This window comes from Hyperoodon ampullatus, assembly GCF_949752795.1.
Source record: "Hyperoodon ampullatus genome assembly, chromosome: 1".
Classification (NCBI taxonomy): domain Eukaryota; kingdom Metazoa; phylum Chordata; class Mammalia; order Artiodactyla; family Ziphiidae; genus Hyperoodon; species Hyperoodon ampullatus.
The window spans coordinates 29,236,434-29,380,612 of record NC_136914.1 but is presented as its reverse complement, the minus strand read 5'-3'; the positions used below and the strand labels follow the sequence as shown (position 1 = coordinate 29,380,612).

General features: G+C 38.1%; 1 protein-coding gene across 1 annotated transcript; it reads right to left on the bottom strand.

The window, feature by feature from the left end:
• Positions 1–50,474: 50,474 nt before the first annotated feature.
• NAF1 (nuclear assembly factor 1 ribonucleoprotein) lies at positions 50,475–96,586 on the bottom strand (the record flags this gene model as incomplete). Its single annotated transcript, XM_079714536.1, has 8 exons — positions 50,475–50,932; positions 57,478–57,580; positions 60,702–60,753; positions 63,686–63,846; positions 69,261–69,343; positions 72,396–72,489; positions 93,762–93,930; positions 96,330–96,586. 8 exons carry the CDS (start codon positions 96,584–96,586, stop codon positions 50,475–50,477), a joined length of 1,377 nt encoding a protein of 458 aa, XP_079570662.1.
• Positions 96,587–144,179: the final 47,593 nt, after the last annotated feature.

Below are 144,179 nucleotides of genomic sequence, written 5' to 3'. Positions count from 1 at the left end.
CCTACAAATCATAAGACCAAAGTGATTGATGAGTTGCTAAAAGAGTTGTCACTTTCACTAGAAAATGCTTAAGTTTCTATTTCCTGTAGTCTAGATATGAAAATGTAACTCAGATAGAATCGACACTGACACTGAAGGATAAATCAAAAAGAAAAGAAAAGAAAATCTCCTGAGAGTTTGATTGATATGTGAGTTTGTAACCCAATGAACTAAGAAAGAGAGATAAATAGCTTGCATTGTTCTCCAAAAATCAGTCACTAGATTTCACTATTTTCTAAAAGGAATGGAAAGGGCAAACCTACCAACAGGAATTCTGACATCAATGTAAAGTAAACCATAGAAGCAATTTCTCTTAAATGTTGGTAGAGAACATCTGATTATAGGGAGAAAGACTAAAATTGATTCAAGGGTGCAAGAGAGCAGGATTGTATTACACTGAGCCATGTTGATGTAATTATGTCATTCCTTTTCCCATCCAGATTGCTACAACAATACAAAGAATGGGAGCTTAGTGAAAAATCTATAGGAGTGTGAAATCAAGATACAATAATAGCATTATAGATGTGGGTCTTTAATTCCACAGAATTGTAATATATCACTGAAAGCTCTTTTTCAATCAAATCAGACATTACAGACCCTTTCAGACCAAACATCTCATTTTACAGAGAAAAAAGGAAACAGTCTAGTAATGATTATGATGATATTAACCAAAATTATTAAAGGATGGTTAACCAAAAATAAGTATTAGTGTTATACTGTAATTAAAAAGTATTGCAGGGACTCCCTACTGGCGCAGTGGTTAAGAATCCACCTGCCAGTGCAGGAGACGTGGGTTCAAGCCCTGGTCCAGAAAGCTCCCACATGCCACGGAGCAACTAAGCCTGTGTGCCACAACTACTGAGCCTGAGCTCTAGAGCCTGGGTGCCACTACTGAAGTCTTCGTGCCTAGAGCCTGTGCTCCACAACAAGAGAAGCCACCACAATGAGAAGTCCATGCACTGCAATGAAGAGTAGCCCCAGATCCGCGCAACTAGAGAGAGCCCGTGTGCAGCAACTAAGACTCAACACAGCCAAAATAAATAAATAAAATAAATAAATTTATTTTAAAAAATGTATTACAATAATAAGTATTTCCCACATATTCTTCTGGCAACTATTGGCCGATTAGAGTCTCTCAAAATATTAGGGAATTCTAATAGCATTAATTAGATTTTAACAAATTTTTACAATGCAAATAATTAAATTTCCATGAACAAAAATACTTTTTAAATATAAAAGGCAAAAGATGTAAGAATATTTTTCCAATATGTCACTGCTAATAAATGTGATTTATATTATAGTGAGATATTTGACATCTATAAAATCATTTTGCCAATGCTGTAAAAGTTACTAGGAGACCACTCTAAAGCTATCTTTGGAGGAACGTAACATGATAGCAACATGACTCTACCTGATATTAGGTCTATTTTAAAGCCCCAGTGTTGCTGTGAAATTTTATGCACACTATAATAAAGGTCAACAGAGTAGCAGAGAAATAATATACAATTGTCACAGGTGGGTTTCCAAGAAGCAAACTCTGAAGTGTTTTTGTGTATATGCAGTGTTGATGTGTACTACCATGTAGGTTGTACTCTCAGAATCAACTCTTGGGATGGGAAGAAAATAGTATTTGCAGAGGGAGTAGTTTTGCTGAGGTGCAGTCATAAAAAGGGACACCATGAAGTTGGAAGCTGGGATGACCTTGAGAGATTTTCTCAACTGATACAAAGACATTGAGCTTTTATAACCCACTCCCTAGCCCCGGCCTCCATATCAATCCCAGTTTGGATGCAGGCTGCCCCGAGGAAGGGGTATCATCATGGCCCAGTGATGGGAAAGGCAACGAATTGTGAATGTTAGCAGGCATCCTTCTCCACAGCTGAGAGAATAGGCTTTACAGTTCTGAAATGGGAGCTGGACAAGGTACCACAGAATCCAAAGTGGTAATACCCCTGATCCGAGGTTTCACTTTCCACAATTTTAGTTACCCATGGTCAAATGGGGTCTGAAAATATTAAAAGGAAAATTCCATAAATGAACAATTCATAAGTTTTAAGTTGTGCACAATTCTTTTTTTATTTATTTATTTTACTTATTTTAATTTTTTTATTTTTGGCTGCATTGTGTCTTTGTTGTTGTGGGCAGGCTTTCTCTAGTTGTGGTGAGCGGGGACTGCTCTTGGTTGTGGTGCATGGGCTTCTCATTACAGTGGCTTCTCTTGTTGCAGAGCACTGGCTCTAGGCACATGGGCTTCAGTAGTTGTGGCTCACGGGCTCAGTAGTTGTGGCGCACGGGCTTAGTTGCTCCACGGCATGTGGGATCTTCCCAGACCAGGGCTTGAACCCGTGTCCCCTGCATTGGCAGGCAGATTCTTAACCACTGCGCCACCAAGGAAGCCCAGTTGTGCACAGTTCTGAGCAACGTGATGGAATCTCAAGTCATCCAGCTCCATGCCAATGGGAAACAGGGACATCACATCATCTGGTCCTGACATCCAATAGTCAACATTGTCATGGCTCCATCCAGGATCACCCAAAGCAGATGATTTCCTTCCAATATAGTCTCAGAAGGTCAATAGTAGTAGACTACCCATATCACAATGCCTACATCATTCACCTCACTTCATCTCATCACTTAGGCATTTTATCATCTCACATCATCACAAGAAGAAGGGTGAGTACAGTATAATACAGTATTTTAAGAGAGAGAGAACATTCACATAACTTTTATTATAGTATTTTGTTATAATTATTCTATTTTATTATTGATTATTGTTGTTAATCTCTTACTGTGCCTAATTTATAAATTAAACTTTATCATAGTTATATATGCATACAAAAAAACAGCATATATAGGGTTTGGTTCTATCCATGGTTTCAGGCATCCACTGGGGGTCTTGGAACATATCCCCTGTGGATAAGGGGAGACTATGGTACTGTCTATCTTTTGGCCACAACAAGCACAGCAGCTGAAATTGGGGCTGCCACTTTTTTTCAATAGTTCAGTGTCATCTTCCCTGATCCATCTGGTTTTTCAGGGCCAGAAACACGAACTAATTGAAGATGTGATGGGGCTGCCTCCCCTGCTGCTTTTGGGTCTTTAAGGGATTAATCTCTGCCACTGCCCTCTAAAAATGACATTGTTCTGGGTAGACTAACTTGGCTGTCTGTGTGGAAGAGGGAAGGAGGTGGTAATTCTAAAGATTTCAGTATAATAGTTTAATTCAAAATCCATTATATTACCAAACAAGAAATCAATGGTAGGGACATTATGGTCCACTACAAAAAGTTCCCATTCCAATTACACATTCTGAGACAAGGAAATGACCACTGGATGGATCCATGGACCATGAGCCCATGGGCCATCCCACAGGGGATCGACAGTGAACTGGACCTCATATGACTCCACTATAAGAAAGAGCCCAAAATGATGATTCCTATCTCTGGCATCAGTGGCTGTTCAGACTCTTAAACCAATAATACTAAAAATTGTAAGTCATTCTCTTTTCTCAAGTATATGGCTTCAAGAGCAAATAGACATTATCTTTTTGGGGAAAAAGAGGAATCATTACTCTGTACTGTGGGTTCCTTCTCCCCAGTAATCTGGGAGGAATTTAGCAATTTATGGTATGAAAACCAACTTGGGTACAAAATTTAAGCAATGAGTCATGATATCTTAATTGGGATGCCTTCACACAATCTCCTGGTCATCCATCATTGATCTTTTCTGGTTAAGTAAGTGGAGAGATATTCTTCTTGGCTGACAGAAAATCTATCTAGTCCCTAGAGGTACCATGTACTATTAATTACCTCCAGAACTCTCTGTGGGTCAGGCCTCCCTGGCTATCACTGTGACCTCACCATTCATTGTGATAATTGTACCTGCCTGGCCTCTACCTGCCTCTATTATTTCAGAATCTTACCCATGAACCTACTTCAGTGATACCATCATCTCTGGTTTACAGATGATGGCTACAGCCCAGTTTCTCAATGATACTGATACCCGTCATCATGCCATTCCTTTTGTGAGGGAAGCAGAATGTCCTCAGGTCTTCCCCCAGCAACCCCCAGAGGGTCTCCAGCACCCTGTAACATACCCACTTTGACAGGTGCACTTATCTAAGCTTCTTGACCTTTCTTTCTTATTGCCTCCATGGCCATTCTCACATTGTTACTTTATTTGGTGTGGGCTAACACTTTCTCCAAGCTTCAAGGTGCATTTCAGAAACACGTTAGCATCATCTCTTGCCCAGTTTGTTAAGTTCTGTATCCCAGAAAAAAATGTTCCCATATTGATAAATTTCTTTATGTTCCATCGACTTTAACCCAAGACATCAGAGTCCATTCCAAATGTCCTCTCCCTGTTCCTGGTAATACTTGGTGAATATGTCCCAAGTCTCCTCCTTTTCCCTCTAACCAAACCCAGCACATTGCCAGTCAGATGACATAGTGACTCAGGCATAGGTACTGGCCTGGTTGCCAGGAGGGAGATGGGGAAGATCCCGAGAATGACACAAAGTAACTTTGGGACATTGCCTTCTGCCTCATCTCCAAGAAAGGTGGAGGAAGCATTTGCCTTTAACAGAGAGGAGTGGGCTGTGTCCTCAGCCTCAAAGTTTCAGAAGAAGCTCAGATTGCCCCATCCAATGTCTCAGGATCCTATTCTTTCCCAGCCTACCTAATTTGGAATTTTAACCATATATGTAGCTGTGATATACTTTTACAAAGTCCTGTGCCTTGTCTCCAGCTGTCTCTGTCTCCAAGGGGCCTCTGTCTTCCATAGTCACCTTTTAATTGACAGCTAACTATTCTCAGCTTCTTATTATCTCTCTCCAGAGAATCAATCACTCCTAGCAAATATCATCCAATTTAATTTTCCTTATGTTTGCTCTTTCTTCTATATTTTTAATGTGTCGGATACATAAGTCCCACTAACTTATATCCTACAACTGGTACATCGTCCCAACTTACCACCAGTGAAAGTTTTAACAATTCCACCACCACCTTGTGCTCAGGGCTGTGTGTCACCCACAAATACCCACCCTAATAACGTGATAGTGTCCTCACCCACTGACAGTGAGAAAGCTAGTGTGACAACTTCCCAATCTCGTGACAGCATCTGCTTTCCCAGACCACGCCTGGCACCAATGGCTCAGGATGAGTTCCCCAGGAAGCAGGGGATGAGTGTGCAAGAAATTTACTGTGGAATGAGCACTCTTGGAATCCACAACTCTGGTGAAAGGAGAAGAAGCAGGATTTACCAGAAGAAGTGGGACAGCTGTCTCAGCCATCTTTGCAGGGAGTGCAGGAGCTGAGGTGACTCCAGAAAAGTCCTGATTGTGATGAGGGCATTTACACTCCACACCAACTTCCCTCTGGAAGTTTCTGGGACCTTAGTCAAGGCAGTTTTCTTCAGCAAAGGGCAAGTCCCAGAAAACACTGACAGCTAAAGGTAGCTGGGCTTTGGCAGTACACTCTGCAGTTGGGGAAGAATCTTTCATCCTTGAAGGGAATCTGGGTTGTACACCACAGCAACCACTTCAGCCAGCATCAAAGTAGAGAATTCAGGAAAAGTAATTATATGATCAAGCCTTGCTGTTACTACTTGTCACTGAAGATGATTTGGGGAAAAATAACTAATTAATTAAATTCAATACCTGCCTATTTCTCTTGTATTTTCCATTGTTTTCTCTCCTGTCATCTTTGCCATGGTATCATCATGTCATTGTCCTCACTCGGCACCACTGCTAGACTCATGTCCCTGAAGCACGGTTATATTTAGGTTCTCATCCTCCACCAAGTGCCTCCCTTTCTCCCAAAGAATCAATAAAATCCAGGCTTTAGCACTTGCTCCAACCTAATTACAATTAACCTATCGACTCATACACAAGAAAACATCCTCTCAAACCACATGGTCTATATTATTGTCCCCCTGCCCCACCAAGCACCCAATCTGCATTGCCTCTTCCATGTTTTTTTCATACGGATCTACCCTTTTGAAAATCCCTTCCTTCTCCTATTCATCCTTCAAGATGACTCAGGTCAAAATTCACATGGCAATTTAAGGGCAGGCAGTGACCTCTCTTTCCTATGGATTTTGTCACTGGCTCTACCCTAATAATACAGTACCCCTTTAGAAATTCTATACGTGTGATCTCTCATCAGCAATCATATCATTCTTCTGCTTTGTAGCTTACCTTTTCACAAAATTAAGCCTTTCTCCTTGTTTAGAGCATAGATTTTTTTTTCGTGGTATGCGGGCCTCTCACTGTTGTGGCCTCTCCCGTTGCAGAGCACAGGCTCCGGATGCGCAGGCTCAGCGGCCATGGCTCACGGGCCCAGCCGCTCCACGGCATGTGGGATCTTCCCAGACCGGGGCACGAACCTGTGTCCCCTGCATCGGCAGGCAGACTCTCAACCACTGCGCCACCAGGGAAGCCTGAGCATAGATAATTTTAGGGCAAAAACTTTGATGTTGTGTGCCTGGGCTCAATAAACCCTAAATGAATGGACATGGGAAAGCACCTGTCACAGGGCAAACACCTGTGCACTTGTTCCTTGCGAACAAAGCCCTCCAAGACTCAGTGTCTCCCAAACTTATGTTTTGTCCTGTCCTAGAAACTGTAGCGCTTAACATGATGTCAAATTACATTCCATTCCTACTAGGCCTATTTGTACCAACAGTAGATATTGGTGCATTTACCTTGTGAAAAAAGAAAATCATTCTTACATGTTAGAATTCATGCAGGTCCTTCTTTGTGTGAAAAAGAAAGTAAAAACTCACTTGGTACACATATAATAGCTATGAAAGCATTTTGTAGCACTTTACCAGTTAGAGGTGCCAGGCACAACATGCCAAGTGGTAAGTGATTAATCCAATGAATAAAAGACAATCACCAAGCACTTAAGGCAGTGTACCAGTGGGGTTTATGATTATAGCTATGATTCATGTTGAGCACCAATGTGCTTCAACATTAAGCGTTCATATGGAAGAATTTTTCCCATTCTTGATTGCCAATAAAGTTGTGATTTTAATATTTTTTAAATGATTTTTTTCTAAATTTTTCAAGGATTGGAGCAATTGGGTATATTGAAACAATATTTCACCATTCAATAGCATTCTTTAAGAGCTGCTGAGATTTCTAATCATGTTATCCCAGACAAGCATGTTGAGAGGACCAAAATCTAGCACAGTGGATCTCAACTGGGGGAGGTTTTGCCCCCAGAGGACACTGGTCAATATCTGGTGACAATTTACTTGTCACAATTCTGACTGTGAGGGAAAAGGGCCAGGAATTCTCATGAAACCAAGCAATGTGTATTAAAAACTTTATAGAAGAGGAAATACTAGAGTTATGAAATTAGAAAAGAAAAATCTTATGTCTTCTGTCTCAAAGTTCAGGAGAATAATTTTGCGTACAAATGAAAAATGGGAAAGCAACAAAGCTGAATCCCATACAATGTTCATATTAAAAAATAAGACAAAAGTGTAAACTAGAGACAACATAAAAACAAATACTAACATACAGTATGCATTAAAAAATAGAAGAAAAAAGGGATGAAACATTTAATGTATAATAAAGAAATGAAGAAAGGAATTAGAAAAACATGAAAACATCAAAGACAAGCAAAGAATATATACCCAACTCCCAGATATTAGGAAGACCAGAGCAAGGGAAAAATAAAAAGCAAGTAATCAAATCAAGGTTAAAATTTCCAGAAGGTTTTTGAAATTAGAATTAAAGAAGGTTTGAAACCCCATATTGAAGGAGTACAACAACACGTATCTGGAAAATATATATATATATAATATAATTAAGAAATAGTCTAGTAAATTATGGTTGTCATAGGAAAGAAATAGAAAAGAAAAATCCTTCAAGTGAACAGGTAAACAAAGGAGTGAGCTGGAAGGGTGAGAAAATTCAGATTTGATCAATTTCTCAGTAGAAGAAATTGTGAACATTTTTATGATACTTACAAAAAAGACAATATTTTAAAGGTTTTTTTCCACCTAAATGGCTTTTCAAGTATAAACACTTAAGATAAACTGTCTTCCACATGAATATTTTCAGGAATATGTTTCCCAGAAATCTTCCAGAGAATGAGTACTTGATAAGTAAAATGATTAAAGAATTATTGACATAAAGCGGTTAATGTTAAATATATATTCATATGTAGAACAGAATAAAATAGGAACAAAAAAGAGTAGAGATTATATAATGGCTATAGCTATATTTAAATTTGAAATAAAAATAAAATTAAAAATATAACATTTGCAGTAATCAAATGGGTGAGTTTTGTGTTGCCATTCTGGGAATGCGTTTTGTGTAATGTAGAGAAAAGCAAAAAATAATTACATCACATTTTTATAATATCTCCCTTTGGGTCCTTGAGAACCATGATTCCTTGTGGGAGAAATGGAATAAAAGATGTGAACTGATGAGTTATGTACATACTGTGGAGTCTAGCATTTAACTTGGGGATAGCAATTTGAACTCATGATGTATTTTGTCTCCAAAAACATGTATTTTATACCAATGAAAAGCCTTTCCTAGCTCTGTCCACATAGAAGACCCAGGAAAAATAACATATCTGGTGTCAGTTATTTTCTCCATCAGCCAGATTGAAATGCCATTTCCTAGTAAAATAAAACAAGTCTTTTTAGAAAAATGACTGATTTCAAGTCTGGAATAGAAAATGGACCAAAGGAGCTTAGAAAACCTTATTTTAAATTATACACACTTATGAAATGCTACTGACATGTCATAGTTGCTAAGTGTCTCTGCAGCAGTCTTCTCCAGGCTAAATATCCTAGTGCTGAGGTAGAGAAACCCTGATCTGGAGCAAAGTGTGATTTTCTATTATTTTACTCATGCACCAAATGAAAGGAAATGCATTCTTCCTCTGGGACAAAGACGTACTCTAACTTCAGTTTAAAATTACTTAATTATGTATACCTGAAGGCAAGAACAGATTTATGAGACAATGATATCAAAGCTTCACCTAAAATTTTGTCTAGGAATGTTTTTTTGCAGGCAAGGCAAATCATGCCACACAGTGATATGGAATTAAAACCTCAGCGAATTTTGCTTTAGTTTCTTTTACTCCAAGGACTTACTTTAATAGTTCCATAATAACCTCCTGTTATCACGGTTGAAGCTACACAGCACATTTTGAAGTCCTTTGCTCTCCCAGGGCTGAAATTGTGCAAGACATTGTTATTGTTACCATTTGGATCCTTTAAATGTATTCCAACCCAGTGGTGCCTAGAATCTGCTGCACTGTAATTCCTCCTGTGGTTACAACCTGTTCATCGCTCCTTGCAACTTCCATTCACCACCGAGTGCACTCAGCCTGGGTTTATGCTTTCAGTGTGTTTCAAGTACAAAAATGTAGACTGAACATCTGCTCTATTTCTGTAATCCAAGTGTTCTCTGATGAAGTGACAGCTCAGAGCCACTACCATTACATAGCTTCCTAAAAGCCATTCGTAAGGCCCTTTCAATAAACAGAGCTACATATTGTTCTTCCAATAAGAAGAGATATTTCTTCTGATCACTGAACAAAAAAGATAAGCAGAGTCATCTGTCTCTATGTTTCATTAGCAGCAAATTTCCCCAATGTTTATATAAATAAGATTTTCAGAAAGGAAAACAAAAGGAGAAACACAACCAAAAAATTTGCAGAATGTGACTACACACAATGCTCAGTATTATTTTTAATAATAATTAATGATGGTAGGTGATAAAATATTTCATGATGTGGGGAAATCTTCTTTACTTATATATAAGAAATTGTTATAAGATAGAGAAATGAGTTCTTGCATTTCTTCTCTGGAGAAAAAAACAATAAAATCATAGTCAAACTAATAAATAATGTTAATTCCTACACAGGTTCTTCATGAGCTCTTATTTCATGCTAAACAGGGTGTCAGAGTGTAGTACATTGGATTTATTCATGAAGAATCTGTGCCTGGTGTGTAGACTGTATGAAACTGATAAGGAAAATGTGACCAGGAAAGAGAGATGAAGCAGTTTTATTTCAACAAACCAAATGACAATATAACCAGATAAAGAAGACAAAATTAAGATAATACCAGCTTCTGGTTGTACAGTTTGATAAATCTCTGGATATTGATGACAACTGAAATGGAGAATGGGATATTGGTCAAAGGTATGCCCATGAATATTAGTAAGATTTTTTTTTTTTGGTGTTGCTTCTGTTATAATGGTTCAAATTGCTAAAGGAACTTCAGCAAAATCAGAGAACTTGAAATTCCCTATGGAAAGGCTTCCCTGGATCCTATTTATACTGTAGGTTTTAGGTGGTCATGCAAAATACGGTAGAGTGTCAGCTCTAATGGAAGAGGATTTTTTTTAAACCAATAGGCAAATTTGTAATTATTAATCCATTACTCTGTAGATAAACTACCTTGAGAAACTTCCATGATCTCTCTGCTTTCCAGGTTTTCATATGTGGAAGTACACATTATTTAACAAACATTTATTGAGTTCCTTCTAGGTACTGTGCATTAATACATAAGAGGAAAGAAGATACAGTGTCTTTCTTGCTCTCAAATTATGATGAAATCTATTTGTCATTTGAACATTGCAAGGTGAAGTATTGATTAGAAAATCATCCTGAGGACTTCCCTGGTGGTGCAGTGGTTAAGAATCCAATCCGCCTGCCAATGCAGGGGACACGGGTTCAATCCCTGGTCTGGGAAGATCCCACATGCCGCGAAGCAGCTAAGCCTGTGCACTACAACTACTGTGCCCACATGCCACAACTACTGAATCCCACGCACCTAGAGCCCATGCTCCACAGCAAGAGAAGCCACCACAATGAGACGCCTGCGCACCACAATGAAGAGTAGCCCCTGCTCTCCGTAACTAGAGAAAGCCCATGCACAGCAACGAAGAAACAACACAGCCAAAAAGGAAATAAATAAATAAATAAATAAATGTATTTTTAAAAGAAAAGAAAGTCATCCTGAAAGTATCGAAACAAAAGCATATAAAGCAAAGAAAAAGTGCCCTAAGGTCGGCAGTGGGGGTCACTTATGTAATTGATTATTAAATTTTTCAAATCAAACACAAACATTCCTACTGGTTTATTTTTTATTTGTTTAATTTTTTTAACATCTTTATTGGAGTACAATTGCTTTACATTGGTGTGTTAGTTTCTGCTTTATAACAAAGTGAATCAGCTATACATATACATATATCCCCATATCCCCTCCCTCTTGCGTCTTCCTCCCACACCCTCTATTCCACCCCTATAGGGGGTCACAAAGCACAGAGCTGATTTCCCTGTATTATGCGGCTGCTTCCCACTAGCTATCTATTTTACATTTGGGAGTGTATATATGTCCATGCCACTTCTCTCACTTGGTCCCAGCTTACCCTTCCCCCTCCCCGTGTCCTCAAGTCCATTCTCTACGTCTGTGTCTTTTTTCCCATCCTGCCCCTAGGTTCTTCATAACCATTTCTTTTTTTTAGATTCCATATATATGTGTTAGCATACGGTATCTGTTTTTCTCTTTCTGACTTACTTCACTCTGTATGACAGTCTCTAGGTCCATCCACCTCACTACAAATAACTCAATTTCGTTTCTTTTTATGGCTGAGTAATATTCCATTGTATACACATGTCACATCTTCTTTATCCATTCATCTGTCGATGGACACTTAGGTTGTTTCCATGTCCTGGCTATTGTAAGTAGAGCTGGCTCTTGTAAATAGAGCTGCAATGAACGTTGTGGTACATGACCCTTTTTGAATTATGGTTTTCTCAGGGTATGTGCCCAGTAGTGGGATTAGTGGGTTGAATGGTAGTTTTATTTTTAGTTTTTTAAGGAACGTCCATACTGTTCTCCATAGTGGCTGTATCAATTTACATTCCCACCAACAGTGCAAGAGGGTTCCCTTTTATCCACACGGCCTCCAGCATTTATTGTTTGTAGATTTTTATGGGAAAAAATGTAAATTTTTATCCCCAAACTCAATATAATATTTTTTTACATCTTTATTGGAATATACTTGTTTTATAATGGTGCGTTAGTTCTGCTTTATAAAAAAGTGAATCAGTTATACATATACATATGTTCCCACATCTCTTCCCTCTTGCATCTCCCTCCCTCCCACCCTCCCTATCCCACCCCTCCAGGTGGTCACAAAGCATCGAGCTGATCAGCTGACAGGGAATTTCATGCCCTAGGTATTCTAAATATTCTTGGTGTAGGCCATAACTATAATGAAATATACCTGGAAAAAATGTTGACACTCATAGAAAACATCACTAATAGATCTTGGCACTAGCTTATATCTACAGTTTAGGTCTTATTCATGTTTATACTAAGTTTATGATAACTTTGAAAATCCTTCTCAAATCACTGGCATAATTTCCAACTTTCCAGGTTTCCTTCCAGATACTAGAATCTTCCAGAGGGCTTACACATGTTCAAGAATCATTTGCTGATACTTACTTCCTTAATGGAGGAACAAAGGCTCTCACCTCGAAGCCAGACCCCAAATGGATGGCCCCTCTGCTAGACTTGACTGCTTTTACCATTACTCTGGGTTTGGTGGTCAGACACTGTGGTCACTGATGCTGCTGTTGGAATTCTGAGGAGGAAGACAAGGGAGGAAATTTCACATGTAATACTCAATCGGGGATCTGAGAGCAAAATTCCTGGCCTAAGCTCTCATAGCTGTTTGAACTCAGAAACATGCTGCTACAATCATTATACACACATTTCTGTCTGGAGGTTGTGTTGCATTCAATAAACTCAAGTGAATACTAAAATGTAGTTTAAAGCAAAGAATATTAAGAGCATCTAAAGAAAGAGTCCACATTGTCATTTATGAAAATACCCTTTCTTATTCTATGCATTTCCCTCACTCTCCACAGATATTCCAATATGTCCTTCCTCAAACTCTTGTCAAAATCTTTCTCCAGCCTCTGAATTACACAGTTTGTTTTCCTTCCTTTCACCAACTTGGTCTTTCTGTATTTTCTTATATTGATTGACTCAGGCCCTTTACCAGCAAGATGGACTCCCTTTTGTATGAAAGGAAGAAAGAAAGATGACTCTCAGAAAATTTAGAAATATTTTCTTATCACAAAAATGTATTCAGACCAGGAAATTACTATGAATAACATAGAACTCCATCAGAGAGAGTCAGGTAGAATCTGGGGAAAATCCTGGACCAGTACCAATTGCCTGCTCTCCTGATGGAAATCTTGTATATGCTTTTCCCTCTTCAGCTGGCAAACACAAACTTATATAAGGAAAAATCAAATATTTCTTTCGATTGAGCTCACAAAGTAGATGAGCCATCTCTGTGTAAGCCTGTCTTTTTCTGTAAATATTTGTGGGTTTTTTTTTTTAATATAGTGAAGATGTGAAGAAGCATCAAAATTTTCTACAGACTTTTTGGAAAATGTTAAACCAGAAGATGGTGAAGTATGAGATCTCCCACCCTCCTTTCCTTTATCAATTGCATCCCAAGACAAGAGGGAGAGCATGAAATGGAAAAAGAAACTCCATCTTTGAAGGGATGAGGCACCTGTAACCAGAATCCACCCAGGATGTGTTACTAAGGACAGGAAAGCTTTGACCACAGTGAGAGACACATGCAAAGGATTCCAGCAGCTAAAGTGTCAAACAGGGCACAGGGTTCTCCAAAGTCATGGATGGCCAGAGGGACATGGTCAGTGAGTGACCCCTTTACCCAGAACTACAAGAATGGGACATATGGACTGTCTACAGATGTCCCCTAGATGCCTTCCTATATTCCTCTGACATTACGATGTGTCAGAAACAACAGCTGAATTTGGAAACGCACAGAAAACACCATCTCTGCAAATGTGCTGGGATGCAGAGAGGTGTGAATGGGATGGAGCTCTGAAGCTTCTAATTTTCCTCAGCCGAACAGCTGGGCGGCTTCCCAGGGAGACAGGAAAGGTTTCTGAGCCCAGACAACAGTGCTGGCTTTCTACTGATCATCCTGTAATAAACTGCTGGTCCAGGGAGAAATCTCCTGTTTGAATGTGATCTTTTTAATGATATAAGAGTTATAATATACACACACACACGCACACACACACACACACACATATATATATATATGTATAGGTATATGTATATGAAAAAACAAAAGAAATCTAAATGAGGGCTGAAAAATCAACCAAAAAATATTGCCCTTAAAGAAATGAAAATGTTGAGCAAAAACATTTCTAAAACCTCAAAAATAGTAATGAAAATGTTTCACCTAAAAAGCAAGAGATCAAGACAGAGACAAAATTTTATGAAGAATTGAGAAGACAAAGGAAACAAAAAATGGCATGTGCAGTTTACAAAAGACGTAGAGGAGAAAATAAAATGTACCAGGACAGAAATGAAGCCCAAGAAATTTTAATTCAAGAAAAATTTTTGAAATAAAAATGCACTTGAAATGACAGATTATAAGAAATTATAGATTAAAAGGGTACACAGTGGGTCAGAAAATATCAATACAGAATTTTCAGCTCCACTACAGATACTAGAAAAGTTACTGGCTTTCCAAGAAAATAAAGAACTTTTGAAAATCCGGGGGGGGGAAGGGCATCATTTCCTCCCTAAACTCAGAGGGACCTCTTGCCTCTCAAAGTAGCATTCACTTCTGGGAGAGAGCACAGAACATACACATCTTCAGAGGGAAAATCATTACCTCATAGATTACAAGAAAAATTTACCGAGCCAAGCTGTCTTGTCCGTTTAAAGACCACGGAAAAATATTTTTAATATATAAAACTCAGGAAGTGTGATTCACATGAACTCTTGAAAAATGCATTAGAAGAAAAACTTAAACTGAAAAAAAAGGGCCAGAAACACTATGGCAAAAACTGCTGACATGGAACATTGAATCCATTTAAATACAGGACATAAGCTAAATGATTAGGGGAGTTACAGTTACAGGGGAGGATTTTAGTGTTGTAAACTGCGGCACAGTAGAAATACTACTGTAGCTAATAAAAGTTAAGATGGCAAAGTACATAGAACACATAAAGAAGGATGAGTATGCAGCTGGCTTCATCTTTTTATACCTTGAGACCAAAAAAAAATAGTTTAAAGCTGATAAGTCAAGTAATAGAGATATACTCAAAGTTATAAAGATTAACTACAAAAAGAAATCATATTAATATTATAAAATCAGGTAAAATAAAAACAAAAATCAGAGGAGGAAACAGAGGTATGGGGGTGTCAAATAATACTAATTGTATCATCATTCATAGTAATCAATGTCATTACTGACTAAATAAGACCTAAGATTATGTCAAAAAGTAACAGTAATAAAGGTAGCTACTTGAGGAACTAAAATCGGACTGCAAAACTTCCAGAGTATCAAAAGGATAAACACATGAAGTCAAATAAAGAAAATAAGTATATGCTTATTTCCATCTATAAAGACTAATTGTAGAATGATAAAGAGGGGAACAATAATAAGATCAGGGGAATGGAAAATATTGGCAAGATTAAATTTTGACCAAGAAATATAATTTAATAAAACTTGTATCATACATTTTTAAAAACTAATAAATTATTTTCAGTGACAAGATTTTAAATTATGAAGGCATAAACAAAGTCTGTATCGGCTTTGTACAGTGTCATTTAGCCAGTGGAACTAGACACCTTTCTCTGTACAGTTCCAGGCAGACTGGCCACAAGAAGATTCACATGAGCTTGGTAAGACAGAGGTGATGCGGCAGCCCTTATACTCCGGAGCTGGTCTAGAGCTCCAGGCACGGCTGCAGTTCACACTGACCCTGCTCTTCTGGCTTGCTCTGTTTGCAGGGGGCTGCTGCTGCTAAAGCCCCCATAGGAGTTTCTCTTTCAGATTCTCCAAGTCCAGGACCAGATGCATATGCAGCTCTAGTGCAAAAAGACACCAGCTCCTTCTACAGATGGCTACGACATCGAGATTGGAGGTGGTGACAAGTGGTTTCTAGCTGGTCTTCATGAATTCCAGAGCATCCTTGCTCTCTCCCTCTTCACATCCAGCTTATCTTCCTGATTGCTGGCCTCGCTGATTCACAGTAATTTCAGGCCCCTCACAGACTCAGAGGCAATGACCTCCGAGATCTTCATTAGAAGATCTCACAATTACATGAGGTCAGATGCCTATTCTTCATCACTCACAGTGATTCTGTGCCTCTGAATGAATCTTAACTGATACAAAAACAATGGTAACAAAAGTGGTTTCAAGGAAACAGCCTTAGAGATGGGTTCTCTGAACTGGTCATGTGTTTTCTGGAATTGGTTCTCTGGTCTGATCAAATTTAAAGAACCTATTGAAAGAAAGGAAACTGGTAGTCCAGAGGTAAAGGAAACTGGTAGTCCACGGCACTCAGTGGAAAGTTACTTACATAAGCACCTTCAGAAACTTTTATTATTAGTAGTTCTCCATGGCAGGGCTTAGCATAACTGATAGTTCCTATAACTTTAGAAAAAATAAGGAGTTCAATAGGGTTGCTTACTTGCTTTTAAGGCACTGGAAAAGAGAGGTGGGTGTTAATAGACCTTAAAACTTGACTCTTTAAATTCCAAGCTCAAGGTGAAAGTGACCAGACACTTTCTATTATTATCCAAAAATAAAAATAAAAACCTCTTATTTCCTGTTTCTGAAGGATGAGATTTTTTTGAAAATGCAGGTGATTGAATTATAATGCAAATTGAATTTGCAAACTCACAGAGTCTCTTAGGCTAAAGTTTGAGCACTGATAAAGGAAAGACTTGGACCCCAAATATCAGGGCAGTTTCATGAAAGACTCCCATGAAGCTAGGAACCCTTGAAACCCTTCATTCTGCTGCCTCCTTTGCCAATAAAAGAAACACTTCCATTCCTAAGATTAGTTTTCCCTTGCCAGAGGAAATGTTACAGCCCCCGGCCCAGCAGTTGCCTTAGAAAGAATTACTTACTAAGCCTTTTCTCGAGCTATGCCCACCACCTTTCATTGTTTCTTGACCTACAACCAGACAGGTCTTAGAAGACACCAGAGGGTAAGGTAAAAGTGTAGCCACTGGAGAGATACAAAATATATCATCACAGGAATTACAGGATTTTGCCATTTTATGTCAGTAGAAATCTGGGTAGCACATAGGAGACTGGATCCCAGTGTTGCTGCATCTGGAGGAACAAATGTAATGCTGGACCAAGCTGAAATTATTAATATGAGCTCATGAAGGAGGGAATCCAGATTGAATGAGTCAACAAGTGGCTCGGAGTCACTCTAACATTTTCCTGGATTGATTAACAGAAACCTGGACCCAGTGCTGGACTACATTAAATAGGCTAAAATGCTAGAACTTTCTTGGTATATTGTAGAGCAATAGTCCTCAGTGTAATTCACAGATGACTGGAAGTGCCTAAGAACCTTATAAGAGGCTTGCAGGATCCAAACTAATTTCATAATAATTTAATATATTATTTACTTTTCACCATCTTGACATTTATACTGATGACGTAAAAAAATTGTGTATAGAACTGCTGACACCTTACCATGAATCAAAACAATGGCACTAAACTGTATAAGCAGTTATTGTATTCTTACCATCATAAACTCGTAAAAAAAAAAAAAGCCAGTTTCACTTGGGACTGTCTTTGATGAAGCAGTAAAAACTGTTAACTTTATAAAATTCCACTATTTTTGAGTACATGCATTTTTAATATTTTGTATAATGAAAAGGCAAGCATGCATAAAAGACGAGGTTGGTAGTGATGTTATGAAAAGTTAATTTTTAATATTGTATAGTGGGATGTGTCAATATTTGAAAAATCTTGGGAATTCCCTGGCGGTCCAGTGGTTAGGACTCCAGGGTTTCACTGCCCGGGGCCCAGGTTCCATCCCTGGTTGAAGAACTAAAATCCTTCAAGCCACATGGCATGGCAAATAAAATAAAATAAAATAAGATAAATAAAATTAAATTAAAATTAAATGTAAAATAAAATAAAAATTCGGAAAATCTGACTAATTCATAGAATCAATGCATGATGCCACAAAATCATGCATGGATAAAAGATACATTCAAATTGCAAGGCAGATGATACATTCAAAGTGCAATGAATTTTAATGTTGCAAAATAGAAAATTTTATTTATATGGTTTCATTGTCACAGTGAAATTAACCTTTAAGAAACTATTATGGGGCAGTTTGGTGCTAAATCAAAGAAGAGTATCTACAGTTATCTGAAACGGCTATTAAAATATTCCTCTCTCTTCCAACTAAATATCTACATGGATCAATTCCTTCATACACTCCCCCCAAAATAACCTACCTCAAAAAACTGAATACAAGCAGATATGAGAATCTAGGTATCTTCTATTATTTTCAAAAATATAAAACAATGTCAGTTTTCTCATTATTTTTGTTTGGGAAAATACAGTTTTTTCCGTTATTTATGTCAAAATGTGATTAATTTATTCTTATTATTTTAACTAAATTATCAATAAACATTCTTAAAATTTAACAATTTTAATTTTGGTAATCAATAAGCCACATTAAGTAAAGCTCTTTGATGCCTCAATAACTTTTAAGAATATAAAGGGAAACTGAGAGCAAATATTTTGAGAGCTGATGCTATACAGAAAGATTTTAAAGCCTTAGGAAGACTGAAACAGGCTGGAGTAACTTATCACGTACACATCCTCCATATCTCCTGGAGTATCAAGAGGACATGGCCAGCACTCCATAGGCCGTGACTGACCGTGTAACTGCTGCCCTGCGGTGGGCTCCCTGAATTTCATAGTCATAACAGGATCCTAGGGGGTAGCAGCCGGAGATAGAGTGGGTATTTTGCCATAATGGGAACAGGGTCCAAGCCATAGTCAGAAGGCATTGATCCAGAGGTAACTTTGGCATGAGCTGATTGGTCATGGGGTCCCTAAAACTGAAACTGATGGGTTCCAGCAAAAGTGTCACTTGACTTGTAGGCCAGAGAAGCTCTAGATCTGGTGAATGTGAAGACTTAATGAGAGTCACCACACAGAGACTGCAGCCCCTCAGGCAAGTCAGGTCCTTAGACTGTGGACAGACAGACCCCATGCAAATGAAAGGGGGGGGTAGGGTTTCCTTGAGGAATGACCTTCCTTCCCTGCTTATAACTGATGCTATGAATCTTCCAACTGGACACCCCTAAAGGAACCTGTAACAGTTTTCCAGGACGACTGTGCATTGAGGAAAGTGAAATAAACAGGCTTTTAGGAGATAACTTAACATCGGCTTAAAACGGAAAATCATTAACCATAAAAAAGAAAAAGATTGAAAGACTATACTATAGTAAAATTAGTCATTTCCATTCATTAAAAGGCACCATTAAGCAAATTAATATGCAAGTCACAGAGCGGGAAAGATATTTGTGACACATGTAACTAATAAAGGAATCATATCCAGAATATCTTAAGAACTATCAAAAATTAGGAAAAGACTGCCAATGCACATTTTAAAAAAAATTTTGGCAAGAGCCTTGAACAGCCACTGATCAAAGACGATATCTAGGTGGCCAGTAAGTATATAAAAAGAGAGCAAACTCATTAGTAATCAAAGGAAGTAAACTTAAAATCTCAATGAGATGCCACTGCACATCAACCAGAATAGCTAATTTTTAAAATAAATATAAAAATTTTGTCAAAGATATAGAGAAAGTAGAAATTTCATATATCAATGGTCAGGGTTATATAAACCAGTATAAATCCTTTGGAAACTTTGACATTAACTGATACATTTGGACATATTTATACACTATGACCAACAGAAATGCCTTCATGTATGCATCAAAGTATGACCAACAGAAATGCTTCATGTATGCATCAAAGTGTGCACAGAAGTCTATCTGCAGAAGAAGAAATAAATGGTCATATATTTATACAATGAAATACAGTACAGAAATGAAAATGAAAGAAATACTGCTCCATGCGTATAAATGGTGAGTAAAAGAAGGTAGACTGCAAAGAATACATAGCACAAGATTCATTATAATAAAACTAATACAAAGTGTTAGAAGTAAGGATAGTTGTTATCTTTGGAAAGGGGGATAGAGATCCAGCACCATTTGTTGAAGAGACTGTCTTTCCCCATTGTGTATTCTTGGTACTCTCACTGAAAATCAGTTAATTGTATATATGAGGATTTATTTCTGGGCTTTCTATTTTGTTCCATTGATCTATATGTCTGTCTTTATGTTAGTACCATACTGTTATGATGACTATAGCTTTGTACAGGCAGACCTCATTTTATTGTGCTTTGCTTTATTGTATTTCACAGATACTGTGTTTTTTACAAATTACAACCCTGCTTCGAGCAAGTATATTGGAGCCATTTTTCCAATAGTATTTGCTCACTTTGTGTGCTCACCTTTTGGTAATTCTCACAATTTTTCAAACCCTCCACCAGTAAAAAGATTATGACTCACTGAAGGCTCAGATGGTAGTTAGCATTTTTTTAGCAATAAAGTACTTTTTAATTAAGGTATGTACATTGTTTTTTAGACATAATGCTATCGCACATTTAGTAGGTTACACTATAGTGTAAACATAACCTTTATACACACTGGAAAACCAAAAAATTTTTGTGACTCTTTATTGTGATATTTGCTTTATTGCAGTGTTCTGGCACTGAGCTTGCAATATCTCCAGTATGCCTGCAGTATATTTTAAAAACAGAAAGTGTGATGCCTCCAGCTTTGTTCTTCTTTCTCAAAATTGCTTTGGCTATTTATAGTCTTTTGTGGTTCCATGTGAATTATAGCATTGTGTTTTTTTTCTATTTCTATTTTAAAATGTCATCGGAATTTTGGTAGAGATTGAATTGAATCTGTAGACTGCTTTGGGTTGTATGGACATTTTAACAATATTAATTCTTCCAATCCATTAACACAGGATATCTTTCCATCTGTTTGTGTCTTATTTAATTTTTCAACACTGTATTATAGTTCTCCATATACAGGTCTTTCACTTCCTTAGTAAGTTTATTCCCAGGTATTTTATTCTTTTTGATGCTATTGTACATGGTTTTGTTTTCCTGATTTCCTTTTCAGACAGCTCATTGTTAGTATATAGAAACACAACTGATTTTTTATGTTGATCATGTATCCTGCAACTTTTTTGAATTCATTTATTAGTTCTAACAGTTATTTTAGAATAACTCAGTGAATTTTTCAGTTCAATTATTTGTCCTTCAGCACCATGCTTTCTGTTTAGTACTTTAAAAATATTTTCTATCTTTGTTGAAATTCTCACTTTGTTCATGTGTTTTCCTATGGGTTTCTGTGAGAGTTATTTTTAATTCTCCGTTAGGTAAATCATATAACTCCACTCTAATTAGATTTGGTTTCTGGAGACTCATCTTGTTTTTTTGTTTGGAATGCCTTTGCCTGATTCTTCATTTTCCTTGACTCTCTGTTGGTGTCTGTGTGCTGGACAAAGCAGCTCTGATTTCAGCCTCCATTTGTACAGAAGACCCTTACCAGAAAGCCTGGCCAGAGATTTTGGGGGCCTCTACCAACCCTCCCCAGGGAGAAGCAGGCAGATGTGGCTTTTGTTTGCTCTTCTGTACTAAGAAAGGGCGGGGAGCTATGGCATCTACCAGCCCAAGCTGCTGTTTCCATTCTCCTGGGCCAGCTAGACTGTCCCAGACCTATCAGGGTTCAAGATAGACAAGACAAAAGCCAGTCCTCTGAGTAAGGAGCCCCTTCAGAAAACTTGGGGCACTGAACCAACTCCTCCTCTCCCTGGGGTGAAGCTGGGAGCTAGGCGGCCTCTTCCTGACCATGTGGAACTGTGCTGGGTGCAGACTGTCTGGCAAGAAGACATCCCAAATCTTCCTACCAGCTTTGGTGGATCTGGTTTTGCATTCTCCCAGGATGCAGAAGTCTTTTTCAATTAGTTCCTGATTTGTCACAAAAGGAATCTGTCCATGAATTATTGCTGAATTGGTGTGTTTGGGGTGGGGGAGAATGAAGGGTCCAGAGACAATTGTCATTCAGTTAATTCCACTGAAATTGACATATTATATGTAATTGTAAAACATGAAAAAATGTGTTTTAAAATCAGGAACAAGACAAGAATACCTGTTGTTCTAGATTGAATTGTGTCTCCACAAAATTCATATGTTGAAGTCCTAACCCCCAGTACCTCTGAAGGTATTTCAAGATATGATCTTTAGAGAGGTAATTAAATTAAAATGAGGTTATTATGGTGTCCCTTAATCAACTATGACAGGTGTCCTTATAAGAAGAGGAGATTAGGACATAGGCACACACAGAGGGAAAACCGTATGAAGACACCAGAAGAAGACAGCCTTCTACAAGCCAAGGAGAGAAGCCTTAGAAGAAACCCACACTGCTAACACCTTGATGAAGACTTTTAACCTCCAAAATTGTGAGAAAATACATTTCTGTAGTTTAAGCTTCCTAGTCTGGTATTTTGTTATGGCAGCCACAGCAGACTGATATATTGCTTATCAACAAATATATCCTACATGGCATTGAAGATCCTAAATAATACAATGATAGGTAGATAGATGATAGGTAATTAATTAATTATAAGAATAGAAAAAAATTAATTTGTCATTATTTGAAAATTTTATTATTATATACATAAAATTGAAAGGAATCCACCACTAAATTATAAAAATTAATAACTTAAAATTTTACAAAATACAAAAATATAAAAAGTCAATATATAAGATTTGAGGAGGGTGAGGGTATTAGTCCTCTGACAGCCCAACTTCACAGTTTAAGGCTGAAGAATCCCCCCCAGGATTCAATCTCCATTCCTTCCAGAAAAATTAAAGAGAAAAGTGAAACAGCACTTTCTATGCTCAGAGGACAGAATTACTTCTTACTTTACTTTCACTACTCCAAAGAAATAATCTTTCCACTTTATCCTTGAGGACTCAGTAAATTTAAAATACCAGACCTGAGGTTCTGACTTTTTTTATTCAGTAAATACTTCCATCAGCTTTTAATTGAGAGGTTAACTACCTATAATCTGAAATTTTGTTAAGTTATGAAAATCTTTTAAGACCATTTAAAAATCTCAAATTTTAAGGCTCTCTTAAAGCAAAAATTCCTCAAAATCTGTTCTCAAAGATCACTGCAGAATAGCTTGGGAACTAATAAATTAATGAACATATTTATTAATTCATTCAGCTAGCTGGGAGAGGCTGGATGATGTCACATGACAGCTGTACATGCACACAAGCACAAACACAGCATCTCACCAGCTTGTTTATTAAATTGCCAGGTGACACAAATTTGTACGTTCCTCACCTCCCAAACTCAATGCCCATGGTGTTGTCAACATAAACCCAAGGGCACTGAGCATCTTCGGTCATCTGTCTCCTAGGTCAAACCGTGCAGTGCACCTGGATTTGCACCACCCGGACCTACCACTTTCGAGACAGAAGCTCTCTTTCCCGGGCTTCTAGAAGTGTTGATAGCTGTGGGGCCATGGGATCCCCCCCTTCCAGGTGACTGCCCTCGGCTAAAGGCAACATCCTTGCCCAAGGTTACACCCCTTTCTGGGGGCAGCCCTCAGATTGGTTCTTGGGCTCAGGAAGGCTGTAGAGGTACAGCCCTCCTGCCCACCTTCAGTATCCAGCTCCCTGTAGGATTAACTAGCATTTCCATGGTGATTCCCGTCGCAGGGTCCAGCGTCATTTTCTCCCCATCACTTCTAATCCTGAGAGCATTCCCTGACAGCCCCGCAAGCAAATCACTGTCTCACAGTTGGCTTACCAGGGAACCTCACCTCTGACTCAGCAGTTTCTTAGTAGGGAAATGATATAAAGTCTTAAAGTCTGCTTGTCTTGGGTTTCCTGGCTTTATAAACTGGTTCAAAAGGTGACAGATAAGGAAATTAACAAGTTAAGGCAAAATAGCCAAAATGTTATATAGAAATGCATTTTATTTTATCCTAATCAGTTCCAAGGCATCTTTAGTTCCCTTTGAAAAGTTCTCCACTGGTGTTCTGTTGCTATTGTTTAAGACAGGTTACTAGTTATTTTTACTATCCTTTCTTCATAAGCTGGGAGAGACGGTAGGAGGAAGAGCCTCCATGTAGCTAATTTCACAATGATAAAACCATATGCCTCTAAGTAAAATTGCTCCCTGAAATCTCTTTTACTGTCCATTTCTTTCTATCAAGACAAGAACATTTTGATCCTACTTTTTAAACAAAGAAGACACTACCAGTAGGAAAGAAAGATAAATGGGATCCATTTATGAAGGTATTTTGATATTTACAGCATACTTTAAGCATAAAATAAATTTGTTTTCATGGCTCCTGCAAATTATAAGGCAAAAGAGTAGACTGATATTTTGAATTCTGGGATGCCGATATATTACAAAAAGAAAGAGTTATGCCCAGTCCTCATCAGTGCTAAACTCTCAAGGCAATTTTGAGCACATAATAAGCACTTAATAATACTTGTTAAATAGATAACCAAATGACCATATGTCTAAGTATATTCTTAACCCTCTGAAGATAAGACTCCACTCATCCTCATTTGGAATATATTTTCCTCATCTCTAACAAAGTTACACTTATTCTCTCCTTTATGTTTTCTTCTCACTTTCAACATTATTTATCAATAGGTGATAATGTCATATCCCATTTGCAAAGCACACATTCTGTCCTCTCTGTTAGAAGCAGAGCTACAAGTCGAAGAAGTCAACCTAGAAAGAGAGACCATAGCTGTCATTCTCAAAATGGGATTTAAAGCAGTTTTTGAGACAATTTTTACTTGGCACTAGTTTCACAATTCTCCTACCCTTCATGCTTACATCATAATAAGAGAAATAGTAACCCAGAGGGAGAGATGGAAAGATATTCCTTGTATTCTTCCATTGTTTTAAAAAAACACTTACTGTACTTCCTTTGTGAACCAGAATATACAAATTGGTTAAAACAAGACCCAAGAGCTCACACTCACAGTCTAGAGAGGAAAAGATATAGGACCCACATAGGTGAATAATGCTGAAAGGAATATAAATAAGGTGTAAGGCACAGAACACATAAGCAGAAGAGGTCAGGTCCCCACATAAGGGGAAAGGCTTCTCAGAGGAGGTGGCCCCAAGAGTGAGTCTTGAAGTTTGAGTCAGGATTCACTGGATTGGGATCAAAGAAGTTATTCTAGACAAGGGTGATGAAAGCAATAGTAGTGTAATTGGCCAGAAGGAGTACACAGGGAGATGTTTAGGTATTGGTATCAGTAGGACTTAGTGATAAGTTGGGATGAGTGAGCTGAGAAGAGCCAGTGGGAGAAGAAGAAAAATAATTGTAAGAGAGAAAAGGGAATAATGGACATGCAAAAGTCTGAGGCAGAGGCCACCAAACTGCTGCCAGCCAAATCCTGCCCCAAGCTTGTCCACTGAAGGCGTAGTTTTCAAGGGCTGTAAAGAAGGGGGAGGAGAATTAGAGACTAGAAAGCCTAAAAGTTAACTCTCTGGGTTTTTACTGAAAATGTTTACTGAAATTTGCTCTAGGGGGTGGGCTCAAGATTGAATTTTTTTTATGAAATGCAAAGGGGAAAAGTTAAAAATGAATTAAGTTAGAGAGAAATAAAAAAATAGAGGAGAAAGAAATCATTCTCTCCCTATAGCTTCAACTTAAAAACATGAGCTCATCTGTTGAGAATGAGGGAGAAAGGTCTTTGCTTAAGGTGATGATTTTTATTTTTTAACAAGTTAAATGAAGGAAACCATTTTGAGGTGACTGAATGCTATAACTTCAGACCTGTGTGCTTGGCCTTTTATTGTCATCCAGTAAATATCAAATCAAAATATTATCAGAATTTGTATACCAAGCATAATATGTGATATAACTAGTTTTTCCTAAGCCACCAGCCTAGAGGAAGGTAATTAAGAGGATATAAATAAAATTATCTCCTCTCCCTCCAGCCTCACTTATGGAGATAAGCGTCAAAGAGCAGACAGTGCTCTTAGCCATGGTTGTTGAACCACTGCTGTCCTCTCTACTCAACATATTTTGCTTTGCATAGAAATGGACACACTTTTGCTGCCAAAGGCTGCCACTCAGCACCACCATAACAACACAGTGCCATTGGCTGATGAACCTTCTAAGTTTGTTCTCCTTAGTGATAAGTTGCAGCTTCACTGTGTCACTGAACTCAAGTCCAGCTGCTTGTCACTAAAGAATCCAATACTGAGAGACAAGTGTTGGGTAAGAGGAAACATAGCTTTACTGAGGAAGCCGGCAATCCTGGGGAGAAAGAAGGTGGACTCATGTCCCAAAGAACCAACTCCCCAGTTCTCCAGATTTTGCTGGGAAATTCTATAGGGGAAAAAAAGGAAGGGACTACAGGTTGGGGAGAGTGTTGCAGGTTGTGTGGTCAGCTCATGGACCTTCTTCTGACTGGTTGGTGGTGAGGTAACCAGGAGTCAACATCATCAATCTTCTGGTTTCAACTGGTCTGCGGTCTATGTGCTGTGGGCAGCATATAGTTAACTTCTTCCTCCTGGCGGGAGTTTCAGTATCTGGAAAACAGCTCATAGGACATGGCTTATAATATTATCTACAACCCTTGAGGAAGAACTAAAGGTCCTTGGCTTTGTTTGATGGCTAAACTATTATTATTTTGTCTTGCTTGACTATTTTCCTGTTTCTTCATTTTCTCATTTCTCTGATTAAATTTATTCTTTGGAACTCAGGGAAGACCTAGGAGGCTAAAGTTTTTCCACAAACAACAGGTGGGTGGAGGACATGGGGGCAGGCAGGGCCTGTCCCAGGAAGGCCACATAGGGTCCTGCTCAGTTATAACTGGAGCCATGGGAAGGCTTCTGCTCTCATCCTCCAAAGGAAACTGTTCCCGAGAGGTAGCCTTCCCAGTCTGGTCTCCCAGCCGCAACTCCCAGCCACAGAGCGAGCCAGTGTTCTGTCCCTTTGGAAGCCACCTCCCTTTGTTTCTCCCCATAAGCTGCTGGCAGGATTTCTCAGTCTTCCTCTCCTTCTCATCTTTCTGCCTCACAGACCTCTCTCCGCTGTTTTGCCTGCCCCCTTCAGCCAGTCTCCACTCCCTTTGTGGTGTAGTCCGGTGGTGAGGCTTCTGCTTACTTACAAGATATGAGTACACAAAATGCATGTGATTAAACAGCAGTACAATTATTTCCTCTTAGGAAAGGGAGCAGTGTCAGGATTTCCTTAAATCCTCCCGAGGTGCTCATAATTGTCAGCTAAGGTTGAGAACTACCGCTTTAAAGGAAGAATATGTTTAAGAAGGAAGGACATTCTAAAGAAATCAATAACATCAGCAAGAAAGGAGTAAAATGAAGGCACTGAGACCAGCGACAGTTCAAACACAGCAGAAAAAGTGAGAGACAGTGTGTAAGGAGTGGGGAAAAGGAGAAGTTGGTGGATTTTAGAGTTATTTTGGACAATCAAGGGAGCTTGCTACCTGCCACCCAGGTTTCTGGCTTGGGCGACTAGTTATGGGGTTGTGAGAAAATATTTAGCAGCACTGTTATTGTTGCCAAGTAGCTGGCCTCCTGAGGTTCTCCTGCTGGAGAACAATGCACAGGACACCAACACCAGCAAGTTCGCTCTGCAATCATGATGGTGCAAGACAGAGCAATGACCGTAATTATGACTGAACAGAAAGTAAGAACAGCATGTAAACCAAAGAAATGACCAAGCATCACCCCCTTCCGGCAAACATGAGTGAGTGACTGCTGCTTCTCTACCAACCACAGCATCTGCCTGCCTGCTGCATTCCTCCTGCCTGATGGATACAAAATATTAAGATACCCAGTTACAGACCTACCCTAATGAATATACCCAATCCAGAGCCACACCAGCTTTCGTGAACAGTCTCCACAGTCATCTCACCCAAGCCCTTCTCCCCTGTCTACCCTCCCAGACCACCCCTGCTGAGATGCCCACATGCCCTGTTTGAGCACCTAAGTTTGTCTGGTGTCTCCTGGGGATCTTTGACTGCTGGCATTCACTGAGAAGAGAAATACTGGAGAAGGAGAGGACTGTCTGAGGGCAAGAGGATAGTTTGGTGTACGTTGAATGTCGGGTACATTATTTTTGGAGGGAAATAAATGTATTGATCTGAGACTCAGGAAAGGCGTTTGTGCTGAGAAATAGATCTGTGAGTAATCAGCATAGAGATGGTAAGTGAAGCCAGAGGTAGGGGGGCGGGTAAGGGTACGTAGAGAAAATCTGTACATTGAGGGGAGTATAGGTCCAACACAAATCTTTAGGAGAGAATGGAAGAGAAGACAGTAACAGAAGAATCAGGACTGGCCAGGGACTTAGGGGAAAAATACATCACTTAGGAGTGATGTCATAGAAGACAGCAAAGAAATCTCCTCAAGGACAGAGAGTTAACCAAATCTGTATAATTTGTTTAATATAATGCTAAATCTTATGTTATTATTTTTACTTGCATCCTACCTTATGAGCTCTTAAAACTATTTTATCACAAAAGCAATGCATGCACTTAATTTAAAAAAAATACATACACGTGCACTCCATACATCCCTCAAGTGTATCTACTATTAAGGGTACTGTGTAGTCCTGAGGGGTATTTTTTTCTTGAACTTTTATGAATATGGAAGCATACATATATTTTTGTTTTTACATAAACAGGAACATATTACAAGAGCTTTGTACCTTGCTTTTTTAATTTAATAATGAATTTCTGCACAGTAAATATGACTACATAAATATCATCCTTTTCAATGTCTGTTTGATATTCTTTAGTACAGTACATCATACATTATTGTGCCATTTTTAATCAGTTTACTATGATTATCTGGGTTATTTCCAATCTTACAAACAGAATTAAATGAAGATCTTCATACATAAATATTTAACTGCTTATGCAAGTACATTTGAAGGACAAATTCCTCAGACTGGGAGTTCTGGGTTAATGGCTTTGTGTATCCAATTATAATAGTTAATTATTCACTAAAGGGTTATATGAAGTAACATACAATAGTATACGAGTTCTTATTTCCCCAAACCTCAGCAAATTCCAGATACATTTTCCCTCACCTCAACTTCTTCTGTTTGCCTGAAAGCATGGCCACCACCTGCTGACCCTGTACTGCCCTGACCTCTCCAGATGCAATTTGGTTCCCAAAAGCTAGTTGCCTTATTTCACTTTCCAGCCTGCTGACACTGTACCAGAAAGTTAGGAACTGAAAGCATACTTTCGATAGTATTTGGTAGTATTATATCCAAAAATATAAAAACGCCCCAAATTTGCCAATCATTCCTCCCTCTCCCTTCTCCCCACAAATTTCCCAAGGTAGATCTATAAGAAGAAACAAAGCCCAATGGAAAACAAAGTACCAATTAGTGACCATGGAGTCAGTGCCCAGTGATCACAAAGGCAGATTTCTGGCAGAGACTTAGTGGCTTTGGCTAAGCATGACCTTTTCCCACACTACCCTGGCCCCTCCCAAATCTGTACCTTGGGAGGACCCGACCATCATGTAAGTCTATTTTATTAGGTGAGAAAAACGGGCATAGAGCCGCTGAGTTTGTCGGTGAATTGCCTAACCCAGCCCCATAAGATTTAAAAAAAAAAAAAAAACCAGAGGAGAGTATTTCTGGATTAACATGTATTTTTAACTTAAAGCCATCTCACCACTGGTGAAGGAAGTGTAATGTCTTGGATTTATTTACATCTGAAAGCAGCAGCTCCTCTTCCTCAGGTAGATGCAGGAAGGGGAAGGGAAGAACAGAGCAGAAAGTTGCTCCTCCCCCAGCTGTCAAAATGGAACCTGGAAGAAAATCTGTCCTGCATCACACCAGGACACGCTTCCCAAAACTGCATCTTTCTGGGCAAAGTGAGTGCTGCGAAAAAGGAAACTCTATAAACACTTCTCCTTCTTGGTGTATTGCTGTCATTTAACTGCTTTTACCTTTTTGACAGAGATAGAAGAAAAACATGCTGTAACATATTTAGATGAAACTGAACTTCATCCTGAATTTAAGGATGAACTTCATTCCTGAAGATCAATGTATGAAAATATATAAATGTGCTACTGGTTCCAATTTTTTAAGAAATTACTTTATAACTTGTCAAAGATATACTGATTCTGATTTTGCCTAGAGTCAACTAGTACATAACTAAAAGAAAGATGTGATCTCAGAGTCATGGTTTTCCATATTCTCTGTCTTAGCACGTGTTGTAGGCTATTTTGAGAGCTCTTCCCTCTCTTTATCAACCTGGAAAACTCCTACTCATCCATCAAGACACGGCACACATGTCACTTCCTCTGAGCTGCCTTCCCTGCTCTCTCCTTTATTCCCTCACTCTAGCTTATAATTATTTTTACCAAGGCACCCATCTCACTGAATGGAAACCATTCTTTCCATTTGTGCCATCCCTGCTAGACAGTGAGATCCTTAAGAGTATAGTTTGTGATTTAGTCATTGTGTTTCCAGTACTGAAAGCGCTACCTGGCACATAGATACTCATTAAATATTTATAAAATAAATAAAGGAAAATGCATGGCCACTTATTATGCTTCTGGCTTGTTAATTGAAAATGATAAGGAAACTTAAGGAATATCTTTTCTATTAAAGGGTCATCTGGGGAAAGAATTCCATTAACTAGAGGTCCCATAGCATAGAGCTCACAAAATGTGAAAGTTGATGCCTGAATTAAAAACTCAGGAATATTAGTAGCTTCTGGACTCCTGGTAAGAAATTAGGAGAAAAGAAATGATTTCCATCTTCTGGATCCAGCTGAGCACTAAGTCCAGTGCCTTTTCATGAGTTTCAGCAATTTGCTGACAAGATACATAAGTGTTCTAACGATACTTACCTCCTTTTTATTTTAATCATCTCTAAGCTTTACTGGCAATCAAAGATAATTATATAAGAAGAAATTCAGCACATCTGCTTAAGAGATCCTCTGTAGCTCATTCAACTTGCTCCTTTGGTTTAACAATTCCCTGGATTAATGCACACTGATAAACGCTCTCACTTACCTAACATAGGGAGCTTAAGAACCTAAATGAAAAACATTTCTCTTCTTGTTACAGTAAATAGAATGACTTGCATTGCAAGTTCTACTTTACTTTGTACACATATAAAAAGTTCTATTTCTTCTTGTGATTACTTTTTTCTAGTCACACATATAAAATGAATCACATAAATGTATATTACGGAAGTAATCTTAAATTTATTATTGCTAAATACACACCAAGATAATAACTCCATTGACAGACTAGAAAGACAATTTTAAATTTATTTATGTATTTATGTATTTATTTATTTTGGGCTGCGTTGAGTCTTCCTTGCTGCACGCGGGCTTTCTCTAGTTGCGGCGAGCAAGGCTACTCTTTGTTGTGGTGCGCAGGCTTCTCACTGCAGTGGCTTCTCTTGTTGCGGAGCATGGGCTCTAGGTGCGTGGGCTCAGTAGTTGTGGCGTGCGGGCTCAGTATTTGTGGCGTGCGGGCTTCGTTGCTCCGCGGCATTTGGGATCTTCCCGGACCAGGGCTCGAACCCATGTCCCTGAATTGGCAGGCGGATTGTTAACCACTGCGCCACCAGGGAAGCCTGACAATTTTAAAAATTAATTTTTTTTCTTCCCAGTAGCAGATCAACAAACAATTTTGAAGAATGTAGCTCACAGATATTTTTATAGTGTAGAGAAGGAACTGCTATCTATATTAAATTTTAGCTAGAGTCAGAAAGAGGGGGAGAAGACAAAATCAGAAGAGATGCTGTAAAGAAAATCTTTTTACCAGGATTGTGGGGAGGATAGAGAGACAGAAGAATAGTGAGGTGCTCATATGTGTGTCCAATTTTAGGTTCTCTAGGGAGAGAGAGAGAGAGAGAAAGAGAACAAGGAAAGAGAGGGCACTAGGAGGAAGCAGCTGCGTGAATGAAAAATGCCAACTGCCATATTGATAAACGCAGGATGTTGCAGCCATCAAGCCACTATAGCTCCCCTAACAGTGAGCCCTGAGGGGATTCAGGATGGAGAGAAATGGGCTGCCCACTGTCAAGCTCTCAGCCACTTCAGTTGTCCCCAGTGGTGCACCTGAGGGGACTCAGGACGGGAAAGAACAGGATACTGGTGCCGGAGAGCGGAGGTGCCTATCAAAGGAATGACTTTAGTGAGCCCAGACTCTTGCATCTTTCCATATATAGAAAAGCTCTTAACTTGAGATGTCTGGTTTTCTTTAACAGTCACCTTTTGATGTTCCTACTACCTGGCCTTTTTGTTGCAAAAACACCTATGTATCCTGGCTGCTTCCTTACCTCTTTGGAGCAGTCCCTCAGAGCTGTCTGAGATGCTGCCCCCCAGCCTTGAAGTCCTCAGCAACTCTGCTGAATAAAACAAAATTCTCAGCTTTTAGGTTATGCTTTTTTTTTTTTTTTTAGTTACCAACAGCACAGTGTCATCAAGTAGATGGAGGAGGTTATGGGCTAAACATCCCCCCAAATTTCTATCTCCCCCAAAATTCAAATGTTGAAGCCCTAACCCCCAGTGTGGCTGCATGGGGACATAGGACGTTTAAGGAGGGAATTAAGGTTAAATGAGGCCCTGTGGGCCTTAATCCAACAGGGCTGGTGTCCTTTAAGAAGAGGGGGAGGGCTTCCCTGGTGGCGCAGTGGTTGGGAGTCCGCCTGCCGATGCAGGGGACACGGGTTCGTGTCCCGGTCCGGGAAGATCCCACATGCCGCGGAGCGGCTGGGCCCGTGAGCCATGGCCGCTGAGCCTGCGCGTCCGGAGCCTGTGTTCTGCAACGGGAGAGGCCACAACAGTGAGAGGGCCGCGTACCACAAAAAAAAAAAAAAAAAAAAAGAAGAGGGGGAGACAGCAGAGACCCCGCTCTCTCCCCAGTGTGCACAGAGGAAAGGCCGTGTGAGGACACAGCAAGGTGGCAGCTGGCTGCGAGCCAGGAAGAGAGGTCTCACCAAACACCAAATCTACCAGCACCCTGACCTTGACCTTCCAGCCTCCAGAACTATGAGAACATAAATGTTTGTTGTTTAAGCCGCGCAGGTGGTATTTGGTTACGGCAGCCTGAGCAGATTCATACAGATGTGCTGAAGTTGAGTTTTCCTGAATCATTCAGTACAAGCTTTCAAGATATTTTGCTTGTCAACTAAAAAAATATTCACAACCCAGAAGTTGAGAGTTATGTTTTATGCAGTGGGAATTTTTAGGACTTCAAGCCCGGAAGACAGCATCTTCAGTAACCCTGAGAGAACTGCTCCAAGGAGGCGAGCTGGGGAGCCAGGTTATGTAGGAGCTTTGCAGCAAAGGGCAGGTGATCTGAACGTCAAAATATTATTGTCAATTAAAGAAAACCAGACATCTCAATTAAGGAATTTAGCGCTTTTCTAAGTATGGGAAGAAGCAAGAGTCTGGGCTCACTGAAATCATTCCTTTGGTGTGCACCTCAGCTATCTTGCTGCTGTAATGGTTGATCTCCATAAAGGATAAGCAGACCTTCTCCAGTTTTCCAAACTAAACCTTTACTAAACCAAGTCAGCATAAACATTTAACAGGCAAGTGTATCATCTTATAGGAGAAGCCTAAGCTAACGAAAAACCTAAGTGAACATTGGTGCCATTCTCATGAAGCTTCTGTTTGTGGCTCTCGTTATTTATCCAACACTTCTTTCTGGCTTCAGAGAGACACTGTCCATTGGCATGTATCAGTTCTGAGACATCCAGACTTCAGCAGCACTGAACCCTGCAACTTCTTTTGGAGGAAACTCCTCCAGTCTCTGTTTCCTGCGGCTGTGACTTCAAACTCGGGCTCCTCCTCTTTCATCTGGAGGACAGACTACGAAGAAGAGAAATCTCCTTCCCGACTGCCCCTCCCCATGTGTCCCCTTCAGTGTGAGGCAGGGAAAAGGGGAGGGAGAGAAAAGGAATCATCTCAGGTTCTGTTTTGGCACGAAAGACCAAAGCTGCCAGGCCTGTTCTCCCACCTTTCAAAATGACTTGCGGCTCCCCGGAAGCTCATGTGTTTTTTTTCTCTTATTCAATATTTCAGTTCACTTGAGTCTTGGTCGAGTGCTGTATTATTAAAACAACGGCTGCAGCACTGCTGCATTTCAATTGAGCCACCCAAGTTATGATTGTCAAAGTTTGAGTTGTTAATACATTGACTTGGAATTTTTCTGATTGTTTCTTAGACATTTGTTTCTTTTGGTTAGAAACAGATTGTCAGCTTGTTGCAGATTTGGAAAATATCTTCTAGGTAGCTGTTTGGCCCAGCTACTCTGCTTCAACAATACACTGACTGGGTGATTTCATTAGCTCCTTGGACACCTGTGTAAATGAACATGTGGTTAAGACTGCAGTTTCTGTTTGTGCCATATTTGGTGCACCTAGCATTTTATAAAAATGGGCTTTTAATAAAATTGAATATACCTACTTAGTGAAAAAAACAGATGCTATTATAGAGATGTTCATAAAAATATAGTTAATTTTGGACCTTTTCTGTTATATTTCATACATGTGATTTCTTTTTGTTCCTAGTTTTACTGAATATAACAAAACACGGACATACAAAGATATTGATTTTTTTATCTGAAATTACTCATCTGTATTAAAGTAGCAAGAATGAACATTTATATTTGAGACACACCTATCCCAGTCTCTAAGCTCATTAATTTATTAACCAGAGTCATAATGAATGCTCACTGAGAAACAACTTACAAAACATCGGAAATGATAAGCTTCACTTTCTGAAAAACATCAGGGCAGTGGTTCCATGAGAATGCCAGTAGAGTATTTTTCCAACCTCAGTAGTGACATCTGGTGAAATTCCTAGCGATTTAGTATAAACAATCAGGAAAGCTACTATTTGTGCATAAGATAAATCCAACTTAATTATAGCCACGACTCAACAATTTGTTCCGTGCCTCTCTGTGCATTAGGACATTTGAAGTTTAAAAACAAAAAAACCCAAAAAACAGCACTTGAAGTTGTAGTAGACTCACTACAAATCTTTCATCCTTGATGCAATCACAAGTCAGACTCACAGTGTTACACCAAGATCTCAGCAGGCCCTCCTCCGTAATCACTAGTTTAGAGTTTCTATTTTTGTTCCTGGCCTGTGTGTATTGGAAAATTTTTAAGAGGCAGTTGGTGCTGAGGTTAAGATGTGAACACTGGGCTTTGACTGAGGCAGGGCCCAATGCAAGTCTCAGCTCTGCAATTTGCTATCTGTGGCACCTTGGTATGTAAGTTAAGCATCGTGAGGGGTGGTTTGCTCCATGGAATAATTCAGACAATAATGGCTCTTATATAATAGTATTGTTATAAGCATTAAGTGAGATAACATCTAAAAACTCAGCATTTAACATGATGCCTGGCATATACTTTTAAATGCTTAGTAAATATTACCTGTAATTAGATCACAAAGTGAAAACTGGAGGAAAACAAGGGAAACAATCACAAGCTGAAACTTATACTTTTGAACCTATTATGATTCTTAACATAAAAATTTAGCTATTTAATATTTGAGTAATTAATGTGAATATTCTCTCCCGTGCCGTATCTAGATTTTAGAAGATAGTTTTTACAATAGTTGTAAAATTGTTTTGGGAATGATAATTTCTGAAGGTAATAAACATGTTGGAGAACATTTTCATTTTATTATAAGCAAAATGTCATGCCTATAAAATACAATACTTACTTAACTCTTTCCAACATACTTGCTTTTAGAGATAACAAGTGCTGGAGAGGGTGTGGAGAAAAGGGAACCCTTGGGCACTGTTGGTGGGAATGTCAATTGGTGCAGCCACTAGAGTGAACAGTATAAAGATTCTTCAAAAACTTAAAAATAGAACTACCATATGACCCAGCAATCCCACTCCTGGGTATATATCCAAAAGAATTGAAATCAGGTTCTCATAGAGATATTTGCATCCCACGTTCATAGCAGCATTATTCACAATAGCAAAGATATATGGAAGCAACTGAATTGTCCATCAAAGGATAAATGGATAAAGAAGATGATGTGATACATACACACATATATGTGTGTGTGTGTGTGTGTGTGTGTGTGTGTGTGTGTGTGTGTGTATATATATATATATAAAATGGAATACTATTCAGCCATGAGAAAGAAAGAAATCTTGTTCTTTACAATATGGTTGGAACTTGAGGGCATTATGCTAAATGAAATAAGTCAGACAGAGAAAGACAAATACTTTACGTTCTCACTTATATGTGGAATCTAAAAACACCAAACTTAGAGGCACAGACAGTAGAGTGGTGGTTACCAGGGGTTGGGGTGGGGGGGAAATGGGGAGACAGTGGTCACAGGGTAAAAACTTGACATTTTAAGATTAACGGGCTCTGGGGATCTACTGTACAACATGGTGATTACAGCTAATAATACTCTATTATAGGGCTTCCCTGGTGGCGCAGTGATTGAGAGTCCGCCCGCCGATGCAGGGGACACGGGTTTGTGCCCCGGTCTGGGAAGATCCCACAGGCCGTGGAACGGCTGGGCCCATGAGCCATGGCCACTGAGCCTGCGCCTCCGGAGCCTGTGCTCCGCAACGGGAGAGGCCACAACAGTGAGAGGCCCGCATACCGCAAAAAACAACAACAAAGACAAACAAACAAACAAACAAAAAGTTTAGACCATCTTGCAGGAATGAAACGACTTCAATTCAGACAAGAGTGACCTCAGTCCAGTCTCAGATCTAGGCATATTCTAAAAACAGTCTTTTACCTGAAAGTCCCGTATTGGCTCAACTATTTAAAAAATTGGTTTCCATAATTCTCTACCATTTGCTCCATTAGCCAGAACTGGGCAGAGAATAAAAACTTTTAGTAAACAAAAAGCCCAATGCACAATACTGTTTTTCGGTTTTTGTTTTTTGGTTTTTTTGGGATGCACCTAGCAGCTTGTGGGATCTTAGTTCCCCAAGCAGGGACTGAACCCGGGCCACAGCAGTGAAAGCGTGAGTCCTAAGCACTGGACCACCAGGGAATTTTTATGCTTTTTAGGCATTTTTAACTAATCTTCCCAGCATGAAATTTTAATACCTCAGATATACTGTATATCTAATTATAATTATATATATATATCTCTAATACATAATTACTGTATATGTATCTGCTGTGTACAGAAAAAGAGTAAGAATTTTTCACTTTCTAAGAATTAAGTTTTATCTCCTTGGAGACGATATAGCTCCCTTGATAATGCCTGATAAACAGGAATTGAAATATGGGAAATAGGTACTATTTCCTAGATTCTTTATCTATGTTGCAGTGACCTGTGCATATATTTCAAAGATTATAGCTCACTTGAGTGTCAGGATTTGGAAAATATTCCTTTCTTCCTGTGTACATTCTCTTTGCCTTCATCAGTAGGTTAGTGAGGAGATGACCTCTCTGGGCTTTCTGAGAAGTCACAGTTTCTGAAGTCACTAGACCTTGACCTTGGAGATCTTAGGTCATTCTACTCCATTTTCCTGTAACAGCTTACAGGAAGGGGAAGATTGGGTAAGGGTATTGAAGGAGGGGAAGAAATAGATGAAGATACTTAGATAATAGCACATTTTTTATTTCCCAGTAGCTGTTTATTCAAACTCATTATCGAATAGCTTACTCTGTCTCTTTTGAAATTTCCTAACTTAATAGGTTAGCACTTGGAAAGTATCTCTTATTTCCCCATTCTCAGTTAATAAAATCCTTTACAATTTCCTAAAAGAGAAAATAATATGCAAATGTTGAGCACTGAATTCAATATGAGAAAGTCAGTCATACTTTAAATAATGATTGTTAAAAGTTACACTAACCTGCATTTTTTTTCATTTAGTCAAAGCCTTCCTCCTTCATATTAGTTGATGAATCAACGAATCTTTATAATTAAGGCAACAGGTAAGGCATTTTGTTTATATTTTCCTTTGTTATGCTTCACACTAGTAATAATAAGAAGGAATATGAGATTTTAAAGTGTAATAAGATAGTGTTCTTAAAATGTATTTCATTAAAATAATAGGCAAAAATATACTCTTTGAATTATTCCTTCATTCATTCATTCAACAAACATTCCCTGTGGATACCACGTGTTTGAGGAAACACATGCATCTAAAGGAGCTGGTGCCCAGTGACCATCCTGCTCGTGTTTGGAGCTCCTTCCTTCTCAGGAGAGAGCCTCACAAGTGGAGGGCTTTGTGTCTTTCCCTTGGGTTACAGCTCCTTAATGAAATTAGGTTCATGCAGAGGAAATAGTTCCCCATTTCCTCCTTTTTCTCCCCAAATCATCACTACATGTTGACAATAACTTCTTTAGAACTCTCCATCTGTACCTCTCACATTCTGCTTTGGGCAGAAACAAGCTCTTCATTAAAACAGCTCCACAGGACAAGGTTTCGGTGTTGCCCTTCCACCTCCTTTTTTGCCCAAGTAGAGACTTGACCTTGCAAGGGCTGAGAGAAGACAGCTAGAGGAAATCACTTCTTTCAAATACAATTCAAGAACATGTCCTTCTTCTCCCTCCATTACCCCCTACCCTCATATGCCCCATCCCAATATAAAAGTCACAATTTATGCCATAAATGAAGTGCTTAAAATAATTTCATACTTACAAAGCTTATACGCCCTGGCTAGATTCTTCTAAAATGTTGGCCTACAATTGTCACTTATTCATTCTGGGAAAGGAGAAAAAGAAGAAAGTTTTCACTCTGTATTCATTAAAATTCCTTTATTTCTACTGTCTAAGACATTTCAATTTGTCTAGGAAGAAAAAACTCCTCTTATTGTGAGGCTGTTTGTTTACAGTATTTTCCTATGAGTGAGTGAAGAAGGGAAGTAACATTTAGGGACCCAGAGAAAGAACACAGGTGTAATGTGGGGACGATGACATAATGACCAACCTCACAGAGCCGAGAAAACCCTGCCACAGCTTGCTCTGTGACAACAGCGAGGTCCACTGTTAGAAGGACAGAGCTTCTCCATGGGGAGTGGAAACCTGACATCAACTGACACAGAAAGCTGTTGGCTGGGATCACTCACACACGTCATCTGTTTAGAAGTCACTGCCAGCCTCCGTGCGTGAGTGGCAGGCTCTTAACTGTAACAGGAACTTGCATGGTGAGGGCAAGTTTGGACTCTTCTCTCCCTCCTCTGCAAACCGAAGGTCAAGGAAAAGCGGTGTAGATGTGTTTCGACACACTCCTGCAGGTTTCAAGCTGAATTTTAGTTTTGCTTTTGGTTTCTTCTCTTTTTTAAAAAATTTATTTTATTGAAGTATAGTTGATTTACAACATTGTGTTAGTTTCTGCTGTACAGCAAAGTGACTCAGTTATATATATAGATAGATAGATAGATAGATAGATAGATAGATATAGATATATACATATACATATATATATATATATACACATTCTTTTTCATATTGTTTTCCATTATGGTTTATCACAGGATACTGAATATAGTTCCCTGTGCTCTATAGTAGGACCTTGTTGTTCATCCATTCTATGTATAATAGTTTGCACCTGCAAATCCCAAATTCCTCATTCATCTCTCGTTCACCCTCCCCACCTCTGCCTTGGCAACCACCAGTCTGTTCTCTCTGTGAGTCTGTTTCTGTTTCATAGACAAGTTCATTTGTGTCATATTCTGGAGATGATCATACTAAGTGAAGTCAGTCAGAAACAGAAAGACAAATACCATATGATTTCACATATATGTGTTTTTTTCTTTTTGTTTCCATCAAGTTAAACTCTAGTATGGATATTTTTGAACCCACCGTTGATGAGCTCTAACCACACAGATATTTATATTTGTGGTCCCAGGGATCAGGAACCATAATCTCTGATTTAGTTGTATTTAGAAAATGGATTAAAGGCCTGAATGAAAACTGATAGAGCTGCCTGAGCTTGCTTCTCCATTTTACAGTAACTATAATAACTAATTAAGTCCAGGAATTACTCTTCAAAGGCTCCTCAGGAAATACTTTATCTAAGTGAATCTGGTAAAACTCCTTTCTGGATGTGACTCTGGCCATTGCATATCTACCCTTTGCTGCTTTTCCCAGTGACAGGGGTAGGATATCTTCTTCTAGCTATAAAGCTGAAAGACTGATTTGATGTTAAACAAATAGATGAATATCCTTGTAAGCAGCTCTATGCAGGAGGCCCCTTGGTCTTTTCACTATCCTTAAACCAGGCACCCCATGCTCTACTCATTCCAGCCCTAGCACGCCTTTCAAATCTTTGGTCACCCAATACCTTGCCTAAACTCTTGGTCTTTCCATGGATCAAAGAAGTAGAAATGAAGAATAAGTAATTAACAGATCTCTTCCCTAGCTTCCCCTTCAGTACTCTCATAAACAAGCTGTGTGAACAAGAGATCATCTAAAGAAAGATTCCAAGGAGTTGACAAGCCTGCACACAGTGAGGGATGGTGAGGATGCTGACCACCACCCCACCTCAATGATTAACTGAAATGACTTCCCTGTTCCCCTTTAAAAACTTTCATGGCCGAGCAGAATCTTCAGAGATGGTTACTGGGGACACTGAGTCCACCTTCTCCCCAGAAGGCCAGTATTCTGATTAAAAGCAACTTTACTTTCTACCAACATGTCTCTCTCTCTCTCGTATTGATTTTCAAGAGGCCAGCAGCTGGACCTGAATTTGGTAACATCCTACTCAATGGAGGCAGGAATGATTATTGGTAGAAAGGGAGGGAGAAGAGTTAATCCCTTTGGTCTTGTCAAGTCATCAACCCATGTGGAGCATTTAAATCCAGACAACTACTCCTAGAAAACTGGAAAGTAGGTTACTTCTCTACTTTAACCACCACTCTCCCATCTCCATCCCTGAGCATAAAGTAAAATATACAGTCCTTATTGATTTTCCATTTGTTTTGCTTTGAAGCAGGTATCTGAAGCTTGAGCAACTGCAAGGACGGAGTTGTCACCACTGAGAGAGCAGACACTTCTGGTGGAGCAAGTGTGGAGTGAGAGCTTAGAACTGAGTGGTGGACATGTTGAGGTATGGATTAGTCATCGAAGTGAAACATCAGGTGGTCTGTGGAGTTCCAACTCTGAGCAAAGTCTGGGGTAGAGATGAGTGTAATTGGAAAACAGAAGTGCACTGAGCACAGAGCCCTGTGACTGTGCTCCCTAAGAGGCAGAGCAAAGAGCAAACCAGGAAAGGAGACTGACAGCAATGCCCCTCACGGCACATCTCCAGGGACCTGGGCATATTTTTGTTTAATAGTGCCACTTAGACCTGTGGCTGGTCTGAGAAAGTGTGACCAGTGAGGTAGAAAAACAAGAGAGCTTGACATCCTATAAGCCAAGCGGAAAAAGTTTCAAAGAGTAGAAAAGTATCAGCCATGAAAATAGAGAAGTATGATGAAGGCTGAGACCAGACCATCGTAGTTGGCACTGTAGGACGCACAGAATGGCTTAGACAAGAGTGGTTCTCACCCATTAGTGGGAGAAAAATCCTGATTAGAATAAACTAAAGAGAGTTGGGAGAAGAGGAATTGGGGACTGGGATCATAGATCATTTTTAAAGTCTTTTTTTTTTTTTTTTTTGCAAAAGAGAGCAGAGAAACAGGGCAGTAACCGGTGAAGTGGGCCAAAAGAATTATTTTTTTTCTAATTATAGGGACAAATAATGGAAATTTTTCCAACAAGGAAAGATTGGTGAAGTCAGGGGAGAGGAGAGAATTGCTAGAGTGATGTCTTTGAGTAAGCAAACACAGTACACGAATGAAGTGATTGCTTTAAATAGGAGCTCTACCTAGAGGAGACAGTCTTAGGACTTCAGAACAGAAGCAGGTTGGTAGATGGACATGGTGATGTGAATCTGGATCCTCTATGAGGTGTCACAGAATGAGTTCTGGAAGCAAAATTAAGCTGGAGTTTGGAATGCTGAATACTAGGGATCAACACTTACAGAAGGGAGAGGGAGGAAACAGGATTGTTTGGAAGAAAATTTCGAAGTACAGTTCATGCCTGGCAAAGCCTTAACCAACTCCAAAGACAGATTTGGATTTGTCCCTTGGTGTCTTTATGCTGCTGCCACCCTCTTCCCTCTAAACTGACATTGGATTGGGTTCCTCTGAAGGGTCTATGCTTGGGCTCTTGCTAGGAGCTGATTTCGGGCATATATCTGACAGCTCTCCCAACAGCTGGGGTAATGGCTTTTTTCTTGAAGGGGTGATACACCTCTATGTCCAACAAATAGAATCCTTTCCATTTTCTCAGAACAAAGAGGCAGGCAAAATACCCAGGAGAGGAAGGATAGTGAAATAGCAGGTGGGGGAAGTGGAGGGCTTGGAGATAGAGGAGAGGCATGAAATTGTCACCTAGGTGGAGACTAGTGAACGGTCTAGCGAAATATGGTGCACTTCCAGGCAGCCCTAAGGGTGCATTTTTAGGGGAAGTGCTGAGGACTTTCAAGTGATCCAGACAGCATGGTGGTTTGGTTTTCTCCAATCATGTTCAAGTATAAATGTGCAACTGCAGGAACAGAATGAGAAAGAGGAAGGAGAATTTTTCTTTTTAATTGGAGTATAATTGTTTTACAATGTTGTGTTAGTTTCTGCTGTACAACAAAATGAATCAGCTATACGTATACATATATCCCCATATCCCCTCCCTCTTGCATCTCCTTCCCACCCTCCATCCCACCCCTCTAGGTGGTCACAGAGCACCGAGCTGATCTCCCTGTGCTATGTGGCTGCTTCCCACTAGCTATCTATTTTACACATGGTAGTGTATATATGTCCATGCCACTCTCTCAGTTCGTCCCACCCTCTCCTTCCCACCCCACCTCCACCAGGTCCACATGTCTGTTCTCTATGCCTGCATTTCTACTCCTGCCCTGGAAGTAGGTTCATTTGTACCATTTTTCTAGATTCCATATATATGTGTCAATATACAATATTTGTTTTTCTCTTTCTGACTTACTTCACTCTGCATACCAGACTCTAGGTTCATCCACATCACTACAAGTGACCCAATTTCACTCCTTTTTATGGCTGAGTAATATTCCATTGTATATATGTACCACATCTTCTTTATCCATTCATCTGTCGATGGACCCTTAGGTTGTTTCCATGTCCTGGCTATTGTAAATAGAGCTGCAATGAACATTGTGGTACATGACTTTTTTTGAATTATGGTTTTCTCAGGGTATATGCCCAGTAGTGGGATTGCTGGGTCGTATGGTAGTTCTATTTTTAGTTTTTTAAGGAAACTCCATACTGTTCTCCATAGTGGCTGTATCAATTTACATTCCCACCAGCAGTGCAAGAGGGTTCCCTTTTTCCCACACCCTCTCCAGCATTTATTGTTTCTAGATTTTTTGATGATGCCCATTCTGACTGGTATGAGGTGATACCTCATTATGGTTTTGATTTGCATCTCTCTAATAATTAGTGATGTTGAGCATCTTTTCATGTGTTTGTTGGCCATCTGTATGTCTTCTTTGGAGAAATGTCTATTTAGGTCTTTAGAGGAAGGAGAATTGAGAAATCAGTTAATAGGGGCCAGATCACTGAGGGACTTGCAGGCCACTTAAGGGCCTTGTCTTTTTTCTCTGAGTGGGATGGGAAGCCATACAAGGGTTGTTTATCTTAATCCTTTTGACTCTGAAGAATAATATACACATATGGATTTGCTTAGAACATAAATGTACAGCCTAATAAATTATCACAAAGCGGTTACCCATATAACTGTATCTGGGGTGTGGCCAGAACTGCAGAAGGGGCCCCTTTTGCCCTTTCCCAATTATTATTCTTCCTCACTGTTAATCCATTTACTCTCTTGACATTTATAGTTAACTCCTTTCTTGCTATTTTTTTTCATTTCTAATATTTGTGCTATCAAAGTGTGTATCCCTAAAAACTAAAGGTTAGGTTAACCGGTTTTTACATTTCATCTTTTCATAAATGGAATCAAACAATATACCCTTTTTGTGACTGGCAGTTTTGCTCTACATTATGTTTTTGAGGTTCATTCACAGTGTTCATCTGAGGGTCATTCACAGCGTTCAGGCAACCACAGGATCAGACATAGGTTTGGTTTTTGGAAATTCCAACCCCGCAGCTAACAGGAGATAGTTTTGTGAAGGCAGTTGCCACTGTCTGTTTATTTCAGGATAAACATAGAAGTTTTCTTGGTCCTTACCCAGGTTGTAGGATTAGAATTTAAAGCCCTGGACTCAACTTTTTTTTTCTCCAATCTCTCCAATCAACGTAGAAGAATCACCTAATGCAAAGTCCTTCTTCTTTATTTCCACAGTAATGTTTTCTGTCAGCAGCTACTTGATCAGTTAAAACTTTGTCTTCCCTAGACACCAGCTGTTTAGTTACCACATATCATGGACTATTGTTTTGTTGCTCTTGTGTACCGGCAATTTTTGTCTTTGTAGAATGTTTTTAGACTTTTCAAACTTACCCAGGTTTCACTCCTCATCATAGTATGCCTGGAGAGAGCTTTGTAAAATGGAGACTGACAACTAAATTTGTTAAGGTGAAGATAGTTCCCCTTTCTTTTAGTGTAAGAGTGATTTCCTATTCATGGTCTAAATTATAAATAAACTCCTTATTGGGCAGAAACAATGGGAAGACATTTTCTAAATGTCTAAGACCATTAAATATTTCTTCTCCTCCTGGCTGTAATTATTTGGAACTTTTGCCTAAAAAACCATTTGAAATCCAACATTGTTTAGGCCAAATTTTTTTAAATTGAATGTATCCATAGATATATTCTTGCAGGTATAAAAATTCTGTAAGACATCAGAGAGGCATTTTTATAGAATGAAATTTTAGTTTCATAATTCAGTGTCTCCCAATGTGGTCTGTGAGTACAGTCTTAGGGGTTCACAACTATTTTTTTTAAAGGGTTTGTGCATTATCAGATTTGAAAAAGATTTGTGTTATACGTGCTCCAAAGAAGGGAAAACCTTGAAAGAGACTCTCTCCAGCCCCTTTCTTTTTCTCTCTTTAAAAACAGGAGGAAAGCCACGGACCCTCAGTTCTCCCCCTTCCTAGAAAAATGTACATCTCACAGGTTTTTAGTAGGCTCTCGTACACTGCAGGGGGCAGGGGCAGTTTGGGAAGGGAGGGAAACCAGGTTAAGAACTACAGAGTCTATACTAAAGAACAGTGGTTTCCTAACCTAATACAAAATATTTAACATTACTTCCAGGCCCCAGGATCTTCTAATAAATTGTCTTCTTAGCAAGACCAGGTATCTCTGAGAAATGTGTCCCACCGTGAATTTCTTCCAGCTATTATCTATGACACTGTTTCCAAAATGTGACCTGTAGAATAATGGAACAGGGAGAGGTTCACTGAAGAAAAATATGTGTAGGAAGTAATGCATTATGGAGTCCATATTTTAGATTGAACCGTATGAAATTGCCATTTTGTAGGCAATTTCATAGGGGTCAAATGGTATCAGAACATATTAATAGAGTTAATGCCTACAGTTATTTTTTTCTGCCCTTAAATATTTTTCCACCAGAATTTTGCTAAACAGAATTTATTTTGAACTCATGGTGCTGCCAATAAATATACCAGGAATTACAGTTGGTCAAAAAGCAAGCTGGTGTTAAAGAAAATTAATCATTTGCTTTGAATGAACTGGCCACTAAGACAGCTGGCATACCTGGGGCTGACAGTGCCGCGTGCTGAGATGGAGTACTGCAAGTGACGCAAGGTCGGGCAGGCATTTGGAGAGCACCCTCCTGTGTGTCACGGGACAACACGTGAAAGTTTTCAATAGCTGCCGCGATGGTTTTGCACGTCACAGTGGCTATGGATAGTGAGAGCATATTAGAAGTTCATGTCTACCATCCAAACATTACAGACCACACCACCATCTATATATCACATTTTAATAAGGATTCTATGCTAATAGATTTTATTCCTTTGTATTTATTACTGTTTGGGTCATATCTCTCGTTAGAGATAATGTTTATGCTCAATTTAAATAAAAAGCTTTTACCATATAAAGTCAGTTTGTTCTCTTTGGGGGCTGGTGTAATGCAATAACTATGAAATAAGCCAATGTAATATTTATTCCCATTTCATCAACCTTATGAATAGAAATAAAAGGTACTGAGCAACTAAACTATGCATATCAATCAGGCTTTTTGTACTAGCCTTCAAATATATATATATAAGTATACATATAATATATATATAATTATTCATTTTTTTATTGAACATGTGGAAGAAAATTTTTCCTCATTGGCTATTTTCATTATTTTACCATTTGATACACAACTGTGTACCTCATTTCCAGGACACTCAGTAATTGATTGTGTCTAATCCACCAATGATAACAAGTTAGGTACAGAGTACACAGTCAAAGATGAGATGTAGGGCTTCCCTGGTGGCGCAGTTGTTGAGAGTCCGCCTGCTGATGCAGGGGACATGGGTTCGTGCCCCGGTCTGGGAGGATCCCACATGCCACGGAGCGGCTGGGCCCGTGAGCCATGGCCGCTGAGCCTGCGCATCCGGAGCCTGTGCTCCGCAACGGGAGAGGCCACAACAGTGAGAGGCCCACGTATCGCAAAAAAAAAGATGAGATGTAATTTCATTGCTGCTAGTAGCTCAAAACAAGTACTTTGGCCTGATAGGTGGTATTAAGAAAATATTTCTCAACCTTAATCTCAGGCGCAGTATAGTAATTGTTTCCATAGGGTTTTTTGGGGGATGGAACATAAATGCTACATAAATGTAGGATCTGATTAGGTCAGAATGTCAAGTAGAGAATGGCTTTCGGAATACTGGCAATTTATCTGTAGTGAAGGACACAAATGTGTACTGTTGTTTTACCCTGAATGTATTAAATCATAAATATAGTGCAGACTGTATTAAATCATAGTGTATCTGCAACATAACCTGACAATGATTTCTCATTTTTTTTATTTTCCAGCTTGCATTCTATTAAAAGTATCTAGTTTTAAAGTTACACCTGAGAGATTACTATTGGAATTAAATATGCAACGTCAGAACGAAGATTTTATGAACGCAAATTGTGTGAACATACAAAGTAATTCACTCTACAAAACGTTAATCTAGTTAATTCTTTTCTTAAAAAGACCTAGTATTTAGCATACTTATTTTCCCTAGCACATAAATACAGAAGTACAAGACTATTTATTCTGATGAGCTTGTGAAGATAGTGTGCTAAGTGTTTTCTCAGGTACCCCAGCCAAGCAGTGGGGGTGAGAGGTAAACATGTAACAAATTATTTCTCTTCCTCTGCTATGTTCCCTGACTTGGGTCATCATCTGGAGTGGGGAAGGATTGCCTTTTTCCACAATAGAAATCAACAACAGATGTTGTGTAAAGTAACTGGTAGAAAGCATTAAGCCAGTTAATCATATTGCCTTAAAATGTTTAAATTCATAATATTGAATGCAAATGCCAATTATTGTTGAAATAGAATATATATAAATGACACAGTATGTCTGAGATTTTCTCTCTCCCCAAATCATTAAGAAAACTTGTCTGTAAAAAATACACTAAGATTTTTCACACCTGGGGATTTTAAATACCACCTCTTTTTTTATCAAATAGTTTAAAATTATAGTAGATTGGAACTCAGATTCTACTCATTTCTTATTCATCAAATATCTTGAAATTTTAATATACTTAGTTTCACCAACTCCAAGCAAGGAAAAATAGCACAAAGGGAGTGAGGTGGAGGGCAGGGAGTAACAAATCAGAATGGGAGGGAAGAGGGGAAGAGAAAGAGGGAAAAGGAAGCATCCTGAAGTCAACACCCACAAGAGTGGAGACCCTTGCACACAGGCCCCTGCCAGTGCATCCAACTAGTACTGATAATAGGGTCTACTAATCAGCTACACAGCAGAGATGGGTACATTTTAGGATTTAACTTTATGACTTGACCACAAGGCTTTTGAGAAATGTGTTTTGCTAAGTTTTGAAACTGTACCTCCTCTTCTAGGTCTAGGCAACCTTAACCCAGTTCTTTCAATATTTATTTCTAATATTGGACAAGTCATCCAATGACCATGGACCTATCTTTTCCATTAAAGAAAAAAAAGAGAAGAGTTACTCACCTTAATAAATATACTAGCCTAGGCCATAATTTAAATTTCATTTTGCCATATTTACAACTGTAGACATGCAAAAACATTATCTATAGTCAATCATGTGAATGTCAATCTACTTTGTTATAGGAAAAGTCTTACATAAAAAATTCTCTATTTGAGATGAGAAACGGTGTGTGAAGAACATTAAGTATTTACCTTTAGATCAGCTAGTAGTTGATCTAGGGCCACATGATTTTAAAAGCAGCACTGCAAGATTAAGCTTGGGATGATGAAGGCTGTAATATTTCTCTCTTCCAAATGAAAGAGACAACTTGGTTCCTCCTCTTAAACTCCAAAGATGCATACAGCTGAAAAAATACAACTCTGAGAACCAAGTAAGATGCCAAGGATACAATTTAAGTAGCCAGTTTTATCTCTCTCTTCTTCCCTATCAACTCCCCACACCCTCACCACCACCCCAAACAGAACTCCCTTCAGTCCCTGAGTGAAGGGCCAAGAAGCTGGAGTAGATACATCTACCCTGAAATCTATACAGAGGAAATCCTGAGATTCATCACCTGCAGGTACCTGGTACAAGTGGTTTCCTAGGTCTCATCTCAGATATACTGAATTTGAATCTGGGGATGAAATCCAAGAATGTGCACTTTTAACAAACCATCCAAAACTCAAGTGATTTTTGAAGTTTCAAAAGCCTTGAATTAAGTATAGAGAGGAAGGCAAGTTGGATCTAAGTGTTTAAGGTAGCGGCTTAATTGAAACCAGAAATCAAATGGTATGGTTCAGCTCTAAGTTTCTTCAGATATTAAATAACTACTGTCAAATATCTACCGACTACTTTTGGACAGAGGTCTAAAGATTTTCTAAATGCCATGGTGATTATAACAGCTTACTGATTTGCTGTAACTGGATGGCAACATCTCACTCTTCCCATTTTTATAAAGAAGTTTTGGGGTTTTCTTAGTGTTCTTAGATATAATCTCACGTAACTCTTACAATATTCCATCAACCAGAAGACTGTGCCATAATCTATGAAGGCAACTCCTAAAGAGAAGCTGCAGTAATGTTTCAAGAAAGAAATATAAAGCACAACATGATAAAGCCAAGGTACTACCAGAGCAAGAACCTCTCATCTTATTACCCAGTAACCCTGAAAAGAGTCTCCTCAGCCCACAGGGAGGCGAAGTGGGGTCTCGGTGCAACCAGAGCACAGGGGCTTGTGATACATTAGCAGATTACCCCAATGTGCATACAAGTACTATTTTGTAAGAGTGTCAAGGAACAAAAGATTGAAAAACACCAATTTAGTAGAAAGTGCTGGTCTGAGGATCAGAACTAGGTTTAACTCCTTGCCACCTCACTGGCAACCTTAGTGACTTAACTTCCCTGGAGTCCCTAGTCAGGTTGCTCCATACTTATTAAATTAGGACTAGTTTTGGCTATTCCCAAGGCCTCTTCTATCTCTCAAATTCTCTAATTTCCTTACGTTTATGTTTCATGAGTACATGAATCATGTAAAATAATACTCACTGGTCATTTAATTAAAAACTCTAAATTCAGTCTGTCGTTCAATAGATATTTATTAAGTACTTAGTCTGTGCCAGGCATCCGAGAATCTGGGAAACAGATATGGAAGACACAGTCTCCTAGTGTGGCAGTAAATACATGTTACTGTGAATAAATAACATATTTTATTGTGAATAATCCTTGTGTCTCTTTACGTCGTTAAACAGTAAAGCCTACTGGATCATGCCCAAATAATGGAAATTTGCATGGATAATGGAAAGCCTGCCTGTGAAAAATAAATAAATATTAACTTTAATTATAGACGGCTTCTGCCAAGACGTAAGGCTTTTCTTCTTTGTACCCTTCACTTACTTAAAAAAAAAAAAAGACATTTACGTTTATTAGTAAACTGCATTTACAATGAAAATCAATTTTCAAAGTGTAAGTTTATAAAAATAGTTTATTTTAAAGACTCTCAATAGGACTTAACATCTTATTTTCAGATATACCAAAAACATAATCAATATGCTCAGTACATTTTAATCCATGATGAAAGTTGCTCCAGATCTATTATTATTAGATCTACACATACTGTTTAACTGGGTGGTGTTCAAAGTTTTAATACCACATAATTGGATCCCCCCCAAGTTTAATGTTAAATTTTCATGAATACAATTTCACAAAGATTACAATATATATCAACTTACAACTGAAGGAACCATTTAATAATTTACAATGTTTTAAAAATCTAGCTACATAATCTCTTTAAAAAAAAAAATCCTTCCTATATATGTGTGTGTGCATGTGTGTATATATATATATATATATAAAGTCCACATTTCTCAGGAAATGCATACATCCACCTAATAGTAAGGACCAAAATGAGAAGCATTACTATCTACAGAAGAGGAGGGGGGAGGCAGAGGTGGGGGGGGCGGAGGTGGGGGGAGGGAGTACGGTAGGGGAATTAACTGGTGAGGCGCCACAGTAGGGGCAGCCCAGCCCATGTTTGCAGGTGCAGGCAGCGGGGGTGGTGGAGGGGGAGGGAGTGAGAAGTTACGCATGTCAAACCCGGGAGGAGGGAAGGGATACTGTGGCATCATAGGGCCATCCTGTCTCTGGGGTGGAAATCCTGAAGTCTCCTGAGATACCATGTGCTCTGAGTTATAAAACTGTGGAGGTGGGGGCCTGCCAGGACAAGACCGAGGATATCTGCCCCAGGAAAACCCTCGTGTGAATTCTCTGCTGTGATATCCTTTTGAAGGCTCTGAAGCAGAGTTATGAACATTCCAATTCTGATGTACTTCTGCAAACTCTTCACCTTTGGGGAAAAAAGCATAAAAACAAAATTAAAATTAACTTTAATATATCAAAAAACACTGTTTAGGGGCTTCCCTGGTGGCACAGTGGTTGAGAATCTGCCTGCTAATGCAGGGGACACGGGTTCGAGCCCTGGTCTGGGAAGATCCCACATGCTGCAGAGCAACTGGGCCCGTGAGCCGCAACTACTGAGCCTGCGCGTCTGGAGCCTGTGCTCCGCAACAAGAGAGGCCGCGATAGTGAAGAGGCCCACGCACCGCGATGAAGAGTGGTCCCCGCTTGCCGCAACTAGAGAAAGCCCTCGCACAGAAATGAAGACCCAACGCAGCCAAAAAATAAAATATAAAAATAAATAAATAAATAAATAATAAAAGAATACCGCTAGAGGCTTCTATGCCCCTAGTAAGAAAGAAAAAAAAAACATTGTTTAAAATTTCAATAATGTCTTCTTTAACTTCCAGTATACCTTACAGTAATTAAAATTTTATAAGGCTTAAAATTATCAATTTTAAATGAATCCAAAAGGCTAGAGATCAGGAAACGGAAAGCAAGACCAAACTTTGAGACAATAACCATTTGATTTCAGCCAAACACCACAGAGAAAACTGGACAGGAACCTCACTCACACTCTCAAAGGCTGAGTAAGGGGCCTGGCTAGCCCTCCCAACCAGGGTGGTCAGAAGAGGCTGAGCAGGGAGCCAGTTCCCAGCCTCCCCTCAAAGACAGTGGAGACCTCATGGGGAACCTGGACTTGCATTTCCAAGAGCAGTAACACAGTGTTCCTCCACTTCCTGTACTTGGGGTGGAGTCAGAGAAAACCTAGGAGAGCCAGGACTTTCATCAGTGCCCAGCATAACGAGGCCATCCCCCATGGTGTCAGGAGCAGTAACGTGGCACTCTTACCCCCACCAGACACAAAAGGAGGCCTGCCCGGAAGCACTCTTACCCCCACCAGACACAAGAGGAGGCCCGCCTGTATGCAGCAGTAATGATTCACCCCTGGCTTCAGATGTCAACAGAAGTTATAAACAAAAGCTTAACTCCTATCCCCACCTGGTAGTAATAATAATAATGCAACCTCCCTCCTTTCCCCGCCAGAACAGTTTTAAAAACAAAAACAGCATAATAACTAATATGTCCACGTTTCAATTAAAAACCACTCATCATACCTAGAACCACAAAGATTTGAAACTCAATGAAAAAGGAAAACTAATTGAGGCCAACATCAAGAAGACAAAGATAGATGTTAGAATTATCAGAGAAATGTTTTTAAGTAGTCATCATAAAAACACTTCAATAAAAAATGAGGAACACACTGAAACAAGTAAAAAATAGAAAGCCTCAGCAAAAAAAAAAAAAATACAAAGAAGAAAAATAAATTTCAGAACTGAAAATTTAATAATCAAAATTAAAAACTGAAGGGAGGATTCAACAGTAGAATGAAGGGACAGAAGAAAGAAGATAGAACAACGAAAAGTATCTAGTCTGAAAACAAGAAAGGAAATAAACTGGGGAAACAGTGAAGAGAGAGCTTAAGGGATCTGTGGGACTGTAACAAAATAACTAATATTTACATCTTCAGAATCCTAGAACGAAAGGAGAAGAAAAATGAGGGAGAAGATGTACTTCAAGAAATAATGACTGAACACTTCTCAAATTTGGCAAAAGACATAAACCCACAGATTCAAAAAGCTAAATGGATCTTAGTCAGGATAAACCCAAAGAAGTCTACACCAAGAAACATCACAAACTTTAAAAAACTAAAAACAAAGAAAGAAGATGAAAGCAGAGGAAGAGAGAAATGATACCTTACCCACATGAAAAAAACAATTTGAATGACAGTAGATGTCTCATCAGAAACCATGGAGGCCAGAAAGAAGTGGCACAACATTTTTCAAGTGCTAAAAGAAAACTGGCAATCTAGAATTCTATACTGAGTGAAAACATCCTCAGGAAAAAGGGAAATCAAAGACTTTCTCAGACGAAGAAAAGCTAAGAATTTATCTCCAGCAGACCTACCCTAATAGAATGACTAAAGCAAGTTCTCTAAACAGAAACAATAAAAGAAAAGACCGTAAGACATCCAGAAGGAAAGAAGAACACAGTAAGCAAAAACAGGAGTAAATACAAGAGAATTTCCTTCTGTGACTGAGTCTTCTAAATTTTGTTTGATGGCTGGAACAAAAATTATAACCGCTAATGTGATTCTTATTATATAGGAAACATTAAAGCAATTTATATTATTAACAAGGGAAAATAAAGGGACATATAGAGAGGCGAGGTTTCTACACTGCACTCAGACTGGTAAAATGACAACAGCAGATTGTGATAACTTATGTATATAAAATTTAAGACCTAAAGCAACCATTGAAAGAAAACCATACTAACTGATACAATCCACACCACAGATAAATGCAAATGGAATTCTAAAAAATGTTACAGTAACCACAAGCAGGCAGAAAAAAGACAACAGAGAAATAAAAACTAGAGAGAATACAGAAAAACACAGATTTAAGGCCCTAACATATCAATAATTACATTAAATATAAATGGTCTAAATATACCAATTAAAACACAGAAGTTGGCAGAGTGGATTACAAAACATAACTACAATCTACAAGAAACATTTCAGATGATCCAGTCATGTTGAAAGTAAAAGGATGGAACAAGCTACAATATGCAAACATTAATCAAAAGAAAGAAGGATTATATACATTAATAGCAGATAAAAGAGGCTTCAGAGCAAAGACTGGGACATTTTATAATGATAAAGGGGTCATCTACCAAGAAAATATAGTAATCCTAAATATGCATGCCCCAACCACATTCTCTCTCTCAACAACTGACAAAACAGCTATACAGAAAATCACTAAGGCTAGAGAAAATTTCAATACCACCATCAACTAACAAGATCTAATTGACATTTATAGAACACTCCACCACACAACAGCAAAATACACATTACTTTCAACTGCCCAAAATCATATTCCTAGATAGAGCATATTCAATAAAACTTTTTTAAAAATGTAGAATTGAAATCATACAGATTGTGTTCTCAACCCACAATGGAATCAAAAATAGAAATCAATAACAGAAAGATTACAGAAAAATCTCCAAACACTTGGAAAGTAAATAATACTCTTCTAAATAATCCATTGGTCAAAGAGGATGTCTCAAGGTAAATAAAAACAAACAAAGGAACATTAAGCTAAATCACAATAAATAAAACACACCAAAATCTGTGGAACAAGTTTAAGCAGTAAAGTCTTAAATAAATAAGCTCCCACCTCAAGAACCTAGAAAAACCAGAACAAAATAAACCCAAAGCAAGCAGCAGAAAGTTAATGATAAAGAGCTGAAAGAATGAAACTGCAAATAGAAAAATAAAGAAAATTAAATGACATAAAGAACCGGCTCTGTGAAAAAGCAACATAATTGGCAATCCTCTAGGCAAAACTGACAAAGAAATAGAAGACACAAACGATCAGTATCAGGAAAGACATCAAAAGGATGTTAAGGCAATACTGTAAACAACTCTACACATATTACTTGACAAATTAGATGAAATGGACCAATTCCTTGAAAAACACAACCTACTATAATCTATCCAATGTGAAAAAGATATCACTATTAAGGAAATTGAACTTGTAATTAAAAGTCTCCCAAAAAAAGATAACTCCAGTCTGAGGTGATTCACTGGAGACTTTTTACTAAACATTTAAACAATTAACACCAAATCTACAAAATGTTTTCAAGAAAATAATAATAAAAAAAATTCCCAAGTCATTTTATGAAGCTAGTAGAAATCTTCTGCTGACATCAAAACCAGGTAAAAAAAAAATGAGAGGGACAGAGAGAGAGAGAGAGAGAGAGAGAGAGAGAAGGAGAGAGAGAGAGAGGAAGAAAAAGAAAGAAAGAAAGAAAGAAAGCGAGAAAGAGAGAAGGAGAGAGAGAGAGAGGGAGAAAAAGAAAGAAAGAAAGAAAGAAAGAAAGAAAAAGGAAAGAAAGAAGGAAAGAAAGAAAGAAAAAAGAAAAGAAAGAAAGAAAGAAAAGGAAGGAAGGAAGGCAGGAAGAAAGAAAGAGAAAGAAAGACCAATATTCCTCATGAATATAAACATAAAAATCCTCATCAAAATATGAGCAAAATTCAACAACATATACAAAGCACGGTTTATTCCCATGATGCTCATTCAATATTCTAAAACCAATGTAATCTACTTTATTAACAAAGTAATGAAAAAGTCATGTGATCTTATCAATCAATGCAGAAAAACAATTGTCAGAATTTAAAATTTTGACAAAATTCATGATTATGAAAAAAAGCTCAGGGAAAACAGAATTAGACAGAAACTTCCTCAACTTGATAAAGGACATCTACAGTACCCCTACACCTAACATTATACTTAATAGTGAAAGACTGAATGTTTTCTTCTATGACCAGGAACAAAACATATTTACTCAATATAGTGCCACAAGTTATAGATAGTAATGGTGAGAAACAGAGCTAAATATGCATACAGACTTGGGGGGGGGGCATTGTTCTTATCTGCCATTGACATAATTGTCTACATTGAAAACCTCAAGGGAGAAACTCCTAGAACTAGTGAGTTCAGCAAGCTCACAAGACACAAGCTAAACATACAAACAGTAATTGTATTTCTGTATTCTAGAAATGAACACACGAACACGAATTTAAAAATGCAACACCATTTACAGTGATTCCCAAAAAATGAAATACTCAGGTGTATATCTAACAAAAAAATGTACAGGACTCGCATTCTGAAAACTACATAATGTTGGTGAAAGAAATTAAAGAGATCTAAATTAATGGTGATGTATACCATGTTTGTGGAATGGAAGACTCAATACAGTTAAGATGTCAATTCTCTCCAAACCAACATACAGGTTTAACCCAATTCCTATCAAAATCCTGGCAAGACTTTGTCAATATAGGGAAGTTTATTCTAAAATTCATATGGAAAGGCAAAGGAACTAAAATAGCTAAAATAATTTTGAAAAGTTTCAGAAAAAAAGAGAGAAAATCTTTAGGATGTAGGTCTAGGAAAGAAATTCTCAGGCTCTATAAAAGCAAAGCAGATAAACTGGGCTTCATCAAAATAAAAAATTTTTGTTCTTCAAAAGATCCTTTTATGAGGATGAAAACACAAGCTATAGACTGGAAGAAATTATGTACAAACTTTCATAACTCAAGAGTAAAACACAGAAATACAATTAGAAAATGGGCAAAAGACATGAACAAATACATCATTGAAGAGATACACAGATAGCAAATGAGCTCATGGAAAGCTGTTCAATATCATTAGCCACTAGGAAAATACAAGTTAAAAATCACAATTACATATCATTACATACCTATCAGAATGGCTAAAATAAAAAATAATGACAATACCAAATGCTAGTGAGAATGCAGACAAACTGGGCCACTCATACATACACTGGTGATAGGAACATAAAGTGGTAAAGCCACACGAAAAACAGTATGGCAGTTTCTCAAGAAACTAAACATGCAACTACAGTGGACCCTTTAAATAACATGTGTTTGAGCTGCACAGGTCCACTTATAAGCAGATTTTTCTCAATAAATACATACTATACTATCCAGGGTTGGCTGAATCCACAGATGCATAGCTGCGGATACAGAGGACCAACTATAAGTTATACACAGATTTTCAACTACATTGGGGTGTGTGTGTGTCAGTGCCCCTGACCCCAAAGTTGTCCACTTGCAACGGTACCATATAACCCAACTGTACTCTTGGACATTTATCCCAGAAAAATGTGAAAAATCTGTGTTCACATAAAAATCTGTGCACAAACGTATAAAGCAGCTTTCTTCATAAAACCCCAAACTGTAAACAACCCAAATGTCTTTCAATGGATGCATGGTTAAACCACCTGTGGTATATTCACACCACAGAATGTTACCCTGGAATGAAAAGAAACTTGATACATACAACAATCTAGATGATTTCCAGAAAATGGTGCTCAGTGACAAAACCCAATCACTAATTTATATAACCATCCTTGACAGGACAAAATGTATCACAGAAATGGCCACAGATCAGTGGCTGTCAGGAGCTGAGGAAGAGGGAAGTGGATGTGGATATAAAAAGGCAACATGAAGACTTTCTTCTGTGATTGCATTATGTCAACAGGAAATAAAACACCTTGACTTTAGCTTAAGCACCACATCATTTAATTCTAAAAATGGAAGCAAACAGCTTTCTAAAAAAAAAAAAAAAGAAAAGAAAAAAAGTACTGATGAGTACAAATGATTCTACCAAGGCTTAGTTTGCCTTTTACCCCTAGGAGCCATTTTTACATCCATGAGCCTGAAAAACCACCGATGAATATCCCCTGTGACTCTCCCACCACATCGCATGCTGTGTGTAATGCCTCCAATGCTAGCCAGATGCCAGAGCATAAAGAGAAGACCCCCAGATGTTTCCCTCAGTTTTATTACTGAGGAACTTATATAGATGTAAATGAAGATGAAAAAATGACTATATATTACATTTAACTCACCTGGTTCATTAAATTCAGATCTGAATTTCTTCCGGCCTTGAATCTGAGATTTTTTTCTCTGTTTGGCTTCTTTTTCCTTTTCATCATCACTGAAATCTAAGGCCTTGCACAGAAAAATAGATTTATGTCACATGCATTTACCAATTCAATGGTATATATTTAACAGTGACCCTGACAGAAAAGTTACCCTTTTCAATACTTAATATTTACCAGTAATATTCAAATCAGATATGATAGAAAAATATTTTCTGATAAATGCCTAATGACTCTAACACAGAAGATGAGTACTGAAGATTTTTTTATATTGTTTTGTTTTGAATTCCTAGGAAGTTTCAGATAGGTAACTTTAAAATGCTGATCTTAAACACCCTTCAGATACGAGTATTCCTAGCTAGAAATCTGACTGCCAGCTTAGAGTCACGATTCATCAGAGTGCCAGCTGCCAAACAATTCGAAAGACAGGAGTAGTGAGGAATAAGCAAATACATAAATTATCAGATCTAATATAAAAATGGAAGTGAATGTTATACCCTTCATCATTCAAAAATTTACACACACCCATTATATGCCAGGCACTGTTTTAAACACTTTATAGGGATTAATTATTTTAATAATACAATGTGAGGTATAGTAAGGGATATAAATAAATAATAAGGCAAAGTAAGGGTGGGGAAAATCACTAGGATGCTCTTTGGATAGGACCGTAGGAAAAGTCTTTGATAAGTAGATACATGAATGACTCAACTTCCAAGAAGAAATCATTTTAAATTACAAGAGGGAAAATTCAGATGTCACTAAGAATTGGGATCCACTGTTACAGCCTACCAAAAACCAAGACCTGTTAGCTATGTATAACTTCTATGATTTCTTGGAATTCAGGTATTTTACTATCTTATTAATTTCAGAAAACAATTACTATGTTTTGTTAAAAAAAATACAAAAGCAGGGTCACTGTGTATACATGTCTTCCCTAATTAAAAGGAAGAAATAAAATACATATGAAAGGTTCTGTATGGGATTTTCAGTATGATCTTGGTGAAATATATTCTAGATTGAATCTTCCATGAACCAAGAGTTGATCTGCCTCAGAATCTATAATCAAATTCAAAAACATCAACTAATTTTAGTACCTTGAAACACATGATCTTCTATTACTGATCTTTAATGTACTAAAAATTTTAAGCTCATGTTAGATTTGGTATTGAGCCAGACACTAGAAAGTATTGAGATCAGATGGAAGACACTGCTTTCTCTGAAACGGTTCAAATGAGAAAACAGATAAATAAGCCAATAAACAAGTGCTATGACAGTGCTCTGGGATTATGGGGCTACAGAAAGAGGAAAGAGGGCAAGGAAGACTTGATACAGGAGACCCAGGATGAATCTCTGATGATGAGTCAGCAATGAACAAGGGGAAGGAAGCTTTTGGTGGGTGGGGGATACGTGCAAAGGCACCGTATATTAGAGAAGTACAAATGGTTCTCTAAGGCAAAGCGAAAGCTTCTTACACAGCAAACTTTGAGATGATGAAATTGGAGAAGTTAATAAAGACCCTTATGGGGCCAGTTTAAATAACTGGGCACTATCCTAAAAAGCAGGAGGACACCATTGTAAAGCAATTATACTCTAATAAAGCTGTTAAGAAAAAAAAAAAAGCAGGAGGGATGTATTAAAGGATCTTAGCTGGCAATAGTTTATTTTAGAGCGACTACTTTGGCAATATTTTGCTACCACCTCACAAAATCAGAGAAAAATTCACATTTTTCTTATAAATTAAATTTGCATTCACTGAACACATTTATTCAACTCAAATTATGTATTCATGTTAGAAACGGATGTGGAGATGAGTAAGATGTATTCACTATTATGCTCCTTTATCCCAGTTCAGTATTTCCTATTTTCAGGGCACGATTTTTTTTTTTAAGTTCAAACCCCGCAAATTCCAAATTCTAGTCTACAATTAAGACCAGGCAATAATCCTATACTACAAAATCTGATCATTATAAAATTTAGAATCTCAGAGTTTCTCATATTACGGAAATAGAGACGTCCAGTCGACTACTTGGAGAAAACAATTCCCATGAACTATGTTGTGATTTAATTTTAAAATTAACCCAATCAAACCAATTTTATAAACTATTAACAATTCCATAATTAACAACTTTAATGCTTAGGTCTAAAACAACAGGGATGTATTAGAATATCTGGATTTCACAAGAAATATGTTTCAAGACCTTTGTGAAGCCCCAAATACTAATTTAAGATGTCCTGAACATAACTAAGAACATTAAGTGAATCTTCAGGGTCTTAGTGGAAATCACATGTACACATGACACAAATCAGAAAACATAATCCCATGGCAGTGTGGATACTAAACTAGGACTGCTCACTGATTAAGTGACTATGTAAGTGGGCACTCCCTGACTCATGCTCCAGCAAAATCAGAAATTAACATAGACCATGAACCTTCAGCACTGTTTGAGACCATCTGAAATGACCAAAATTGAATCTAAAATACCAAGAATTTACAAAACTGAGCAACTTCATCAGAACTACTGAGCACATTTAAAAACTCCCACTTATAATAATTACAATTTTTCTTTTATACTGTATAAATTCACACTATTTTAATAAATGTATAACTAACTCACTGCTGTAATTTTCGTATTTTAATAACTTGAAGACCATATATATCAAGCTACTTTGAGACATAAAAATAGTCTTGCTGGCATGGATTTAAGAAAGAAATACAAGAACACTCTTTTTAGGGAGGTAATTATACTGTAAAAGATGGAGAAGTAGGTAGACTGTAATGATTTTGTACCTCCAAAAGAAAGGCAGCTTATTAAAAGCACCATCAATAAATGTGATGGTGTATAATCACGTCCCACATGGTGAACTTACTAAAGAAAAAAACTTTTTTTTAATAATGACAATTCTGCCTTTGCCAGGCCTCAACGAAATTGATAAAAATAGGACATTTTAAGGAAAATGATATGCTGATAATTATTAAAATGTGACTGAAAACTTTTTTTCCTGAAATGATCACAAACGCTGGGCGGTATAAAAGCCATCTGGGACAGGGGAGAGCACATAGGCTGGCAAAAGGCAGTGTGACTGGTGAGCAGCCTTGAGGACCTCCTTCAGGCCAAGAATGATGGATTTATAAGATCGAGTCCTACCTTCCTCTCTCAAATACTGTGTAAAAAGACTTATACGTGTACCTCTGGTGGTGGTTCTTGATCATTCTTCCATGATGCATCTGATCCCCTATCCCTAGGGGGAAAACAAAGGTCAAAGGGTCAAGGTACTTACTAAGATTTTGTTAAGTGCTTATAACCTAATAGTATGGAAAATAATAAAGTAGAAGACCTAAGCTTAATCTTAATTTGCAATATATATGAAAATAAGAGCAAAGAATAAAGGCTCATTTTTGTGTTCTTTACCTCATTTAAGAAGATGTGGGAAAGGCACACGTAAATATTAGGAGCGGGGAATCAGAATGAGAAGCCGAGGCTGTGTTGTGCACGGCAAAGTGGTTCTGCAGTTCCTAAGTAGCTCCAGATGCTCTGACTTTGACTGATAGTTTCATGATACCTGAGCTCAGCTCATTAACTTCCTTCAACAGATGCTTAACCAATACCACAACGTCAAAATGCTGTTCCAGGTGCCAAGGACACAAAAATGAATATGAGGCATTCCCTTGTCTAAGACTTTACAGGTTCAACAACAGAGATCACAACATGAGATTCTTCTTCCTCAATTTACCTGAGGAATATCAGCGATCCTCCCTGAGTAACCAAGGCTTGCTCTAAGACTGACTCTCAAAGAAGAGAGGGTGAGACAAAGGGCATCTAGTCTGGGGAGGAGGAGGAGCTTTGGAGACCCTGAGGACAGTATCATCACAAGCATTAACTACTTTTGGTGGAAAGTTTTACACTCTATGACCAACAAAAGCACGTACATCTATTATAAGTATAATTATAATTTCTGAAACCTCATTTTTACTCTTATCTGGTTAATCTTCTTGCTTTCAGAGTTTGACAATATTTGTTATTCAATTACATTAAAATATTACAAGGTATTGGGAGTAGATTTTGTCCTCCCTGCTTGAAACCAAATCTCAAAAATAAATGGAAGATTCTCAGGAATTCATTAAAATAATTAATCCATTAATCCACCATCCATTAAAATCAATTTACAGATGCCTGTGGGCTGGCACGACATGAAATCATTAAGTTTGCTCTAAAATTTTAATTCAGAATTTTGACATTATATACAATTTATATCAATGATTTTTCTGCTTTTAATTATCATCTTACACCCATGCATTTATCATAGCTCCAGGACTCCTTTTTGTATGGATACCATCTGATGGCCTGCAGTGCCCTTAGTGTGGAATCTTAAAGATGTAAATGGTAAAAGCTCCCCAAGTAGGGTATCACCACAGAAAATCAAAATCTACTATAGAAAAGATCAAGCAACATTTCAAACAGCATCTTTAACAAAAGACTAAGTTCATGGGAAGCTAAGATTAAAATAGCCTTACTAGAAAAAGGTAAGCTGGAGAGAACCTAAACTTCTGCACCTCAAAGGCAAAGGAGTCCCCATGACTGACGCAAAAAATGCAGTCTAGAACAGAAGTCTTTGTCAGGCTGGGTTTCTGCAGGGTGGGCTCAATTTCCCAATTCTTTAGTTTCTTGTTCTTTCTTTCTAGGACAAAATTCTTGTTTGCAAATCAGTACAAAGACTGCTTCTAAATCTATCTAAAAACATCTTCAGAAAACCTTTTCAACCTATCTATTTTTAGCTAAAATATTTTATCTGTTAAAAGCTAAATATATGGCACATCCAGAGCAAGAGCCTAATATTCAAACAGAATGAAATGCTAATTATTTAAGGCATGATTTTAAAACATAGTAAAACCTTTATGACTTTGTTGTCTATTTAATTCACCTTTCTTGTCAACATTTAGAAAAACTAACCTTATGCAACCTGAAGAACACTTTAAGTTCCTTCAGATAATCGTGTGGATTCTTAAACATGAGTTTAATCAATTATCAGGAATAAAATGTTCATCTCATTTCAGAGATTATTTCCAATAACTGAAACTCAGACTGGATTTAATATGTAGGTGGTAGAGAGGCCTTCTTGTGGCCTGCAGCTGGGACTGGCACCAGGGTTTGACAAGCACCAGGGTTACTACTCACTGTTAGCTCCTGCAAAAACCACACCCCTAATGCTTCACCTGTATTTCAAGTTTCCAACTGAAAGACAGCTAGATTTCAAAGGGACCTTTGTGACAAACTGAGTGCAAAGTCTTTTCAGATTTAATATCTACTCTCTGCCAATCCCTTGAGGTCTTTTCTTCCGCCCCTAACTGGGCAATACTTTTATTGGCTCATATTCATTACATCTTTCCAAAGCATTTAACTTATGTTTATAGAAAACGCTATTCTACTTGAATTCATATGTCACTGGTTTGTGCAAATTTTAATTATTTAATTATAATAAAAAACCTAACTGATATAAATAGCTCTACAGCTAACACCTGGCAACACAGTTTACACCTGGCAAATATACAGCTCATCGGTGGGAACAGAAATATTATCAGACACATGCCACAGGCATCATATAGCATATTTCATATAGCATCCAGACAGAAGGGAGACCATTGGTTTGCTGGTGAAGTCAACCCTGTTAACCATGGCTTGATACACAACACACATTTTAGTTCTCTCTTCTATTAAGTTTACAATTTATAAGCAACCTGAAATTTACTCATTTGCTTTTTTCTTCTTAAGAATTATAGTTTCATTAAATAGTGAAGCCTATGAATGTAATCCAAAGAAATTTTTATTTAAAATGGAAAAGTATTTTTTTAAAAAATTATAATACTAATAGTAAAGTAGCATATATATGAAAGAAGGTATATAATGGAAAAAATAATGAATTAAAATTGACAAAATGCATATGGCCCAAACATGCTCATACTAGTTGATCATGTCATTTTGGGCAAAAGATACAAATGATCTCGACCTATAAAGTCTGATAACAATTGTAGGTTTCAGAGATGTTACCAGGAAGACAAATGAACTCTTTGTTAGATAGATACCATTTTAACTACAAGAAACTATATCACTGAGAATTACTCCTAAAACATAAACATTATATAAGCAAAGAAATAGCATGCCAGTAAAGTACTTACTGTTTAAGATTTTCTGTGAATATATACTGGGTGAAGTCTTTCATTGATGGAGCAAAATACATAGTGTCCTTTATTTTAATACCGTTATTCTCAACGTGCTCTGAAGAATTAAACCGTAACACATAAAATGGATGTGCAACAGGTCCAAATATCTCAAATATCTATGAAAGAGAAGAAACATAAAGTTCTCCTTTCACTGCAAAATAAAGAAACCCGATAAACGTTTTCAAAGGTAATGCTGTCAATATAAAACCAATAAAAGTTTAAGTCATTTCTGTGTACTCATAAAGCCTTCATATTTTGATCATAAATGCATTAGCTTATTCCAGATTTCCTTTCTATGAATCTAAAATAACTGTGACAAGTTTGTTCCTTGCTAAATTTAAGTCATTTTGGTGGTACCAACTACCAACTAGACGCGAATAATAAATTTTTGTTTTTGTTATTGCTCATTTAAGTTATAAGATATGAACAAAAGAATTACAGTTGGTAATGTTTGAGAAATAAAATGTTGTCATTTTAAATCTTATGAAATGGAACTTTTAGATTCTTTTAGATTCAGTCACTTCTGTTTCCATAGAGTTGTTAACATTTTTATAATATTAAATGACATTTTTAATTCAAAAAGTAGTAAAGTAGATTTGCACTTGAAATTGTTTATTTCTCAAAAACCAAAGATACCATACAGCCTTTAACTTTTATGTAAAGGAACTGCTTTTAGCATATCTATTATTTTATTTTGAAAATGTTTTATAAATGATGAAAGGGAGCCTCTTGATTTCAAACTCTTCCCAATATATATGCCTGAGTTTTTAAATATGTTTCTGATAACAAATGTACATTATAGAAACTAGACCATGATCGGTATCAGTGTAGATTTTTCCAGTCTTTTTCCTATTAATAATTTTTTTCTTTTGAGACTCTATCATACTTTTGTATATTGCTCCGTTTTAACTATTTTTTAAAATTGAAGCATAGTTAATTTACAATGTGTTAGTTTCAGGTGTACATTAAAGTTATTCAGTAATACACATGTGTGTGTGTGTGTGTGTACTCTTTTTCAGATTCTTTTCCATTAGATTATTACAAGATGTTGAGTACAGTTCCCTGTGCTATACCGTAGGTCCTTGTTGTTTATTTTATATATAGTAGTACTGTGTATCTGCTAATCCCAAACTCCTAATTTATCTCGTCCCACCCCACTATCCCCTTTGGTAACCATAAATTTGTTTTCTATGTCTGCGAGTCTATTTCTGTTTTGTAAATAAGCTCATTTATATCATTGTTTTAGATTCCACATGTAAGTAATATCATACAATAGTTATCTTTCTCTGACTTACTGCACTCACTATGACAATCTCTAGGTCCATCGATGTTGCTGCAAATGGCATTATTTCATTCTTTTTCATGGCTGAGTAATATTCCATTCTATGTATATACCACATGTTTATCCAGTCATCTGTCAATGGACATGTAAGTTGCTTCCATGTCCTGGCTACTGTAAATATAGTGCTGCTATGAACACTGGGGAGCATGCATCTTTTACAGTGTTCTCTGGATATATGCCCAGTAGTGGGATTGCTGGATCATATGCTAACTCTACTTTCAGATTACTGAGGAACCTCCATACTGTTCTCCATAATGGCTGCACCAGTTTACATTCCCACCAACAGTGTAGGAGGGTTCCCTTTACTCCACACCCTCTCCAGCATTTATTATCTGTAGACTTTCTAATGATGGCTATTCTGACTGGTGTGAGATGATACCCCACTGTAGTTTTGACTTGCATTTCTCTAATAATTAGAGATATTGAGCATCTTTTCATGTGCTTATTAGCCATCTGTATGTCTTCTTTGGAAAAATGCCTATTTAGGTCTTCTGCCCATTTTTTGATTGGGTTGTTTATTTGTTTGTTTGGGTTTTTTTTTTTTTTTTCCAGTACGCGGGCCTCTCACTGTTGTGGCCTCTCCCGTTGCGGAGCACAGGCTCCGGACGCACAGGCTCAGCGGCCATGGCTCACGGGCCCAGCCGCTCCGCGGCATGTGGGATCCTCCCGGACCGGGGCACGAACCCGTGTCCCCTGCATCGGCAGGCGGACTCTCAACCACTGCGCCACCAGGGAAGCCCTGTTTGGGTTTTTTTTGACATTAACCTGTATGAGCTATTTGTTTATTTTGGAAATTAATCCCGTCGGTAGCATCATCTGCAAATATTTTCTCCCAGTCTGTAGGTTGTCTTCTCTTTTGTTTATAGTTTCCTGGGCTGTGCAAAAGCTTTTAAGTTTAATTAGGTCTCATTTGCTTATTTCTGCCTTTATTTCCATTACTCTAGGAGATGGATCTAAAAAAATATTGCTGCAATTTATGCCAAAGAGTGTTCTGCCTGTGTTTTCCTTTAGGAGTTTTATAGTATCCTGTCTTACATTTAACTCTTTAATCCATTTTGAGTTTATTTTTGTAATATCGTGTTATAGAATGTTCTAATTTCACTCTTTTACATTTAGCTGTCCAGTTTTCCCAGCACCACTTAATGAAGAGACTGTCTTTTCTCCATTGTAATATGCTTGCCTCTTCTGTTGTAAATTAATTGACCATAAGTGCGTGAGTTTATTTCGGGGTTTTCTATCCTGTTCCACTGATCTATTGCTCCCTTTTAAAACCTAAAGTTTCTTTAAGTTTTTCCATGTTAAATGTATTCTTCATAAGCATAATTTCTGTGGCAATTTAACACTCTTTTATGCATTTAGCAGAATTTATTTAATTTGTCTTATATTGTAGAACACTGAGACAGCTTCCAATCTGTTCAATATAAGAACTGATGCCCCATAATGAACACCTTTATCTGTAAATCTCTGTACTTCAGATTTCCTGAAAACTGATTTGTAAGGGATGGAATTATTGGAGCCAAAAGCATGATTATTATTAAAACTCTTGATGTAAGTTACTAAATAACTTTCCAAGTACCTTAGACCAATTTAAACCAACTGCATTAAAAGTACCTATCTTATTACATCCTCGGTTGCTGATTTTTGATTGTTAAAGTTCTCATTTGTTAAAAAGTAAAACAAAAAATAACAAAAACAAAACCTGCTTGAACAAATGCTCAAAACTAAATGCAAAGAAATTCAAGTTATATAGATATAACAGGTGATATAGGTTGGTCACTTTTTAAAAATCTCCTAATATTAAAGAACTCAACATTAAAAATGCAATTCCATTCACTAATTATCAAGAGGAACTAATCATTATTAGGATTAAAGTGCAAAAGTAGAAATTCAAATCTGAGGTTGCCCTCCTTACATCAGTGGGAAAGGGGGAGGGAGGTGGAAGGGGAAAAAAAATCAGACCACCTGGGTTGTAAACTCCACTTTGTTCCTTTTTAGCTATTGTGATTTTTGAGTAAATGGGGATAATTCCACTTCCTTACAGAGTTTCAGTGAATTTTAAAATATACACAAAATATTTGACACTGTAGCTGATCATTATTGTTATTGAAGAGGAGAGGGAAAAGGAAGGATGTGCAAAGGTTTAACATTAAAGGTAAAACCAATTTAGTGTCTGGATAAAATATGCTAAATATCTAAGAGATTCAATTTCATTTTCTGATCACTGGTTTGTTTAACTGATACTCTCAACCCTCCACATCTCCACCATTATCTTGGGGATTATTTCAAGGTGCTTAGATTTATAATCAAGTATTTTAGAAAGACTTCTCACTTCTTGAATTTACAAAGCTTTCTATGTAATTTGGAGAGAGATTTTTCTTTCTAGACTTATACAGCATAGCTGAAGTTAAAGATGTAAATATATTTTCATCTGACTTGTTCCAAGGTCAAATGACAGAAGGGCTGAGTATTAATATTATTCAGGACTGAAATTCAAATGTACTGTGGGATATAAGAGATGTGAGTCCAGAGGTTTTCAAAATTAGCGAAGTGTTGAGTATACTGAAATTGAAATTGTCTAAGTTAGCTATTAAAGAAAAAGGAACTGTCATGAAAATCATAAATAAAAGGAATCATGGAAATGATCAGTTTCAATTCAGTCAAGAAGAGCAGGAAGTACATTTCCCTTGCCTCTGCTACCTAGTCTCCCCTGAGGAGGCACAGCAGCCTGCCTGTGCATGAAGAGCTCCCTCCCCAGCAGTCTCCACCCACTTCCACTCCTCTCTCTCTCAGCAGCCTCCAAGGCTAAGCCCCTAGAATCTCTCTAATCCCTTACAAAGGCACCAGCAGTAAATAGGGTTTGTTCTGTATTGCAGTACTTCTTCCTCTGAATCAAAAGCACTGAGATCCATACTTGAAACAAAAGTACTAAGCCTAGGTATTTGAAAGGGAGAAAAGCACAGCACCATCCTTCAGTATTAAAAAGTCTTTCTTCTCTTTGCAAACTTTCTCAAGTATTGCCAAAAAGTATTAGCTCTAGGCCCCAATTAATTCTGCTGCTGACTGCTTTGCAATCATAAGAGACTCATTTCTCTTTGGTAAATTAGTCTGGTGACCTAAAAAGTAGGTAGTGCAGGGTAGCAGGACCCTGATAAAAGCCTGATCCCTTTCTAATTTGTGTTAGAATGGAATAACAGGAAAAGGCATATAGAAAAGGGAAAGTTATGTGAGTTGACCTAATAACATAGTTCAAAATACATGCTTTTTTCTGATTAAACACAAACTATATCTCTCCGAACAAAAAAAGACACCAACTGTTGCTTATCTAGGAAAAACTAAACCCAGAAAGTTGCTTCTCCAAAGATAGCAGCTGGTTTCTTACCTGTTTGTTTTCAACTCAATACATATTTACTCAGCATGTGTAATTTACAAAGGACTGTACTACACACAGTGGGGAGTCCCGAGGTGAATATAACTCCATCCCTGCTACCAGAAAAAGAACACCTGGTTGGTATTTACATTCTTGATCTTGGACGGTTTTACGTCCTCTGCTGACTGCTCTGAATTGTTATTTGCTGGGTAAAATGTGGGGTCTTTCCTCCCTCTTAAGGTTGGACATGCAGCATGTGGGGTTGTTCCATTAGTAAGCTGTTAAAAGGGACCCAACCTTTCGATGATACACATATTCATAACTCCCCAGAAAGTGCCTACAGTGACACTTTACTGCTATCACTGAAATCTTTTTCCACTTGAAAAATTCCACTCTCAGTTTCCACCTGAGGAAGGCAAAGCCTAAAAAGTTTTGAGAGCCACTATTCAAAGGGCCTCACAAACCAAAAAAGTTTATGAACAACTATGCAGTGGAAAGTCTTCTGCACCTAACTGAGTACCTGGAGGAATTGTATCTTATTCAATACATAGACCCATTGCCTGGCAAACAACCTGAAAAAATCAGGAAAAAACTGTATACATGTGTATTTAATGACACAAACAGCAAAGGATAATAAGCAGTATTAAACCAATGTACAGACAGACATGAAGTATTGAAGAAAATCGGGAATGTACTAAAATTTGAGAGCTCTAGATTGCTCATGTACTAAGATTAATAAACTTTTTAAGATAGTGAAAGTCAGAAAAACCAATCAACAAAGAAACAGGATAATTAGTAGGATCTGAATTTTTTTTACAAACCTTTCCTGCTGCCTGTCGATCACTTTTAAAAACTACAGTCTCCTCATTAACTGGAGGTACGTTAGTCATAGATTCAATTATTACTGAAAAATGAAACAAAACAGATTATTTCAAGATTTAATCAGAAGATAATGTGGAATTTAAATGAGAATCTAGGCTTTAATTCCAACATAATTTCAAATGAAATTTAAGGTGGGATAATATACCTCAGTAACTATTCCTCCTGGATAAAAAAACAAAGTCTATTTATTACCAAGTAGCACAGGGAAATAAATTCTACATTATTTTATTTTATATGAAAGCTACAGTTCTAAGAAAAAAAAATTAAAGTACAAAATCTCACAGAAAATTGGAATCATCCATTAAGACAACAAATTCAAGCTGATCATTTTCTCAAGCAATTTTTACCCAAAAAATAATCTCACATTTAATCACTAACTCCTGTTTTAGAAGAAATTAGTCTTCTTTCTCACCCTAGAAATTCTTTTCTGCAAAGCACTGATTACTTACTGACATATGAAAAAGTTAGATTTTACAAATATATTTTCCTCTGAACAACTGAAGTAAGAATGATAGAACTCCCAGTAATTTTTATCATTTCCCTTCTCAAAGGGCAAAAAGCATTATTCCACTGGTCTAGCAGAACCTCCAATTCGTGTAAGTGCCACAAATGTCAAACAACCAATCTACCACAGCAAAGAGGAAAACACACACACCTCAAACAGACACACACACACACAATAATAGGTTCTTAGAAAATTAAGGCAACAAACAAGAATACTCTGTCACATTAAACAGATAATGCCATCTCCACTTGGAAAATTAGTGGAAGTATTGAAGTATTTCCACTTGAATATCCACTTGAAATATTAGTTCAGATTATTAAAATCCATTCAAAGATTTTCAATTGTATCCCAATGAATTTCAAGAGCTAGTGCTTCTAAATTCTGAACATGCACATAAGGAACAGATCACAGGTCAACAATTTTTGAGTTAGATCTGCTCTTGGAATAAAGATGACAAGGATAGGTAATAATAGTGAGCACTGACAGAATTTATTCTCAATCTTCTCTCCCTCCCAATCCCCCTCTCAAGGAGTCAAAAATTACATGAAAATTAAAAATCACCTAATCCAAAACCCTCATTTTATAGAAAGGTAAGAAAACAGTACTCAAGAGATTAACATGATTACATGGTCAAATCCAGACAGAACTATCACCACAACCTAGTGGACTAATACTTATTGTACACTCCTTTCTGTAAAAGGTCCAAATAATGTTAGATGTTTTAAGCTTTCCAAACAGAGTGTGCAACAAGCATGTATTGATACAACAGGAACATGTGCTGTTTGATTCATTACTCTTTATTCCCACCAGGTTGAAAATTTTGTTAAGTCTATTAAGATGTGTTATTCAAAACAGTATCCTCGAAAAGCATTAGTCCATGTGTATCATATAGTTTACACTTCTTTCCCTTGAGAATAAACATTATGACCTAAATTTCTTCTATATACATCAAGTCCAATAAATTCCTGTCTGACTTATTTGTACATACTAAATACCATAAGATAATTCAAAAACTAGTAAATGTAATGACTCAACAGTGATGTAAAGAGTTTTAATAATTATGATTTTTGTAAAAAAGTTTCATTTTAATTGGAATTTTCATTAATAAACTGCAAAATTATATAAGAATTAATTTTTAAAATAGTGATATGGACACATAAAAAGATCAAAAGATAGATTTCCATTTCTACCATTGACTGATCACAAGAGCAAGTGACCTGAATTTTTCTATGTTCCTTAAACTAAGGACTGGTGGACAATTTAGGTCTTTTTCCCAGTTCAAAAATCCTACGACTTTGGGACTTCCCTGGTGGTCCAGTGGTAGAAGATCCACCTTCCAATGCAGGGGACGTGGGTTCGATCCCGGGTCAGGGAACTAAGATCCCACATGCCATGGGGCAACTGGGCCCATGTGCTGCAAATTACAGAGCCCACACGCTCTGGAGCCTACACACCACACTAGAGAGAAGCCAGCATGCGGCAACGAAGAGCCCACACACCGCAACGAAAGATCCTGCACGCCGCAACTAAGACCCGACACAGCCATAAATAAATAAATAAATAAAATATTTTTTAAGAAATCCTATGACTTTGTCAACTCTGAGTCCTATTTTTAGGTGTCTATTACTAGAGAGGTAATGGTAGTGACATTAATTTCAAAGTCTCTCCTATACATACTTCACATCCTGGGGCTAAAAGAAATCTGTAGAATCTAGTTCCCACGTATTCCAGTGGGTTCATATTCCATGATATTAATATCGGTGTTAAATCACAGAACTTTCTAATTTACATGTTTATAAGATAAAAGCAAAGGCAATAGGCAGATTACCAGTCCTCTACCTACCACCCCACAAACAAAAAAAGACATCCACATCCTAATCCCTGAACCTGTGGATGTTACTTTATGTTAAAAAGGAGACTTTGCCGATGTGATTAAGGTCAAGGACCTTGAAACGGGAGATGATCCTGGATTACGTGGGTAGACCCCAACTAAGGAGTCCTTAAAAGCAGGGAACGTTTTCCAGGCTGCGGTCAGAGGGAGACGTGATGAGGAAAGAAGGTCAGAGAGAAGCTACATCATGGGCTTTGAGAATGAAGGGAGTGGTCCATGAGCCAAGGAAGGCGGGCAGCCTCTAGATGTTGACAAGGTCAGGAATATGAGGATTCTCCCTCAGAGCCTCCAGAGAGGAACTCAGCCTGATGGACCCCTTGATTTTAGCCAATGGGACCCATATCACACTTTTGGCCCACAGAACTGTAAACTAATAAATGTGTTGTTTTAAGCCACTAAATTTGTAGTAATTTAACAGCAATAGAAAATATACCAAATCAAAGAAATTCTGGAGAAGTATGTCAGTAAAAGCACACTTTAAATTTTTATAAAGACACTGTATTTATGTATTACTTGTATAAGCAAAAACTGAATTTATCTGTTCAAACCTAATGACTGTAAAATGAAGTGTTATTACATCTTTCAGAGAAAATTTACCAGGCATAAAGTCTTTGATTTCATTATTAGTACATGCTTGGATATAAATGATAATTTTTATTAATAAAAATATTTACATACCTAATTGTTCAATAATACTTGAAACCATCCCAAGAGGCTTTAATTCAATACCTTCAGGCAGAACAATAGTGAGTTCTTCAACAGTAGGTAGTTCCTGAAATATAAAAAAGCATTAACCTTCCTCCAGCTTCAACAAGTTAACTTTTAAAAAAAGGACAGTTTCCATGTAGAGTGCTATACCCGTTTCTGAGACATAACATTAAGTACTTGTCATCTCTTGGATGTTGTCCTTTTCAGTGTCTAGCATTTCTCCCCCCTTCAACATCTCCCCACCTAAGTGACTCAAGTGATCTAGTGTCTACAGCCTAACCCATAAGAACACAGGCCTGAAGACCATTCTAGATTTTTCTAATCATAGCTGAACAAGAAACCACCCTCCCCCTACCCCCAAAAACTGCTGTTAAGGAATCCAAGGTAAAGAAAAGAGACAACTCACATAGTAACTCCCAGAGACATTCCATTCGAAGAGAAATATTTCCAGTTTCTCCACACAAGGAGAGTTCTCTGAGCTGCCTTAATGTGGCTGGTTAATTAATTTGACTGTGGTTAAACAGCTGAACAGAGAAACAGCTAACTTTTCTGGGGCTGTGTGAAAGAGATGAATTTCTGGCCTCTTCAAGAAAAAATACAGAATTCCTGGAAACAGAATGTAAGCTTCAGTCCAAAAAGTTGTGAAGGTGTTGCCTGATTATCTTCCCTGTCTAGGTTAAAAACCAATAAAGATTTCTCTTTTCTGACCCAGCTGCTAACTGAATGTCAGCTGCTACAGAAACTAGATATTGAAGTAGAGATGAAGTTGAAGAGAAATCTAAGAATAAAGCAGACCTTAGGTTTTAAAGTAAATAAACAGAGATTTCTATTCTTCATCACAACTGACTCTTCGAAGGAAGTTTTTCCTTAAGAAGGGCTTCAAAGTGCAAAGATCTTATTAATGGCATGTTCGGGTTAGTTTCAGAGACAAAAGGTAACTTTTGCAGAAATGTTGGAAAAGACAGGAAAACCTAAATTATACAGTACATTGCAGATGAGCACACCTTGGGTAATCATTTTCCTCTATGGGAACTCAAATCGAGGTTTTTAACAAAATCACTTAACCAGAGCGAAAGCATAACTTTCTTCGGCGGATGCTACCTTCCGATCAAGGAGTAGTTATGAAAAGCCACATTAAGGATCTCAGTCAACTCAATGCAGAAGACGTACCTCTGTATGGTTAGCCTGGCCTGTGTGGAAGGAAATGATTGTGTTTTATATGTCGGAATTTTCCTGAGTACTTTTAAGGAGAGGACGACCACTTGTCGTTTTATCATAGTAAATATGAAAAGCCTTTTCTTGGCAAAGACCATGGTTTGAAAATGCTCCATGTGTATATGAGAATAGAGAAGGGGGTTCAGTTGTTAGAACAAACTGGTAAATGTGGCATGGAACAGCCTTGTTTAAGAAGTTCTTAGCTAAAGAAACCCCGTACCCTATGAAGTATGAGACTGGAGGACTATAATGCTGGGGGCTGCAGGCAGGAGGCTTTAATGATAGAGGGCAATGGGACAGGCATCTCACAAGGACTCTGGCTCTGGGAGTAGCAGCTCCTACAAGAGGCGAATGGCACCTTCTAATGCTGCAGCACAGTGATGAAATCTGCCCCGCTGCCTCACCACATTATAGTTAAGGTCTAGAGCAAACACTTTTATTCCTTCTGGACTGTGATAAAGCCCGCTGGTTAAATAAAGCCAGGATTGTGTAGGTAGAGGAAAGGAAGAAAAGAGGAAATGCTGTTAGATCTTTTATGAAAACCTCTGAACTGGGTAGGAGGGCAGATTGTATGCCGTTAACACTTAGGACACAAAATCAGCACTATTCTCAAATAAATAAATGCTCTTTGACCACAAAATGGAAGGCTCCTTGTTTTGTGTGTTCTATTAGGAGGAATTTAAGGCCCATGCAACATAATTATGTTTTGGTACAAACCTAAACTCTGGTACTATTTTGATCTTTTTTAACTTTAGAGTACAAAAGTTATACATGTCCCTGTTTTTTTAAAAATAAAACTGAAGTAGTATAGAAGGATACGAAGTAAAAAGCAAAAATTCCCCCACCCTATTCCTTTCAACCTTCCAGTTCCTCTCCAGAGATAGCTGTTAACGGTCTTTCAAATACACTTACTAGACGGACACAAACTTAACATTTAACTTTGATATGTTTCATTTAACTAAAATATCCACATTGTAATATAAGCTATCCTTTTTATCTATTATATCTTCCACATCTTTCTACACCAAAGCATAAGTATCTATTTTATTTAAACACTCTTACAGTGTTCCACTGTATAGATGCCCTATAATTAGTATACCAATCACCTGATACGACATTTATCTGCAGTTTTAATTTTTATCATTACACAAAATGATACCATGAACGTTCTTTAAAACATATCTTTGTATAACTCCTATGATAGATAAATTCTTCTAAGTGGAACTGCTAGATCCAAAGGTATAAACATTTTTAATTTTGATAGATACTGCTAAATTTCTTTTCAAAAAGATTACATCAATTCACACTTCCACGAATGATGTATGAGAGGTTTTCCTACCTCCTTGCCATCACTGAGAAGCAAACTTTAAATCTTTGACCGTCTGATAGGTCTAAAACAGTATCTTGCCTTAATTTGAATTTCTTCATTAATCAGGACGACATGTTTCCTGGCTACCTGAGTGTGTTTATTAATTGCTTGTATACTTTATACACATTTCTTTTGGAAGGTTTATCTTTTTATCAATTTATAAGAAAACTTTGGGTTTTTAAGAACATTTGCTCTTTATCAACTACGTAGCAAATATCCACTCCCTTACCTCTCACCGTGTTTTTTAGCATTTAAGTTGTTTACTAAACTCTGGCATTTGACTACACCAAATACATCAATCTTTTCATTTTTTCGATTTTAAAACTTGTGTCACATTTAGAAAGACCTTCCCTATACTAAAATGACTTAAAATTCACTGATACTTCCATTGCTTCTCTAGTTTCAAATTCTAAAATTGTCTGAACACAAGAAAACATCATGCTGAAATTTATGTCTAGTGATTTTCTTGTGTATTCACTGTATTACCGTATTTTCAAAGAAAATAAGTCCTCCTCCTCCTTTTCAATATTAGTATATTGCATTTTTCACTTTTCAAACGACACTGGTTGGTATGACCACAATACAATTGTGATGATAGTGACCCTGATGTCTGACTATTAGGAATGTTTCAAATGTTAAGCATAATAATGCATTTTGACTGGAGCTTTTTATAAGGTTAAGAAAAGTATTCACCTATTCCTATTTGTGTGTGTGTGGTTTTTTTAAATCAGAAATGACTGTTGAACTTCACCAAATGCCCTTTCATCATCTTTTGATATCATCACCACATAATTTACTGTAAGTTGAGCAGGTCAGACTACAGGGTCTAATGGAGTCCTGATGTCCTGCTCTAAGGACATCTATGAGACATCCAGCATGAGGGAGACAAGGGAAGGTAAACAAAGCCAGAATATCTGTGGTGAGGCAGGGACTCACACCTGTGGTCAAAACACAGTCTGGGAGGCTCCCTTAACTCCTGTTACTACCCTGTTTCAAACCTATGTACTAACAGAACAAAAAGTTTTGCCTACAAATGGGGAGGATCTCTGATCTCATGTAGAACCAAAACTTAGAACACAGACACCCCACTTGTAATTCCAATTCAGCGACCCCAGTACTCTGTAATGTGGGACTGCATGCACAGTTTTCTGAGATTCCTAAAAAAGGCCAATGAAGGCATCAAATTGCTTCTTGATGGTAAAAGACCCTACCTATAAAAGCGATATGCATTAAGTCTCTATACCAAATGCTCTGCAGAACACAAAAGGTATATAAAGAACCAAATATTATACATATAACTTGTTAAGAGAAAAGTGAAATCAGCCTAGTACAATTCCAGGTTGAGATCAAGAAGTAAAACCAGCCTTGTATAATTCCAGGTTAAGAGCCTGTTCTGGAGCCTTTGAAAGTCCAGTTAAGTCAAGCAATATATTTGCTTTGGAAATAGCATTTTGGGGACTGAATCAAGGGAGAAAAGAGATAGTAGTTCCTCTTAAATGAGCATGCTAGCAGAGGAGGAGGACAAAGGGGGAGAAAAAAATCTCCCAAACTCCCTCAACAATTCATCCAAGGGATGTGCTTTCCATGAAGATTTTTGGCAGGTTTGAAGGCAGAACTTTAGAAGGTTCAAAGGGAAAGTTTCTGGACTACAATGTCAGACCATTAATACAAGATCTGATCTTGATATGTAGATGTCACAAGTTACCTTATCTACTAATTTTTTTTTATTAGTTTCTGCTTTATAACAAAGTGAATCAGTCATACATACACATCTGTTCCCACATCCCTTCCCTATTGCGTCTCCCTCCTTCCCACCCTCCCTATCCCACCCCTCCAGGCGGTCACAAAGCACCGAGCTGATCTCCCTGTGCTCTGCGGCTGCTTCCCACTATCTATCTACCTTACGTTTGGTAATGTATATATGTCCATGCCTCTCTTTCGCTTTGCCACAGCTTACCCTTCACCCTCCCCATATCCTCAAGTCCATTCTCAAGTAGGTCTGTGTCTTTATTCCCGTTTTACCCCTAGGTTCTTCATGACATTTTTTTTTTTTAATTCCATATATATGTGTTAGCATACGGTATTTGTCTTTCTCTTTCTGACTTACTTCACTCTGTATGACAGACTCTAGGTCTATCCACCTCATTACAAATAGCTCAGTTTCGTTTCTTTTTATGGCTGAGTAATATTCCATTGTATATATGTGCCACATCTTCTTTATCCATTCATCCGATGACGGGCACTTAGGTTGTTTCCAGCTCCGGGCTATTGTGAATAGAGCTGCAATGAACATTTTGGTACATGTCTCTTTTTGAATTATGGTTTTCTCAGGGTATATGCCTAGTAGTGGGACTGCTGGGTCATATGGTAGTTCTATTTTTAGTTTTTTAAGGAACCTCCATACTGTTCTCCATAGTGGCTGTACCAATTCACATTCCCACCAGCAGTGCAACAGTGTTCCCTTTTCTCCACACCCTCTCCAGCATTTATTGTTTCTAGATTTCTTGATGATGGCCATTCTGACTGGTGTGAGATGATATCTCATTGTAGTTTTGATTTGCATTTCTCTAATGATTAATGATGTTGAGCATTCTTTCATGTGTTTGTTGGCAGTCTGTATATCTTCTCTGGAGAAATGCCTATTTAAGGCTTCTTCTCATTTTTGGATTGGGTTGTTTGTTTTTTTGCTATTGAGCTGCATGAGCTGTTTATAAATTTTGGAGATTAATCCTTTGTCAGTTGCTTCATTTGCAAATATTTTCTCCCATTCTGAGGGTTGTCTTTTGGTCTTGTTTATGGTTTCCTTTGCTGTGCAAAAGCTTTGAAGTTTCATTAGGTCCCATTTGTTTATCTTTGTTTTTAGTTCCATTTCTCTAGGACGTGGGTCCAAAAGGATCTTGCTGTGATTTATGTCATAGAGTGTTCTACCTATGTTTTCCTCTAAGAGTTTGATAGTTTCTGGCCTTACATTTAGGTCTTTAATCCATTTTGAGCTTATTTTTGTGTATGGTGTTAGGGAATGATCTAATCTCATACTTTTACATGTCCCTGTCCAGTTTTCCCAGCACCACTTATTGAAGAGGCTGTCCTTTCTCCACTGTACATTCCTGCCTCCTTTATCAAAGATAAGTTGGCCATATGTGCGTGGGTTTATCTCTGGGCTTTCTATCCTGATCCACTGATCTATCTTTCTGTTTTTATGCCAGTACCACACTGTCTTAATTACTGTAGCTTTGTAGTATAGTCTGAAGTCAGGGAGCCTGATTCCTCCAGCTCCGTTTTTCGTTCTCAAGATTGCTTTGGCTATTCGGGGTCTTTTGTTTTTCCAAACAAATTTTGAAATTTTTTGTTCTAGTTCTGTGAAAAATGCCAGTGGTAGTTTGATAGGGATTGCATTGAATCTGTAGATTGCTTTGGGTAGTAGAGTCATTTTCCCAATATTGATTCTTCCAATCCAGGAGCATGGTATATCTCTCCATCTATTTGTATCCTCTTTAATTTCTTTCATCAGTGTCTTATAATTTTCTGCATACAGGTCTTTTGTCTCCTTAGGTAGGTTTATTCCTAGATATTTTATTCTTTTTGTTGCAATGGTAAATGGGAGTGTTTTCTTGATTTCATTTTCAGATTTTTCATCATTAGTGTACAGGAATGCCAGAGATTTCTGTGCATTAATTTTGTATCCTGCTACTTTACCAAATTCATTGATTAGCTCTAGTAGTTTTTCAGTAGCATCTTTAGGATTCTCTATGTATAGTATCATGTCATCTGTAAACAGTGACAGCTTTACTTCTTCTTTTCCAATTTGGATTCCTTTTATTTCCTTTTCTTCTCTGATTGCTGTGGCTAAAACTTCCAAAACTAGGTTGAATAAGAGTGGTGAGAGTGGGCAGCCTTGTCTTGTTCCTGATCTTAGTGGAAATGGTTTCAGTTTTTCACCATTGAGGACAATGTTGGCTGTGGGTTTGTCATATATGGCCTTTATTATGTTGAGGAAAGTTCCCTCTATGCCTACTTTCTGCAGGGTTTTTATCATAAATGGGTGTTGAATTCTGTCTAAAGCTTTCTCTGCATCTATTGAGATGATCATATGGTTTTTCTCCTTCAACTTGTTAATATGGTGTATCACATTGATTGATTTGCGTATATTGAAGAATCCTTGCATTCCTGGAATAAACCCCACTTGATCATGGTGTATGATCCTTTTAATGTGCTGTTGGATTCTGTTTGCTAGTATTTTGTTGAGGATTTTTGCATCTATGTTCATCAGTGATATTGGCCTGTAGTTTTCTTTCTTTGTGACATCCTTGCCTGGTTTTGGTATCAAGGTGATGGTGGCCTCGTAGAATGAGCTTGGGAGTGTTCCTTCCTCTGATATTGTTTGGAAGAGTTTGAGAAGGATGGGTGTTAGCTCTTCTCTAAATGTTTGATAGAATTCGCCTGTGAAGCCATCTGGTCCTGGGCTTTTGTTTGATGGAAGATTTTTAATCACAGTTTCAATTTCAGTGCTTGTGATTGGTCTATTCATATTTTCTATTTCTTCCTGATTCAGTCTTGGCAGGTTGTGCATTTCTAAGAATTTGTCCATTTCTTCCAGGTTGTCCATTTTATTGGCATAGAGTTGCTTGTAGTAATCTCTCATGATCTTTTGTATTTCTGCAGTGTCAGTTGTTACTTCTCCTTTTTCATTTCTAATTCTATTGATTTGAGTCTTCTCCCTTCTTTTCTTGATGAGTCTGGCTAATGGTTTGTCAATTTTGTTTATCTTCTCAAAGAACCAGCTTTTAGTTTGGTTGATCTTTGCTATTGTTTCCTTCATTTCTTTTTCATTTATTTCTGATCTGATCTTTATGATTTCTTTCCTTCTGCTAACTTTGGGGGTTTTTTGATCTTCTTTCTCTAATTGCTTTAGGTGCAGGGTCAGGTTGTTTACTCGAGTTGTTTCCTGTTTCTTAAGGTGGGATTGTATTGCTATAAACTTCCCCCTTAGAACTGCTTTTGCTGCGTCCCATAGGTTTTGGGTCGTTGTGTCTCCACTGTCATTTGTTTCTAGGTATTTTTTAATTTCCTCTTTGATTTCTTCAGTGATCACTTCGTTATTGAGTAGTGTATTGTTTAGCCTCCATGTGTTTGTATTTTTTACAGATCTTTTCCTGTAATTGATGTCTAGTCTCATAGCATTGTGGTCGGAAAAGATACTTGATACAATTTCAATTTTCTTAAATTTACCAAGGCTTGATTTGTGACCCAAGATATGATCTATCCTGGAGAATGTTCCATGAGCACTTGAGAAAAATGTGTATTCTGTTGTTTTTGGATGGAATGTCCTATAAATATCAACTAAGTCCATCTTGTTTAATGTATCATTTAAAGCTTGTGTTTCCTTATTTATTTTCATTTTGGATGATCTGTCCATTGGTGAAAGTGGGGTGTTAAAGTCCCCTACTATGATTGTGTTACTGTCGATTTCCCCTTTTATGGCTGTTAGTATTTGCCTTATGTATTGAGGTGCTCCTATGTTGGGTGCATAAATATTTACAATTGTTATATCTTCTTCTTGGATCGATCCCTTTATCGTTATGTAGTGTCCTTCTTTGTCTCTTCTAATAGTCTTTATTTTAAAGTCTATTTTGTCTGATATAGGAATTGCTACTCCAGCTTTCTTTTGATTTCCATTTGCATGGAATATCTTTTTCCATCCCCTAACTTTCAATCTGTATGTGTCTCTAGGTCTGAAGTGGGTCTCTTGTAGACAGCATATATATGGGTCTTGTATTTGTATCCATTCAGCCACTCTGTGTCTTTTGGTGGGAGCATTTAGTCCATTTACATTTAAGGTAATTATTGATATGTATGTTTCTATTCCCATTTCCTTAATTGCTTTGGGTTCGTTATTGTAGGTATATTCCTTCTGTTGTGTTTCTTGCCTAGAGAAGGTCCTTTAGCATTTGTTGTAAAGCTGGTTTGGTGGTGCTGAACTCTCTCAGCTTTTGCTTGTCTGTAAACGTTTTAATTTCTCCATCAAATCTGAATGAGATCCTTGCTGGGTAGAGTAATCTTGGTTGCAGGTTTCTCTCCTTCATCACTTTAATTATGTCCTGCCACTCCCTTCTGGCTTGTAGAGTTTCTGCTGAGAGATCAGCTGTTAACCTGATGGGGATTCCCTTGTGTGTTATTTGTTGTTTTTCCCTTGCTGCTTTTAATATGATTTCTTTGTGTTTAATTTTTGACAGTTTGATTAATATGTGTCTTGGCGTATTTCTCCTTGGATTTATTCTGTATGGGACTCTCTGTGCCTCCTGGACTTGATTAACTATTTCCTTTCCCATATTAGGGAAGTTTTCAACTATAATCTCTTCAAATATTTTCTCAGTCCCTTTCTTTTTCTCTTCTTCTTCTGGAACCCCTATAATTCGAATGTTGGTGCGTTTAATGTTGTCCCAGAGGTCTCTGAGACTGTCCTCTATTCTTTTCATTCTTTTTTCTTTATTTTGCTCTGCATCAGTTATTTCCACTATTTTATCTTCCACCTCACTTATCCGTTCTTCTGCCTCAGTTATTCTGCTATTGATCCCATCTAGAGTATTTTTCATTTCATTTATTGTGTTTTTAATCGATGCTTGATTCATCTTTAGTTCTTCTAGGTCCTTGTTAACTGTTTCTTGCATTTTGTCTATCCTATTTCCAAGATTTTGGATCATCTTTACTATCATTATTCTGAATTCTTTTTCAGATAGACTGCCTACTACCTCTTCATTTGTTAGGTCTGGTAGGTTTTTATCTTGCTCCTTCACCTGCTGTGTGTTTTTCTGCTTTCTCATTTTGCTTATGTTACTTTGTTTGGGGTCTCCTTTTTGCAGGCTGCAGATTCGTAGTTCCCGTTGTTTTTGGTATCTGTCCCCCGTGGCTAAGGTTGTTTCAGTAGGTTGTGTAGGCTTCCTGGTGGGGGGGATTAATGCCTGTGTTCTGGTGATTGAGGCTCAATCTTGTCTTTCTGGTGGACAGGTCCACGTCTGGTGGTGTGTTTTGGGGTGCCTGTGGCCTTATTATGTTTTTAGGTAGCCTCTCTGCTAATGGGTGGCGTTGTGTTCCTGCCTTGCTAGTTGCTTGGCATAGGGTGACCAGCACTGTAGCTTGCTGGTCGTTGACTGAAGCTGGGTGCTGGTGTTGAGATGGAGATCCCTGGGAGATTTTCGCTGCTTGATATTATGTGGAGCTGGGAGGTCTCTTGTGGACCCGTGTCCTGAGGTTGGCTCTCCCACTTCAGAGGCACAGCACTGACTCCTGGCTGCAGCACCAAGAGCCTTTCATCCACCCGGCTCAGAATAACAGTGAGAAAAAGTAGAAAGAAAGAATTAGTAGAAGAAAGAAAGAGAGAGGGAAAGAAAGGAAGAGGGGAAGAAAGGAAGGAAGGAAGAAAGAAAGAAAGGAGGGAGGGAGGCAGGAAGGATGGAAAGAAAGAAGGAAAGAAAGGAGGGAGGGAGGGAGGAATGAAAGCAAAAGGAAGAGTGAATGGAAGAAGGGAGGGAGGGAGGAAGGAAAGAAAGAAAGAAAGACAGGAGGGAGGGAGGGAGGAAGGAAAGAAAAAGAAAGTGGAAAGAAGAAGGGTGGGAGGGAGGGAGGGAGGAAAGAAAAAGAAAGAAGGAAAGGAGGAGCGGAGGGAGGGAGGGAGGGAGGAAGGGAAGGTAGGAAAAAAAGAAAGAGCAGGTAAAGTAAAATAGAATAAAGTATGAAATATAGTAGCGTTATTAAAATTAAAAAGTAATTATTGAAAAAAAAAACACGGACCGACAGAACCCTGGGACATATGGTGGAAGCAAAGCTATACAGAGAGAATCTTACACAGAAGATTACACATACACATTCACAAAAAGAGAGCAGGGGGAAAAATCAAAAATCTTGCTCTCCAAGTCCACCTCCTCGATTTGAGATAATTCGTTGTAAAAAGAGGAAAAGGGCGAGAAGTCTGAAACCTTGCTAAGTCCACCTCCTTAATTTGGGATAATTCGTTGTAAAAAGGGGAGAAAGTCTTAAATCTTGTCCTCAAAGTCCACTTCTTCAATTTGGGATGATTCGCTGTCCATTCATACACTCCACAGACGCAGGGCACATCAAATGGACCGTGGAGCTTTAATCCACTGCCTCCGAGGCTGCACAGAGAGATTTCCCTGTCTCTACTCTCACAGCTCCCGGGTCTCAGCCTTGGACCTGGCTCCGCCTCTGCGCATAGGTCGCCGGAGGGCGTCCGTTCTTCCGCTCAGACAGGACGGGTTTAAAGGAGCCGCTGATTCGGGGGCTCTGGCTCACTCAGGCAGAGGGGAGGGAGGGGAATGCCCGCTCCTCGCGCACCAGGCAACAAAAGGGAAAAAAGTCTCTTGCCTCTCCGGTAGCTCCAGACCCTTTCCCCGGACTCCCTCTGGGCTAGCACTAACCCCTTCAGGCTCTCTTCCTGCCGCCAGCCCCAGTCCTCTCCCTGCGCTCCGACTGAAAGCCGATACCCGAGCCTCAGCTCCCAGCCCCACCCGCCCCGGCGGCGAGCAGACAAGCCTCTCGGGCTGGTGTGTGCCTGAGGGCACCGATCCTCTGTGCCAAAATCTCTCCGCTTTGCCCTCCGCACCCCTGTTGCTGTGCTCTCCTCCGCTACTCCGAAGCTTTCCCCCTCCGCCACCTGCAGTCTCCGCTCGCGAAGGGGCTTGTAGTGTGTAGAAACCTTCCCTCCTTCACGGCTCCCTCCCACTGGTGCAGGTCCCGTCCATATCCTATTGTCTCTGTTTATTCTTTTTTTCTTTTGCCCTACCCAGGTATGTGGGGAGTTTCTTGCCTTTTGGGGGGTCTGAGGTCTTCTGTCAGCGTTCAGTAGGTGTTCTGTTGGAGTTGTTCCACGTGTAGATGAATTTCTGATGTATCTGTGGGGAGGAAGGTGATCTCCGCGTCTTACTCTTCCGCCATCTTCCTCCGGTCCCCTCTACTAATTTAAAGAACTACTAATCTAAAGAACTACACCACCACCAAGCCTAGTCACTCTTCATCAAAACATCCTGTGGCTTTGCTCTCTTGTAAATACATTCCTGTCTAACATACTATTTGTTTACCTGCTTAAAGTCTTTCCCTAACTAGAAAATAAATCCATCAACAACTAGGTACCAGGTCTGCCTTGCTTGTTGCTATGGTAGGAACAATGACCAGCATACAGTAGGTGCTCAGTGTAAATTTATTAAATGAATTGGCTTAGCTCATCAGTCCAAGCTAAAAAAAATCTCAGAAGAGGTCGCAGACTTTTTCAGTCAGAGCAGAAATTAGATAATGAAAATACAATTCTTAAAGTTCAAAAGAGAATCCTCAAGGAATGAAAAGGACCTCAACCCGACCTTCTCAAAAACAAAGTAAAAAAGGCAGGCTTCCAATTAAGCTTCACTGCCCAGGACTGATGCACAGATACCTCAGCTTTGCAGTGGCAAACATTACTACAGCCATTAGATTAACACCTGGCCCCCTGATAACACAGAAGCTGCCCTGGTAAGATAATGAATGAATCTGCTCTGTCTCATAATCTCCTTCAAACAAAAATCAAGCACTTTGCTTTTCCACGAGTGGAGAGAGGATGTGTATGTGTGACAGAAACGAGGAGAAACACAGACACACTCCAATAACCAAAACAAAGGGGCCAGAACACATATTAAAGTACACTACTGCCTTGACAGTACAGAGGATATAAAGAATCAGAAATAAGAGGCGTAACGATACACTAAAAAACTGAAGGAAGAGCTGATGAGGGAAATCTGGACCCTTCATCATATAAACAAAATCAAGTGCAATGAAAACAAAAGACTAGAAGGCTGTTTACAGCCGGTTAGGAAGATTAAAATATGAGCCTAGTTTACCTACAACCCCCATGGAAAGATTAATGAGTGAGTAGAAAAGACTCCTTCTATTCTGCTTATCCAATACAAGACACTAATTACATCTGATTATTTAAATTTAATTAATTAAAATTAAATAAAATTTACACTGCAGTCTTCAGTCATACTGGCCACATGCAAGTGCTCTGTAGCCATGGTATGAAGACAGGGTCACTATAGGACATTTCCATCGCTGCAGGAAGATCTACTGGACAGCACTGCTTTACACTCTCACACAATCAAAGAGCCCTCCAGGGGCTTCCCTGGTGGTGCAGTGGTTGAGAGTCCGCCTGCCGATGCAGGGGACACGGGTTCGTGCCCCGGTCTGGGAAGATCCCACATGCCGCGGAGCGGCTGGGCCCGTGAGCCATGGCCGCTGAGCCTCTGCGTCCGGAGCCTGTGCTCCGCAACGGGAGAGGCCACAACAGTGAGAGGCCTGCGTACCGCTTAAAAAAATAAAAAAATAATTTAAAAAAAAGCCCTCCATTACTAAATATATATGCAGGTAAAGGAGGACCAATCTATTTTTGGCCATTAGTACAAGTGTAATTTTAAGACCATACTATTAACATCACACACCACATTAGGTCTTCATGCAAACCTGAATACTCCACTGGCAGGAAGGAAGGTGTGTGATAAATCCCTGTTGTCATCAGTGTTATTTGTTATTTTCCAAAATTAAAAACAAACTAACAACCTGTTTTGGATGTACAGTATCTGCAACTAGATATAAATATCTATGCACTCATTTAAACAAAATTAATATTATCTTTATTGATCCAAAATCAAAGAAAAGTAAAAACAGTTTTTATGGACATATTTATTCAAAATGTCTACATGTAATGACAAATGTAACAACAAAGCATAGACAAGGAAAGGAAGAAAAGTATTTTACTCACATCATCAGGCAAAGAAAAAAGTCACAGCATTTGACAAATGAACTCCTGAAATTGAACATACGAAAGAAATCCAGTCCTCTACTCTGACACACTCTACACCTCCAAGTCAAAGGTTTTACTAAAAGGCAATGTAGGGTTTCTTACAGTAATGTAGGAAAGCGTAAATCAGATGACAGAATCAGCCTTTACCATGACAAATTATCCTATATTATTCAGAAACCAAATAATCAGGAAGTTCAAATGATCAAATTCCAATGCTGTTAAGCAGGTCTCCACAATAGTAACTAAAAACAGAGCTGACTGGAATCCACCTGACGCTAGTTGTGAATCTGCTCCTCTCCACTCACTACTTCAGGCTTCTTACCTATAAATAGTGAGAAACTAAGCAAAAAAAGTTCTGAATAATTCATACAAGTGATTAACAATACAATTTTAAAAAATGTTTAACAGCATGCAATCAAAAAGACAGAATACTAATACAGAAATTACATACCAGACTTGAACAAAGTTACTCTGATTCTGGAGAACAGATGCTCACAGCTATGGCATTAAAGAAATGTAAGGTCCTAGCCACACTTCTCAAGCAGGCGTGAAAGATCAACCATTGTCTATCAGAAGAATATGATTATATTCTGATTCTCGGACATCTTTATGGCCTACATGGTTGCTCAGTTAAACAAAATATTCAAATGAGAAGCACTGAACATTAAAAATCCACCCTAATAAAAATTAAACTGTAGACACACCAGTCAAAAAACGGTGCCTAAAACTTCCAGCACAAAAACGGAAGGAGCTAATGGGTCAAAAATGGCCCTCCGGGGCTTCCCTCGTGGTGCAGTGGTTGAGAATCTGCCTGCTAATGCAGGGGACACGGGTTCGAGCCCTGGTCTGGGAAGATCCCACATGCCGTGGAGCAACTAGGCCCGTGAGCCACAACTACTGAGCCTGCGCGTCTGGAGCCTGTGCTCCGCAACAAGAGAGGCCGCGATAGTGAGAGGCCCGCGCACCGCGATGAAGAGTGGCCCCCGCTTGCCACAACTAGAGAAAGCCCTCGCACAGAAACGAAGACCCAACACAGCAAAATAAATAAATTAATAAAAAATGGCCCTCCGAGAAGACAGTCATACCTTACAATGGTCTTGACTTCCCTAGCTCTATGAAGACATCATTGGGGTAGGGGGAAAAAAATCAGTAACTTATGATCTTTTGAGGTAAAATTACCTAAAGAACCTTGATTTTGGTTTTCACTCACAAATACAGAAAAAGGGTAGCAGACAGTGGGAAAGGAATCAAACATTCCAAATGGCAACAAATCCTTTCGGTGCCAGTTTGGGGAGAACTTTAAAAAGTGAGGAAAGTGGAATGAAGTTATCTGACCACTTTCTCATGTTACCCAAGAAGAGAGGACATGCATGTGGAGGCCAATTACCTGATGCTATTAGGTGAGCCTTCCCTTTTCAGATATGGTTGGAAAGTAGGATCCAATCTCTGGAGTACTGAGAGCCATGATTGTAAACTTTTTTTTCCTATAACTGGTAAAACATATTGGAAAAAAGAATGGATTAGGTCTCTACACTGTGAGTCAACTAGGACCTCATATAACATTTCGTCGGATTCATCAACTTCTCCACAGAAAGTACTTTTACAACATTCCATGGAACTCAGCTATTCCTTTAGCCATCACCAACTAGCATTAACTTACCCTCATCAATTACCCTATCATACATGACACTAGATTCACATTAGCCCATTAAATATTTTCATCTAAAAGTTGAAAGTGAACACTTCTTTGAAATGTCTTTATATTCTCCTTTTTTTTAGTAAACTACAATGTTCTCATCCCATCTTTCTCTAAAATTACTGTCACAAAAACAAAGCTCATAAGAATACTCTCGAAAGTTAACTGGCATAAATATAAAAGTAAAATAAAATCATAATCCACCTCCATAAGAAAAAACCTTCAATGATGAATATAACCCTAAGCATTATCTTTTATGTTAACTGAGGAGTCCATACCTCACGGAATCTAAGACACTGACTTTATATACCACAAAATTAAAAGCACTGCCAAAAAACTGTGAAGCTAATCACTGCCATCAATTATTAGTCCCAACTTTTCAGAAGTGTGAAAAGGTTAAAAAGTGTCCATTTTAGATTGAAAACATTCCCATGGATGATGAGTGAACAAAGAAACATTCCCTGAGCCCCTACAGCGTAACCAACACTGGGGACACAACTCCGCTGCGACAAACTTGGTCCTTTCACTGGGAAGTTTCCTATTCTGCTCACCTGTCCATTTCTATGGAGATCCTATCCACCTTTCAATCTAAGGTCAAGCCACGATGCCTTCCCTGACCACCGCACTGCAAGTCATCTCCCCTTCCACTCAATCCTTCAGCTTCCTGTACTTGGTACAATTCACTGGGCATTCAGTCAGTAACTCTGTTGTTACTCTGCTTTCAGCCAAGTGTGTATGCTCACTCTCTAGCTGGAGTCTTCTCTACAGACATTTGTCTTTATTCTCTAAAACAATCACAACTCACTTATTAAATCTACTAGGGATGGAGAAAGCTAATAAACGGAATGTTTCTGTGTAATAATGATCATATACATGTATATACACAGGGTATATATGGATACACTACTGAATAAATCAGTATTTATTCAGGATTATTTGTGCTTCATACAAGCTTTACTGAAATAACTTTGTGCAATGAAGCACAAAATCTTAATTTTTTAAAAAATCTGAGCACTGTTTTTAAAAAGCACCAAGTATCAATGAAAACCTATCTCCTTTCAAGTATATAAGCCATTTCTTAAATATCAGGTATTTTGAGAATGCTAATAAGTGCCATCGGTATTCTAAGATATGATATAATAATTTCAGATATACTAAAGTCGTAAAAAGCTGAAGTTGAACAAGGACTGCATTTAGGACAAAACTCATAAACCAAGTTGGGCCCTGAAAACACCACATTCGATCAACGATTATTAACTGTAGAACAAGGTGCAATACAATTTCAAGATGGTGGGAAGTCAAAAACGTGAAATAATCCACTGTAACTTCTGACCACTTGAGGTGGCCCACGTATTTCCATATCCTCACGTTAGGACAAGGGTCTGCACTGCCAGAATCAGAAAAAGTGTACTCACCCTAACTACAACTATAAGGGTCAACCTAATTATATTGCATTTGTATGTTACCTATATTATACTGTATATTGTATATATACATACATTGCATTTGTATGTTACCTATATTATACTGTATATTGTATATATACATATATTGCATTTGTATATTGCCTATATACTGTATATTGTAAATTACACACCATATATTGTGTATATATATGGTATATATACAATATAATATAGGCAATCTCTAAATTATGAAGGTAAATTTACCAAGAATTGCCTACAAGCATTAAGTTTTTTTCTTGGTCATTTTATATTACATGTATAAATACACATTATCTATATTGCAGTATTATCCATGTTTTATCCCCAAAAGCACTGTGATCATAATTTTAAAATATTATGTAAAAACTTCAGGTTTTCAATAGGTACTAATTTATAAAATTCATTTCTGATTAAGACTTTGCAATGTCACAATCCCATAAATGTCCTTATGATTCTAAATTTTAATTACATCAGATTTATTTGAAAGAACAGTTAAGAGCATAAATTGATGAGAAAGTTCTTCAAATAGAACCTAACTTTCCAATTCACTGAAACACTGAATAAACCCTATGTGGTTTAATGTAGTTCCAAAACTGTAATATGCATGCTGCTTTACATTTACTGTATAGATTATATATTATTATAAACCTTCTCAGCATTAAAGGGTTTATGTTCTAAAAGAATGATTCCACTTGGTTAACTTTAAGCCATATATTATGTAATTGTGACATTAAGAAAAGAGCCAATTAAGTCTATTCTCCTTTCCAATGCCTCTATGGCTGACCAATCCCTCGTTTTTCCTCTTCCTCTCATCTTTTTTTAAAACAAGTTATAACCACATCTTGTCATCCCAAAGGATTGTTGCAACTGTTTAATTCTAGTGCCACAACTACTGAGCCCGCACTCTAGAGCCCACGAGCCACAACTACTGAAGCCCGCAAGCCTAGAGCCTGTGCTCCGCAACAAGAGAAGCCACCGCAATGAGAAGCCCGCGCACCGCAACGAAGCGCAGCCCCCGCTCGCCACAACTAGAGAAAGCCCGCACACAGCAACGAAGACCCAACACAGCCCAAAATAAATAAATAAAATAAAATTAATTAATTAAAATTTTTTTAAAAAGCAACTGTTTAATTCTAAAAGAACAATCTCGAGGTTACCTCACTGTAGCTCCTACATTCTTACAATGAGAGATCCGCAATAGCTAGTAGGTAGATCACCAGGACCTACCTTTGCAACAATGGAAAAGATTTAAAAAGCTAGACCCAGGAAGGCAACATTCCTGTTTGACAAACAGGCTAAATGGAGGTAAAAATTAAGCTCGGCATGCCTGAACAACAATAGCAAACAGCCTAGAACATGAGATACTTCATAAAGAGGTAGGACATAAAACCGGGCTAAACTGGGCATGTCTATGTTCTAAAGATCTCAATGATCCAGCACAAACTCTGAAACTGGTATTAACTGTTTGGCCCATTTTAATTTATGTATGCCTTTTGGCAAAGACAACACAGAATATTTCTCTCATCTTCTTCAGAATTTCATTAGGAAATTAAATTAATAGACTACACAGAGCAAACAGTTCTGTTGCACAACCCCTGCTGCCTAAGAAGACACACACCAGTAGACCTGAACAAATGGCACATTCAATACCAGCCAGAGCTAGTTGTAACAAAGGAGGGGATGCTTCCCAGGAAGCGCGGACTGTCATCTTCTGAAAAAAGACAAATCTAAGCTAAGTCATAGGACTGTCCCAAAAGTCAGGAAAGAATATGGAACTAATAGCCAGTTCGTGGAGAAGTTTAAAGTAGGAGATACCAAATGTACAGCCAGGAACAAGAAGAGAAATGCATGTGTAAGCTAGAATTAAAAAGATGAATCTAGGGGCTTCCCTGGTGGCGCAGTGGTTGAGAGTCCGCCTGCCGATGCAGGGGACACGGGTTTGTGCCCCGGTCTGGGAGGATCCCACATGCCACAGGGCGGCTGGGCCCGTGGGCCATGGCCGCTGAGCCTGCGCGTCCGGAGCCTGTACTCCGCAAGGGGAGAGGCCACAGCAGTGAGAGGCCCGCGTACCGGAAAAAAATAAAAATTAAAAAAAAGATGAATCTACAGGTAAACAGAAGAAGTTAGTCAGGAAACAAGAATATGACACTCAGAACCATGAGAGTCCCAAGAAGCATACAGAAGAAACAGCACGGCCATCCACAAGAGCTAGCTTGGTTCCCGATGGCTTTCCTATCCAAGTAAGTTTCCAACAAATCCCCCTTCTCTTGATGCAATTTGAGGGTCTCTGTTGCAGCCACAAGAGTCCAATATAAGTCATGGGATTAACTGCTCCCAAGTATTATTATTTCCCTCTTCCCCACCACAAAAGATAAATACTATTACTGACAGAACAGCAATCCCGTCTGAAGTGTTCTAAGCCTCCCTTTCCTGTGACCAAGAACCCATTCCTTGTGGTTTGCATGGGGTTGAAAACACCCACCCAGCTCCCGCCCTCCTCAAAATCCACACGCTCTCACGCTTCCTTTCTGTCACCTGGCTCTCACACTCACCCGTGTGCTTTCTCTCAAGCACACACTTTCCTACACACTCTCCACAAGAACAGCAGTGACTAGGTAACTCATGTCCACGCAATCCTAATACCCATCTCACTAGACTCAATTATTTGTTCAGGCCTGAGTACCGAGCCCCCGGTAAACCAGCACAAGTTCTCTCCATGGCTTTCATACAGGAGTATCAGTGGCCAAGCCGCCAGCCCCACGCAGAAACACCTACTGAGCAACAGAAAAAGAGCAGAGTCCTAAGGATACTGAGTACTTGTAGCCACGCCATCCTTGGTGTTCAGGGTCAAGTCATTCTCTTCCCTTGAACTTCAGAGCTAAAGTCCTGAAGGAGTCCTCAGATACTCTTTCAGACCCTAAGTCAAAAAGATTTAGGGCAGACCAGAGAACTCATTCCTGCACCTAGCTCTGGCACCAGAGTGGCTTAAAAGACTAGGAGCTTCTAGTACATTTATTTCCTAATCGTGAAAATATAAAGTAAACAGCTAGTTAAGAATCCAAACTTTAAAAATAAAGACTATAATTGCCCCTCCCATCCTTCCCAAAGACCCTTCAGAACTGGCACAGAAAGGAACAGAGCAGCACACACTATTCCAAGCTTTAAAAGCTCACATACTTCCCTTCCCAGCAAAAATGCCATTTTCTGATGAGCCAAGCATACACTCACAATTCAACAGCACTTCCAGCAACTGACTGTATTTGTCTCTGCTTCATTTAGTATCTCTCTCTCTCCAGTAGGTACTAGGAGAGCAGAAAGGGGATGGGTCTTGTTTACAGCACTTGGCATATGGCAGGTGTGCTGTAATAGTTTAAAAGTGGGTGAATGTAAGACGCCTGTTCACTCACCCATTCTACAATCACATATTACCGTTGACTGAGAACCCAACATCCGAAAAGCACTCTGCTGGGCACTAAGGGAACCGCGAAGATCAGGTCTGAACTCAGTCCTCAAGAACGTGGTTCCTGGCCTCTATGGACACAGACTCTTTTTGATTTTCTGATGAAAATATGAGCACTCTATCCAGAAAAATACCTAAGTATATTGACTAGTATTTTGCATTAAATTCCAAGGGAAAAATTCCAGGTCTAGTAAGATAAATAAGAAAATTAAACACATACATAAATCAAAGTACTGTGGTCCTTTATTTGTTGATTCTTATACTCTAAGAGAGAACTTAAATAGAAAGGTGATCAAGATACAGGGAAAAGATCAAATTTCCCAATACTTTCAGAAAATAGTCATAAGTTGGGAGAGGCTTTGTGTAAAAAGACCACTGAGAGAGATCAATGTCTATAGTAGGAAAATATAAATCAATGATGAATTTGCATACAAATCCAAGGGTTCTCAATACATGAGGTGTTAAGTGAGACAGGAAATTTCTTATTACAAGTAGAGAAAAAGGAAATAATATCGAGTGAATACAGTCATGAAAAGGTGCCTGAATGACTCTAGACTTTAAAAAATTTTTTCAAATCTTGCTTTACTACTTCATTGATTTAAGTATTATATTACAGTCAGTGATCATTAAGGTTTTTAAAAGCTTTAATAATAACTAAAGTACACGTGGGAGTGGGGAGAATAAACATGTGGCAATATCCTGTGAAATTCTGAGAAGACTTTCCTCTTGGATCATAACGTTTCATTCAACCAGACTACCATCAACCTCCTAGTAACAGCTTAGAAGGAAATAACCACACACGAGTTAAATTTATAGACCAGACCTATCAAATGTCAATACCAATCCACAAGAAACAAGTTTTTTCCAACTGTAATAATGAAAACACTGCAAAAACTTCAAGTAAATATAAATCCTCAAAAGTGCAACCGATCTAATTTCACTATTTCTCTAAATGCAGTCGATTAAAAAAATAATTTCAATTGCTACTTAGCAAAATTTCCTGAGTTGCAGACCAAAAAAAAGAAAAAATCTTTACACTCTTAAGGGAAGATAAAAAATGAAAAGCAGCAAGCCAAACTGGATGCCCAGCACAACTATCAAATGTTAGCGCTGGAAGCAACCTGAGAAATTATTCAGATCAATACTTTCTTTTACTTAAGAAAGCCAAGGCATGGCAAAGGTATGACCAATAAAATCTGAGAAAGGTATTCAAATTTATGGAGCAGATATAGACCAAATGAGATCAATACTGGTATCATAAAATATTTTAGAACATGCAAATGAAGTTCAGTAACAAATCTAAGTACTTACATTTAGAAGTAACTCATCTTTTGTTTTAAGAGGAAAATTCTTATTTTCCTTCTCAACTTGTAAATCATCTTCTCCATCTGACAGCACTGCAGGGAGGGATACACGAGACGAAGACGATGAGGATGATGATGAGGAAGAAGAGGAACTTGAACTATCAGAATCTGTTTCACTGTAGAGAAGAAAAAATTGAAAACAGTACAAAAGTATTATTATGAGGGTACCAAAATACGATTATTCAACTAGGAAACATCTACTTTACTAGATGTTTATGGCTGCTGTTCAAAAGCTTAGCATTTCGAAACCGACTATGGTATTTGGAAGGCAGTCTTTAATCCACTGATCACAAAATCTTTGCTATAACCCAAACCCTCTTATTACAATTGTCTCATGTGTCATGCCACAGTCTGAATATAATTAAGCATGTGACAAATCACTGACAGAAGAGAATTCTGGGAAAGGCACCTCTCTTATTAGTCACCAAGGACCAAATCACAACTAAGCCAAGAGAGTTAGAAGAAACTCTCAGTCTTCAACCTGGAAACTCCTCAAAGTTACTAGCCACGCTGAACACAACTCTCTGAAATCTCCTGTAGCCCTTGACTTCCACAGCAATTCTCAGTGCCAGTAACTCTCCTCTTAAATTGTTTGCTGGTACCCACTTCAGCTCCTTGTATGTACTGTTTCTAAGAGTCCCGTCCTCATGTTCTCTTCTTTCTCTGGTACTCTTTCCATGGATAACCTCATCCACTCCAATAAGCTCAATCATTACCAATATGCAGATAACTCCCAAATCTTCAGCCTTGATATCCCCAGGCTCCACTCCTGATCTCTGGCTGCTTACCAGCAACTGTGGTATGAATGACCTATACATGTCTCACACTCACAAGTTAAAAGAAAAAAGTGCATTCTCCTTACTAAATCTGCTTCTGCTTCGAGCTTCTACTTTTATTTCATTGTTTAGTCCTCAATCCAGTCATCAGAGGCAGAAACCTTGGAATCATTTCAAGCTATTGCATTCTCAATGATAAAACTGTTAAACGTGGCTCCTATTCCGCTAGAAAAACCTGAATACAGAGTGTGTACTAGGTGATATTAAGGAATTAGGGTTCATTTTACTATGATTGATAATGACATGGTGGTCATGTAAAAAGTATTTTATCAGAGATGAATAGTAAAGAATTTACAGGTAAGGTGGCATGCTGTCTGAAATTTGTTTTAACACTACCAGGTTAAAAAAAATGTTAGATAAAACAAAGTTAGCAAAATATTGGAAAGTGTCAAGTTTGGTGATGAGTATATGTGCATTCATTGTATTACTCTCTGTACTTTGTATGAGTTTGAAAAATCCATAATAAAAAGTTCAAGTAAGTTTTATCTGTAATCTGATGCTCGAATTTACATCTCCATACCAGAATTGTCCTCTGAACTCTAAACTCATCATCCTACTGCTTACCTGACATCTCCAATTTGTTGTGAGGGAAACCTCAAATTAACTGTCCGAAGTTAACATTCTTATTGGTCTACAGCCCCCATCCACCCAGCTGATGCCTCTCTGACTCGGCCACTACAACATTTACTAGCGACCCTGATCAGGGAGATGTCAAAATATTCAATCCAAACATGGTCGCATCGTGGACTAACGGAACATCTTACCAGCTGCTTCCACACTAACCCTGCCCATTCTGCTTTCACTCTTGAGCCCAGTTCAATTCCTTCTCCACGGAGCAAAACATCAGAACGTTAACCTGAGCATGTCAATTATCTGCTCAAAAATTCTTCAATAGTTTCTCCACCACTTAGAATTAAAACTTTATCATGGCCAGAGGGTCCGACCGGGTTGGGTTCTCCAATTACTTTCTCAGTGCCTAGCTTGTTCCTTCGTGGTAAATTTCACCAACTCATTGGCTGATGGGTATGTTTACTTTTATTTTTGGTCCGTCTCATCAGAATGCAGGGCAGGGGTAGTATCTATTTTGTTCACCGCGTCGCACAAGACACAGTCAAACACTTGTAGACCATGTGCAGCGTGGTGTAGTAACGTCACGCCGAAGTCCCCTCCCTCCACAAAACTTTCGTATTTAAAAGACACCACGAGGGAGGGGGGAGGCGCCTCATAAAACCTACGGAGAGCCTGCAGTAATAGTAAAATAACAATGTTTCGCTAATTTCATTAATAATTCCTCACCACAAGGCTTCTACGAACAAAACTGCCGGGACCCAACTTGTAAACACATAAAATCCTTCACCTGATGCTCCATTTATCTGGCTCCACAAGCAAGCGCACACACTAAACTGGATGGGGAAAAGTCGGCTCTGCCCCAAACTGTAAGCTATAACCACCAAGGACACGCCACACGACTGGTCACGAAACAACCCTATATCCGCAGATTTCCTATATTCTAGCTGAAAACGATACGGTGTACACAAGACCCCCAGACTTCGGGGACGAGGGACCCTGACGGCGACGCTCAGGCCCCAAGCGCGATCCACAGGGGGCGGCGAGGAACGCGCCCCGGCTCCCCGGGCCCTCCCGCTCCCCGAGGCCGCCCCGGGCCCAGCGCCCCGGACCGCCGGGCGCCCGACCTGTCCGAGTCCGAGTCCGACGTCTCCAGGCTGCTCCCTCCGGGAGGCGGCTCCGGGAGCGACGGCGGGGCGAGCTGAGGCGGCTGCTCCCCCGCAAGGTCAGGGGCCCCCTCGTCCGCCCGCGGCGCTGCGACTGGAGCGGGGTCCGGAGCCGGCACGGCCAGACCTTGGTCAACCCCGACGCCGGCGCCACCGAATTTCAGAGTTTGCAGCTGAGCGGCGGCGGCCTCCACCACCTCCATGGCGCCGCGCTCGGGGCGCCCGCGCGGGGAGACACACCAACTCGGCGGCGGAGGCGACAACGAAGCGCTGGGCCGCTTCCCGCGCTGCTCGGGGAGCTGCACGCGGAACCACACACGGAGCCGCCCGGAGACGCGCCCCCGCCGTGCACGCAGCTTCACTTCCGGCAGCGCGTGACGTAACACGACGCGACGGCGTTCCCTGGGGCGGGGCGGGCCGCAGGCATTTGCAACCTGGACCGCGGGGTCCGAAAGCCGCCGAATTTCCTGCGTCTTGGGAAGTGAGTCTCACTCCGCAAAGAGGGATGGAGAGACTTTCCTGCAGCTGCAGCTGCTGCTGCTGCTTCAGCTGCTGCAGGATCTGGGACAATTCCGCGGAGGCGGAGACGGGAAGGAGGGATGACAGGACAGGGAGATGCCTGATGGGCCGAGACCGTACACATCAGAAACTTGAGCCAGGAATCCTTGAGCAGGCACTTCTAGTAGACTTCCTTAAAGTTAAATGGAGTTCCAGCCGTGGATAGACAGCAAGCACGATGACCATCCATCTCAAAACGGTTACAACTCTTCCATTTTTTTTTTTCCTCCAAAAGCGCTCCCAATTTAAAGAGAGCACTAATCGTGGAAAAAGTGTTGCTGCTGGTTGATGTTATATGTTCAGGGACTAGGGGCTGACTCACTTCTGAATTGTACATTAAGATACAAGTAGCGGCCCTACTACCTCTATGCAGTCTTCTCCTTTCACCTTGCAAGGGCCAGATTAAAGGTTGTTTGTTGCTCACAGCAGCACCCAACAGTGTAGTCAGCTGCTTCAAGAGGTGGTGAGTTTAAAGCCATACTGGAATATTTCAAGCAGAGGCTAAGAGAATATTGAAGAAAGTCTTATACTGAGCTTGAAGGTAGACTAGACGACTTCTAGGGTAGGGATCTCCAACCTTCATTTTTTTTTTTTTTTTTTTTTTTTTGGTATCTGTACCTGTTTTGTGTTCTTTTGAGACTGCCAAACAGGTGCACTGTAAGAAGACACAGAGGTGAGGCTGAGAAAACAGCAAAGTTTATGATACTCACAGGTCCTGGAGACAGGAGGCACGGCATGTCATGTGGAGCCACCTGGGAAAGTCTCCAGGGCTGGGGGAGGGGTATCAGGAGGCAGAAGACAGGAGGGAGGGGAGATGCAAGCCACAGCCTTGGCTGGGGTTTCCATAGAGAAGGCAAGGCAGGGCTGGGTGACCAGTTTAGTGGGCTACTTTGAGTGTTTTTGGGGAGATGGGGTTAGACTGTAGGGGTGGACCCTGAAATGATTGAGACTGAAGAATATTGCCCCCAGGGGGTGGCCAGACAGAGGAGGTCTGGCTCTGGAATGGTGAGTTTGCACCTCCAAGACACACTTCTAGCAGGGAGCTCTCTCCCAGGCCTGGCTAGCCCTGGAGGGGCAGTCACTCCCCAGCCAGAAAAGGTGTTTTTATAAGATGTGAAAGCATCACAATGTATAGAAAATTTTAAATATTTTTGATACAGAAGCTCATCAGAAAATTATTTGGGAGTATGTGCCCCTAAAATATGTATATTCATTTACCTATACATTTTATGTATACCCTACATTAATATTAAGTGCATTCAAATAGAAATTAGAAAATGATGAATTTTAGATGATACTTTAGATGAAATAAGGCACACTGAAAAAATTCAAATTTAAAAGCATGCAAATTTTTAAATTAATCATACAAAAAGTTTTGCTTCTCTTGAATACATGTCAACTTTAATAATAATTTAGTGAAAGCAATGCTACTGAATATGCTTTATTATTTAAAAGTATTGTGTTGTTGCAGGAAGAGGGACCCCTTCCAAGGCCTGAGTGTAGACTCTTGTCTAACACTCGGAAATGAATTGTCCTAGGAGACTCACCGTGCTGACAAAGCAAAAGACTTTATTGGAACGGAGCCCCCTGGGCGGAGAGCAGCCGAGTAAGGGGCCCCAGGAAAACTGCTCTGTTATGTGGCTCTCACAGACTCGGGTTTCATGGCACTGGGGTTAGTTTCCAGGTTGTCTCTGGCCCATCATCTTCCTTGGCCCGTATTTTGTCTGACTCAGGATCCTCCCTGGTGGCGCATGCATCTCTCAGCCAAGACGGATTCCAGCGTGAGGGCTTCTGGGAGGTTGGCAGGACATATCGTGTCCTCCTCCTTTCGGCCCCTCCCGGATTCTCCCGGTTAGTTTTCTGCAGCTGCACCGTGTTCCTTATTGGGACCCCCTATTGTGAGACAGCTCAGGCAAGCGGTTATCATCATGCCTGGCCAAGGTGGGTGGTTTCAGTCAATGGTTCCCTAACAGTGTTGGCATTATGTGATACAACAAATTGATTCTAAATTAAAGTTTTTTAGCATTTTATCTTATTTTATTTTATTTTTTGGCCGCACCATGAAGCATGTTGAATCTTAGTTCCCCAACCAGGGATCGAACCCGCACCCCCTGCAGTGGAAGCACCGAGTCTTAACCACTGGATCGCCAGGGAAGTCTTTTTAACCTTTTAAATGCGGAATTTTTAATAGTTAGAAAAATAGACTGAATACCAAAACAAATCCCTCTGTATTCTTCATCCATTTCAATCCTTATCAGTTCATAGAAAGTTTGGCTTATCTATACACTCCCCCTGACCACTGCCCTGGATTATTTTGAAACAAATTCCCGGTACCATATAATTCATCTGTAAATATTCCAATACATGCCTTTTTAAAGATATGTATTTTTTACATAAACCACAACATTATTAACACAGGAAAAAATTAACAAAAATTCCTTAATATTGTCAAATATGTAGGCACTATTCATACTTCTGCACTATGTTTTTTACAGCCAATTGCGATTATATTGGTACTTGATTTCATTACTGTGATAGCTGAAACAGAAGCATTGCAAAAGCATAATATATAAAAAATGTACATTATACATTTAGAGTAAGTTAAATTATGAATGATATAGTGGATGTGAAAGCATATTTCAAAGAGTCTCCTTGATAATTTTGAACATTTTAACCCAACTTTATAAAATCTAATTAGACTGCCATTGCTTTCATCTTGTAATACCTTGGCCAAAAGAACTCTTTTTAAAAAATTATTGAGATATAATTGACATATGACATTGTGTGAGTGTAAGATGTACAATGTGCTGATTTTGTAAGCAGCTTTTGGCAGGAAAGAATGATCTACAGGAGGCCCCTTTTGTCTTGTCACTAACCTTAAACCAGGCACCCTGATGCTTTACTCATTTTCTGCCCCGAGCACACGTTTCAAATCTTTTGATCACACAATACCTTGCCTAGCCTGTTGGTTCTTTCCATAGATCAAAGAAGTAGAAATGAAGAATAAGTAAGTAACAGATGACCAGATTTCTTCCCTAGCTTTCCCTTCAGTAATCTCGTGAACAAACTGTGTGGACAAGAGAGCATCTAAAGATAAGTCACAAGAAATCGATGAACCTACACACAAGCCTGCACAAGTGGGGAATGATGAGGAATCTGACCCCCTATCTCAATGATTAACTGAGATTACTTCCCTGTTTTCCTTTAAAAACTTTCATGGCTGAGCAGAATCTTTGGAGGTGGTTTTGGGGAGACACTGAGTCCCCCATCTCCCCAGATTGCCAGCATTCTTATTAAAAGCAACTTTACTTTCTACCAATGTTGGTCTCTCTCTCAAGTATTAATTTTTGAGTGATGAGCAGCTGGACCTGATTCGGTAACAATTTGGTACCTTTATACATTGCAATATGATGGGTTAACTAACACCTCCATCATCTTACCAAGTTATCTTTCTTTTTTATGATGAAAACATTTAAGATCTTGTCTCTTAACTGCTTTGAATTATATAATACAGTATTTTTAACTATAAAAAGAGCTCTTACTAAGAAACAGATGTTCAGCTCTGCCGTCTTGCTGCTTTACCAGTATCCTTGCTTATTTCTTGCTTGCTTTACTAGCATCACAATTGCTTTACTAGTATCACTGGTTTCTTAGAATAATCTTTTAAAGCTGCTTGTACATGTTATGAGAGCTACTTTAGTTAAAACCATCTATCATATATCACATATCATAAAACCATATGTAAGCCATAAATCCACTTAAGTCACACTTAAAATTCAATGTGTTACCATATACTTCAAGTAAAGGTCAGGGAGCACTCTGCTATGAAGCCCCCTGTGCTAGGGGACCATCATCCTCCCCTTAGGATACAGATGAACTTATTTGCAAGGCAGAAATAGAGACACAGACGTAGAGAACAAATGTATGGATACCAAGGGGGAAGGGGGGGGTGGGTGAACTGGGAGATTGGGATTGACGTATATACACAACTATGTATAAAATAGATAACTAATGAGACTCTACTGTGTAGCACAGGGAACACTACTCAATGCTCTGTGGTGACCTAAATGGGAAGGAAATCCAAAAAAGAGGGTATATATGTATACGTATGGCTGATTCACTTTGCTGCACAACAAAAACTAACACAACATTGTAAAGCAACTATACGCCAATAAAAATTAATTAATTGAAAAAAATAATACCTCTCTTATTACAGGGAAATCAGTACTAATCTAAAGACAGAATGAGGACAACAGAGTCAATCCATAGGCAATATTTATAAAGCTTATTTTTTTCCAAAATTCTTGCAATTAAAAAATAAATATAAAGAGAAGCTCTAAAGATTTATTTATTCCTACTCAGTGGATTGTCAGACGTCCCCCTTTGGGTGAATATACCCAGTCAGTGTTCTCTGAGCTTTCTAGATCTGTGATTTGCTATTTGTCAGTACTTTTGGAAAGTTCTTAGTCATTATGACTTTAAATATTTCTTCTGCTCCATTTTTTCTTTCTTCTCTGTTTGGTGTGCCAATTGCACATATGTTACACCTTTTGAAATTGTCCCACAGTTCTTTGATATTTTATTCTGTTCTTTTACTCTTTTCTTTGCATTTTGTTGGGAAATTTTCTGTGAACCTATCTCAAGCTCACTGATCTCACGTCCAGTCTACTGATGAGCTTATCAAAGGCATTCTTCACTTCTAAGTGTATTTTATTTCTAGAGTTTCCTTTTGATTCTTTCTTAGATTTTCCATCTCTATATTACCCATCTGTTCTTGCATGTTGTCTACCTTTTCCATTAGAGCATTTAACATATTCAGCATAGTATTTTAAATTCCCTGTCCCATAATTTCAACATCTGTGTCATATCTAAGCCTGGTTCCGATACTTGCGTTGCCTTTTCACACTGGTCTTTCTGGCTTCTTAGCATGCCTTGTAATATTTTTATTAAAAGCCGGACATGACATATCAGGTAATAAGACAGGTAAGCAGTCTTCAGGGTGAGGTTTTATATTAGTCGGGCTAGGAACTCACTTGTGTTTAATGTCTTTGTCAGTGCTGTAAGTACCAGAGGCTTCAAATTTCTCTAAAATCCTCTTTTTTTTTTTTTCTCCCCTGTTGACTTTAGGCTTTCCTAAGTAGTGGTCCTCCTTAGAGAGAGTCTAAGTCTCACAGCTCTTCCAGCCTAATCCACTGTTGCTATATTGGAGCCCCTGATGGTATGTACTAAGATGTGGGGGAGGGTAAGCATTCTATAACCCTAAAATTAAATCTCAGTCTTTAGGTGGATCTGTGTCCTTGGCGGGTTACCTTCCCAAGAACTTCCCCCTGTATGTGAGACAGAAATTCTAGAGGGGACTACAGTGAAATAAGTGCCCTTCCCCCACTTGAGATAAAGCTCTGCTGAGATTTTTTTCTCTAGAGAATAGGTCTTTATTATGGAGAACGAACTCAGTGTTTTTCACAAGAATTACTCTTTCCTTGCCCCTGTCTGAGCCACAGGGGATTTTTCTCAGCTCTTCATCATGAGAACCAGTTTTGGAAAAAATCTCAGGCATTATCTTTTGAAATATTACTACTGTCGAAATGCCCTCTGTCTTCTCTTTCTGGGACTCCAATTTCACATGTGATAGACCCTTTAACCATGTTACATGTTTCTTGTGCTCTTTTATGTATTTTCCATCATTATGTCTCTCATACTTCAGTTTGGATGTTTTCTCTGACCTATATTTTGATTCATTTGTTCTCTTTTGATTCTGTTATACTGGATGATTTTTCTTTTAATGTCAGACATTTTATGAAAAAGTATAGATAACTTGAATCTCTGGATGATATTTTCCCACAGAGAGAATTTAATTTTCTTCTACTAAAGTGCTAGGAATCCCAGGTCATCTTAATCTAGTCAGGGGTTGAAATGATTCTAATTTGAGCCTTATTTCTGATTCACCCTTGTTTCCTAGGGTGGAGCTCTCCAAGGTAGTAGCATAAAACCTGTAATATTTGCTAGGCTTCTTCCTACTTTGTAGTCCCTAAAACCCAGTTTTTTGTTACCAGAACTTCTTGGGTCTATCAAAGTCTCAGTTTGCAGCCCACATAATTACATTTGGAATTGACAATACTGGACTCACCTCTCTGAACTTCAATTCTCTCCAGGATCTTGGTCTCACGAATATTTGCTATTTGGCAGCTTTCCTATGCCTTCAAATAGATTTTATTTTGTTTCATTTTATTTTCGTCCAGAATGTCTTGTTCTTAGGATTAGAATTACTGAAAATACTTTTTTTTTCCAATAGGACCATAAAGAGTCAAAACATTTATTTTTTGCGTCTGTATCTTAGTGATCTAAAAATTTGGTCTCATAACAAAGTATCAAATAACGTCTGGTCCAGAAATAGTATATGTACTTTTTTTTTTTTTTTATGACATATAGCAACTGCAAGCTAGTCTGTGGCATTAAATACAACTCTCTGGGGATTGTGTGGTTAAGCATGCTCTGTAGCTGACAGTTTTCTCTTGAAGATTCTGCAGGTAGTTTGTTCCATTTCACGATTATACAAACTTTGATAATACCTTTGTTGATGGTATATCTTCTAGAGGTCATTCCAGGGGGAAATGAGCAAGCTTTCCGAAGTTGCCTTAAATAGATTTCAAACTCCTAAGAAGGATGTTCCCCACCTTAACTATGCCTTTTATGCTTCCTGGACCATGTAAATGTTCAATAAGTGCTTGATATACACATGAGTGAATGAATGCATGAAAACAGGGGGCATTCTCTAGATTTTCAATGTTCTCCTCAAACTTAGCACAATATTCTACATGTGTTCTTACCAACATCAAGTAGGGCAAAGCAATCACCTCTGAAATTCTGGAAATTTTTAATTGGAGAAAAATAGTAAAAAGAACAATATTAAGAAAACAAGTAATACAAGTAACTCAGGTTAGCAAAGAATTAGATTGCCTGTGGTTCAGGCAATTATTTGCCTTCAGTCCTTAAAATAGTTTCCAAAGGTTTGCATATCTTAAATCAGAGCCAGACTCAGTTTATAGTATTTCCACAATAATTTATTCTTTCTCTGGAATTATGATAAGCTATTGCAGTTATTACCTTCATGTAGTTTACATATTGAAAAATGCAAAGATGCACTAAATATGAGTAAATTGGGAAAAGTAGAAATTTGGGAAGCATTTAATAAATTCTAACTATATTTTCAACATGGTAAAATATTCATTAATTAACATGGTACTATTTCTATTGCAATATGTTTTCTTTTCATTGCATTCTACCTACTCTTCAAAACTTTCTTAAAAGTGATGAAAATAATAATGGATAATTAAAGAAGAATGTGCATTTTGCTAAATGATATTTAGAGTGGCTGATGGTTTCTGTTTATTTACATTTTGGTAGTTTTTATTTTAAAGCAGGTTTCCTTGATTTATTGTATTCAGTAGCAATATGATGAACTGTTGAACTAGACCAGATAAATTGAAGTATTATAAAGAGTCCTCTTTTTATGACAACAGATGGTGGTTCTATCCAAAAAAAAGCAATCTTCCAAATAGATATTACCTGAACATACAGAGTTTAATGTGAAAAGTTACACTTTTGCTTGAAAAGCATCATTCAAAGTACTATATTTGTACAGTTGATGTGAGTTCTTTTGGTGTCCTCTCAGATAGTTTTATACATAGGAAAGAAACTTCAGAAGTTTACCTTGTGTATACTCAATCTGTCAACTTTACAATTTTAAAACCCTGATACTTTCTTAAGCAATTAATTTCACCTCATAATCTTATTATTCATTTGTAAGACTAGTAAATTTTAATAATCATTTTTAAGAGATCTTTGAATACTATTTGGAACTGCTTAGACAAACACCTTCAACATTTCAAGTTGCATTTACAAGTTTAATGTAGTTTATCTCCTCAAGTACATCAGTTGTCTTCAAATAGATCCTGCCTGATTACATAAACAGCTCTTACAAATCTAATAAATTTGATTAAATAATTAAGTGAATTATTTAACTTCACATAGTAAATTGAAGTAACAAAACTTTCATTCTAATAACCAAATTCTTGTTAAAAATTACTAGTGTAGGGCTTCCCTGGTGGTGCAGTGCTTGAGAGTCTGCCTGCCCATGCAGAGGACACGGGTTCATGCCCTGGTCTGGGACGATCCCACATGCTGCGGAGTGGCTAGGCCCGTGAGCCATGGCCGCTGAGCCTGCGCGTCCGGAGCCTGTGCTTCACAATGGGAGAGGCCACAACAGTGAGAGGCCCACGTACCGCAAAAAAAAAAAAAAAAAAAACAGAAAAAGAGGGAAAGGGCTCAAACCAATAAAATTAGAAACAAAAAAGGAGAAGTTACAATGGACACCACAGAAATACAAAGGATTATAAGAGACTACTTCAGGAACTATGTGCCAATAAAATGAACAGCCTAGAAGAAATGGACAAATTAGTAGAAAGGTACAATCTATGAAGAATGAACCAGGAAGAAATAGAAAATATCAATAGACCAATCACAAGTAATGAAATTGAAACTGTGATTTAAAAACTTTCAACAAACAGAAGTCCAGGAACACATGGCTTCACAGGCAAATTCTATCAAACATTTACAGAAGAGCTAACACCTATACTTCTGAAACTATTCCCAAAAAATCTCAGAGAAAGGAACACTTCAAAACTCATTCTATGAGGCCCCCATCATCCTGATACCAAAACCAGACAAAGACACCACACAAAAAAGAAAATTACAGGCCAATACCACTAATGAACATAGATACAAAAATCTTCAAGAAAATACTAGCAAACTGAATCCAACAATACACTAAAAGGATCATAACACCATGATCATCAAGTGGGATTTACCTCAGGGATGCAAGGATTTTTCAATATCCACAAATCAATCAGTGTGATACACCACATAAACAAATTGAAGAATAAAAACCATATGATCATCTCAATAAATGCAGAAAAACTTTTGCTAAACTTCAACATCAATTGATGATAAAAACTCTCTAGAAAGCAGGCATGAAGGGAACATACCTCAACACAGTAAAGGCCATATATGACAAGCCTACAGCTAACATCATACTCAATGGTGAAAAGCTGAAAGCATTTCCTCTAAGCTCAGAAACAAGACAAGGATGTCCACCCTTGCCACTTTAATTCAACATACTTTTGGAAGTCCTAGCCACAGCAATCAGAGAAGAAAAACACTTAAAAGGAATACAAATTGGAAAAGAAGAAGTAAAACTGTCACTATTTGCAGATAACATGATACTATACATAGAAAATTGTAAAGATGCTACCAGAAAACTACTAGAGTTCATCAATGAATTTGGTAAAGTTGAAGGATACAAAATTAATACACAGAAATCTCTTGCATTTCTATACACTAATAATGAAAGATCAGAAACAGAAATTAAAGAGACACTCCCATTTACCATCACATCAAAAAGAATAAAATACCTAGGAATAAACATACCAAAGGAGGCAAAATATCTGTACTCCAAAAACTATAAGATGCTGTTGAAAGAAATCACAGATGACACAAACAGATGGACAAATATAACATTTTCTAAGATTGGAAGAATCAATATTGCCAAAATGACTATACTACCCAAGGCAATCTGAAGATTCAATGCAATCCCTGTCAAATTACTGACAGCCTTTTTCACAGAACTAGAACATAAAATCTTAAAGTTTGTATGGACACACAGAAGGCCCTGAATAGCCAAAGCAATCTTGAGGAAAAAGCAAGAAACAAAGCAAAACAAACAAAAAAATCAGAGCTGGAGGAATCAGACTTCCTGACTTCAGACTATATCACAAAGCTATGGACATCAAAACAGTATAGTACTGGCACAAAAACAAACACAGAGATCAATGGAACAGGATAGAAAGCCCAGAGATTAAACCCACACACCTATGATCAATTAATCTACAACAAAGGAGGCAAGACTACACAATGGAGAAAAGATACTCTCTTCAATAAATGGTGCTGGGAAAACTGAACAGCTACATTTAAAAAAATGAAATTAGAACATTCTTTAATACCATATACAAAAATAAACTCAAAATGGATCAAAGACCAAAATGTCAGACTGGATACTATAAAACTCTTAGAGGAAAATATAGGCAGAACACTCTCTGACATAAATCACAGCACTATCTTTCTCAGTGCTCTCCCAGAGTAAGGGAAATAAAAACAAAATAAACAAATGGGACCCAATCAGACTCAAAAGCTTTTGCACAACAAAGGAAACCATAAACAAAACGAAAAGACAACCCACAGAATGGGAGAAGATGTCTGCAAACAATGTGACTGACATGGGATTAATCTCCAAAATTTGCAAACCTCATGCAGCTCAATTCCAAAAACACAAACAACCCAATGAAAACATAGGCAGAAGACCTAAATTAACATTTCTCCAAAGAAGACATGCAGATGGCCAAAAGGCACATGAAAATGTGCTCAACATTGCTAATTATTAGAGAAATGCACATCAAAACTACAGTGAGATGTCACTTCACACCAGCCAGAATGGCCATCATCAAAATGTCTACAAACAATAAATGCTAGAAAGGGTGTGGAGGAAAGGGAACCCTCCTACACTGTTGGTGGGAATGTAAATTGGTGCAGCCACTATGGAGAACAGTATGGAGGATCCTTAAGAAACTAGAAATAGAGCTACCATAGGATCCAGCAATTCCACTCCTGGGCATATATGCAGAAAAAAACATGGTTCGAAAGGAAACATGCACCCCAATGTTCATTGCAGCACTGTTTACAATAGCCAAGACATGGAATCAACCTAAGTGTCCACTGACAGAGAAATGGATAAAGAAGATGTGGTACAGATATACAATGGAATATTACTCAGCCATTAAGAAGAATGAAATAATGCCATTTGCAGCAACATGGATGGACCTGGAGATTATCATACTAAATGAAGTAAGTCAGACAAAGACAAATATCATATGATATCATTTATATGCAGAATCTAAAAAAATGATACAAAGAAATTACTTACAAAACAGAAACAGACCCACAGACTTAGAGAACCAACTTATGGTTACCAGTGGGGAAAGATCGGGGGAAGGGATAGTAGGGAGTTTGGGATTGACATGTACACACTGCTATATTTAAAATAGATAACCAACAAGGACCTACTGTATAACACAGGGAACTCTGCTCAGTACTCTGTAATAACCTAACTGGGAAAAAAATTGAAAAAGAAGAGATACATGTATATGTATAACTGAATCACTGTGCTGTACACCTGAAACCAACACAGCATTGTTAATTAACTCTACTCCAATATAAAATAAACATTTTAAATAATTACATGGAAGCATTATCAAATTAGTGATGACAAGCCTTCTTAGGTTATATTGAATGGATGAATATTTGTAATATGTGTTGTAAAAATGATATGAAATTCCCCAAAATCTGATATGTCCTGGTAAAATGTTATCAATCATAATTCTAGTTATCATTTTAAACTGTTGTATGTCACAGAAATAACCAGATTTTCCTGTCAATTGCATTATAATCAGATCTATAACCATGTCTTTTGTCATTTACAGACAACTATTGTTTTACTCTGATGCTTTTACAAAAATGCTTCATCTTCAAAAAAGATTCATAGAAAGGACTTTTTGACAAATATGGGCTTTTGATAACTTTCAGATCATACCACTAAACTAAGTAAGAAATTACAGAACGCTGGTAGAAAAATGGGTGGTTTCATAAAACTTCTAATAAAAGATCAAGATCAACAAGAATTAATTACATAGGACTGAATGAACTGATGAATATGATTATAATTTTCAAGACTTTTGTCTGAAATATTACTGCCTTTCAATCATTGTTTTCCAGATATAAGGAAACATCTTCTCTTAAGCTAACTAAGATTTACAGCAATTTGCTGAATTATAACTTTATAAGCAGAATTGAAATATTTATATTTTTGTCCCTGCCTCGTCCCTCCAGAATTTGGAAACTCTTAGTGAGTGTTCTTATTTTCATGGCAATATAATTATTTACATAAGTTCGCTAAGAATATGTTCTCCTTGGAACTGGACACAGTTGGAAACATTGGTTATATTACTAAGGCTTTGACCAGCATATCATATTTTAAGAGAGACAAGTATGGCCTCAGGTATGACCAGACAGCTTTAAGGAACTAAGATTGACTTTATGGAGCCATAAAGCCCCTTGAAAAAATAGCCTGGCACCTTGTTTACAGGGTTCCTAGCAGCCTTACCAGTTGAGTAAGGAAGGTCACTTCCTGGCAGGTGCAGGAAACTCAGGATATTTGGGGGACCTCAGGAAGAGAGGAATTATCCCAAATCTATAGGTATTACAGGTGAGTCTGATGGTAATTCCTTGGCATGGCTTCCTGACCTTGAAATGCTATTCAAAGTTCAATCTGGAGATTCCTTATGAAAAGTTCCAGCAAAGCATATTTAAAAGAATCTGTAAGGTCACTTACTATTCTTGCTGGCCTTACATAAATAATCAATTCAAGTTTAATGAAACTAAGCTTATTTTGCAAAAAAAAAATTAGTCTCAATTTATCTTTGTAGAAATGTGGGTGCTTTTAGAGAAAAAAATATGTTTCAGTAGCACTATAATACACAGTTGTGGATATTAGATTTTAGTTCTGTTAATCATCTTTGAAGTTGTGTTTTTCCACCTGTTAACTGGACTGGATCCTGAATTCTTCTAGTTTCCTCTAATGTTTGACTACAAACTAATGTATCCATTTTTTCCCACTTTTGAAGTAAAATTATTATTTTCCCGAAACCCTGCAAACTGAAGCTGAAGAACTTGATTTCAACTTAAGAGAGATCACCACCATAGTCCATGTTTAGACAATCCTTGTGCCTGTTGCTGTGTGGGTCACTCAGAAGTTTACCTGAACACCTGATGACATCATCAGAGACATTCAAACTACAAAAGGTACTTGGACACTGACATCTAGAGATCTTCTCAACTGGCAGCTCTCAGGACTCAGATACTGAGTTTATAATTTGCTTCAACCATTAACCTTTGTTTTTATCTTGTCTCTAGAGAAATTCTTCTTAAGAAGAATATTTAATAAAGACCTGATTTCTCACAACTTAAAGGCCTAGCTTTCAGAGCCCATCTCCATCACCACTTCCTGAAATGAATTTAACTGGAAAGACCTACTGTCAGGACTAAGAGACTGGTTCAGGGGGATGGAACAATCTACCAACTCAGCTTCTGGACTCTGAGACTTCTTGGAGAAGTTTCAAACATGAGACTTCAGGGCAGCACAATTTGCCACCCCTAAATGTGTATCTTTGACAGAGGATTAATCTAGGCTGTTATTTTCAAGAAACAGGAGACTCAGGAAGTTTTTCTTGTCATCTTCCCCCTTTTCTGTCTAAAAAAGAATTATCACCAGACATATCTGCAGCGAACTTGGCTAGGTAGGTGTGGCGGGGAAGCAGGGCCTAGACATCAGAGTCCACTCTGCGTCCCATTGTGAACTGCATGGCCCAGCAAACATTTGTTTGCCAAACTTTGGCTTTCCCATCTCCAGGTGAATTGCCTTCATCCCCTTTGAAATCCCAAACCACTATCCCCAACATCCTCTTTTATCTTTAGCTGAAGATGGTCCCTAAGGTGAGGATTTCATGTATTTGGGGGAGCTACTCAGTTTTTCTAGGCATCTCCCATGCATACATATTGTTAAACATTGTTTCACTTTCTCCTGTCAATCTGTCTCATGTCGATTTATTTCTTAGACCAGCCAGAAGAACCTAAAAGGTAGAGGAAAATTTCTTTCTCTCGAAAAAAATATATATGTATATCTATCATGTATCTATCTATCTATCTATCTATCTATCATCTATCATCTATCTATCTATTTATCTTGATATAGTTACATCCTGTTACTCAGAAATGACCAGGCTGCTTTTAACACTTAAATTCAATAAGCTCCTCAAAATAAGAGTCTGTGTCTGATTCATCTGCATGATCTCTCCAGCCTGGTGAAGGTGCATATAAATTTCCCCCACTTCTTTTTCACACATAGTAGCATATATACCCACTCTACACTATAATTTGTTTTTGGTTTCTATATAACATCATTTCTTGTAGTGAATTCTATATCAGTATCTAAAGCACTTTCTTATCCCTTTGGCTGGTGGTATAATATTCTATGTATTTTTTTCTACCAATCTCCTCTAGATGCATATTTAGGTTTTTCCCTATTGTTTACCATCATAATATACATGTGGTCGTCAAAAAACATTTTATTATCTTTCCTTTATTTATTAACAGCTAACTGCAGGTGAGTACTTAGAATGATTTTGGTACCATGTGAAGTGTTTGACAGACATTACCTCTTTCAATTCTCATGCTAACTCTCTGAGGGCAGCACTTTTTTTTATTACTTCTTCAGAGATGACAAAAATAAGAGGTTGACTAATTTGTCTAAAGTGAGAAAACGAGTAAGTGGAAAATTCAGCATTTGATTGCTTGTCTGTGTGTCTCCAAGTATCTGATAACAGAAAATAATTATGTGTTTACTTGATATCCTCTATGTATGCAACCTGCTAGGGAGATCACACAGCTGAATCAGACACAGACCCACAACCTGAGGCATTTATTGTCTGTAAGTATTAAAAAACAGCCTGATCATTTCAGAGTAAGAGTAAATCAATTAATAATAGCTGATTTCAGTAAAAGTGTTTGGTCAGTAGCAAAGATATTCTGTGTATATCAAAATTACAGTTTAAAATCATATTCTCAAGCTCACGTTTTATAATTTTAACTAAAGAGTACCACACTTATAAAGAAATAATTACAACATTTAATCAAAACTACAAATCTGCTTTTGATATAATCACAGTAGGGTATAAACTTGAGAGCTAAATTTCAAAGATGAACTTTTTAGAGGTGACCTAGGAAACAGCTCTAAATCATTAATTACTGCTAGAAATAAATTGTCCAATAGATGAGAAGTTTAAACAAATATTAAGAAAATAAATGGCTTGGGAAGAATTCTGAACATGGCTTGTCTGTTTCTAGGACAGAAGTTAAGCTTCATTTGATTATCAGATTTTGGAAATTTCCATGTCATTTTTTTTTTCACTGCCAATTTCCTTCAGGGACAAAGAGTAGAAATATCAAAAATGACATATCACAGACATTCCTTCCAAATGTTGGGGTTTGTGTGGGGATGGAAATTGTTATGAAGAAAACTGCTTTCAAATTTCCAGTCCAGTTTGGAAGGTTAAAAAGGAAAAAAACAGTTGTAGTAAGAGCAAAAATCATAGTTTGTAGAGAAACATTTACATCTGAAATGTGGTTTTAGCAATTAAATTACTCTTCTCACTCTAGTTCTGCAGCTGCCCTTGAATTTACCCTAAGATGTCAATGCTTGGCTGTCATATTTCTTATCTAATTATTCCTTTAATTTGCCTAAATGAAATTTTAAAAATAAGGTAGAATTAAAACATAGGAAAAATTTTAATTTTGGCCTTTGAACCATCAGTTGAAACAACAGATATGACTGTCAAAATGCAGATTCCTTTGCCCCAATCCTGACTTTTAGGACAAAGTATCCTGGAATCTGCATTTTGATTAATTCTTGTGCACTCAAGTTTTCCAGATGTAACTAAACAGGACCCTATGGGGTCTTCCTGGGACAGATCCCTCCTTCCATGTCCTCTGTCTGCCTCTTGTTTGTAGGAATGCTGTAGTCTCTCACGCATCCTTGAGTCACAAAAGCCTGGCTTAAGAATTAAGGATTGAAAGTATGTGAACATGTAGTGACAAAAGTAGCAGTTGGGCCAGGAGAACTGGTAACAATTTAAACAGTAAATTGGCCATATGGCAGCCACAGAATCTTTAGTTCCTCCCTGAAGTACCTAGGTAATGGTATCTGATGTACATTTCCTGAGCTGTTTTACAGTTGCTAAACCCCCCCACCAAATGGAAGAAGTTAACTACTTGATGACTGTGAGCATGTAGTCCCCAGACCTACTGGAGCCTGACGTCAACCTCTGTGACCCTATCCTGTTACCTCACCATCAACCAATCAGAGAATTGTGCGTGAGCTGATCACACACCCTGTGACTCCCCTCCCTCACCTTGCCTTTAAAACTTCTTCCCTAAAATCCATCAGAGAGTTTTGAGCATAAGCCACACTGTTCTCCTTGCATGGCCCTTGCAATAAACCTTTCTCTGCTCCAAACTCTGACATTTCGTCTTGTTTGGCCTCACTCTGCATCAGCCACATGAACTTGGGTTCAGCAACAGAACCACTGCCTTGAGAGAAAGGAAGGGATTGCCTATGACTTCTCACACATTTAGAGACAAGCCAATGGGTAGAAAGTGCACCAACCCAAGAGTCTGGAGAAGTGTGTTCTATACACGACTCTGAAACTTCCTAGCAGACTAACCTTGCATGGGTCACTGAACATCTATGACCCCCCAGAGTCCTCCTGCTCCTCGGGGTGATGGGGGGTGGTTAAAATAACATATGTGCAGGCTCTTTCTCTCCTGTCATAAAAATGTGTGATATTCATAGTGTTAATCTTCTCAGAATATGTTAAAGAATAATATGTTTTAAATATATATACATTTCCTTTTCCAACAAAAAAGAAAAGAATAAAAACCAAGGAAGAAATATTTTTAACTATTTGTACATTTATGACAGTATTAAATAAAAAATTTCCCTAATTATTATTATTATTAATTTAATAGCTGTTACTTGTGTTACTTTTTCATGTGGAATCAAAAAGCACATTTGCTTCCACTGATTAAAAATAGACAAGTTTCACTGTATAAAGCATTGTCTACTTTTTGATACAATTGCATTTCCACAAGTTCCTGAAAATCTTTTTTTTTGTTGTTGAAGCATGTATGCATTGGGGATTATAATATCTTTTGATTTTTATTTCAGAAAAGAAGCATGACTTATTTTGACATGTGTGACTAATATGATCACAACCCTTGGGAAATTAAATGGTTTTCTGGAGACATCAGTAAGGAATACTGACTGGAACTATTCCTGTCTGACATATGGGTTGTAGCACACCAAGGCTACAAAGTGTCAGAATGAACAAATACTAAAAGGAATATATTTAGCTAGTTGCTCAAACTGGTCAAGTCACTGATGAGTCAGTAGACTCATTGGCCAGTTGCACAAGCTTCTCACCATTTTGGAACCTCAGGAGCTAGGTGGAAAATGAAGAAACAGGATCAGAAAATGAAGGCACCATCCAGGATCAGGGTTCTGTGATGTACCTGATATCAACATGATCTGAAAATAGGGATGCTGCAGCTAACAATAAAGGGTGGAGAGGAAAATTAGAAAGGAAAAGTCTAAAACTACAGAGAAATGAAAGTAAATTGTAAAGACAAAGTGCTATGTATTGCTATAACTGAAGAGAGAGGGTGAGGGAGAGGAAGCAGGAGGAGGAGGAGAAGAAGGAGAAGGAGAAGAAGAAGAAGAAGAAGAAGAAGAAGAAGAAGAAGAAGAAGAAGAAGAAGAAGAAGAAGAAGATGATGATGATGAAGGAGAAGGAGAAGGAGGAGTAGGAGAAGGAGAAGGAGAAGGAGGAGTAGGAGAAGGAGAAGGAGGAGTAGGAGAAGGAGAAGGAGAAGAAGAAGAAGAAGAAGAAGAAGAAGAAGAAGGAGAAGATGAAGAAGGGGGGGAAGGAGAAGAAGGAGAATAAGGGGAAGAAGAAGAGGAAGAAAAGGAAGAAGAAAACAGAAAATGCAGCAGAAGGTTTAGTTTAAGGGAAGAATGGCCAGATGGCCTTGTGGTGAAGCATGAAGTCTTCAGAGACAGGCTGCCTCTGTTAGAATCACAGCTCTGCATCTCTAGCTGTGTGACCTTGGGCAAGTGACTTAGCCTCTCTGTGTTTCATATCTGTAAAATGGAAATAGTGCTAAAGAGTGCTCAAAGGTTAATTTTATCACTCAGTGAGAAAGCTCTCAAATGTTAATTTTATCAATGTTATTAAATTGATCACACAGTTAATATTCAAAGTTACCCATGAATAGTATCTGACATATAGGCACTTGGCAAATAAATATTGATTTAGTTATTATTATTTTTAATTTGAAGTCTCAGCTCTTCTAAGTTTTGTTCTGGAAGTTAATCTACTACAAAATTTGAAAATAAATTTTCTTTTTATTTTTTTAATGTACCTAGAATAGAAAGAAAGACAAGATATTTTCCCCTTATTAATCTGCTTCATTTTTACTCAGAATTAAATTATACAGATGTTTCAGTATAAGTACTCTCAACCTTATTCTAAGCTTGCATAAATAAAAATTAAAAGACATGTTTTTAAAAATGTCAAAGGAATATTTTAAAATTCTGATGGGTCATTGATTATATTATTCCATTTAGCTTAGATTTTTAAGTCCAAAATCATAATTCAAAAGCTTCTGGGTGGATATATGACATTTAAAAAGTACTAATTAAATGAATCAATGTGAGCTACGCAGACTTGTGATTAACCAGGCAGATTTTAAAAGAAAATAAATGAGACAGTATTGTGAGTCCTGCCTTGTAATTTTATGGCTGAAATATTTCATCAGTCTGATTCCAACAGGGGATTCTTAGTGGGCCCTAGGAGAAGGAAGAGTAGTCACATTGCTGCCTGTGGCTGGATTATATAGATGTGCTGTGCAATTTAGAAGGGAAGCAAGGAGACTCGAGCTTGCTGCCATTTGGTTCCATGTTGCTGCTCTGGTCTGTGAACACTGCAGTAACTGCTCGTACATGTCACAGTATTATTTAACGGCTATGGGCTGAATTCATCAGTATTAAGAGATGAGACTGACAGAAATTCAAAACATGATCTGTCTGGCATTAAAAGAATACCAAAGGAACATTGGCATGGCACCCCCAACTCCTTTCCAAGGACATAATCGAAAGATGGTTGGACAGCCCACACCACCCACAGTTCCCAGGTGGCTAACAAATAAGCGGATCATTATTGAGCAGCAGAGTTCCATGATATTTGAAACAAACTGTCCATAACTATTTTTCAAGTTTAGAAGCAACTAGGAATTCATTCTTTGACATATAAAGAAAATTCTTTATTTTCAAAGGAAGAAAGTAATCTAATGTGAGGTGAGGATAAAATAATTTCTATTACTTTGTGCTGCTACAGTTTTTCTCTTACTCCGGGCAAAGCAAATGACTTATTTGGAAATTTAGAGTGCTTGTATTCTACTTTACATAAGTTATATAATTTGATTAATATACCTCTAACCTTAACAGAATTGTGGCTCCAGGAATTAATAGGAATTTGTTGCACTTTTGCTAAAGTTAATATATTTCAATCTGTTTACACATGTAACAGATGTCATAGTTCAAGAGACACAACTGGTTTTGATACAACAGAATTAAGAGAACGAATTAAATTATTTTAAAGTCACCTAGGCATAATTATATGGGCAAACAATGATTGGAATAATCTGTAATGGCTAAATGTTTGGCAACTTAAAAGTTTAAAAGTATATGGTATTAAGGAACAAAATTTTTTTTTGAGGGGGTGGCTGTGTTGAGTCTTCATTGCTCTGTGCGGACTTTTCTCTAGTTACTGTGAGCGGGGGCCACTCTTCGTTGTAGTGCACAGGCTTCTCATTATGGTGGCTTCTCTTGTTGTGGAGCATGGGCTCTAGGCGCACGGGCTTCAGTAGCTGTGGCACGTGGGCTCAGTAGTTGTGGCACGTGGGCTCAGTAGTTGTGGCTCACGGGCTCTAGAACGCAGGCTCAGTAGTTGTGGTGTGTTGGGCTTAGTTGCTCCGCGGCATGTGGGATCTTCCTGGACCAGGGCTCGGACCCATGTTCCCTGCATTGGCAGGCGGATTCTTAACCACCACACCACCAGGGAAGCCCCGTGGAACAAAAATTTTTTACATAGATATAAAAGTTGCCCTTCCTCTTTAGGTCCATTCTACATTCTACAATTCAATTGTTTTTTTTAAATAACAGCTTTATTGCAGCATGTATTATGTCAGTACTTCATTCTTTTTTTATCACCAAATGATTCCTTTGTTGACAAAAATACTGCCATGTAGGTACAGACCACATTTTGTTTATTCATTCATCAGTTGATGGACACTTGGTTTGTTTCCACCATTGGGCTATTGTGAACAGGGCTGCTATGAACATGATGCCCAAGTTTTTGTGTGGCATGTGTGTTTCTCTTTTCTCAACATATACCTACAAGTGGGTCTTGTTGGATCTTGTGGTAAATCGATGTTTAACATTTTGAGGAACCTGTATTTTTCAATATGGTCCTACTATTTCACACTTCTACCAGCAATGTATGAGGATTCTGTTTTTCCACATTCTTATCAACACCTATTATTGTCTTTTTAATTTGAGCCATCCTAGGGTGTGGTGTGGTATCTCATTGTGGTTTTGATTTGCACTTCCTTTGTAATTAGTAATGCTGAGCGCCTTTTTGTGTACTTATTGGACATTTGTGTATCCTTTTTTTAATGCCTATTCAATTCCTTTGCCAATTGTTAAATTGGTTTGTCTTTTTTAAATTGATTTTTAAAAAACTTTTTTATGTTCATAGCAAAACTGAGGGGATGATACAGAGGTATGCTATAGATCTATGCCCTGACACAGGCATCACCTCCCCCATTATCAACACCCCCATCAGAGTGGTACATTTGTTAAAATTGATGAACCTACATTGACACATCATAATCACCCAAAGTCCATAGTTTACATTATAGTTCAGTCTTGGTGTTATATATTCTGTGGGTTTGGACAATAATGACATGTGTTCATCATCATGGTATCATACAGAATATTTTCACTCTCTGAAAATTCACTCTGAAAATTGTCTGTGCTCCACCTATTCATCTCCCCCCAACACCACAACCCAACCCCTGGCAACCACTTATCTTTTTACTGTCTCCATAGTTTTGCCTTTTCCAGAATGTCATATAATTGGAATCACACAGTATATATAGCCTTTTCAGATTGGCTTCTTTCACTTAGTGATGTGCATTTAAGGTTGTCCCATGTCTTTTCATGGCTTGATAGCTCATTTATTTTTAGCACTGAATAATATTCTATTTTCTGGATGTAACAGAGTTATTTATTCATTTACCTACTGAAGGACATCTTAGTTGCTTCCAAGTTTTGGAAATTATGAAACAAGCTGTTATAAATACCTATGTGCAGGTTTTCATGTGGACCTAAGATTTCAGTCTTCACAATCTATGAAGTAGGTACTCTTATTACCTTCATTTGTCTCTCCATATTACATATTTAAAAAGAAATATACAGAAATAAGTGATTTATTCTGGTAGCTAGGCTCTTAGATGGTCTTCTATAAAACCCTACCTCCTGTTATGAGCATGGTGGGACCTGTGATTTGTTTCTTACCAATAGAGTATGGCCTGGTGTTGGGATATCACTTCTGTGTTAGGATACATGAGATTGTAAATCTCATCTTGTTACCAAACTCTCCCTATTGACTCTTTCTTGTCCTGGCTTTGGTGAAGTAAAACTGCCATATAAAGAGGCCCATGTCATGAGGAACTAAAGGTGGCCTCCAGCCAACAGCTAGATGCTGGTGTCCCAAGTCCAATAACTTGTAAGGAATTGAATCCTACTAACAATCATGTGAACTTGGAAGTGTGTCTTTCCCCAGTCTAGCCTGATATGAGACCCCAGTCTTGGCTGACACCTTGAATTTTAGCCTTGTGAAATACCCTGGAGCAGGGAACCCAGTCAAGTCCTGCCCAGATTTCCAACCCAGAGAAACTATGGGATAATAAATAACATGACTTTTTAAGGTGCTAATTTTGTGGTTATTTGTTACACAGCAATAAATAACACTTGCCCAAGGTCATACATGTAGTAAATTGATGAGTAAGGATATAAAACTTGGTAGTCAAGCTCTGATTTGGGAAGTTTATGCTGACTGCTGTAATTTTAGAGCTTTTTACATTAGGATTTTTTCCTATATTTCAGTGGTCATTTCTCTAATACTAGTTATACTTATAAAATGTCTCATTATAAAAGCCTAAATTAAGGGGTGAGATCTAGGAGTCAGATGATTCTCTCTGGTGGAAGTATTGGATATCTATTTACATCCATTGTTGAATAGAGATTTTGAAGGTTTTCCTGGGTGGGGGGAAGACTTGGACTTCACCCATAACTAGTATTCAGATAAACGTGAGTTTAACAGAGGCTCCAGCAGCTGTCATTGTGCATGGGAGGTGATGGGGTTTCTGATACTGAACTAGCTATAAGACAGGATAGCATCTAGAACAATCACCCACCACTCGGAGGCAGGTTCTAGTGGCATCTATGTGCTTTGTGAAGAAGATGACCCTGTAGGAGTTGAAAGAGCCGCTTCCCTTGACTCCACAAAGTGCTGGCACTTATGCAAACTTACTGTGGGACCCAACTGACTGTAAGACAGAGGATAGGATTTTTCTCACTTGGCAAGTGTGTCAAGAGAGTTGCAGCTCCACAGAGCCAAGGCTCAGATAATTCTTCCCCCAGTGGCATCTTCACTGAGCACCAGGAGGAGAGGTCCCTCTTCTGGTGCAGTGTCTGTGGGCTGCCTGTGCCCCATCCCAGTGACTTTTGGCAAAGACCAGCAAGCAGTACCCATAAATATTTGAGTGGAGGTGGTGATGGGGATCTTGGCAGTCAAGCAGATGAGAGTTTAGGGAATTCAAGTTTAATATAGTTGTAAGGACATTTTCTGTGTAGGCTGATGAAGCTGGGAGAAAATTAACCTATCAAATGCCACAGAACTGGGCTTCCCTGGTGGCGCAGTGGTTGAGAGTCTGCCTGCCAATGCAGGGGACAGGGGTTCGTGCCCCGATCTGGGAGGATCCCACATGCCACAGAGTGGCTGGGCCCGTGAGCCATGGCTGCTGAGCCTGTGCATCTGGAGCCTGTGCTCTGCAACGGGAGAGGCCACAGCAGTGAGAGGCCCGCGTACCGCAAAAAAAAAGCCACAGATCACTCACTTGCCTGTGCATGATGGCTCCTGTGTACAATTGTTGATCATTTTCTGAAGAAAGTTGTTCCTGAATATTTTATGCTGACTTGGAGTTATCTGAAATTATCTTTGAAAATGAAAGTTTTTTACGTCAGTCTCCAGTCACTACTGCTTAAGTGCCTGTTTGCTGAAGAGACAGAGACAGAGACAGAGACAGAGAGAGACTTTGGAAGGTTGAGTAGATAAGGAAATATCTCCATTAAGAAGTTTCCAACCCACTGAACCAGACTGAAACTGATGACTTGATCATGATATTTATCAAGTTAATGTCTGAAGACTGTAGTCTGTGAAAGGTAGTGAAGCAGTTATGCAAATTTATGCATAAAAATAAAAACCCCATATGTGCCTAGAGGGAGTGGTTTCCAGCCAAAATGCTAATGATATGAGATAACAATACTCAGCATCTCTACAGATTTTAGTTCACGGAGCTCAAAATGTATTACAAATTTATTATCTGCTAAATGAGAGTAAGTGATGTTATTTTCCTCTGTTATAAATTTCAAAAATGACTACATTTTAATTGGACAAAAATATACACATAGTAATAAAATCTTTGAAAGGAAAAACACCAGAAGACACATAAAATCAAATTTTTAGGATACAAAAAAATCTCTGTGACCCAACTGAATCGAATACATGAACAAAACTGCACGCAAATTTTAACATTATAAACATTTAAAGATTATTCCATTCCACAGCATTTACATTTTTACTATAGAAGCCATAAAAATTTTTTTAAATAGCATGAACTGTAGGTTATGTGAACAAAATATAGTGGCCGTCTTCAGGTATCTACAAGCTAATGGAGAAAAGTGAATGAACATCTCTAACCTTAATCAGATGTTATGTGCTAAAAAGCTCTAAAGGAGGCACCCTGAGGGAACTGAAAAGGAAATAATTAGCTGTGGTTGGCAATGTAAAGGGCAATTGAGCCAGATTCTGGACTATGTATAGCATCTCCCAGGTCTATACTGGAGGAAGTAAATTTGGGGAGAATAAAATAATGTTAACAAAATCCCAGAATGTGAAGTGTGATCAGTGGATGGTGGGGATCAGTGGATGGTGGGGGTGAGACTGAAGAGGCAGGTCAAGGTCAGAAAATTTTGCTTTCTTTTACCTATGGAGAAACAGATAACGTTCAGTTTGTTGGGTTTTGTATAAAATACACAAAATTTGATGATGTTAGAAATTATTATGTTTCATATTAAGCAGGAATAAAATGAAGAATGAGGAAAGTAAAGACAAAAGAAAAAGAGAATTAGAAAAATAGAAACAGGAAAACAATTGAGAGGAAACAAGACACGTAAGGGGAAATTTGTAAATGAAAATGCGTTGAACTCCTCTGTATCAGGTATCCTGCATATGGTGACAGCATGTATTGCTTTTCCCACGCAAAACCAGCCCCCTCTTTCCCCACTGTCACAGCCCACCCCACGACAGACATGAAAATTGCCAGATACTCACTTTTCCAAGTACTCTGACAGCTGTGGTTCAAAGGCTAGGACATAAAGAGATATATGAAGAGAAACCAGTCTTTGCTTGGTTGCCGTTGTGTGGGCAATCGGGCCTGGCATTTTGGCAGCCACCAGGCAGGTTCAAATCAAAGGATGAGGCCTTCAAGAGGTGGGAGAGTAAGACGTGGAGATCACCTTCCTCCTCACAGATACATCAGAAATACATCTACATGTGGAACAACTCCTACAGAACACTTACTGAATGCTGGCAGAAGACCTCAGACCTCCCAAAAGGCAAGAAACTCCCCACGTACCTGGAGAGGGCAAAAGAAAGAAGAAAAAACAGAGACAAAAGGATAGGGACGGGACCCGCACCAGTGGGAGGGAGCCGTGAAGGAGGAAATGTTTCCACACACTAGGACCACTTTGCGGGCGGAGACTACGGGTGGCGGAGTTGGGGAGCTTCGGAGCCGCGGAGGAGAGCGCAGCCACAGGGGTGCGGAGGGCAAAGTGGAGAGGTTCCCGCACAGAGGATCGGTGCCGACCTGCACTCACCAGCCCGAGAGGCTTGTCTGCTCGCCTGCCAGGGCGGGCGGGGCTGGGAGCTGAGGCTCGGGCTTCGGTCGGAGCGCAGGGAGAGGACTGGGGTTGGCGGCGAGAACATGGCCTGAAGGGGGTTAGTGCACCACGGCTAGGCGGGAGGGAGTCCGGGGAAAAGTCTGGAGCTGCCGAAGAGGCAAGAGACTTTTTCTTCCCTCTTTGTTTCCAGGTGCGCGAGGAGAGGGGATTCAGAGCGCTGCTTAAAGGAGCTCCAGAGACGGGCGTGAGCCGTGGCTATCAGCACGGACATCAGAGACGGGCATGAGACGCTAAGGCTCCTGCTGCCGCCACCAAGAAGCCTGTTTGCGAGCACAGATCACTATCCACACCTCCCGTCCCGGGAGCCTGTGCGGCCCGCCACTGCCAGGGTCCCAGGATCCAGGGACAACTTCCCCGGGAGAACGCATGGCGCGCCTCGGGCTGGTGCAACGTCATGCCGGCCTCTGCCTCTGCAGGCTTGCCCCGCATCCGTACCCCTCCCACCCCCGGCCTGAGTGAGCCAGAGCCCCCGAATCAGCGGCTCCTTTAACCCCGTCCTGTCTGAGCGAAGAACAGACGCCCTCCGGCGACCTACAGGCAGAGGTGGGGCCAAATCCAAAGCTGAACCCCGGGAGCTGTGCAAACAAAGAAGAGAAAGGGAAATCTCTCCCAGCAGCCTCAGGAGCAGTGGATTAAATCTCCACAATCAACTTGTACCCTGCATCTGTGGAATACCTGAATAGACAGCGAATCATCCCAAAATTGAGGCGGTGGGCTTTGGGGGCAACTGTACACTTGGGGTTTGCTTTCTGCATCTAATTTGTTTCTTCTTTTATGTTTATCTTAGTTTAGTATTCAGAGCTTATTATCATTGGTAGATTTGTTTATTGATTTGGATGCTCTCTTCCTTTATGTATATATTTTTTCTCTTTTTGTGACTGTGTTTCTGTATGCTTCTTTGCATTTTTAACAATTTATTAAATTTTTAAATAATTTTTAATAATTTTAATATTTATTTTTAATAATTTTATTATAAAAATTTAATAATTTAATGATTATTAATTTTTTATTTTAATAAAATATTTACTTTTAATAATTTTTTATTTTAATAACTTTATTTTATTTTATTTTATTTTATTTTTCTTTCTTTTATTTGCTCCCTTTTCTTCTGACCAGTGTGGCTGACATTGTCTTGGTGCTCTGGCTGTGTGTCAAGCCTGAGCCTCTGAAGTGGGAGACCTGAGTTCAGTACATTGGTCCACTAGAGACCTCCCTGCCCCACTTAATATCAAAAGGTAAAATCTCTTCCAGAGATCTCCATCTCAATGCTAAGACCCAGCTCCACTCAACGACCAGCAACCTACAGTGCTGGACACCCTATGCCAAACAACTAGCAAGACAGGAACATAACCCCACCCATTAGCAGAGAGGCTGCCTAAAATCATAATGAGTTCACAGACACCCAAAACACATCACTGGAAGTGGTCCTGCCCACCAGAAAAATAAGATCCAGGCTCATCCACCAGAAAACAGGCACCAGTCCCCTGCACCAGGAAGCCTACACAACCCACTGAACCCACCTTACTCACTGGGGTCAGACACCAAAATCAATGGGAACTACAAACATGCAGCCTGTGAAAAGGAGACCCCAAACACAGTAAGTTAAGCAAAATGAGAAGACACAGAACTACACAGCAGATGAAGGAGCAAGGTAACAACCCACCAGACCAAACAAATGAAGAGGAAATAGACAGTCTAACAGAAAAATAATTCAGAATAATGATAGTAAAGATATCCAAAATCTTGGAAATAGAATGGAGAAAATACAAGAAATGTTTAACAAGGACCTAGAAGAACTAAAGAGCAAACAAACAATGATGAACAGCACAATAAATGAAATTACATATTCTCAAGAAGGAACCAATAGCAGAATAACTGAGGCAGAAGAATGCAGAAGTGACCTGGAAGATAAAATAGTGGAAATAACTAATGCACAGCAGAATAAAGAAAAAAGAATGAAAAGAATTCAGGACAATCTCGAAGAACTCTGGGACACATTAACACAACAACGTTCGAATTATAGGGGTCCCAGAGAAGAAGAGGGGAAAAAAAGGACTGAGAAAATATTAGAAGAGATTATAGTTGAAAACTTCCCTAATATGGGTAAGGAAATAGTCAATCAAGTCTGGGAAGTGCAGAGAGTTCCATACAGGATAAACCTAAGGAGATACATGCCAAGACACATATTAAGCTATCAAAAATTAAAAACAAAGAAAAAATATTAAAATCAACAAGGGTAAAGCAACAAATAACATATAAGGGATGCCCCATAACATTAACAGCTAATCGTACAGCAGAAACTCTGCAAGCCAGAGGGGAGTGGCAGGACATATTTAAAGTGATGAAAGGGAAAAACCTACAACCAAGATTACTCTACCCAGCAGGGATATCATTCAGATTCAATGGAGAAATTAAAACCTTTATAGACAAGCAAAACATAAGAGAATTCAGCACCAACATACCAGCTGTACAACAAATGCTAAAGGAACTTCTCTAGGCACGAAACACAAGAGAAGGAAAAGACCTACAATTACAAACCCAAAACAATTAAGAAAGTGGTAATAGGAACATGCATATCGATAATCACCTTCAATGTAAATGGATTAAAAAATGCTCCAACCAAAAGACATAGACTGGGTGAAGGAACACAAAAACAAGACCTGTATATATGCTGTCTGCAAGAGACCCACTTCAGACCTACGGACACATACAGAATGAAAGTAAGGGGATGGAAAAAGATATTCCATGCAAATGGAAATCAAAAGAAAGCTGGAGCACTAATTCTTATATAAGACAAATAGACTTTAAAATAAAGACTATTACAAGATACAAATAAGGACACTACATAATGATCAAGGTATCAATCCAAGAAGAAGATATAAGAAATGTAAATATTTATGCACCCAACACAGGAGCACCTCAATACATAATGCAAATGCTAACAGCCATAAAAGGGGAAATCGACAGTAACACAATCATAGTAGGGGACTTTAACACCCTGGTTTCCGCAATAGTCAGCTCATCCAAAAGGAAAGTAAATAAGGAAACACATGCTTTAAATGATATATTAAACAAGATAACTTAATTGATATTCATAGGACATTCCATCCAAAACCAAGAGAATACACTTTCTTCTCAAGTGCTCATGAAATATTCTCCAGGATAGATCATATCTTGGGTCACAAAACAAGCCTTGGTAAATTTAATGAGATTGAAATCATACCAAGTATCTTTTCCTACCAGAATGCTATGAAACTAAATATCAATTACAGGAAAAATTCTGTAAAAAATACAAACTCATGGAGGCTAAACAATACACTACTAAATAATGAAGAGTTCACTGAAGAAATCAAGGAGGAAATCAAAAGATACCTAGAAACAAATGACAATGAAAACACAATGACCCAAAATCTATGGGATGCAGCAAAAGCAGTTCAAAGAGGGAAGTTTATAGCAATATAATCCTACCTCAAGAAACAAGAAATATCTCAAATAAACAACCTAACATTACACATAATGCAATTAGAGAAACAAATACAAAAAACTCCAAAGCTAGCAGAAGGAAAGAAATCATAAAGAGCAGATCAGAAATAAACGAAAATGAAATGAAGGAAATGACAGCAAAGCTCAATAAAACTAAATGCTGGTTCTTTGAGAAGATAAACAAAATTGATAAACGATTAGCCAGACTCATCAAGAAAAATAGGGAGAACACTCAAATCAGCAGAATTAGAGATGAAAAAGGAGAAGTAACAACTGACACTGCAGAAATGCAAAGGATCATGAGAGATTACTACAAGCAACTATATTCCAATAAAATGGACAACCTGGAAGAAATGGACAAATTCTTAGAAAAGCACAACCTTCTGAGACTGAAATAGGAAGAAATAGAATATATAAACAGACCAATCACAAGCACTGAGCTTGAAACTGTGATTAAAAATCTTCCAACAAACAAAAGCTCAGGAGCAGATGGCTTCACAGGCGAATTCTATCAAACATTTAGAGAAGAGATAACATATATCCTTCTCAAAATCTTCCAAAATATAGCAGATGGAAGAACACTCCCAAACTCATTCTATGAGGCCACCATCACGCTGACCCCAAAACCAGACAAAGATGTTACAAAAAAGAAAATTACAGGTCAATATCACTGATGAACACAGAGGCAAAAATCCTCAATGAAATACCAGCAAACAGAATCCAGGAGCACATTAAAATGATCATACAACATGATCAGTGGGGTTTATCCCAGGAGTGCAAGGATTCTTTAATATATGCAAGTCAATCAATGTGACACACCATATTAACAAATTGAAGGAGAAAAAACATATGATCATCTCAATAGATGCAGAAAAAGCTTATGACAAGATTCAACACCCATTTATTTAAAAAAATCCTCCAGAAAGTAGGCATGGAGGAAAGTTACCTCAACATAACAAAGGCCATATATGAAAAACCCACAGCCAACATCATTCTCTATGGTGAAAAACTGAAACCATTTGCACTAAGATCAGGAACAAGACAAGGTTGCCCACTCTCACCACTATTATTCAACATAGTTTTGGAAGTTTTAGCCAAGGCAATCAGAGAAAAATAAATAAATAAAAGGAATCCAAAACAGAAAAGAAGAAGTAAAACTGTCACAGTTTGCAGATGACATGATACTATACTATACATAGAGAATCCTAAAGATGCTACCAGAAAACTACTAGAGGTAATCAATGAGTTTGATAAAGTAGCAGGATACAAAATTAATGTGTGAAATCTCTTGCATACCAATACACTAACATGAAAAATCTGAAAGAGAAATTAAGGAAACACTCCCATTTACCATTGCAGAAAAAAAGAAAAAATACCTAGAGATAAACCTACCTAAGGACAAAAGACCTGTATGCAGAAAACTATAAGACACTGGTGAAAGAAATTATAGATGATACAAACAGATGGAGAGATATACCATGTTCTTGGATTGGAAGAATCAGCATTGTGAAAATGACTGTACTACCCAAAGCAATCTACAAATTCAATGCAATCCCTATCAATCTACCAATGGCATTTTTCACAGGACTAGAACAAAACATGCACAATTTATATGGAAACACAAAAGACCCCGAAAAGCCAACGCAATCTTGAGAAAGGTAAAATAAGCTGGAGGAATCACGCTCCCTGACTTCAGACTATACTACAAAGCTACAGTAATCAAGACAATATGGCACTAGCACAAAAACAGAAATATAGATCAATGGAACAGGATAGAAAGCCCAGAGATCAACCCACGCACATATGGTCACCTTATCTTTGATAAAGGATGCAAGAATATACAATGGAGAAAAGACAGCGTCTTCAAGAAATGGTGCTGGGAAAACTGGCCAGCTACAGGTCAAAGAATGAAATTAGAACACTTCCTAACACCATACACAAAAATAAACTCAAAATGGATTAAAGACCTAAATGTAAGGCCAGACACTATAAAAATCTTAGAGGAAAACATAGGCAGAACACTCTATGACATAAATCACAACAAGATCATTTCTGACCACCTCCTAGAGAAATGGAAATAAAAACAGAAATAAACAGCTGGGACCTAATGAAACTTCAAAGCTTTTGCACAGCAAAGGAAACCATAAACAAGACCAAAAGACAACCCTCAGAATGGGAGAAAATATTTTCAAGTGAAGCAACTGGCAAAGGATTAATCTCCAAAATTTACAAGCAGCTCATGCAGCTCAGTATCAAAATAACAAGCAACTCAATCCAAAAATGGGCAGAAGACCTAAAGAGACATTTCTCCAAAGAAGATATACAGATTGTGAACAAACACATGGAAGAATGCTCAACATCACTAATCATTAGAGAAATGCAAATCAAAACTACAGTGAAGTACCACCTCACACTGGTCAGAATGGCCATCATCAAAATATCTACAAACAGTAAATGCTGGATAGGGTGTGGATAAAAGGGAACCCTCTTGCACTGTTCGTGGGAATGTAAATTGATACAGCCACTATGGAGAACAGTATGGTGGTTCTTTAAAAAACTAAAAATAGAACTACCGTATGACCCAGCAAGCCCACTACTGGGTATATACCCTGAGAAAACCATAATTCTCAAAGAGTCATGTACCACAATGTTCATTGCCTCTCTATTTACAATAGTGAGGACATGGAAGAAACCTAGGTGTCCATCAACAGATGAATGGATAAAGAAGATGTGGCACATAGTACAATGGAATATTACTCATCCATAAAAAGAAATGAAATTGAGTTGTGTGTACTGAGGTGGATGGACCTAGAGTCTGTCATACAGAGTGAAGTAAGTCAGAAATAGAAAAACAAATACCATATGCTAACACACATATATATGGAATCTAAAAAAAACAGGTTCTAAAGAACATAGGGCTGGACAGGAATAATACGCAGACATAGAGAATGGACTTGAGGACTCGGAGATGGGGAATGGTAAGCTTGGACGAAGTGAGAAAGTGGCATGGACATATATATACTACCAAGTGTAAAATAGATAACTAGTGAGAAGCAGCCAACCTTGCCCGGTACTAGGTTGGCAACCTCGAACAACTTATATTTAATGCCTCTATGGCTTGGTTTTTGACCTGCTCTTATGACCATGAAATGAAATTTTTGTGAAGTGCTTAGGAGAGCCTGGCACATGGTAGATGCTGTATAAATCTTCTTAAATCAGTCAAGTAAATACAAAGACACAGGTTGTGTCCAAGGGTTCCAGCTTTTCTGATGTGTAGCTGGTGGACGATCATGCACTCACTGAGCTGAAGAATGGGGCTGAGAATCTTCTGGTTTTGTTTCTAGGGTGTTGTTACTCCACACTGATTTACGTATGTGTGTCTTCTTCATTGGCTTCAAAAAGCTTGGACATTCTAGGAGAAACCCAAGCATCTGATTAAATCACCAACAGCTTCACTTATATTTTTGGAAACATCTTACAACTAAATGTAATGATCCAGAGCCAGTTAAAGTATTTATCATTCTACTTTTGGATAATCCTTGTTTTTAAAGCATCAAAGATTTTGTTTGCATTTTAATTGACCGCCCAGAAACAGGTACCCACACTGTACATTGTACACTTAGCCTGTCGTGCAGTTCATGAAACATGGTAGCAAAATATTTCCTTACTAACTGCATGAGTTGAAACACCTGTGCCTCAGGTATGGGCAGGTTACAGGCCTGCCCCTTGTAGCCCAAAATCCCAGGGGTGAGACAGTGACTATGCAGGACTGAAGACATTCTTATTTTAGGGTCATTTCAAAACCTGTCTATTGAGAGCAGGGGACATATCTGGTTCAACATTGCACATCCAAACTGACTACAATGTCTGGGACATAACATGCACTTAGTAAATATTTGTTGAACAAATGAATAAATGGGTTTAATCATTTTCAGCAGGTCTCTGACACCCATAAAAGACTACACACCCTTTAACATCCAATTCAGCAATCATCCATTCAATCAGTCAAAAGATATTGTGTACCTTTTACATGTCAGACTATTCTAGGTGCTGGAGATACATAAGTGAAAAAGCTCATTGAATTTATGGTCTAGTGACAAGAAGCAGAAATAAATAAGACAACATTTAAAATGGTAGTTGTGATAAGGGCTAAGGAAAAAAATAAGTGAAAAGATGGAGACAGAGAGTGTTGGATTGGTTTACATATTACAGTCAGAGTAGGCGAGAACCTCTTTAATCTATGGAAACTATTGTTATCTCCATTTCATGGCTCTAGCCACTAAACTGAGTGTCTTGAAATTCACATCATTTTCTAATTCACAGGCTTATAATGGAATGCTGATTTTTTTCTAGGCCCTTTACACATTCTTAAATGTCATGGAACTTGTCATCAGAGAACTTCCATTTTAAACGTTGTTCCCTAACAATGGCCCAGTATGACACCTGGTGTCCTAACATATCTTAGACAGACTCCTGGTGTTGGGATGGTGTCCAGATTAAGCTTAAGAAGCTCACATTCTCAAACAGACAAATCAAACCTTCTGACAATGAAATTGTCAGATTTCATTTTTGAATAATTGTTTCATTCTTTTGAAGAGTTACAATACTTATAAAGAATTCAGAGTTTAAAATTTTGAAGTTTCTCCCTCACCATTATATTCACAATTATTATTCGGTTTATTGTGTCCCTTCTACTTCCTAAGTATGTTAGCTCAGGCTGCCATAACAAAATGCCATAGACTGGGTGGCTTAAATAACAGAAATTAAGAAAGTCCAAAATCATAGTGCCAGCAGAGTCAGGGTCTCGTGAGGACTCTCTATGGGCTGCAGATGGCCCCTTTCGTGTCTTCACGTGGCCTTTCCTCAGTACACACACCTGGAGAGAGAGAGAGATCTCCCTTCCTATCCTTGTAAGGCCACCAATCCTATTGGATTTGGATCCAACCTTTATGAACCTCGTTTAACCTTAATTATATCCTAAAAACACTACTTCCAAATACAATTACATTAGAGACTAGGTCTCCAAAATATGAATTTTGTGGGGACACAATTCAGACCACAGCAAAGAGAAAACAATTTTTGAACATACAGTAAGTCCCCTACATAAAAACCTTCAAGTTGCGAACTTTCAAAGATACAAATGTGCGTTCACATGTCCAATCACGTAAGTTAGTTCACGTGTCTGGTGTACATAATCACGTGCATGCACGTGCTACAAGTGGTCGTGCTTCTGTGTACTTTACAGTACTGAGAGTACAGCAGTACAGTATCTTTATTTCAAGCCCAGGATGTCTGGAAGCAAATGTAAAAGCTGTGGTGATATACCTGGTACTGCTAAGAAGCGCCAAGTTATAATGATGGAAACATTGTTTTTGAGACACAGGACCCAAATGTAGAATGGTACACGAAGGTTGTAGCAGCCGTTCAGAATGCAATCCAGTGCTGCCATGTCATCTATGACAAGAAAAACAGAGCTACTACACAGACATCACTGGATCGCTCCATCACTCCCACCTCCTCTTCCTCCTCCAGTCAGTAATTCTTCTTGCCTGTTCACTCGATGCCAGCCCCTGTATGCCAGCTCTTGTACTGTACTACTGTACTTTTCAAGGTACTGTACTGTAAGATTAAAAATGTTTTCTTTATTTTTTGTGTTTGTTTCTTATGTGTTATTTGTGTGAAAAGTATTATAAACCTATTACAGTACAATATTACATAGCCAGTTGTGTTAGTTGGGTACCTAGGCTAAATTTGTTGGACTTACAAACAAATTGGACTTATGAAGTGCTCTCACAATGGAACTCATATGTATGTAGAGGACTTCTTGTACTATTTTTAAAAGAATGCATACAATTTATTCAACCAATATTTATTGAGCATCTCCTCTGTGCCAAACACTATTCTAGGCATTTAAGCTATATAGATGAACAAAGCAAAGATTCCTGCCCTCATGGAATGTATATTTTGTCAGGCAATGTTATTAAATGGATTTTAGTAATCTAAGTTATTTAATACCAGATGATATTTTTAATCTCTTATGGAAGAGATTGATAATAATAATAATATTAATAAATAAATAAAATAATTATTATTATCTTGCTTGATAATAAATAATTTTTGAAATACCAGCGAAAGGGAAAAATCAGACACCTTGCAAAAAGCCAGACATCATTAAAAGTACCATACTAGATACGATGATAAAATATAACAAAAATCTGCTAAATATTGAAACTTGAGTCACAGAACTTCACTAAAATAAGCTGAGTTTATGGAGCCATGAGTAAAGAAAAAAAGTTTTTTCTTAGTGAAGAACTGAACAGTATTTCAGAGCATTTTTCCAGCAGGCACAAATAGTATTAGAAAGTCTTGGTAGAAACAAGAAATAAATAGCAATGAAACATTACATTTGGAAATCAGTGACCAGCCCAAGAATAACAGTGAAATAGCAAGGAAGCCTTTAAAGCATTACTTATTAGGGATTAAAAACTTTCTAAATGCTTATCTTATTATGTCACAAAGACTCTAACAAGGCATTTAATCTGAGAGACATAAAATCAGAAAGTATAAATTTCTTAAGATTTTTTTAAAAAACCAAGTGTATCACTAATTACATAGCATTTAACAAACAATAGTTGACAATATATTTAAACGTCATAATACTGTATCAAATCCATTTCTAAACATGTTTGGTTATACAAAAGGAAAACTAATTTTGTCAAATGTGTTCATAGCTAATAACGTGATTTAAAATTTTCAGAGTTCAACTGACAGCCAGTCATATCTCTTTACTGGGAGAGCTCCTTCTAAGGCATAAGATGTGCTCCTATGTGTCTGAAGATCTAACTCTGCTCAGAAGACACATAGCACTAGGTGAAACTCATTGGGAAAGGAAGGAAGAAGGAAGGAAAGGAGGGAGGGATGGAGGAAAGAAAAGAAAAGAAAAGGAAGAAAGGAAGGAAGGAAAAAAAGCTGTAAAGTATCCTCTAAGTCACCTTCCTTTCCCTTACCCCCATGACTTTGACACCATCAAAGCTATTCAAAGACATGTAATATGTGACCAGCTGTACTGAACACTGTGAAAAAAATGTTTTCATATTTTATTATTTCCACATTAAGGACCACTGTAGGGATGGTGGTTTTTTTTTTTTTTTTTTTTTGCGGTACTGTGGCCTCTCCCGTTGCGGAGGACAGGCTCCGGACGCGCAGACTCAGCGGCCATGGCTCACAGGCCCAGCCGCTCCGCGGCACGTGGGACCCTCCCGGACCGGGGCACGAACCCGTGTCCCCTGCATCGGCAGGCAGACTCTCAACCACTGCGCCACCAGGGAAGCCCGGGATGGTGGTTTTTATCTCCTCCAATTCCAGCTGGTACAGAATGGTTGTCTTATTTTATTTGGAAGGTTATTAAAGTCTCCCCTTCTTCCTTTCCAACCCACAGCATTTGTTTTTAGAGTAAATTCCAGGGTCTATAACTTTCCATTATTTAAGGAATTTTTTAAAGTTATGGTTCATTACATCTTCTGTATTTTCTCTTAAATCCTTCTACATCACACATATTGCAATCCATCTTCTGAATGGAAAAAAAGAAAAACCTTAAGTGTATTATAAAGGAAAAACTTGGAGCATGCTGTGTCAAACTTTGCATTCTTTCAATTATGCATTTTTAAATAAAATTTAAATTGCAGCTGTGAAATGATTGAGAATTTTTGTTCAAAGAAATGTACCTTACTTCTGAGACCATTTCTTCCCCCCAGCTTTATTGAAATATAATTGACATATAATATATTATAAGTTTAAGGTTTACAATATGATGATTTGATATATATTGTGAAATGATTACCATAATAAAATTAACACATCCATCAACTTCCATATTACAAGTTTTTGAAACCATTTTAAAATTTTTATTTTTCCCCCAATTTTTTATTGAAGTACAGTAAGTCCCCTGCATATGAACAAGCTCCATTCTGAGAGCACGTTTGTAAGTCCAATTTGTTAATAAGTCCAACAAATTTAGCCTAGGTACCCAACTAACACAACCAGCTATATACCACTGCTTTTATGCTTGCTTCCAGACATCCTGGGCTTGAAATAAAGAATCTTTACTCTAGACAGTACTGTACAGTAAAGTACACAGAAGCACAACCACTTGTAGAGGATACATGCATGTGACAATGTACGCCAGACATGTGAACTAAGTTGCATGATTGGACATGTGAACACACATTCGAATCTTTGAAAGTTCACAACTTGAAGGTTCATGTGTAGGAGATTTACAGTATAGTTGATTTACAATGTTTCAGGTGTACAGCAAAATGAGTCAGTTAAATATAAATACATATATTATATATATACACTTTTTCAGATTCTTTTCCGTTATGGGTTATTACAAGATTTTGAATATAGTTTCCTGTGCTATAGAGTAGGTCCTTGTTGTTCATCACTTTTATATATAGTAGTGTGTATTTGTTAATCCCAAACTCCTAATTTATCCCCTCACCACCCCACTATCCCCTTTGGTAACCATAAGTTTGCTTTCTATGTCTGTGAGTCTATTTCTGTTTTGTAAATAAGTTCATTTGTATCATTTTTCTAGATTCCACTATAAGGGATATCATATGATATTTGTCTTTCTCTGTCTGACTTACTTCATTTAGTATGACAATCTCTAGGTCCATCCATTTTGCTGCAAATGGCATTATTTTGTTCTTTTTTATGGGTGAGTAATATTCCATTACATATATATATATGTATATATATATATATATATATATATATATATATGCCACATCTTCTTTATCCAGTCATCTGTCCATAGACATTTAGGTTGCTTCCATGTTCTCACTATTGTAAATAGTGAGGCAATGAACATTGGGGTGCATGCATCTTTTTTAATTAGAGTTTTCATCTTTTCCAGATATACGCCCAGGAGTGGGATGGCTGGATCATATGGTAGCTGTATTTTTAGCTTTTTAAGGAACCTCCATACTGTCCTCCATAGTGGCTGCACCAATTTATATTCCCACCAACAATGTAGGAAGGTTCCCTTTTCTCCACATCCTCTCCAGCATTTATTGTTTGTAGACTTTTTGATCGTTATCCTGACTGGTGTGAGGTGGTACCTCATTGTAGTCTTGATTTGCATTTCTCTAATAATTAGCAACATTGAACATCTTTTCATGTACCTATTGTCTATCTGTATGTCTTCTTTGAAGAAATGTGTATTTAGATCTTCTGCCCATTTTTTGATTGAGTTTGTTTTTATGATATTGAGCTGTATGAACTATTTGTATATTTTGGAAATTAATTGCTTGATGGTTGCATCATTTACAAATATTTTCACCCAGTCCATAGGTTGTCTTTTTATTTTGTTTATGGTTTCCTTTGCTGTGCAAAAGCTTTTAAGTTTAATTAGGTTCCATTCATTTATTTTTGCTTTCATTTCCATTACTCTAGGAGACAGATCCAAAAAAATATTGCTGTGATTTACATCAAAGGGTGTTCTGCCTATGTTTTCCTCTAGAATTTTATAGTATCTGGTCTTACATTTGGGTCTTTCATCCATTTTGAATTTATTTTTGTATATGGTGTTAGAGAACGTTCTAATTTCATTCTTTTATAAGTAGCTGTTCAATTTTCCCAGTACCACTTATGAAAGAGACTGTTTTTTCTCCATTGTATACTCTTGTAGATTAACTGACCATAAGTGCATCGGTTTGCTTCTGGGCTTTCTATCCGTTCCATTAATCTATGTGTCTGTTTTTGTGCCAGTACCATACTGTTTTGATGACTTTAGCTTTGTAGTATAGTCTGAAGTCAGTGAGCGTGATCCTCCAGCTTCATTCTTCTTTCTCAAAGTTGTTTTGGCTATTTGGGCTCTTTTGTGTTTCAATGTAAATTTTAAAATTATTTGCTCCAGTTCTGTGAAAAATGTCATTGGTATTTTGATAGGGATTTCATTAAATCTGTAGATTGCCTTGGGCAGTATGGTTATTTTTAAAATATTCATTCTTCCAATCCAAGAACAAAGATGCCCACTCTTGCCACTTTTATTCAACATAGTTTTGGAAGTCCTAGCCATAGCAAACAGAGAAGGAAAATAAATAAAAGGAATCCAAATTGGAAAGGAAGAAGTAAAACTGTCACTGTTTGCAGATGACATGATACTATAAACAGAAAATCCTAAAGACCCTCCCAGAAAACTACTAGGACTCATAAATGAATTTGTTAAAGTTGCAGGGTACAAAATTAATATACAGAAGTCTTTTGCATTCCTTTTTTTAAAATTTATTTTTATTGATGTATAGTTGATTTACAATGTTGTGTTAATTTCTGCTGAACAGCAAAGTAACTCAGTAATACACATATATACATTCTTTTTTATGTTCTTTTCCATTATGGTTTATGCCAGGATATTGAATATAGTTCCCTGTGCTATACAGTAGGACCTTGCTGTTTATCCATTCTATATGTAATAGTTTGCATCTACTAACCCCAAATTCCCAGTTCTTTGCTCCCTCAACCTCCTGGTTTGCACTTCTATATACCAACAATGAAAGATCATAAAGAGAAATTAAGGAAACAATCCTATTAACCATTGAATCAAAAAGAATAAAATACCTAGGAATAAACCTACCTAAGGAGGTGAAAGGCGTGTACTCTGAAAACTATAAGAAACTGAGGAAAGAAATTGAAGACAACACAAACTGATGGAAAGATATACCATGTTCTTGGATTGAAAGTTTTTATTTTTTAAATATAAAATCGAATATGAAAATTATGATGCACAAAATTTAACTCAGTTCTACCTTATTAAAAGTAAATCCCTTGGGAATTAGCAAAGAGATAAATCACAGCTTCTGAAGTATCTGTTAATCAGTTGCAGTGATATTTTCTAGTGAATGACTATTTCAGTCTCAGATCATGAAAAACTGGCAGAAAACCATGAATGAATTAATAAAGAGAGCCTTCAAAAGAAAAGATTGTACTTATTAAAAATTGAAGTTTCACTGAAACTTCAGCCAAGACAGTGCCCAGATTCCTACTCACGTTAGATGACCTTGGCTCCAGAAGTCACGTGCCCTCTGGTGGTGCTAGGGCTAAACCTAATAATGGCTTGTTTTTTGTAGCTCAGAAACAGAATGCTTCTGAATGTGCTGTGTCATCTTCCTTTATAAATTTATTTTGAGTTTACTGTTTAATGGCATTTCCTCAACATATTTTATTTATAGACTAGCAGACCTTATATATTTTAAATTAAATTGTTTTGCTTATAAATATCACCCATGCTTTTTCAGTCTACAGGACATTATTAAACTGCAAACAGAGTCACTTAAGAGGAGTAGGATGACGTGAGTTTTGTTGCAATCCATGCTTCCTGAATTTCCCTTACACTTTTTCCTAAAATTTTGTTCTTTTTTGCTTACAAAGAATTCCTCAGGTTCTCATTCCTAAAGCTAATTCACAAACACTGGAAATACTTGGGTGATCAGGAGTTTAATTTCACCCATGGAGGAAAAAACCAACCTGAAGCAATAGTACTGATGACTGGTGTGGAAGAGCCAGTCAGAGCATGCAGCAGTCTGGGACGTGCTTAGTGCGGAAAAGAGCAGATGCTCTCTACAGGGAGAAGGGTCACAGCTGCAAAGAGCAAGAACATGCACAAAATACGGCCTCAGTGTCTGCACTATGAGGGGGAAATATGCTGGCCCATCCAGGATATCTTTGTTCCCACAGGGCAGCAATTTCAATCAGCAGGGTTATTTCTAGATTTAAAAAAAAAAGCAGTGGAATGGATAAATTATATACATATTCATTTTTATTTCTGCCTAGTCAATAATAGTTTATATTCCTGAGAAAAATAAAAGCTGAGGGTTTTTTTCCCTCTTATTTGTTTTTGAAGAATGTAGGGGAAATGAGCAGTGTGTAATTTAGTTGGATTGCTGAATGGAACAATAACCTTCTACCCTGACCACCTCTGCCACTCTGTGGAAAGTTAGAAATGGAGTAGTCAATTTGCTTTACAAATATCCCAGGCCACTCTAAGGCAGTTTATCCTACAAACTAATCTCCAGCTTTTAATAAAATGAAACAATACTGGTAAAATATGGCCCCCAAATAAAATTCCTAAACTTTGACTGTTCCCCTCTTCTCCATTCTTCCCTATATTCGTGTTCCTATTTAAATACTCAACCCATCCAGCAATCCCACTCCTGGGCATATCTCTGGAAAAGACAAAAACTCTAATTCTAAAAGATACATGCACCCCAATGTTCATAGCAGTACTATTTACAATAGTCGAAATGAGGAAGCAATCTAAATGTCCATTGACAAATGAATGGATAAAGAAGATGTATTTATATACACAGTGGATTACTACTCATCCATAAAAAAATGAAAAATGCCATTTGCAACAACTTGGATGGACCTAGAGATTATCATACTAAGTGAAGTAAGCCAGACAGAGAAAGACAAACATCATATGGTATTGCTTATACATGGAATCTCAAAAAATTATACTGATACAAATGAAATTATTCACTAAATATAAATAGACTCACAGACATAGAAAACAAACTTATAGTTACCAAAGGGGAAAGGGGGGAGGGATAAATTAGGAGCTTGGGATTAACAGACATACATTACTGTGTATAAAATAGATAAACAATAAGGATTCACTATATAGCACAGAGAACTATATTCAATATCTTATAATAATCTATAATGGGAAATAATCTGAAAAAGAATACATGTATTAATATATATCAATATATGTATATGTATAACAGAATCACTTTGCTGTACACCTGAAACATTGTAAATCAACTATTCTCTAATTAATAAATAAATCAATAAATACTCAACCCAAATACTTCCTCCTTGTATTCTTCCCAAATTTCCCCAATCAGGATTATCCCTCTCTCCACAGTGTTCCTACAACCCTTTGCATATGTTTCTATTATAATATTTATTTCATTCTGTCTTAACTCTACCATATTATAAGAAATCTACTCTTACAAAAGTAACCAATGTCTTCTCTGTGATGATACCCTTGGACATCTTCATGCTCATCGAACTAAGGATATTTCTCAGGACTTGATTTTCATTGTCATTTTCTTTGTTCTCCATTTAACTTACCTGGCTATAGTATCCAACAAATATGTGTTTGGAATAAATGATTCTGGGGGCCATTATGTGATAATTCTTTGCACATATATTACATTCAAAATTCAAAATTAGGAGTCCTGAGGTGTAAAATTTCCCTTGGCTAAAGAAGAATATAAAAAATAAAGCATTGAATGTCTACTGGAATTTCATAGACAGTCTCCTAAAAGTGCAGCAACTGTAAAACTAATATCAGATTCTAAAAGAACCGAAATGGAAACTCAAACAGTCCTGGACAGCAAATAATTACCTGATCTGTAAGAGCAAAAGAAAGAAAGAAAAATGAAGACTTTAAGGGAAGTCAACATTTCCAAATAATCTCATCCTTGTATAATGTTAGTGAAACCATAGAAGCTGTTTTTTCATATTACAGGCAACAGTCTATAACCCTGAGAGGCTGTGCTGAGAAAGAAAAGAAAGAAAAGAAAAGAGAAAGAAAAGAAAAAGAAAAGAAAGAAAGAAAGGGAGAGAGAGAGAGAGGGAGGGAGAGAGGGAGGGAAGGGAGGGAGGGAGGGAGGAAGGAAGGCAGGAAGGAAGGAAGGAAGAAAGGAAGAAAGAGGGAGGGAGGAAGGAAGGAAGGCTTCTGATATTGTTCCAATTGGCATAGATATTGACTAAAGGGAGTTTTGGAAGATGTTTTTATTCTATCTCCATAAGTATCATAGGAAATGGTTTTATATTTTGATGGCAACAGTATCATCTGGAAATAATGGTGCTCTATAACTGAATAGTCCATATGTGATTTCAACACAAGTGATTTGCAGAAGTGTTGTGACAGCTAACACATCCTGCAAACTTTGTTGTTCTTTCATCAAACGTTTATTGTTTCCTTTGTATCTAGGAACTGAGGGCACCTAGTTGCACACAATGCAAACAAACACATATATCCACATGCTCTTAGAAGACATCATAGCAGAAGTGATAGATTTTGCTTCTAAGTATAGAGGAAAGTCTGGGAAAATAGGAGCAGACTGACCTGGTTTCAAGAATGATTAGTTTGCCATGTAGGTGGAGATGTAGAGATGGGTGGGGAAAGAGATTTTCCAGACAGAGGGGATGAATACAAAGGCCCAGAGAGATGAAAGGACAGGTGTGGTCAGAGAGCTCTGACTAGAAAGAATTGCTGGAGCACAAAGTCCAATGGAAAGAATTGCAATTGAGGGAAGTTTGAGATGTAGGCCAAACATAGAGGGGCTTTAGTTTGAAGCTAAGGAATTGGCCTTCATCCCGCTGGCTATAGTGGTTCTCTTCAGTGTGTGTCAGAGTCACCTGGGGAGTTTGTTTAAATGTCCAACCCCTAACACTTCTCATTCAGCAGGTCCAGGGTGAGATCCAGAAAACCATTTTTAGCAAAGATCCTCAGTGAGACTTTTGAAGGTAGTTTTTGTTTTTACCTTGAGGAAATAGCAACAGTGATTGCAGGAATTTGAGGTATTCTAACCAGAAGCATGGCATTCTGAAGGGTAATTTGGGGTGAGGAGAAGGAGGAAACTGGACACACTTGATAAGATTGACATCACAATTGTTTGTAAAACACTTGGTCTGGGATTAGGAGACCTGGAATCCTACTTTAGCGCCATCACTGACTAGATGTGCTTCTTCCAGGCAGTTTTCTAATTTGTCTTTCACTTGCATTTTTCATTAAAGAGTGTAATATTATGAACCCTCCTTCTAAGTACATAAGTAATGAAGCTAAAATTACTTTTTAAATGCTTACACTTCATGCAACTGGAGTGGAAATTTTTTTAAATTGAAGTATAGTTGATTTAATTGTGTTAAATAATTATAGTTGTGTTAATTTCTGCTGTACAGCAAAGTGATTCAGTTATACATATATATATATATATACATTCTTTTTCATATTATTTTCCATTATGATTTATCACAAGATATTGAATATACTTCCCTGTGCTTGAATGTAAGTTTTATGATTGTAAACTATGCACATGTTACAGACTGATAAAATCAAGACTCTGAGCCTGATTAGAGAATATGCAGTAATAATGGATACCAGCTAACACTTAAATTTATGTTTTTTTAAAAAATAATATCATTTCTTTTTGCCCTTTTTTTGTTTTTAAAATTTTTATTTATTTATTTTTAACATCTTTACTGGAGTATAATTGCTTTACAATGGTGTGTTAGTTTCTACTGTATAACACAGTGAATCAGCTATACATACACATATATCCCTATATCTCCTCCCTCTTGAATCTCCCTCCCAACTTCCCTAACTCACCCCTCTAGGTGGACACAAAGCACTAAGCTGATCTCCCTGTGCTATGAGACTGCTTCCCATTAGCTATCTATTTTACATTTGGTAGTGTATATATGTCAATGCCACTCTCTCACTTCATCCCAGCTTACCTTTCCCACTCCCTGTGTCCTCAAGGCCATTCTCTACATCTACGACTTTATTCCTGTCCTGCCCCTAGGTTCCTCAGAATCATTTTTTTTTTTAGATTCCATATATATGTGTTAACATATTGGTATTTGTTTTTCTCTTTCTGACTTACTTCACTCTGTAAGACAGTCTCTAGGTCCATCCACCTCACTACAAATAACTCAATTTAGTTTCTTTTTATGGCTGAGTAATAGTCCATTGCATATATGTGCCATATCTTCTATATCCATTCATCTGTCGATGGACATTTGGGTTGCTTCCATGTCCTGGCTATTGTAAATGGTGCTGCAATGAATATTGTGGTACATGACTCTTTTTGAATTATGGATTTCCCACTATATGCCCAATAGTGGGATTGCTGGGTTGTATGGTAGTTCTATTTTTAGGTTTTTGAGGAATCTCCATACTGTTCTCCATAGTGGCTGTATCAATTTACATTCCCACCAACAGTTCTTGCTTATATCTTAAGGATAACTGTATTACAGGATTTGAGGGGAAAAATTCAGTACAGAGAAATTATGAGCTCCCAAAACTTTTTTTTCAAGAGATGGTGATTGTGATGTGTGTGTGCATGTGTTCAAATCCTGGAAATACTAACATAGCTGTAGAAAGAGGAAAGGAAACTTGAGATTAAAAATAAATTATTGGGCTTCCCTGGTGGCGCAGTGGTTGAGAGTCCGCCTGCCGATGCAGGGGACGCGGGTTCGTGCCCCGGTCTGGGAGGATCCCACATGCCGTGGAGCGGCTGGGCCCGTGAGCCATGGCCGCTGGGCCTGCGCGTCTGGAGCCTGTGCTCCGCAACGGGAGAGGCCACAGCAGTGAGAGGCCCGCCTACCGCAAAATAAATAAATAAATAAATAAATAAATAAATAAATAAATTATTGTTTTACTATGGAAAGTGGTAGGGAAAAGAAATAGGAGTTTGGAAAAGTCTCTTTCCATACAAGCAAAAGTTTCTATCTGTGTACTTGAGAAGGAAGTAATAACCGCAGACAAAAAAACATGGTATGAAAGCAAACAGTGTGACATTTGTAATCTCTCATGAGCCTTTGTAATTCTGCAGTGTCAATTGTTACTTCTTTTTCATTTCTAATTCTGTTGATTTGAGTCTTATCCCTTTTTTTCTTGACGAGTCTGGCTAATGGTTTATCAACTTTGTTTATCTTCTCAAAGAACCAGCTTTTAGTTTTATTGTTCATTGCTATTGTTTCCTTCACTTCTTTTTCATTTATTTCCAATCTGTTCTTTATGATTTCTTTCCTTCTGCTAACTTCTGGGTGTTTTTTGTTCTTCTTTCTCTAATTGTGTTATGTGTAAGGTTAGGTTGTTTATTTGAGATATTTCTTGTTTCTTGAGGTAGGATTATATTGCTATAAACTTCCCTCTTGGAACTGCTTTTGCTGCGTCCCATAGATTTTGGGTCATCATGTTTTCATTGTCATTTGTTTCTAGGTATCTTTTGATTTCCTCCTTGATTTCTTCAGTGAACTCTTGGTTATTTAGTAGTGTATTGTTTAGCCTCCATGAGTTTGTATTTTTTACAGAATTTTTCCTGTAATTGATATTTAGTTTCATAGCATTCTGGTCAGAAAAGATACTTGATATGATTTCAATTTCCTTAAATTTACCAAGGCTTGTTTTGTGACCCTAGATATAATCTATCCTGGAGAATGTTTCATGAGCACTTGAGAAGAAAGTGTATTCTCTTGGTTTTGGATGCAATGTCCTATGAATATCAATTAAGTTATCTTGTTTAATATATCATTTAAAGCATGTGTTTCCTTATTTACTTTCCTTTTGGATGAGCTGACTATTGCGGAACCCAGGGTGTTAAAGTCCCCTACTATGATTGTGTTACTGTCGATTTCCCCTTTTATGGCTGTTAGCATTTGCATTATGTATTGAGGTGCTCCTGTGTTGGGTGCATAAATATTTACATTTCTTATATCTTCTTCTTGGATTGATTCCTTGATCATTATGTAGTGTCCTTATTTGTATCTTGTAATAGTCTTTATTTTAAAGTCTATTTGTCTTATATAAGAATTAGTACTCCAGCTTTCTTTTGATTTCCATTTGCATGGAATATCTTTTTCCATCCCCTTACTTTCATTCTGTATGTGTCCATAGGTATGAAGTGGGTCTCTTGCAGACAGCATATATACAGGTCTTGTTTTTGTGTTCCTTCACCCAGTCTATGTCTTTTGGTTGGAGCATTTTTTAATCCATTTACATTGAAGGTGATTATCGATATGCATGTTCCTATTACCACTTTCTTAATTGTTTTGGGTTTGTAATTGTAGGTCTTTTCCTTCTCTTGTGTTTCGTGCCTAGAGAAGTTCCTTTAGCATTTGTTGTACAGCTGGTATGTTGGTGCTGAATTCTCTTATGTTTTGCTTGTCTATAAAGGTTTTAATTTCTCCATTGAATCTGAATGATATCCCTGCTGGGTAGAGTAATCTTGGTTGTAGGTTTTTCCCTTTCATCACTTTAAATATGTCCTACCACTCCCTTCTGGCTTGCAGAGTTTCTGCTGTACGATTAGCTGTTAATGTTATGGGGCATCCCTTATATGCTATTTGTTGCTTTACCCTTGTTGCTTTTAATATTTTTCTTTGTTTTTAATTTTTGATAGTTTAATATGTGTCTTGGCATGTATCTCCTTAGGTTTATCCTGTATGGAACTCTCTACACTTCCTGGACTTACTTGACTATTTCCTTACCCATATTAGGGAAGTTTTCAACTATAATCTCTTCTAATGTTTTCTCAGTCCTTTCTTTTCGTCTTCTTCTCTGGGACCCCTATAATTCGAATGTTGTTGCGTTAATGTGTCCCAGAGTTCTTTGAGATTGTCCTGAACTCTTTTCATTCTTTTTTCTTTATTCTGCTGTGCATTAGTTATTTCCACTATTTTATCTTCCAGGTCACTTCTGCATTCTTCTGCCTCAGTTATTCTGCTATTGGTTCCTTCTTGAGAATTTTTAATTTCATTTATTGTGTTGTTCATCACTGTTTGTTTGCTCTTTAGTTCTTCTAGGTCCT